This window comes from Myxocyprinus asiaticus, chromosome 11, assembly GCF_019703515.2.
Source record: "Myxocyprinus asiaticus isolate MX2 ecotype Aquarium Trade chromosome 11, UBuf_Myxa_2, whole genome shotgun sequence".
Lineage (NCBI taxonomy): Eukaryota > Metazoa > Chordata > Actinopteri > Cypriniformes > Catostomidae > Myxocyprinus > Myxocyprinus asiaticus.
The window spans coordinates 40,978,677-41,122,855 of NC_059354.1; the positions used below are offsets into that span (position 1 = coordinate 40,978,677).

Here is a 144,179-nt window from a genome sequence, read left to right on the forward strand (position 1 = left end):
GCACTGTAACCCTCCTAAAATGTACCTCACACATTCCCTTCCAGAGGGACTTTGTTCCTTTCTCACTCAAAGCGCTCCCGCTTGTTAAAGAGCAGCATGCTGTCAAAGCAACCATGTTACGTTACGTTTCTGTTTGTCCTACGAAGGCCGTCTCATTTAAACAAGATTTGTTCAAAGGAGGACACTCGGTATTCTGCAGCCTTCAAAGGATGCGTCCTTCCTAGCATGCAACCTTCCAAACGAGACACAGCCTTTAACTCTCTGGACTCCATTTCCCATAATCCCTATACCTGGCAATGATTACCTGTTCACCTGTTTCCAATCTATTCAGCTATTTAAGTCTCATACTCACTCTCTGTCATTGCAAAGTCTTGTTTTGCCCTGGCTGACATTTCTGAGCGTTCCCTGAGTTTATTGCATTTCTTGTGTTTTATCCTGGACTGTTTACCCTGCTTTGACCCGTTGCTGCCTGTCTGCTATTACTGCCTTGATTTCCTGAATATAACCTGTGATTGTCTGCCGCTTGCCCTGACCTCTTGCCTGTTTATTGACCACCTCTCTAGATGACCTTGGATATTACTGTTGCTGGTGATTGAACCCATGCCTGTTTGTATTACTACGTTTATTATTATTAAAGCTGCACATGGATCTCAGCTCCGTTGACTCATTACAGAAGACTTCACCACAAATGGATCCACCGGCCTTTCTGCAACTCAACACCGAGGTCTCACCGCAAGTGGATGTATTGGCCATACACCACCAACAGCTTGACCGGCTGTCAACGTTAACAGAGGAGCTTGTTAAAACTTTACAAAGCTTCCGTTTACCAACACCAAACCCTTCAGCCTCGTCATCCAATCCAGCAGCTTACCCGGCCTCACCTAGCACATTCACCACTAACCCACGCCTTGCCTTTCCTGAGAAATTCAAAGGATCACCAGCAAAATGAAAAGGATTTCTGCTCCAATGTTCTCGGTTTGTTAATCAAAAACCCACACCATACCCCACTGATGAGAGCCGCATTACATTTGTTTGTTTGCTGCTTACCGGTAAGGTGTTAGACTGGATTGCAGCGGTGTGGAACGGCGACAGAAAAACATTCCCTTCATTCTGTTACTTCCTCCAATGATTTCGTGCTGCGTTTGAACATCCAGTAGGAGGCAAAGACACTGGAGATCAACTGCATTCTATTCATCAAGGTAATGATCCAAGCCATGTCAAAGCCACATCTGAGTCTGCTCCATGCCATGTCACAGCCACGCTTCAGCCTGCTCCATGCCATGTCACAGCTACACTTCAGCCTGCTCCATGCCATGTCTCAGAAACACCTCAGCCTGCTCCATGCCATGTCACAGTAAAGCCTGAGTCTGCTCCATGCCATATCACAGCCACGCCTCAGCCTGCTCCATGTCAGGTCACAGCCACGCCTCAGCCTGCTCCATGCCATGTCACAGCCACGCCACAGCCTGCTCCATGCCATGTCTCAGCAATGCCACAGCCTGCTCCATGCCATGTCTCAGCAATGCCACAGCCTGCTCCAAGCCAGGTCACAGTAACACCTCAGCCTACTCCACTCCATGTCTCAGTCAAGTTTGAGTCTGCCTACGCCTGCCACGGCCAACGAGCCAACGCCCACGCCTGCCACGGCCAACGAGCCAACATCCATGCCTGCCATGGCCAACGAGACAATGCCCATGCCTGCAACGGCCAACGAGCTGGAAGCTTCATCCGTCCCAGAGCCTGCATTGCCAGCCTCATCTGTCCCAGAGCCTGCACTGCTAAGTTCGGCCTCCCAGAGGAGGAGGAGAAAGGCTTTTGTTTCCGAGTCTCAGCCTATGTTCACGACCACAGAGGTCGTCTCCGAGTCTCAGCCCATATTCACGACCACAGAAGTCATCTCCGAGTCTCAGCCTATGTTCACGACCACAGAGGTCGTCTCCGAGTCTCAGCCCATGTTCATGACCACAGAGGTCATTTCCCAGTCATCCTGGACTCTTAGTCTCGGGTTGTACCCGAGTCTCTGTCTACGCCCACGACCACAGAGGTCGTTCCTAAGTCTCAGTCGATGCCCACGACCACAGAGGTTGTTCCTGAATCTCTGTCCATGCCCATGACCACGAAGGTAATTCCCGAGTCTCTGTCCATGCCCATGACCACAGAGGTCGTTCCCGAGACTCTGCTCATGTTCATGACCACTGAGGTCATTTCCCAGTCATCCTGGACTCTCGAGTCTCCCATGGCTCTGCCTTCCATGGCTTTGACCCTCGATCCTCCTATGGCTCCACCTGCCACGGCTCCGCCTTCTACAGCTCTGCTCCTCGAGCCTCCCACAGCTCCGCCTTCCACGGCTTCACCCTTCAAGTCTGCCATGGCTCCGCCTTCTACAACTTTGCCCCTCAAGCCTGCCACGGCTCTGCCTTTCATGGTTTAACACTTCGAGCCTCCTATGGCTCCGCCTTCCACGGCTCAGCCTTCCATGGCTTCGCCTCTCGAGTCTCCTACAGCTCCTCCTACCACGGCTCCGCCCTCAGAGTCTTCCATGGCTCCAGTCTCCAATCTGGGGTCACCACCCAGGCCTCCTGACCCTGTTTTAGCTCTGTGGTCATCAACCAGTCCTTCTGATCCAGTCCCTACCATGAAATGGCCTCCTGGGTCTCCTGGCCAACCGTCTGATCTGCTCTGGTCCCCTTGGTCTCATGGCCGTCTGCCTGATCCGCTCTGGTCTTCTGGGTCTCCTGATCATCCACCTGACCTGCTCTGGTATCCCTGGTCTCATGGCCGTCCATCTGGTCTGCTCTGGCTCCCTTGGTCTCCTGGCCGTCTGCCTGAACTGCCCTGGTTTCTTTGGACCCTGCCGTCACCTGCCTCCTCGCTACAGGAGACGCTTGCGGGGGGGGGGTGCTCTGTCATGAATCCCGCCTTTGTTGTTCCTCCCACTCACCACCAGAGGGCTCCATCACCTGGGGATTGACTTTAACTCTCTGGACTCCATTTCCCATAATCCCCGTACCTGGCAATGATTACCTGTTCACCTGTTTCCAATCTATTCAGCTATTTAAGACTCATACTCACTCTCTGTAATTGCGAAGTCTTGTTTTGCTCTGGCTGACATTTCTGAGCGTTCCCTGAGTTTATTGCATTTCCTGTGTTTGATTCTGGACTGTTTACCCCGTTTTGACCCGTTGCTGCCTGCCTACTATTACTGCCTTGATTTCCTGGAAATAACCTGTGAATGTCTGCTGCCTGCCCTGACCTCTTTCCTGTTTATTGACCGCTTCTCTGGATGACCTTGGATATTACTGTTGCTGGTGATTGAACCCATGCCTGTATTACTATATTTATTATTATTAAAGCTGCACATGGATCTCAACTCCATTGACTCATCATTACAACAACCTATTGTATATTTTATATATATTATTTTTTATTGTATACTGTGTATTCTATATTGTGTGTATTGTATACTGTACATTGTATATTATTATTTGTATATTGTGTTGTGTGTAATTATGTGTATATTAGTTTTGTAAATTGTGTTGTGTAAATCTGATGTTTATTGTAGATTGGTATGTCTCAACACTTTCATCACTGCTATGTTGCTTGGAACTGCACCCAAGACTTTCACCCAATGTTGCACTTGTGTATATGGTTGAGTGACAATAAAGTGATTTGAAAAGGGGGAGATACCAAATGCTAAGACATTCTAAAATTCATGTTAATTCAACTTTTTAAAATGGAATACAATATATTAGAATGCAACCACAATGCAAGCAGCCACTGACAGGCATTAGTAATAAATTATGTCACTAATTGAGTCCATAATCCTTAAGAAAGAAGTTTGATGGTTGCCTATAAAAGGCTAAAGGCACACTGGGTCTAGACGAGGACCTAAAATATTAACTAAATGAACCACTTCACTGCATGGGACTGAGGTACAGGTGACATCTGAATGGCTTGAAACATTTTCAAAATAAGGCCAGGAAAGGGTATAAAATGAAATGATATAATGTCAAACTTCTGGTCATAAATGGATTGTGAGACAAGGCGTTTTAAGGGTAACAAAAACTATTAAGAAACTCAAATATACTGTATATTATAATGTATATTAGCCTATTTTTACATTTATGGATTTAGAGTTAGGGTTAAAACTAAACTTAAGTTCTATTAATTTAATTTTGTTATAGATTACACAATCCAATTTAATGGAAATTTGTTATAAATTGAAAAGTGTAAATCTTAAAAATAGGCTAAAATATTTATATGAGAGGTGAGTTCAAATAATGCAATACCCCAAGGTTAATGATTGAATATTTCACAGCCCTATATTATTAATATAATCTTGTAGTTAAGTTTCAGTTTTAGTAATTTAAAGATTATCATCCTTGATATTTTGTTATACAGTATACTGTAGTTCTTTGAGGAAATGTGTCTGACCTTAGACCCCAGAAAATCAAAACTGGTGTTGTGACTTTCAGTCCATTTCTTTTAGCTTTAAAGCCATTCATATTCTAGTGTTCTGACCATCCAAAATGAATGAGTACTGATCATTTCACTGACAGAAAACAAAACGTAATGTACAGTTCTGGTCAAGAATGTATAGTTTGCTTGCAACAAAGTGCCTCCAACAAAACTCCATCTGAGGCATATAATGTGAATATTAACATAGCAGTTCCCTTTAAATGGCACACACGCTTTAGGCTTCTAGGAAATACAAGAAGAAAGACATCCTTTCATCCATGTGGCAGAGGAACCACCTAGCCTCTAGTGATTGTCGTCTGACCCTCCTAATGCTGTCTCATATCCAGACTCATGACAGTGTGCATGAGGAGGGGTGTGAAAATGGAACACTGCTGGAAGTATGTGATGAAGGAGACCTAGTTAATGCACCTCATCACTGCTGCCACAAATCCACTATTGCAAGGAATTGGCTGGGCCTGACAAACTGGCCTCTGTTACTGTAAAGAGAGAACCTGAAGGAAGGTAGAGCCATAAACATGATTCAGCACTACAAAAATCATATTCTTAATTAGTATCTTTGTCTTGTTGACCAGTAAAAATATCTAACAACCTATAAAACAAGATATATATACTTGAGAAGCAAAATTGTTAAAAATAAAATATGTATATTTATATTTGTTTTTAGACAATGTATCTCAAATGTACTACACTTGCAGATTTTTTCAAACTTGTTTTAAGGATAAATAAGTGTATACAAATATGCCTGCACAGTAAGACAAAATACACTTATATTCAAAATATATTTAAATATCTTATGCAGTGCTGCTTCTCAAATCAATCAAAATCCCTTTATTGTCACTCAACCATATACACAAGTGCAACAGTGGGTGAAAGTCTTGTGTGCCGTTCCAAGCAACATAGCAGTATGACAATTTCAATAAACATCTGATTTACACATAACACAGTTTACACATTCTCAAGTAAGTGAATCTTGTTTGAAAGATTTTTTATATATTTTTACTGTAAAATGAGTAAAAAAGACTAATAAATGTTTAGTTTTTTTTTGTTTGTTTGTTTGTTTTTTTGTAGTGAATAAGATGGCAATTTAGTGTGCATGTGTATGTTGTGTTTTCAGCTTTTATTTGCTTTGCTAATTTCTTTATGAAGGAGAAGTGTGTAATGTCTATGCCTCTAGTGGCACCAAACAAAATTGCAAAAATAATTATTGTTTTTAAACAGGTTTCCTAAATATTTTTAACAAACTGACAACACTGTTTGAGCCCACATTGCTATGTCGGTTGATCGAAATGCTAAAAAAAGAAAGTATTGTTTTGATAGTAACAATAGAGCCACCATAAAAAAAAAAAAGAATAAAAAAAAAAGAAAGAAAACACCCTAATGGATAATAGTTAATATTTTGTTACTTACAGTTACACCTAAGCTAGGATAGGCTAAATTATTTTATTTGAAGACAAATGGAAATTTTGTGGCAGATATTGGCATTTTGGAACAAAGTCATCCTGCATACCATCCAAACAGACCAGACATGGCACCATCATTGTGCCAACCGAACTTTCCCACCATGCCAGCAAGTTTGACCCCACAGAACAACACACACACAAACAAACAAACACACACACACACACACACACACACACCCCAAACCCAAATAATCTTCATTAATCATTTTGAAGAAGCAATTTGCAGACCACCTGTCTTAAGCAGGAGACTATTAGGAGACTCCTGTAGAGGAGGACCATGGGTCTAATGGCTGAGAAAATAGCTTACAGTATTTCTACTGATATTGGCTAGAACAAGGTAGACTGTGCAAACAATTTACTCCAGAATTGAACCTGTGCTCAGCCACTTAGAACTGACATGAAATGGCTTTTTATTTTATTTTTTAGAGGACTGCACTCTGGGTAAGGGGTGGCTTGGTTTGGCATTGCAGTGTCTTCTGAATTTAATGATTTTAACTAATGTGTAGAGATAGGAAAGGAGAAAAATAGATGTAAGTGTTGCTTGGTAGGATCATCCTGCTTTTGTTACTTTAGTGATTGCAAAACCAATTATGACAAAGTGCTGAGAGCTGCACATTCTTAAAAATAAATGCTCAGATTATAACCAAAAAGTGTTTTACATGTTAATGTTGTATGAGAACCTTCTAGGAGAAAACCAAATCTTTAGAAAACCATCTGCGTAGTGGTGCCTCAAAGATTTCAGGAAGACTATATACTAGTTTCCTCCATCATGGGATGATACCTAGAACCAATACACTTATCTGAAGAACCTATAATGGAACATCAAGAACCTTTATTTTTAAAGTCACACTGAAGTGCCTTGACGAGCCCTGTTTGATTAGCTGTTTTGATGTATTTCCAACTGAAACAGGAATTGGGGGAGGGACATGTCGAAAGACTCGTCCCATTTAAAAAAATAGCCAATATGCTTTAGTTTACCACACACACATACACCCCTTTCCATTGTGCTGCTCATCTCATGTCAGAGTCGCTTACCGGGAAAACTAGAGAAGCTATCTCAATACCGGCCAGCTTTTCAAAAGTTTTTGGAACCAAATTATCTAACTGTCAACATTACTACATAATCAGGCCACAAACGCACACAGCACATCACGGCCCTTGCTTATGGTGAGGCGGAGCCGTTGTGCCAATACAGATGAATGAGAAACAAGTGAGTAAAAAGCAATATTTCCATTTTTAGAATCACAATACACCAAACATAATGAATAAAGGACTGTTACTCGAACTATGCATCACAAAAAATCTCCGGCTGCACAAAAAAGTATAAATAAACTCCAGTCCCTTGTCCTCGCAACACAAACGCGAATTCTCCGAGATCCCTCCTTCTTCGAAGTGTAAAATTTCAAGTCAGCAGGCCTGCAACCAGGGTAGTTTGGGGATAGGAAAGAGGGTTTGGGGAGGGGAGTAACATAAAATATATTTTATCACCATGTTGTTTGCTAATTGCTTCGATAGTGGGGCAAGTTGTTGATTTTGATTAATTATTAAGAGGACAAAGAATAAAAAAAAATACACCGATCAGCCATAACATTAAAACCACTTGCCTAATACTGTGTAGGTTCCCCTTGTGCCGCCAAAACAGCGCCAACCCGCATCTCAGAATAGCATTCCGAGATGCTATTTTTCTCACCACAATTGTACAGAGCGGTTATCTGAGTTACCGTAGACTTTGTCAGTTCGAACCAGTCTGGCCATTCTCTGTTGACTTCTCTCATCAACTAGGCATTTCCATCCACAGAACGTTTTTTGGCACCATTCAGAGTAAATTCTAGAGACTGTTGTGTGTGAAAATCCCAGGAGATCAGCAGTTACAGTAACAGTCATGCCACGGTCATGCCACGGTCCAAATCACTGAGATCACACAGGCGGATGGATATGAGACCAGGGATACCAGAGCAGGTCAGGTGGATGACCAGGAGACCACTGAGATCCCCATTCTGATGGTTGATGTGAACATTAACTGAAGCTCCTGACCATTATCTGCATGATTTCACTGCTGCCACGCAATTGGCTGATTAAATAATCGCATGGACAATTGTTGGTGCCAGACGGGCTGGTTTGAGTATTTCTGTAACTGCTGATCTCCTAGGATTTTCACGCACAACAATCTCTAGAATTTACTCAGAATGGTGCCAAAAACAACAACAACAACAACAACAACAAAAAACATCCAGTGAGCAGCAGTTCTGTGGACGGAAATGCCTTGTTGATGAGAGAGGTCAACAGAGAATTGCCAGTCTGGTTCGAACTGACAAAGTCTACAGTAACTCAGATAACCACTCTGTACAATTGTGGTGAGAAGAATAGCATCTCAGAATGCTATTCAGAGTTGCTGGTTGGCGCTCTTTTGGTGGCACGAGGGGGTCCTACACAATATTAGGCAGGTGGTTTTAATGTTGTGGCTGATCATGGATCATGGATATGGATCAATGGATAAGTAGTTTATAATAAAAACAGCAACATCTAATAAGAAATTATTATGTCAGTTTTGAATTCATGGTAACTAAGTGCACTCACATGTTTTTTACCATACTGTTTTCTAAACAATCTTTAAATCTTGCTGGAACAGTAAGTAGCACACTCATGTTTGGCATATTAGAGGACATGGAGGCTCCTCTTTGTTGGTGTGTGTTCTGGTGTTCAGAGAAAGTGTGTATGTCAGCAACAGGAGGATGATCCTGGGCTCAGTCCAGAACTGCCCTACACTGCCAGGCTGGAATTTGTGAAAAGGACCCCTCTCTTCTCTCAGTCCAAAGCACAGTCTCAGCCAGGAGTAAGTTGGGCATCACAGCAGGTATCTTTCTGGATTTGTTTAAGGGAGAGAAGAAGGTGAAAAGACAAATGAAGAAACAGAGAAAAACTGAAGTGAAAGATACAGAGAGAAGTAGGATTTTTAACTCAGTTTATCACCCTGTGCCTTTCAAATGTGATTTCATTAGTATTCTTAGGTATTCACATTTAAAGTGTGGTTCTAAGACACTGAAATGTGCAGTATCAAAGTATTAATAGCATCAAAAATGTAAACCGTTAAATGAATAACTTTAGTGACATACAAATGTTTATGAATCAGAATATCCACTGAATATTAAATTAGTAGAATTCATAGGTTAATTTTATTGTATTTACAATAAATGAGATTAATGGCAACATACATTAACAAAGTTAACATATTTACCTAATTCGGCATTATAACGGTTTCATTGTTTCATTTGATTTCTAAAGACTGGTTGCGAGACTAATGTTACACTGTAATTTTAACTGGGTTTCATTCATATTTAATTCTTGTTGAGCTCTGATAACAATTAAATTCAGCCATACAAAGTGTGCAAATGGATTTACTTGCATTAGTCCCATCTGGATTTCAGAAAATAAATAGGTGTGTCATTTAAAAAAATTCTTTCTCAGGCAAAGGTTCTGCATCGTTTACTGATAAATGACATTTTACATTTACAGTTGCAATCGAAATTATTCAACCCCCCAAGACAGTAAGGATTTACAAAGGTAAGCTTTTCTGATGACCCAGAATTTTAAAACTTTACATCTATATCAGTTGAGTAACACATTCAAAGTCATAGTGTGAACATATAACCTAATATTTCTAAATAGCAGGATTTTTTAAAAATACAGCCATGTCATAATTATTCAACCCCTATTGCATGTAGCTGTTTCTTAATTATGTAAGGCTACACAAGTAATTGTTTTAAAACAAAATTAAGTCATCAGTCTGCAATGGCACTTATTTAAGTTTTAAAATTTAAGTTTAGCATTGTAAGCAAATATGTATTTCTATGCAAAAAAAATGCAATTAAATATAAGATGTCTCAAAAGCTAATAGAGGAGATTATTTCATTACACAAGAAAGGTCATGGCTAAAAGTACATTTCCAAGGCACTTCAAATTCCAATAGACAAAGTTGGCAGCACCATTCATACATTTTTTTTTTTTTTCTTGGGGTGTAGAAGAAAGCAAAACTTCACCAAAGGAAATGTTGACTCCAGTTGACTGAATATTCAAGAAGTAATTAGGAAAGACCTGTGGAGTCCTGGAAGAAGGTTTTATAGATGTATGACACTAAACTGAAAATGAGTTTTAGACCCATGGGTCAGCAGTACATCTGGAGTAAGATGACAAGGTGATGACAAGAATGACACCATCCCCACAGTCAAGCATGGAGGTGGGTCAGTCCTGTCATGGAGGTGTTTTGCAGCTGCAGGAAACAGCTATCCTGACTATGTGACTGACACCATGGATTCTTTCAGGTATCAGGCCATTTTGGCATGAAAAATGTGATGCCTTCAGTGTGTAAATTGAAGCTCGGTGATCACTGGACTTTCCAGCAATACAATAACAACAAGGATACATCCAAGTTGTCCAAAATCTGGTTCAGGGATGGGTTGTGGAATGTCCTTAAATGGCCTTTTCAGTCATTCATTAAAATCCCATTGCAAACCTTTGTTGGGATTTCAAGGAAGCAGTGGCAGCACAGAAACCAAAGAATGTCAATGAGCTGGAAGCTTTTGCTCATGAGAAATTTGTAAAAATGCTAATAGAGAGTATAGTAGATTTTTATATATAAAATATAGAAAAATACTAATATAGAATATCTTTGTGTGTGACCCAGGAGAGGGCATATGAGGACTAAAAGTGCTGATGTTACAAGAAACGCTCAGTGCACTAAGCTGTAGCAGAAATGTTGCAAGAAATACTCTTGTGTCCTCAGCTGTAAGCACAAAACAATGGTACTGAGTCATGAGAAAGCTCTGGGAAAGTACAGCAAAGTTAAAAAGTAACACAACCAATAATCAAAGTAACTGAATGTATACTTTCATGATAAATGAATTTAAAATGTTATTTTTGAATTAAAAGCCAGGTTCTCACCATTGAAAAGAGGTTAGAGGCTCTGTGAAATAATGGTGGGAAACAGAATCCATTGGATACAAAAGATATTAAGATGGCGTAGGCATGAGGTAATGATAGATAACAAACTGTACAAGAACTAAGGGTTTTGACAAAGAGAGTCAGATCTCAGCTGACATCTCGTGTTTGTTGGTATGTTCAGTAAACTCTAACATTTGACACCTGGAACTCCTGATTTTGAGAGTTTTCTTACAGAGAGGGGAAGAAATGTTTTCCACGCTCCACAACATAAAATTGGCGATCCACGAAGGGACCGGCACAGGGCCAAAAAACCTGAGGTAAGCAAATTTAGCTTAAATGCTGTTTTTTGTGGGGTCTGTTGCAAGGTTTGGCCCAGGTGGTAACTCTAACCAAGCCCTTTCCAGTCTCGAACTGAATTAAATGACTAATTGGATGAAATAGAGAACTGGGTTCCAGGTTTCAAAAACTATGCATGCAAATGTAAATATGTCTTGTAAATAAGTTGAAGTGCACAAACTTTGCGGATGCCGCTCTCAGTGGAGCACCAGCGATGAAGGGGAGCCTGCAGAGACAGAGGCCCCTGAGCTGGTAGAGAAGTATTGAGCCCACTTTGATGGTTGGCACTGCTTGTCAAGATAGCAAACTTGAGAGGGCTGAATAGGCAAGTTTGAAAAACCTACGGATACCGCACCCCAGGAGTCTGGAGGTGGGCTGAATTGGTAGGTCCTGTGGATACCACACCTCAGGAGTCTGGAGGTGGGCTGAATTGGCAGTGTTAGAAAACCTGCAGATACTGCAAGGTGCAGCGACGCCAGTAAATGATAAGGACCCCACATAGATGGTTGGCCTTTGACCTGGCTGAGACACAGGGAGCCCACATTGGATGGTTGGTCTTGTTCTCAAAATAGCGCTGCATTTTAGGCTGAATTGGTAGCCGTGGTTGCCCAAGAGGGGCATAGTGATAGTTAAGATATTTGGATATTTCAGATTATGTGCTGAAGATTATAAACATGTTTGTTTTGAATAAATTGCTGTGAATACATGTATTGCTTGTGTTAATTTGTGTACAAATCAATTATATTAATGTTGCATGTTGGCTGCGTTTGTTGATGCGCTTATGCTGGCTGCACTGTGCTATGTTGTATATGGTTGAATGTACTGATGTGTCCATGTAATTGATTTTCTCATGAGAAATGTGCTGCAGAGAAACAGAGATATTAGGCTTAGTATTTGATAGTTCTAAAATGAATGAGAAAAATTGTGAAAAGAAGTTAGAAAAATCATTCCAAGAACTACAAATGTTCCAAGATATGGGCTTTGCCGACTATCTGGACATCATCCAAATTGTAGTTGGTGTGATCCAGATGAAGAAACACAATTATTAATAAAGAAACTAAAATAAAGTTCAGAAAAAGCACCTGTTTCTCTCTTCCACAGTGGGAGTAAATGAGTACAGGATTGAGAGTATGTGACAGAGAAGGAAAGCGAAAGGAGGGGCTGAACGAAGTCATAGTTTTGTTTTAGTCATAGTTAGGATTTTATTGTATTTTGAGAGCTCTGTGTTTACAAAGGCCTTATGTTTGTAAAGCTTTTCTGTTTCTGTGTTTGTGGAAATGTTTGTATCTGTGTCTGAATGTGTGTGTGAAGTGACTGTGAAGTGCGGCTGTTTGTAAAAGTGTGAGTGAAAGCAAAAAGTTAACTCTTAGCTGGCTGGATAAGATTCAGCCTTGGGCTGTTCTTTTCATGCCACGAAGACAGCGTAATATAAGATTAACTAAACTGAGAAAGAGCAAGTGGTATATCTGTGCTTAGAGTTAAAGTTCGTATCACATCTGGACAAACAATAAAGTTTTGAGTCCAGTGTATTACTTTAAACTAAAGTCTACTAAATAATTGGATTTGAAACAAAAGTTGTACTGAAGATAAGTGTAGTCACATTTCAATAAGGTATAATTATGGTAAACACTCCAGTGGAAATACTAACATCTAGAAATCCACTGTGTAAAAATTGGTTAATAAAATCTTAAAGAAATGGGAGAGGAAAAAGTTGAAGCTAATTGGAAAATTTTCCAAAACCAAAATCTATTTTGTAATTTGAATGTGAGAGGCTAACTTTAAAGGTGAAAACTTCACATTCATGTGTCTGTTTTACATTCTGTCTGGTCCAGTTTATGAGAGAATAAAATTTTGAACAATATTAAATTAAACACTGTAAAGTCTTGATATTTAATGATATTTAACCCATGATTATTTTATTTTTTATTTTTTGGGTATGTGTTTGAGTATATCTGGAGAGCAAATGTATATGTGAGTAGCAGCTTTGTCAGTGTAAACTTGATCAACCAAAAAAATAAGATAGATAGAGTTTATTATTTTGTTAGGGACTGTCTGATGGAGAGACTGAGTGAGACCCTGCTCTGTAGGCAGACTGAGCAGGACGGGTTATACTCCGTACGGCAAATGATTGTTTGCAGACTTTGAATGGGAAAGCTCATCTCTCTTGATGTCTCCACTCGGACGGGGGCACACCGAATTTAGAAAAAATAGATAGCAGATTCTTTTAGTTAAGATTAGATATTTTTTTCTTTTATTTTCTTGTTTTAAATGCACAGTGTAGGCAGTGGTTGGTCATGGGTATACTGAGAAGCTGCCTTTGAGACTAAAATTAAAGGAAAATAAATTTAAAAATGATTTGGATCATTTCATGTTCACTGCAGTTCCAACCCGCTGAAGTTGTGCTTTTAATACCTGGTTTTCTGATGTTTATGTGTGGCAGTCTTGCCAACATTGTGATGCTTTTTCCTTGGGTTTGATCTGTGACCAATCATGCCAGATAAAATGAAAAATAAAATTCCAACCTTCAATAAGGAGGAACTAAGCAAACATTGTAAACAGTTTTGCTCAGATGCTCTAATATCTAATAAAATAGAAGTTTTCTTCTTTTGAAAGTGCATATAATGGAAAATGTTATTCGTGCTAGAAGTTCTGATTTTAAGAATTAAGAAATATCTTTGATGTATATGATTGTAAAAAAATATTGATAATGCTAAGGAAAAATTGGTCATTGGAGGCGTCATTAAACGTTAAGATTAAATTGAACATCATAACTTCCTCAATTATGAATATTAATAACTTAATATTCATGAGTCTATTCTGTGTGTGTTCTTGCTGTGTGTGTCATACTAACTGTTTTACCCTTTCTGTTGTCATCATTAATTGTATGTTGTTTCACTAACTCATTCTGGAACTAGTCTCTCACCATTGCAGATGGCTGGGCCAGATGATTTATTGAAGTTACTAATACTGCAGGTGAAAATCCGGAGAAAAAGAAGACTGAAAATGATGTGGGCTATTGTCTGATTGGTCCTCCTGCTCTCATTACTGCTGGTAATCATTGCTGATTTGCCATTTCTAATATGGATTACAATTTCTCTGGATAAGTTGATTTCAGTCTTATGTGACTAATCAGACTGCCATCAATGGGTTCAAAACCCATGTCTAAATTGTTCTGAGGGTCTAAATTTAAATCCAGCATCTAACCACTGATTCACTGAGTTGAAGAGTAAATATTACAAATTTGATGGCAAAGTTAGAGTCAACTATTGGATTGGTTACTCCCCCAAATTTTCCAGAGAGTACCCTCACTTTATAAAAAAAAAAAAAAAAAAACATTTTAGTGGGTGCTACAAATAATGATTGAGTGTCTTTTTCTATTACTACTATTTTTATTTGCCATAGTTAATCCATGAAAGTATTATTTTAGAGGCATACAGTTTCTGCACTGTGAATTTTGGTTCTGCTATTTAACTGAACATTTTTTTGAGAAATGCTGATAAGTATAAGAGAATAATAACTGAAAAATCTTATTGTTAAATGATGCTGAAACATTAAGACATAAAAAAATAAAAGACATGAGAAATTAAAAGGACGTAGTGTAATGAGCAATTATTTCAAAACACAAGAAAAGAGATTTGTTTGAATTTCCATTGTGCCTCTTTACTACTTCATCCTGTTTAAACTTCTACTTACTTTTCTGTTAGTTTAAAAACTTGATTTATGTTATTTTATGAGATAGAATGGAAGTTCCTTAAGGAAAGGGAGAAAGTAAACATAAGAGAGTTATTATTACTATTTTCACTGTTGAAGAATAACTTAAATATATTATTGTGAGATACTAAAATGAAAAAAGAAGGAATCGCTGTAATGAGATTAGAAACAGCATAAGGGAGTGGAATGTCCCCCCTCCTATTTTCTTCCCCGCCCATCTCTCACTCTCACAAGAGCAGAGTTTGAAGGCACATCTCTAAGTTGTTTTATTTTATTTTGATTTTATTTTTTTTTATATGGAAAATGATGTGATTTGACAATAATGTTAGATACAGTGATATGAAGGAGAGGTTCAAACAGCTTTCCTTATTATGATTAAAGAATTTATATATTCAGAGGGCAATCTAAAGTTAAGGGTTTACACTAAAGACAAGAGATTCAGTTCAAAGTTGATCTGACACACTTAATGTAGGTTCAAAACAATCTAGAGATGTAACATATGCAGGAACTGGCAATGATGGCAGTGACGAAGACGATGATGAAGAACCCAAGTGCAGTTTATTAAATAAACGTGAAATCCAAAACCCTAACTACAAAACATGGACTGGACTGGACTAGACTAGACTAGACTAGACTAGACTAGACTAGACTAGACTAGACTAGACTAGACTTTGCACATACCCTTTCACATTCAATACTAGACAACTACACAATGGAAAACATGAGGCTTAAATACATGGACATGGGGGAACATAAACCAATGAACAAACAGAACTGATAACAAGATAATTAAACAATAAACCAATGAAAACATGACACATGAACATGGAGGGAAAACAGAAATCACATGACAAGGGAAACAGGAACTAAACATTTCAAAATAAAAGACATGAATCAACAAAATACACATGACAAGAGACTATTATTGACTTAAGGTGATGTTTTTAAATTAAGCTTCCTAAAAGTTTGACAGAGGCTGCCTTTTATTTTGTTTTGTTCTGATGTTAGTCCTCACCATGTCCACCATGACCCCACCATCTTATGTGACGTTTGCTAAAGTAGCAGAAATGCAACCAGAATGGAAATTAGTGATCTGTAAATGAGTTCAATTTTAGCATTGTTATTTCAATTTTAATTTGGACAATTTTAATAGATTGTTGAATTTTGAATAATGCTTTGTGAATTTAACCATGTTTTGAACTGTCTCCATAATTAAGCAGTTGTAGATGGTTCCATTGGCTGTGACGGTTCTCAGGTGATACTCCCTGAAAAGAAAATATCTGCTTACTGATACCAAATTATTAAGGATTGGATACCGTTACTGAGCGGTATCGAGACCAGTGGCAAGAGGTGATGACCCAATGACAGGTAAGACTCTCCAATGGCAAAAAGGGGGGCAACCTAAGGCAGGACATCACCGCCCTGGAAACCTGCCCAAAAAGGTTTGATATGGGTTTAAGGAAGTGGATGAATGCTCTTAGGTCAGAAGCATCAAAAGGGAGGTCTAGAAGGGACCTGCCCAAAGAACTTGTGAGTTCCACTCAGCCCGACTACATTTTAATAACTGCTATACTAAAACAACTTATTACAGTGTTAAATACCAAGCATTCTGTCACTGTGCCATCAGGGGATCATACCCTGTGTAGAAGATTATTTATAGATTGGGTTTTTGGGGTAAAGTTTTGAGAGCCGTTGCAGACAAGGGAGTGACTTATTAAAGAAGTATGAAACAAACCTGGGAATGTTTGTAAGTTAATTAATTTAGATTGGAAGATGATTTATTACTTTTACTTATACTTTTATTGAACTCATGTACATTTTAATAGTAATGAAGAATGGAAAAAAAAAACATGGTGGTGACTAAAAATTAAGATTGCTTGTCTTGTTTGTTTATAACAATCTAAATGGAATTGTTTAAGAAATAGGGGTGCATGGTTGCATGGTTGGCTAAAATTGGTATAATGATTGAAACAACAATTCTTGTGAGAGGAATACTACTATTCTGTTGTCTGTTACCACTGATCAAATCATTCTTGATCCGAGCTATTACAAAACAGATGACACTGATCAATGTGAATGGTCTAATGCAATACAATGACAATTACCCTGGATGGACAAAAAGACCAAATTGGGAGGAAATTGATTCCTCCAATGAAGGTATGTATGAGGAGATGAATGATGTGTTACATATTTAATCATTATTTTATTGATTTAATACTCTGATTTACTCTGATGCAGTCTGAAACTATGGAAAACAGCTTAGCTTGCATTTTCTCTCTGTGTAAGGCCTTTCTGTGTCAAGGGAAAATTAGTTGATGTGATACAGACAGTGAGAGACCTTGGGAAACAGGAGGAGACTTTATCTGGATGCAGAACAATTCACATTGGTTAGGAGCAGAGGAGGTGCCTGTAAAACCATTAAATAGAAAACAAATAAATGCTATTCTGAAATATCTGAGAAAGACCAATAAAATACTTTGGGAACTGTGACAAGTCCTCAACCCAGCAAAAGCCCAGGGAAAGTCAGGGGTCAGATACTTTTAGTGATCCTCATCTGACTAGCCTGGTGAAGACTAGTTAAGGATAGATATGAGCTGGGGTTTGAGAGGTACGGTAAAATATATAATATACTGTGATAATAAAAACCAAGTAACCATGACATCAACACCAGTAGAACAGATTGTAAAGACACAATAAGGGAGCTGTCTAAAAAATGGGAAAAAAGAACAAAGAGCTTAAACACAAAATGGCAAGCAGAGGGAGCATTTGATGTGGTTATGTGTAGAGAAATGGAAGCATTGATCAAAAATCACAAAGCCAAAAAACAAGAGCAAAAAAAAGGAAGATAAGAGAGAAAAAGAACAAGTATTGCAGTTGTTTAAAAATCATGGAATAAAATTAATAAAAGCTGAGGGACAGGCAAAAAGACCAGTAGATGATAAAAGTGAAAAAACAGAAAGACCACCTCCCTATGACCTTATACATGAGTAAGGGAAGTCAGGCAAAAGATCTAGGACCAATGATGAAAAGAGCGGAAAAGAAAAAGTGGGAAGCCACAGAAAATACTTTAATCTTTGAATCAGCAGATAAAACATACCTAAAAATTCTTTTGGTGGTGGTGACTACTAAAGAAAAATAAAAATTAGATTCAAAAACAGCTGAACTACTGTTAGAAATGGAAAAACATGTGCCTGCTGAACTGTGGTCTCAACATGATACAGACGTAGGTTTAGTGAAATCTGCTAATCCAATTAGAATTAAACTTAAACCAGGAGTAAAACTACCAAGAAAACAACAATATCCATTAAAACAGGAAGCAGTAGGGGGAATTGAAAAAAACAACTGAGGGATTGAATAAGGCAGGGGCGTTAATTGAAACAGCAAGTCGTTGCAACACGCCCAAATTGCCAGTTGCTAAGACAGATAAATCAAAATGGCGCTTAGTGCATGATTTGAGAGCAGTTAATGAGGTAACGGAAGACTGGCCTGCAGAAGTTCCAAATCCACATACGCTCTTGACTAATGTTCCTCCTACTGCCAATTATTTTACTGTTATTGACCTGTGCTCTGCTTTTTTCAGCATCCCTTTAGCAAAGGAAAGCAGACACCTTTTTGCATTCACCTATCAAGGTAAACAATATACATACACCAGAATGCCCCAGGGATTTAAACATTCACCACATGTGTTCAATCAAGTTTTGAAAGCTGATTTGGAAGATGTTAGATTGAATAGCACATTGATACAATATGTAGATGATCTGTTGATTTGTTCAACAATATTAGAGCAATGCCACCAAGACTCAATTAAAGTGCTCACTAAATTAGCTGAAGGAGGCCATAAGGTCTCAAAGGAGAAACTTCAATACTGTCTAACACAGGTTGAATACTTAGGACGAATCATTGCGCATAAAACTAAAGCTATATCACCAAGCCAATTGGAAGGTATAAGCAAAGCACCCCAACTACTAACAGTGGGACAAATTATGACCTTTTTGGGCATGACAGGTTTTAGTGCTGATTGGATAGAAAACTATGCTATTAAGACTATGCTCCCTTAAGAACACTGATGAAACAGACAGGGCATCAAAATCTCTGAGCTCGAATAACATGGGATACGGATGCATTGATAGCCTTCGAATCATTGAAGAAAGAACTTCAGACAGCTCCAGCGTTAGCAACCCCAAACTATACTAAATCATTCCATTTATATGTAGCAGATAGAAGAGATGGATATGCATCAGCAGGCTTAATGCAGGAGACCTGTAGTGGAAGAAAAAAGCAACCACTAGCTTATTATAGCACCAAGTTGGACAATGTAGCACAAGGCTACCCGCCATGCTTTCAAGGACTTGCAGCAGTGTATTTTGCATATGACAAAGCTTCCACTGTGACAATGGGCTATCCAGTGATAATTTATACACATCACAAAGTAACAGAGTTATTAGAGCAAGGTAGATTTGTTTTAACGCAAGCCAGGTGTTTGACATATTCAGCATTGTTAACTTACCCAGACATTACCATAAAACGATGTACAACAATAAGTCCAGCCAATTTCATTCCTCTAGAAGGGGAGGGAACACCTCATGAATGTGTAATAGAATCTCTAGCTTTTACTCATTTAAGTCCAGATCTGGAATCAACACCAATCGTAGAGGCATAGATTATTTTGTGGATGGGTCATGTTTCAGAGATGATCTAGGAAATCATGCCAGGTATGCTGTTGTCAAAAGAAATGACAAAAATTTTGTTCCAATTGTTATACAGCATTGTGAGCAGCCATGCTCAGCACAGTTGACTGAATTGAAAGCATTGACTGAGGCTTGCCTCTTAGCTAAAAATCAAACTGTTAATATTTATACAGATTCCGCATATGCACATGGAGTATGCCATTTATTTGGAGCAGTCTGGAAACAAAGAGGTTTAAAAAAGACTGATGGGACACCAATTCAGCATTGTGACCAAATAATCAAGCTCATTTCAGCCTTTGGATGCATCTTTCCATGCATCCAAAGAAATTGGCTATCATCAAATGTCAAGCACATAAAAAGGCAATGATTTTGTTATTCAGGGAAATAATGCTGCAGACTTACATGCCAAAAAGGCTTCAGGATGCCAAGTAGCAGTGATGGCATCAGTATCAGTTTTGCTTCAGCCTCAACCACAATTAGATGACATTGCATAAATGCAACAGCAAGCTGGCCTTTATGAACATACCATATGGCAACACAGAGGTGCGGGCAGAGATGTCAATGGCATATGGCGATCTCATGAGGGTCATATGATTGCGCCAACGGCACTCCTTACTATTTTAATCTCTTATGCACATGGTTTTGACCATTGCGCATGGGGGGAGGTAATTAGGAAAATAAAAAGACAGGGATATCCCCATATCTACAGGCCATGGTAGATGAATTTTTGTCTGAATGTGAAATTTGTGCACAAAATAATGTCAGAAAGGGTACATCGACACCAATAGGTCACATACCAGTCCCAGAAGGACCATTTAAACATCTGGTAATGGACTATGTGGACATGGAAAATCAATAAGAGGAAAAAGATACATGTTGGTGATAATAGACAGATTCAGCAGATGGGTAGAGGCAGTACCATCAGCAGACCAGGGAGCTCAAACTGTGATAATATTTTTGACCAGAGAGGTCATTCCAAGATTTGGCATACCATCTCAAATAGAAGCTACAAGGTGTGTGGGCAAACTCACGGGAAACAGCCTTATAAATTGTTAGAACCAAACTCTAGTCTCCCCATAATAAAAATATATGAGGAACAAACAGCAGCCATAGCAGATTACTTTTGGATTTGCGGAGGAAGACGGTTGAGAGCTATATTACCTAAAAATTGGAAAGGAATATGTACTAGAGTTAGACTAGTGCAAGAAGTAACCATGTTAACATGGGACCCCCAAGAATCTGAAACCCAGACTGAATCAAGAACAATTGTCCCAAACAAACACAGAGTAAAGAGAGCATACAAACCAGACCCTAATGTTTATTTAGATGCAATGGTCAATCGAGAGGAATACCACAAGAATTTAAGGCCAGAGATTAAATAAAATCAGGCTTTGAGTCTATATTTGTATGGATAACACCCAATAAAAATGCAGAATGGATCAATTACATTTATTATAATCAGCAGAGATTTATTAATTACACTGATGAAGCATTGAAGGCCTTAGGTGAACAGTTAGCTGCAACCAGCAAAATGACATGGCAAAATAGACTGGCCCTAGACTGGCTATTGGCAGAAAAAGGAGGGGTTTGTGTAATGTTTGGAGCTGACTGTTGTACTTATATCCCAAACAATATAGCTCCTGATGGATCCTTTACCATAAGCTAAAAAAGCTAAAAAACTTACGAGAGGAAGTGACTGCCAATGCTGGAAGAGATCAACATATTGGCAAATGGTTTGACAATCTATTTGGATCCTGGGGAGAATGGCTCACTAAAGTAGGAATAATAATGGCTGTAGCTATTGTTATTTTTGTGGTGTTGTTGTGTTGTGCCTTTCCTCAGATCAATGATGGCCAATGTTGCAGCTAAGCAGATGCTCAATGTGTTAGTGAAGCCATCTGGAGTTGATATAGGGCTCACCATAGGCCCTGGACTGGATGAACTGGATGAATTCTAGTAAAACCCCTGGCATGACACAAAAATGGTAGGGAAGGGTTGCCTTTTATTTTGACTCTTTATTTCCAATTCTCTTGTTTTTGGATAGCAAGGGAGTCAGTATTCTCATTGTATTTTTTTTTTTTTGTAACAAAATTAGGTAGTACTTTAGAATGGATAGAGCAGGCAGGAAGTTAGAGGGTATTATGTTTATTATTTTGGCATATACCCCTTCCTGAAGTGATTATTTTCTTTTAAATGATGTTCCCTATCTGTCACTCACTCGATGTTATGTCGATGTAGTGACACTAGTGGGCACTCTTGGGAGCCCGAGACACTTCTGGTCTTTGATAAAAGGCCAATGAAAATTGGCGAGTGGTATTTGCATACCACTCCCCCGGACATACGGGTATCAAAGGAGCTGGTATGCAACCACTCATATAGATTTTCTCTTCGGAGCCGAACATTCGATGTTTACTGAGCTGACTGTTCATTCACCTCTGCTGGATCTGACGGCTCATTTCAGCGGCTTCTCCCTCCTCTGCACTGGTGCACTGCAGAGAACGCCCCTTGGTGCTTCGGCAGAAAAAAGAAAGTATATTTTTCTAAAAGAGTATATTTCCCTAAAAGAGCGGCACACATGGAACATCTTTTTAAAGAAGCATCTTTTTAAAGATGCCTTTCCATTTGTGTGTTATTCCTGGTTGCGGTCGTTACCTCTCAACTTCTGACAGTCATGATTGCTGTCTTCCGTTTCTGGGCGCGACCCACATGGAGACAGCGTTCATGGATGGATCATGTACTCACTGCGAGAACATGACCATGGCAACGTTGCAGTCGCGGCTTGCTTTCGTAAGATAGCAAGCCACCACAGCGGCTCCCCGCCTCGGTCCTTCTACCTACGGGTATGAGGCCAGTGCGGCTAGCACTGGGGGCGATTTGGGGACCCCAATGGGACCACCTCCGCTTGGTATCCCCCCACAGACCTCCCATTCCCCAGCATGCTTGTCTGCCCGATCGGGAAATCGATGAAACCCACCTTGGAGCTGGTAAGCAGACCACTCCATTCCCCAGTGGAGGGCCGGGAGGAGAATCTTTTGTTGCTTTTTCATTTAATTTCGCCACATGCCCAAGTGGCTGCGGTACCCAACAGTTCAGCAAAAGAGCGGTTTCCTTGTTCCCTGGGTCACGTAACCGGTGTGCACGGCCATCATCACGACCACTGTCCACCTTTTCATCCTTGCAGATCTGGTGCTCCAGCGGCAGTCTCCCCACCCCTACGCACCCAGCTGTGGCACAAATCTGCCCCCGATGTGACTGTCTCCATGGGTCACGAGGACAGGCCTCTTCATCCCCCATCCCAGGCTGTTTCGGGGGTGGTCACAAGGAGCCAGGTAAGTGCTTCAATGTCCCTGAACTCAGCACGGCCACAACATGGTGTGGCACCTCGGGCTCCACCCCACCGTGAGGCCCACACCTGCCGGTATGTCAGATGAGATTGTCCCCTTGGTCCCCCTCGCCTGCAGCTTGGATGCGTGGATTGCGCTTTCCAATCCGTCGCGATGGCTGATCCGGACCGTCCGACTCGGCTACATGATTCAGATCGCCAGGCATTCGCCCAGGTTCAGCGGCATCCAGTTCACCTCGGTGAAGGGCAGAAAAGCTGCTACCTTGCGCGCAGAGATCACTACCCTCTTATGGAAGGATGCAATAGAGCCTGTCCCTTCGGCCGAGATGAAGAAGGGGTTTTACAGCCCCTACTTCATTGTACCGAAAAAAGGCAGTGGGTTGCGGCCAATCTTGGACCTGCGAGTACTGAACCGGGCTTTACACAGACTCCCGTTCAAGATGCTGATGCAAAAACGCATTCTGGCGAGCGTCCGGCATCAAGATTGGTTCGCGGCGGTAGACCTGAAGGACGTGTACTTCCAAGTCTCGATTCTACCTCGACACAGACCCTTCCTACGGTTTGCATTCGAGGGTTGGGTGTATCAGTACAAAGTCCTCCCTTTCGGTCTGTCCTTGTCCCCTCGCGTCTTCACGAAGGTCGCAGAGGCTGCTCTTGCCCCGTTAAGGGAAGTGGGCATTCGCATTCTCAACTATCTCGATGAATGGCTAATCCTAGCTCACTCTCGGGATATGTTGTGTGCACACAGGGACTTGGTGCTCTCGCACCTCAGCCGACTAGGGCTTCTGGTCAACTGGGAAAAGAGCAAGCTCCTCCCGGTTCAGAGCATCTCTTTTCTCAGTTTGGAGTTGGACTCAGTCTCATTGACGACGCGCCTCACCAACAAGCGTGCACAGTCGGTGCTGACCTGTTTGAAGGCATTCAAACAGAAAACAGCGGTTCCACTGAAACTCTTTCAGAGGCTCCTGGGGCATATGGCATCCTCAGCAGTGGCCACTCCACTCGGGTTGATGCATATGAGACTGCTTCAGCACTGGCTTCAGACTCGAGTCCTGAGATGGGCATGGTGCCACGGGACACATCACGTGGCCATCACGCCGATCTGTCACCACCTCTTCAGCCCTTGGACCGACCTCACGTTTCTACGGGCATGCGTTCCCCTAGAGCAGGTCTCCAGGTGCGTCGTGGTTATGAAAGACACCTCCAAAACGGGCTGGGGCGCTGTTTGCAACGGGCATGCAGCCACCAGCTTATGGATGGGCCCGCGGCTGCATTGGCACATCAACTGCCTCGAGTTGCAATAAAATAAAAATAAATTTATAAAATAATAAATCTTGGTTAAGATGCACCTTTAACACTTTTTGATCCACTGCTTCACATCATTATACATGCCAACCCGCTCATTCTACATTCTGTGCGCTCAATGCCCTGATGTCCCATACTGTCATGAACACTTTCAAGGACCAGGGTAGGGTTGCACCAGCTGTGTGTAAGGTCTCATTTATGTTGGGACGTAAAGTTCACACTAAGGGCTTAGTAACTACTAGTTAGTTTGTAACTAAGTCAGTGCTTAATTTGGTTGCACCACCTGTTCTTAAGGCAAGACTTAGCAGTAGGTTGTAAGCTCTCCGTAAAGTAATGTGTAGTCGCATAATATGATGTTTAATTGTATTGATCCAATAAACAGCCTTCAAATTTGTACACAGAAGTGTTAAAAAGCTGTGAATTTCAGTTTGATCTTGTTACGGTTGATGTTCAATCCTTGTTTGCTCATGTAACTGTCAGCTGTAATAAATTATATCCCCATTCAAATACAATACATAATAAAACAAGATTTCATTAATGGTAGCCTATATTTACCCAAGGCCTATGTAAATAACAATATTCAATAACTGTATCTAAAATGAACAAGGGACAATAAATAAATAATTGCTTATACAACAGGCTGGAAAAAAAGACATTTATTCATTTTAATATCTTATATATATATATATATATATATATATATATATCGTATATGTTGAAACTTGACACCGTACACAGGAAACTGCACCATTAGATCTGTTTCTTGCTGAAGAAGTATGTTTTTACGTTCTACCTAAGTTTAATGGTGCAACTCTCAAATATTTAGTAGTGCATAAATTGTGACTTAGTGCCCATTTACGCCACAACTAGGCTAAGTTGTAACATACGTATTGCTGGTGCAACCATCCTCAGTTCTTTTAGACATGAAGGTAAGAGCAGCTGTTGACATTCACCTCGATGTTGGTCATTCACAGTGCGATAAAGCAAGCCATCCAGCTCTCTAACACACTTCCGCTGCTTTATCAGTGACAGAACAGACTTTGATAGACCAGATCTCTTACGAGTGGTGGGCTTTTGTTTATGATCTCAAAAGATTCTGAAAAAATTGAGAGTGGGATCTTTTAATTGAAAATCCTTCAGTTCAGCTGTTGTATAACCTGGCAGAGTAGGAGTACTTCCTTGAGGGATAATGCCTTCCTCTACTCCACACTCTAAAGCACAAATCAGTCTAACTCTACAGAATGACTGCCTAGAGAGGTCATCAGCAGCTGCATTATGCTGTCCTGGGCGGTATTTCACCTCAAAATCAAAGACCGCTAATTGAACAATCCATCTTTGTTCAATTGCACAGAGCATGGCTGTTTTTAGGTGGCACAGAGGGTTGTTATCTGTGATGACCACTGTGATGTTTCTGCTTGGAACCCAGCAGATAACCACTGAATTTTTCAGAGATAGCCCACTCGAGGGCCAGTACCTCAAGCTTCATGCTCTGTAATTTCTGTCATTCCTTTCTGCTTTACAAAGTCTTCTACTGGCATCAGCTATGACTCTCCTACACTCACCCTGCTGCTGGTATAAGACAGCACCCAGGCCTTCACTGCTCACATCAGTCTCCAATGTGAAAGGAGGATTGAAATCTGCATACCCTAACACAGGAGCAGAAGTAAGCTTTTCCTTCAGCAGCTCAAAAGCTGATTGGCACTCAGATGACCACAAAGCACTAAACTCTCTCTTTGTGGTGCCAAAGTGTTTGATACACAGGTTCACTAAATCATGAAGAGGGCAGGCAATTCTAGAAAACCCTTCAATGAACTTTCTGTAGTTACTACAGATCTCTAAAAACTAGCATAATTCCTTAACTGTACTGGGAATTTCCATTGCTTGACTGCTTTAACTTTACCTGTACCAATACCTCGAGCTGAGATCTGATGACCAAAGAAAGTTACTTCTTGCTGCAAGTAATGACACTTTTTAGGCTTAACTTTGAGACCTATTTATTTTTGTTATTAACAGTTTTATTGATTCCATGTAACATATAAATACAATAAACAAAAAAAATTATAGAATATTTGGAATCACATTATATTATTTATAACCCTTCCTCCTGAACATTACCCCCCCCCCCCCCCCCATATATATATATATATATATATATATATATATATATATATATATATATATATATATGAAGAAAAAAAAACATAATCGGTTAGCCAAATTTTTTTACAATATTTTTACGTCTAGCTGGATCAGGGAAATTGGACAGTAACTCTTTCTCTCTGACTTGGATCTTTGTCCTTTTTAATAATCAGACTGATCCGGGCTTGTATCATGATTGGCGGAACCTTTCATTCTTTAATGATTCTGTATAAACTTCTAATGAAAGTGGAGCCAGTTCTGTAGCATAAGATCTAAAAAAACTCGGCAGCAAAGCCATCTGGCCCTGGAGACTTGCCTGTAGGCAAGGCCTTAATTACCTTGTCAAGCTCATCCAAGTTTATCTCAGAATCAAAAGAATTTGTTTTGCTCAGTCGTCAGTTTAGGGAGTTCTAATAATTCCTCAAAGTTTCTAATATCTTCATCAGTAGACGAAGACGTGGAACTGTAGAGATCAAGATAGAATTCTTTAAAAGTATTATTAATATCAATGGCCGAGGTAAATATTTCACCACCAGCAGATTTCACTGAGGTAATGGTAGAAAAAGACTCTCTCTGCTTTATATATCTAGCCAAAAGCTTCCTTGCTTTGTCCCCCGACTCAAAGTATGACTGCCTTGCCCTGAATAGCCAAAACTCCACATTCCGTGACAAAATAGTATTATATTTGTATTTCAATTGGGCCAATTCTCTGAGGCCATCAGACGGCATTCAGCACTTCAGCTCTACCTCGGCATTTTTAATATTCCCTTCCAACTCCATGAGTTCTCGTGCTTTGGATTTTTTGATGAATGAGGCATACTGTATGATTTGGCCCCTAAGAACTGCCTTAAGTGCCTCCCAAGCCACACCCACAGAGGATACTGAGGACCAGTTGGTCTCCATATAAACACTGATTTCAGCCTTTAACATTTGTTGGAATTCAAGATTTTGCAACAGGGATACATTAAAGCGCCAACTATATTATTTATTTTTCTCTGTATGTGGCAACACCTCACCAGGGCATGATCTGAGACTAAAATGTTTCCAATTGAGGAATCAAGGACAGAAGAAATGAGGGACTTAGATTAAAAAAAAAAAAATCTATTCTAGAATAAATCTTATGGACTGATGAAAAAAAATTATAGTCCCTACCAGATGGATTCAAAAGTCTCCAAATATCTGTGAGACCAAGATTTTTCACATCATGTGAAGCGTCAATGTTGCTCTAGGGGGCTTAAACACTTTTGCTTCACTATGATCAAGGACTGAGTCCATCAAAAGATTAAAGTCTCCTCCCAATATTATATCATGAGGGGTGCCAGCAACTTGCAACATCCCTTCAAGATCTATAAAAAAGCCCTGATCATCAGTGTTAGGTGAGAAAATATTAGCCAAAATCAACCTTTGCCCCTGAATTTCTGCTAAAACAATAATGACTCTTAATTTATCTTTACTGTGTTTGAGAAATGTGAATTGTAGATGTTTACCTATCAGTGTAATGACTCCCCTGCTTTTACTTGAGCCAGCACTAAACCAAACATGTCCACCCCATATCTTCCCAAATTTTTCAGCTTCCTGCGGGGAAAGATGCGTTTCTTGAAGAAACACCATATCATATTTCTTACGTTTAAGAAAATAAATTCTTTTTATGGGGTGCCCCAACCCATTCACATTCCACATGGAGAAAGACAATCCACTCATATTAACATTTGACAATTTGACATATTAGAAAAAAATTGATTGTGTGTCAAAAATAAAATTATAAAGACCACATTCCCCATTAGAGCATCAAACAAACCCCGAAATTCCCCCCGAACCAAACAAACAGAAAAAAAGAAAAAGTGTGCATTAACCCCGTGCACGACAGTGCCAACTGGTGTCCATCCCTCTAAACTCAAACGGTCCATGTATGACTACAAGAGCCCCCATGACAACTTTGCCGTTGGATTGCTCAAGTCCGGTGTTTCGGTACAAATTTTGAGAGACGGAATTACATACCAGAAATTAATCTATAAAACAAATTCCAGCCAATAGGCAGAATAAACACAAAGAACATGTAGATTTATTCACAAAATTGTATCCAAGGTGTATTATTCCGCTAACGGAACCAGCACAAAAAAATAAGAAAAAAAGGCTGTTCAGTTTCCTAGGACAGTCAAATGAATGTTCAGTGAGCCAGCTGTTCATGAGTGCAGCAGATGCCCTGATCCTTCCAATGTCCTGCAAAAAAATACTCCACAAAACATACTCCAGCCAATAGGAGGCATAAGCACAAAGAACGAGCAGATTCATCCACAACTGTCCCAAAGGAGTGTTATTCCACAAAACAAACTCCAGCCGCTAGGTGGAACCAGCACAAAAAGAAACAAAGAAGGCGCCCAGCTTCCTAAGACAGTCAAGTGTATGTTCAGCGAGTCAAGCTCACTTGGGGGCCACATGAGAAACATCAAATGGTTTACTCACCCCATTGTCTCTATGAAAGACAAAGCTTGCTGTGGACATGTAAATACGTTGCGGCCATCCTTAGTATCTATTCTCAGTTTGGCTGGAAACATCAGTGCAAAAGCGATCTTCCATTGATGTAAGAGTTTCTTGCATTCCTTGAATCGATCACATTTCTCTCTTGTCGAATTCACAAAATCTGGGAACAAGAAAATGTTGTGGTTTTTCCAAGAAAGCCGTCCTTTACTCCTTGCCTCGCATAAGACAAGATCTTTATCAGATTATCTCAGAAATTTGGCCAGAATTGATCAGGGCCTGTCTCCCTCAGCGGATCTGTGATCCGGGACTCTGTGAGCTCGCTCGATTTCCAGCTTATGGCCTGTTATGTCGAGCAGACTTGGGAAGAGCTCGTCTAGGAATTTCACCATATATCGGCCTTCCTCATGCCCAGGAATTCCAACAATTCGGAAATTGTTTCGCCGTTTAAGATTCTTCAAATCCTCCAGTTTTTCCCAAACGCGTTCCAAGTCTGTTTTGGTCGCTAGCGGATTAGCAGCTAATTCCCTCTCCGATAACTCCAGATAATCGATCCGTTTCGCCTCAATCGCCGTAATCGATCGACGTATTACAGCAAGATCCTCCAGGTCCGCTACAACTTTCGTCAGCATTACAGACATGCTCGCCAGTTGCCGCTGAATTTCTCCCACCGCAACGTCTAAACCGAGTCCCTGGTCTGCGGACCTGTCTGAGGTATTAGCTTGAGCACGTAAGTGTCTTAATATCTCCAGAGCCTGAAGATTTTGAATTCTTTGACATATTGACTTCATAGAACAGTTATTTAGCAGGGTGTATCGAATCTCACCAGTTTATGATATAAAAATAATTAAAAACTAGCAAAGCGCGCAGAGCTCGTCGTTCACACGTCCAACCCCCGCATAGCGCCACGTGACTCCTTGAGACCTATTCCTTTAAGTCAGTTAAAGACTACTTCCAGTCTCTGCAAGTGCTCTTGGAAAGTGGGCCAGTACACTAGTATGTCATCAAGGTACACTAGCATGATCTGAATAATTAGATCACCCATGGAAACCTGCATAAGACGTTGAAACATTGAAGGTCCATTGCAAACTCCAAATGGCATCCAAAAATAGTCTAAGATCTCAAATGGAGTCATAAATGCAGTCTTATGCCTGTCTCACTCATGGACAGCAACCTGATGATATCCACTTGCTAAATCAATGGAAGAAAAGAACTTTGCTCCTTGAAGTGCATCAAAGCTTTCATCTATCCTAGGCAGAGGAAACGCGTCTCGCTTGGTCTTTGTGTTCAGCTGTCTGTAATCGACACAAAGTCTGAGACTGCCATCAGTTTTTCTAACTAGCACGATAGGTGAAGCATAAGCATTAGTGCTTTCTTGGATCACTTCTTTCTTAAGGAGTTTGGTGATATGTTCTCTCACTTCCCTATACTGAGTGGGTGTGATACACCTATAAGGCAGAGCCTTACATCATCCACCATGTGAATCTCATGTTGTACTTTGTCTTTAAAACCGAGGTCTTCATTATCAAGAGCAAAAACATCAGTGTACTTCATCAACAAATCACTCAGCTCTGCCTGTTGTTCAGGAGTACCACTAATGTGTTGCTCGTTGAGAAACTCTTTGGAGCTGTCCACCAATAACTGATTGTCTTTTGTGTTTACACTGATCTCTTCAATATCAGCAGCAATTCTCTGAAATCTCACCTCACACGTCTCACTGGACTTCACACTCTTGACACAAGACTGAGTAACACGTCTGGCTCTGGCCTGTAACCATATACAGTATCTTCTGGGGAGAGGTTCACAACCTGTACAGGAAACAACAGTTTCTCTGAAGACACAAGAGAGGGAACACCAATCAGATCACCAGGTAAGGGTGTGTTTGCTGGCTCTAACAGGAAGTCACATAAACCATCCTGTAACATCTTATTTGCTCCCTTGACCATTACCGTTCTAATAGATGAAGCAGGTATGTGTACCATGTCTTTTCCAGCTACTCGGACTACATTTTGCTTCTCTAGACTGCTGGCACTCTGCATCTGCTGAAATGCCTCCCTCTAATCAGACTGCAACTCTCCACCAAGGGTGGTATCAAACTCTGCATGAGGCAGTTGTCTACATCTGCTAATGATGTTCATGCCAATGAGGGATGGAAAAGCAGAAGAGTTTTGTGAGTCTCTGACTACTATAAAACAATATTCTGGTAGGATAATACCCATAGTTTCAACCTCCAACTCAAGATAACCTAGGTAATGTATGTTTAAACCATTGGCAGCTGTAATCTTCAGCCAACCTGCTGTGGACAGCATATCTTCTTCCTCACTAGACAGATGTTCTCTGAAGAAACTCTCATAAATAGTACTGACTTGACTGCACTTGTAAACTTAAAAAAATCTGTAAACCTTGGCTGCACTTGGGTTTACTATGAGCCATGGGTTCTGACATAGTGCACTGCAAAGTGAGTTTCTCGACAGCTTGTATTAGCTCTCCTATAGCTTTTCCTTGTTCTGCTACAATTTTTCAAACTTCTTCAAGAATAGTAGGGTTTTTCTCAGATATACCAACACCAGCTCACTGAGCTTCTGCTGTCTCAGACACAACACTTCTGTTGCTGGCTAATTTTGTGACACAAGATTAGAATCTTCTAGAGACTACATAAGGGCTTCATCACACACTTCAATTAGTGTTGACTGTGGCTTGTCTCTCACTAGCTTTTGAAGCTCCCTTCTAAGGCTTCTCAATTAATTGATCTTGGATTGCCAAATTCACATTTGATATTGCATTTGATGATTGCTTCAGGATAGAACTCAGAATTTGGAACAAAGCATGAGAGTAAGCACGAACATCCTTGCCTTCCATTTGTTTATGGCTATATAATGTTTGTAATAATTGAGTCACACTGCGCTTTTCTCGAAAAGCTTCTATCAGGTACATAAAGAGGTCACATGGTCTCTTTGATTAATTTCCCATCCGTGATCTGACATTTTCTATGGTTGCACCCTTTAAAAGGGAGAGTACGAGGTCTAACTGGTCCTCTGTGGTCTGATTTATAGCATGTAACACCCTCTCTACTTCTTCAAGAAACTCATCAACATATCTCCCATGTTTGCTGAAATCACTACTAAATGGTTGGATGTGATGCTCTCTTGGCACATATCAATAAGACCTGGTTGGCTCTCTACTCAAATTGGTGATAGCTGCCATGGTCTCATCATGCTTTCTGTTGAGTTCTTGAATCTGTCCCTGAACATCATGCATGCTACTTCCTGCACCATGTTCATCATCAGTGTTTTGTAATACTGGACTATAATCATCAGACTGTGACATTTTTGAATGTTCAAATTATCTCAATTAAATTATTCAACTCAGTAAAAAATGGTGTCAGTTTACTTGTGGGCAAAACAAAAAGTATCTCAGTCAGTCCGTAATGTTGAAACCAAAGGATATGTTGCCGAATGTCTGTATAATACTTCTATTTTTTCTTGTAGACAGTCACTGGATAGGTGTCTCGTCAAACAGTAGCCCCATGGAATTAGCGAAAATCAGGTGTTCTCTCTCTCTCTCTCTCTTGTCCAGCAGTCTCGACACCTTGCCATGTCACCTCTGGCCGACATCTGTTCACTGGACAACTGCACCAAGGAAGACAGCCTCTACTTTGTGCACCACTGGCACCTTTCTTCATCTCTACCATTTTTAAAAAATAACAAGAAATGTACCTATTGGCTCCCAAAAGTCAGATACCCCACCCCTGGTACCAAAAATGTAGCTGGTGGGTGTGAATAAACCACACAGAATACAAAACTATTTTGGGGGGGTTTGTTTCTAACTGCTGTTATTTAAAAGGAAAAACAGCTGTCGATTGGGCCATATTAAATAAAAATAAAAATGAATGACAAAAAATTAGATACAAAATTAGGTACAAAAATGAAATGTGAAAATGAAATATGAAACTAAAATACAGAACTAAAATACAGAACTGAAATATGACAGAGGCCAGTTCTCTCATGTATGCACAGAACATGGTCAAACTTCACACATGCAGTCCATATGCATTCCAAATAATAATTAACAGAAGAACAAAACCGGGAGCTCTCCTGCACAATATATGCACAACGTATGCTCTCACGTTCTAACCAGCACGCATGCACAATACGAGGAGTTCTTAAAGGGGCCACGTCCAATTTATGACTAACGTTAAATTACATGAAATTTCTCCCCTTGGCTACATGAGCATTAAGATAATTATTTTTATTTATTTATTTATTATTTTTTTTTTTTTTTTTTTGTTACCCTACTCCTGTCCTGATTCCATCACCTGGACAGTTCCATACAAACATATTTGTGTATGCTATTACAATGGTTCTGGTCATTCTTTAAAAATTACACAGAATGAAACATAATTTTGTAACTAAATGTTTTAATGTTGAAATGTCCTATGATGTAACATTCTGTACTCCTTTTACAACTATTTTAAACAGCATTTTGCCTATTATTTTATAATTATTATGCATGCAGTAATTGACTTCATATTAAATGTTAAATATTAAAAAATAACTATTTAAACTATTGAAAAATGAACATTTAAAATGAACTAGTGAAGGCAATATAAAATTGTGAAAAACTTTGAAGAAAGTGACCAGTTACAGAACCATTTTAATTTTATTTTCATACATTCATAGAAATTGTAACCTAAAACCTGTCAGATGATAAAGTGAAAATTGTATTGAAATGTTGTATTGTTTGTATTAAAAATGTATATGTGCTAGAACTAAACTTTACATTCAGATACATTTGAATACTAATTAGATTGATGCAATAATAAATAGGAAGTCACACTACCTTTCTCTTTCTTTTCTATCTTTTACTATTTGTCTTTTTCTTTCTCTCCATCTATTTCTGTCAAATTACTCTCATAGATCGGTGGTGAATTATTTGAGGATTATGGAGCTTTCTGTCCATCATTCGGCCTGTGACTGAAGGCACAGAAGAAACCCAGGGATCTGGTAGCGTGTCACTGTGTGCAGTATCAGCATGGGCAAGGACAAGCGCAATCAATACGATTCGCTATCTCAAACGAGAGTCACTCTGACATTGCTCAGTCACTTGGCAGAAAAGGAGCTGATATTTTGCCCAACATTTTTCTGTCATCATTCTAGAATACAAAATGGCCCCATTCTCAAGGGATTTTGATCTACCACAGAAAGTCTGGTAGTCAGCACAAAATGTGCAACACACAGAGGCTACTAAACCTATACAGACTTCATTCAATAATGTAGCACAGCAGTTTACAGCACATTTCTGTGTTGAAAAGCAAAAAAGGGAGAGTGTACTAAAAAACTGAAAGCACCAGCCCCTTTTTAAAATGCTGTTCCCTAAAAATAATCCATGCCCAACCTGTTAATAAAAAAACTAATCTCAAAATTAAATTACTTAAAGATTACTTTCTATAGTTACCTTACCCTTTTGGGATTGTTTCATTATAGTAACGAGTCAAATGTATAAGTCATTTGAGACATTTTACATTAAAATTTTTACATTTATTCAGTTTATAAATGAGGAGTACAACAGTATAAGCCATTTATCCTAAGGAGGCATTAACATGAGGAGTGCTGCAGTAAAATGGGGGGGGGGGGTTGTGCTGTAGTAAAGACACCTCCACTTAAATCTCCACGCTCTTAAAGGCACCTCCACGCTCTTAAAGGCACCTCCGCTTAAAAGGGCACATTCTGATTTGTGAACAAAAGGGTTAGGGGCTTGCCCTTGTAACCCCCGTTCTGTGCATGCCAGTGAAGCCAATCGACTTGCATGATGTAAGCTTTCTGGTCCTTTGACATTGTGGAGGTGAGGGCGTGGTCGAGCACCCATCTGGAGAGAGAGAAAGCAGTAAGGACATCCACCTGAGATGAACTGTGGCTAATTACCGTTCCCTATCTGTCACTCACTCGATGTTGTGTCAATGTAGTGACACTAGGGGTCACTCTTGGGAGCCGATATAAGGTCCGGCCATTTCAGCGGGTAGTTCAGCATTGTGGCAGGAGGGACACAACATCTCGTTCCCTCCATCAGGGAACGGAGGTTACACAAGTAACCATGACGTTCCCTATCTGTCACTTACTCGATGTTGTGTCGATGTAGTGACACTAGGGGTCCCTATACAAAACGCCATTATTGGCTGAACTGTGTTACGTGAACTGGCGGTGTGTGGTGGACAGACTACTGTGTGCCTCATAGCCAGCACACCAGGTCGACATGTAACCTCCCCCAACATAGTTATGAGTGTCGAATGGCCCTTTGGGGACAAAATTTCTAGTCGGGGGGTGTCCCTCCCAAGGGGAAGACACCGCGGAGACCACACTTCTCCCAAAGAGAGGGGGGGATATTTAAGTGGAAGAATATGTCACATGGTCTTTCCAACCATGTGGAGAGTCTTCAAGGTAGATCCTACCCAACGGAGGAGGAATTACTACAAACATGGAGACTGGGGCAGAGGGGCTCTGCCCAAGGAAGATGCAGTTTACCAACAGGGAAACGAATTAGCGGAAGATATATATCGCATGGGGTTAGCCTAACAGGGAACCGCCACATGCGGAGCACCTACCCCAGAACAGGACTCTTAGTTAGCACGTGTACGAGGCCGGCAGCGAGTCTCTCCGAAAACTCGATTGCCACAGGGCTCAGAGGAAGTCAACCAAGGAGCAATGTTTGTGAACACTACTGGGAATTAATGGCACACATCTTCAGCTCAACACGTCTCGAGAGTGAGCTAGGATTAGCCAGTCGTCGAGATAGTTGAGAATGCGAATGCCCACCTCCCTTAACGGGGCAAGGGCAGCCTCTGCAACCTTTCTGAAGACACGAGGAGACAGGGACAGGCCGAAAGGGACGACTTTGTACTGATACGCCTGACCCTCGAATGCAAACCACATGAAGGGTCTGTGTCGAGGAAGGATCGAGACATGAAAGTACGCGTCCTTCAGGTCTACCGCCATGAACCAATCTTGATGCCGGACGCTCGCCAGAATGCATTTTTGCGTCAGCATCTTCAAAGGGAGTCTGTGTAAGGCCCGGTTCAGTACTCGCAGGTCCAAGATTGGCCGCAACCCACCGCCTTTTTTCGGTATGATGAAGTAGGGGCTGTAAAACCCCTTCTTCATCTCGGCTGGAGGGACAGGTTCTATCGCGCCCTTCCATAGGAGGGTAGTGATCTCCGTGCGCAAGGTAACAGCATTTTCATTCTTGACCAAGGTGAAGTGAATACCGCTGAACCTGGGTGGGCGCCTGGCGAACTGAATCGTGTAGCCGAGTCGGATGGTCCGGATCAGCCATCGCGATGGATTGGAAAGTGCAAGCCACGCATCCAAGTTCCGCACAAGGGGGACCAAGGGGACAACATCATCGGACGTACTCGCAGGTGGGGCCTCGCAGCGGGGCGGAGCTCGAGGTGCCACACCATGTCGTGGCCGTGCTAAGTCTAGGGACATCGGAGCACTTACCTGGCTCCTTGTGACCACCCCCAGAACAGCCTGGGACGGGGGAGGAAGAGACCTGCCCTCGTAACCCATGGAGACTGCCACATCGGGGGTGGAAAGACCACTGCTGGAGCGCCAATCCTGCAAGGAAAAACCCGTGGACGGTAGTCGTGATGGCGATCGTGCACACCGGGTATGTGACCCAGGGAGGAAGGAAACCACTCTTTTGCTGAACTGTTGGGTACCGCAGCCACTTGGGCATACGGCGAAGTCAAACAAAAATGCAACAAAGATTTTCCACCCGGTGACCGCAATGTTGCCATGGTCATGTTCTCGCAATGAGAACATGAACCATCTACAAACGCTGCCTCCGTGTGTGTTGCGCCCAGACACGAAAGACAGCGATCATGACCATCCGAAGTTGAGAGATAACGACCGCAACCAGAAATAACACACAATCGGAAAGGCATCTTTAAAAAGACATGTCTTTAAAAAGACGTTCCATGTGTGCTGCTCTTTTAGAGAAATATACTCTTTTAGAGGATAAAGCTCTTTCAGAAAATATACTCTCTTTGTTTTCTGCCGAAGCACCCAGGGGCGTTCTCTGCAGTGCACCAGTGCAGAGGAGGGAGAAGCCGCTGAAATATGCCGTCAGATCCAGCAGAGGTTAATGAACAGTAGAATTCAGCTCAGTGAGCATGACCGTTCGGCTCCAAAGAGAAAATCTGAAAGAGTGGTTGCATACCAGCTCCTTTTATACCCGTATGTCTGGGGGAGTGGCATGCAAATACCACTCGCCAATTTTCATTGGCCTTTTATCAAAGACCAGAGGTGTCTCAGGCTCCCAAGAGTGACCCCTAGTGTCACTACATCGACACAACATCGAGTGAGTGACAGATAGGGAACTTGCTTTTTGCCAGCATAATGTTGTAGTTACTGCTTCTACTGCACCTGCAGGGGCTAACTGCCAAAGCTAACTAGCCAAACCTTGACCCCATGTGCGCAACAATAAACAATAGATGTGTTCGACTTTATGCAGCACTGCATAGACAGATCAGTGCCTGCCTTGATACAGTGCATGCCGGTTAGAAATTTTGTCAGACACAGTGTTTGTTTTTTTGTTTTGTTCTGCGTCACTATGCTTTGTGCTATCAAAGAACCTTGAGAGCAATGCAAGATCAGTCGCCTGGGTCAGCCGGTGCAGTTGCCCCAAAGCAGCTTAGACACAGGTTATTCGTAATTGGCCAGACTCTCAACTGACAATGATGATGTACATTTCATGTTTATCCTGACAACTTCAGTTCCGCTAACTCTCACAAATCTGTGTTTTTATAACAGTAAAATTCTCTTTTCATGTATTCTTAAAAAAATTCTGACTCCTTAATGTTTTGAAAATAAAATATGCCTACATCGAACTTTAAGCAGTATTAAGCAGCACGTAACCTATTCAAATTAAACTGGTTATTATATGTACAGTTCACATGTCTGTCTTAATTCCTACCACATCCATGCTGTCTGCATTAAAGTAAGAAAACATTGTACAACCTGCCCTGCTGTAACTGAAGTAGTTTCAGCACACAACAGGAAGCACAAAGTGTCTAGCTTGACGGATCTCTTTTCAGCTCCTCCCCAGACTGCCACCAACAGATCTCGTAGATCGGTTTCAAACAGTAGTATGCTATTGTCACATGACCTCATTGGTTTATTTTAGTGAGTGGTGTCCAGTTATCATATTGGAAATACAAATTGTTTTGCATTTTTTAAAAAGTGTTCTCAACATTTCACAGACAACCAAAGAATGAGTTAAAGAAATGTTAAAGAAATGTCTGATATTATTTCCATTTCATTTGTCATGCTGCAAATGGAAGTGCATTGCATTGTTAGATACAGCATAGCACGCAATGTGCTGTGTTATTTACTGCACATTTTGCAGTCTGATCCCATGAAAATTGTGTAATTGTGGCGTAATTTTTACAAAAATATTACATGGTTTGCAATATGTATCACGGCAGTTCTGTGGTCAAATTTCCACTGTGTGGCACCATTAGCGAGTTAAATTTTCTCCACAACAAAAGAGGTTTTAAGTTAATGTTCTATCGAATTTTTAATTAACAAAATCTACCTCTATACCCTAAACCTAAATATAACCAGTGTGTCATAAAAATCAAATGTAACACGAAAAATGCAATTGCTGAAGCAATCATGTCAGTTTGTAGCGCTTCCACTTCTAACAGTGCTTCTAATACTTTCGACTTACACATTGAGTGCTGCCTAAGATGGCTTCAAAAGATCAATTGGCAAGGCAAAGTGCCAGACACCAAGGTCCTCGCACAGGCCAGCATGACCAGCATACACACAATGCTCTGCAGGTCTCAGCTGAGATGGGCCGGCCACGTTATTCACATGGAAGACAAACGCCTGCCCAAGAAACTTTTCTTCAGTGAGCTGCAACGTGGCAAGACATCTCAGGGTGGACAAAAGAAGAGGTACAAGGACACCCTCAAAGCCTCTCTGAAAAACTGTGCTATCAACCTTGACAGCTGGGAGAACCTTGCTACTGACCGGTCAGCTTGGCGCAGACAAGTCTCCGCTGGCATAGCCTCTTTTGAGCAGAAAAGGACCGATGATGCCATCAAGAAGCGTGCTGCCAGGAAATCCTGAGCCAGAACCTACTCCTCACCCGGAAAGCATCCTTGCCCCCACTGCAACAGACTTTTCCAAGTGCAGATTGGACTGACCAGTCATCTGCGCACCCATCGAAGATGGATGAAATCCGTGGTCCTCGTCGCTTGTGACGGATGAACGATAGGACTCGTAAACAGATCGTAAACAGGTCCTTTTCAGTGCAAGTGCAACACTTTCAGTTAAGCCACAGTGCAATTTGATTGCACTTGAACAAGCTTGTAAATGTAGTTAATTATGTAATGTAAATGTTAAAATGTATTGCCTTAAAAGGCATGCACTAGTAAAAGTCAGTAGATGTCATAAGATAGCATTGTGCAAAGGTTCATTAGCGTTACGCAGTTTGGTCTATACTTGAAAATAATGGTCCTTTCATTAATAGGTAATGCAGGAATTAATACTGGATAAATGAGTAGCACTACATTAAAGGGATAGTTCACCAAAAATGAAAATTATCTAATTATTTAATCACCCTCATGATATCCCAGGTGTGTATAACTTTCTTTCTTCACCAGTACACATTTGAATAAAAATAGGAAAATAACTCAGCTCAGTAGGTCCTGGTGATCTGACTTTTGAAGCTCCAAAAAAAGGGTAAAAAGTAATATGACAAGTAATAAGACATTTTGGCAAATGAAGTAGGACATTCCATGCATACAGAGCATTCACTTACTGTGCACAGTACATAAAATATACTGCAGAAATATTAACACTTTTATGGTAATATGCTATTCCGAAAATACCCAGAGCTGTTTCCCTCCACTGGCTGTCCGTGGATACTGTCATGTTCCCACTCATCCATCACCCTGCTTGTTAAGCGTTATTAATTGGTCACTTATGAACCATCGGGCTTTGTTTATTAATTAAAATCCCATACTCATTACGCCCTATCAACACTTACAAGACAAATTGTGTGCAATTAGTCTGTAAACTCCCATAGTGAGACAAACAGAATGACAAAAGTTGGTTATGACTGGTGCGTCTTGTTATTACAAACACAAACCTGAATAAACAAGTAAGTAAAAGAAAAAAAAAGACACCAAATAAAATATTTTAAAATAGGAGAAACTAGGACTGGTTGTCACACTTTTTACCCCAGTTAATACTTCTCAAAGTAGATTTATTTTTGAAAGTTCTGCATAGGTACATGACTACAAAATATAGCTAATAAATATCTTTACCATTATTGTCCAGGAAAGATTATGCACTTCAGTGAATACATGCTGAACTTTTCTGACAACATGCCCTACCATGGGGTAAGTAGTCGCAATAGAATCTGCCATTAAACAGCATATTGTAGGCCTTTGAGCAAAATGTATACCGTAAAACAATTGTAAAACAAAAAACAATTAATAACACAACAAAAACCAGTAGCATACAAAATATGAAACCTCTGTTGTGGCCAAGAAATATTGTGACAACTAAACTGTGTTTCTAAAATGTTCTCTTTTCACAGGGATGTGAACTAGGCATTTGAAAACAATAGGCCTATTCAAAACACTGCTAGAGAAACCAAACATTTGTGCCATTGGGCTATTTTGTTCACAAATTATTATTGTGATTACCATTGCAATATATTAGAATAACTTTAAATACTGTACATTTCATCATCATTTACTCACACTCTTGTCATTCTAAATCTTTACAACTTTCATCTGTGAAACACTTAAAACTTTTTGTAGCATATCCTGGCCATTCAATTAAAGTGAATGAGGACTGGAGCTATCAAGCACTATAATGATAAAAAAAAAAAAATAAATAAAAAAAAAAAAAACAATTGGCCCGTATGACTTGTGTTTTATATCTCAAGTCTTTTGAAGTCAAAAGGAACAGCCAGAAATTTTGTTGGTAAGTGCTATTCTATCCTACCTCTCTTTTACAGGTAAATATGCATAACCATAGCCATAACCTATATAACCATAAAATATCCATACCTGCAAAACATGGTATGTTAGTTAGGAACATATTGGTGTTTTCACAGTGTCCTGGTTGAGTGGTGACTTCTGTGGACTTTGGAAAGATTTCTGTTCTTGTTTATACTCTTTGTCCTTTGTTTGTGCCTGTGAACAGTTCACCTTTCAAGTCTGTCACTTTCAAGAATGAGTTCTGACTTTGTAAATATTGAGTAGTAAATTGACCAAATATGAATTCCCTGTGGATAAAGTTTGCAGATCCATTATTTGTGGCACCCTTTGAAAACTTTCACTGCTGACCAATAAAAAGGCCTTTTTATATACTCACTGTCACTCAGTTGCCTGAAATTTATCCCAGCCAATGGTGCCAAAGGGAACTATGGCATCTCTACACAAATACATATTGTCAATCCTTTTGACTTCAGGGATCAGACCTAAGCCCACACAAACAATTAATAGGCGCAATAAATAAATAAATAAATAATAGCCGCAGTGAATGGCCTTGACTAATGGGACAAACAAGTCATTATTGTCACGAAGTGAACCAACACACTGAGGATAATGATGAAACCAGGAGCGGAGATCTTTATTGAGATACAGCAGGTTATGACAGAAGAATAATAATAACCACAGACATGGATGAAGATGGCTCTGGAAGAACAATAACAAATGGTGAATCACAATGGAGAGTAATGAGGGAATAAATACCTCCCGTGAGGAGCAATGAAGAAGGAAGATCAAATAGCAACAGAATTGAATATTAATCTACACCACACTACAGGTGAAATGGAAGAAATAAACACTGCGTGGAAGCAGCACAGTCAGCACTAGTCCTTTGAGAGAATGATTGTGAGAGGTGAGTATTTGTAGCATCCTTGATTAACCCTTTCGCACGTAAATTCTAAATTATTTAACTGATCCCCCCAGCGTGTTTTTTTTTTTTTTTTTTTTTCGGTGGTTATTATACAATGTATCAAATTTTAAACTCCAGTGTGATGCATCAAGCTTGTCATGTGACACTGGGAAGTTACATGACTATTCACAGCTGACTCATCTTGCTTGGAGCTGGAGGGCAGAGTGTAGGTAAGCGATGCAAGTTTCACTTTTTTTTCTTCACTTTAAAACCTTCTTAATTGGTTTAAAACATGTCTAAACTATAATAAATGTTTTAACCAATGGTTTATATTGACATTTATTTCTTTTATTGTCTCAGACTTTGAATATCGCTCCCACATGCAACTTTTCCGCCAACACATTACAGGATTGCTACTGGTGAGTACATTTTAAATCTTTTTTGATTGAGAAGCTCCCAAAATTGTTTGCAAACACATGTAGACCATGATAAACACATGAATAATATGTTTATTATCTGTATTTATCATAGTTTGTTGTAGTTTACATAATGGCTTGTGCTGTTCACTGCTTGTGTAATGTTGTGGGCATATTGTTTTTGTTGGCATAGTAACTATGTTTGACATTTGTAATGTAGTATAGTCACACCGTTTCCTTCTATCACCATTAGATGCTCAAATGTGTTACTAGAGTATATAGGGAATACAAAAAAAACATTGCTCTGTGAGAGACAAGAGATAAAATTAGATGTTATATAATTTTATCTGTTGATCTATGCTTTTTATATGCATTTGTTTTTAGATAAAACTTTTAAAATAAATATCAATATAATGAATAACAATATAAATGTTTTAATAAATACAAGCAACATAACCATAACAGCTACTAAATAGCATTCATAACATTCAGTTACATTGAAATTGCATTTCATAGATAATAAACCAATTACAAGGAAAAAATACACAATTTACAATAAATAACAATGGAAATATATCAATAACTAATACAAATGTCATAACAACAATAACAACTATTAATTAAATATTTGCTTATTTTATTTCACAGTTCTCAGTAATGCTTCAGTGTGTGGTACTCCTCAAAACATGGGCTAACACAAAAGGGAGTGTTGCACAGCTCTCATGTATTTGGTGAGTACCTTACTACTTCACTACTCAGCTTTCTCTTTGGTCATTTTGCAGGTTATCATGGTGATTCTCATCCTATTTGCCCACCTGTACCACAGGCCCCGTATCATTGCTGGGAGAATGTGGAACTGGTATACCAGTATTCTTCCTCACATAAGGCGGCAGTAAGGTCATTACAACAGACATAGAGATCTCAAGCCCCTCATAATGGTGAATGCTGATATAAACTCTCTGTGTGCATGTCACACACACACAAAAAAATTGAAATCTGTTTCTTATTGCAGGTATAAACTGTTGAAATGCCAGCTGCCCTTCCACTTCGTCAATGATTCATCCATGGATAGGAACAAAAACATGCTGAAAGGAGTGTTATTCACTTGTAAGTTGTAAATGTCCTGAGTGTGCATGATGTGAAGTAATATGTTACTTGGCTCTGCTTTATCAAGAATGAATGAATGACATATTGAATAATGATGAAATGTTAACAGTTTTATTACAGTTATGGTTAAACAAAAAACACAAATTTCTTAGACCATAGTAATTTCAAATAAGAACTACTTACAAATTAAAAAAATACATGTAATAATATTTACTAAGCAGTATGAAATAACATTACATTTTAACTATAAAGAACATTTAAACAACATTTTATAGGTTCAGTAATGTTTGAGTATGTGGTACTCCTCAAAGCATGAATTAACACACAAGGGAGTGTTGCATGGCACACACATATTTTGTAAGGCACCTCTCCTTTGTCTTCCACGTGCTGGAGAAACAGACCTTGCAGTGCCACCTGGTCCTGCTGCCCTGGGAAGTGGTTTGAGGAACTTCAGAGGGGAAATGCCTGGCTGTTCAGACGCAGGGGATTGTCTGAGACAGGACGGCCCCCACTGCACCGATACCGTGGTGAACAGTGCTCCTCAAGCAGCCCTCTCATCAGATTGATCCTGAATGGCAGAGAAACAGTGGAGTGCCCTATCAATAGTAAGGGGCCAGTAAGGACATGACAACGGACTCAGAGATCCCAGGTCCCTCATAGTGGTGGATGTCAGTGGAGGATCCAGTGTAACCACATCACACAAAACTACAATATAAGCTCAATTACATTAATCTAAATCTCATTTACATTAGTCAGAACCCACTTTGCCAGTTTTCCTTTCACTCCAGGTTGTGTTTTCTCCAGATGTCCTGCGGCATAGTGGTTTGTTTCCTGATCTCCTCAATAAGCTCCTCTGTTATAAACATTTTCAAATATTAGACCTCTGTGGGAGATGCAGGTGGGGTCTGACTTTGAGGGTTAAAAAAAAACAAAAAAAAACAGGAGGGGTAAAATTGCTGTAGCCCTCCAGCAAGAAGAGCTTACCTCCTCCACCTGCTTTGGTGTTGTGTTTGCAGGCGATGAAGCAGTGGCTGAGACATCTTCAGAATTAAAAAAATATTTCTCTGATCTCTCATTAATTGTTTTCTTTTAAAAGCAGAATTTTTTTTTTTCTGTGGCAACTGTGTAAATAAATGCAATTAGCTAAAGAATTTGTGTGTGTAAAATCTGTGACGAGCACCAATGCGAGTCTGAGGTAAAGGTGACATGCTGTGACACTTGTCACCGGGGGAAAGGGAAGACTACGGAGCATTACAACAACAACAAAAATAAATAAAATAAAGAAAAATATTAAGCATTACTGATGCCAATCCTTTATTTCAGATTCTTAGTTTTTATACAAAACATCATCTTATTTACTTCATTAAAAATGTGTTATTAGATTCTCAAATATGTCAAACATGTGTGTTTATATAACTTATATAATGATCGTATTATTATCGAGATAAATGTAATTATTGATAGGCTATGACCATGGCCATGTTTGTTTACATTTGCAGTGCAGACTTCAGAATCCAGAGCATGTCAACATAATATTTGTTTCATGTGAATAAAACATTACTTTTGAAAGGCGATTGTTTTTCTCAATTATTTTTGCTGCAGTCATATACCATTGTGTAGATATGCGCTGTAAACTTGTATTCTAATACCTCTGTGTTTATTTGAATACCCATTACATACAATTATTTTATCATATATTTGAAAAGACTGTTTGAGCAGCTATTTTAGACATAAAAGACAAGCACTTAGCCAGTCTCTCTCCCCATAGCAGTGACGCACGACAGCAGATTTGGTGAATTTCTCAGTTAGTTTTTCCGCGAGTATACACAGTGTGTGGATATGGACAGTAAACTTGTATTCTTCTGTGGTTGTTTGAATGCTCGTAACATAAAATAAAATATTCTGTGGTTTAAAAAGACAGTTCTAGCAGCTGTAAATGACAAGTGCTTAGCCAGTCTCTTTTTATGTAGCAGCTAAGCAGTATGACAGCTTATATGGTGAGTTTCAGTTAGTTTTGCACTGTTATACACAGTGTGTTGACTGAGCAGTAAATTTGTATTATTCTGTGTTAGTTTGAATGCCTGTAACATAAAATAAACATCCTGTGGTTGAAAAGATTGTTCAAGCAGCTGTTTTAGGCATGTAAATGGAAAGCGCTTAGCCAGTCCCTCTCTGTAGCAGCGGCAGCTAAACAACTGAAAGCAGATTTGAATTTTTAAAATTGTCGGTTGATGACGTTAGACACGAACGTTCTAATCAAACCGGTGTGATGGTACGCCCCAGGGACCACTCTGGAATGATCAAACCAGTGTGCGAAAGGGTTAACTATGGGATTGTGTGCAGGTGTTCATGATTAGAAGTCCAGAGAGAGAGAGAGAGAGAGAGAGAGAGAGAGAGATCGGAGTATAGGCAGAGAAGGAAAGCCTGGCATGGGCATGACAGCATCCCCCACCACGGGCCGCTCCAGAGGCCCAGAGACCCCAACACCGTGGTCGACCACTTCCATGCAGCGCTGGATGATCTGGATGTTCCGCGTGGAAGTTGGTAAGTAGAGTTGGGTCCAGGATGATGACCCCTCCAGAGCTGGGAGTCCAGGATGTCCCATACAGAGTATACAGGACCGTCCTCCAGGAGCAGTGGCAGAGGGGCTTCACTACCTTCACCGGACTCTGGGGAAGAAGGAGAGAGAGAGGGATGGTAAGATTTTAGAAGGGAAACATGAAATGAGGGTGCAACACGGTAGTGGGTGGGGGGGAAGTAATTGAAGATGATATGTGACTACATTTATCTGTTCTAGGATGGTAAAGGAATCAGTGTAGCAGGGACTTAACTTGCGGCATGGCAGCCTCAGTCGAATGTCTTGGGTGGATAACCAGACCTTCTGCCTGGGCTGGTACTAGGGTGTTGCAGAGCGCCTAGAATTGGCCTGGTCCTTCTGTCGGTGGACAGCCCGCTGGAGGTGGACAGGGGCACTGTCCAAGACCCTCTCGCTTTCCTTAAACCAATGGTCTATTGCTGGGACGTCCAAAGGTTCATGCGATCAAGGGAAGAGAGTTGGTTGGTAGAAGAGTATGCACTGGAATGGATTGCGGCCAGTGGTTGGTTGGCAAAGGGAGTTATGGGCATACTCGTCCCAAGGAAGATAGCGACTCCATTGGTGTTGATGATGGTGGCTTTAAGTCCATAGGTACCGACCTATTTCTTGAATCTTCCTCTCTGTTTGCCCATTTGTCTGTGGGTGGTACTGGAGGAGAGGCTTACAGACACACATAGGAGCCTAAAAAATGCCTTCCAAACCTTTGAGGTGAATTGGGAGCCGTGGTCAGACACTATGTCTTTCAGGAGGCCATAATTCCGTAAGATATGATGGAACAGTGTTTCTACAGTCTCCAGGTCTGTAGGGAGGCTCTTCAAAAGGTACTAGGTGGCAGGCTTTAGAAAAGCAGTCTATTATGACCAGTACACATGTGTACTCATTGGAGGAAGGTAGGTCTGTAATGAATTCTACTCCTATGTGTGACCAGGGTCGATGAGGAATGGGCAGCGAGAGGAGCTTTCCGGCTGGGAGATGACGAGGGACTTTAGACACTGCACAGTCAGAACAGGCCTTGAAGCACTGAATGTCGCGGGACATATGGGGCCACCAATAGTGGTTCTGAAGGAGCGAGAGGTTTTGTGCTGTGCCAGGATGCCCAGAGCCCAACGACAAATAAGGGATTCGACTAGTTGGTTTCTCAGTTCTGCTGGAACGTAGGTGCAATTGGGTGGACACCCGGTGAGAGTAGGGTTGGTGGTGCTGGCTTGGGTGATCTGCTTGTCCATGGTCCATTGAATGGGGCTGATGATGATGGTTGGAGGGAGAATATGTTCAGGGGCTTAGATGACTGGCTCGGAAGAGTGAATACGAGAGAGTGCATTGGCTTTTATGTTTTTGGATCCTGGACGTTAGGTGACAGTGAAGGTGAAGCGGGTAAAATATAAGGCCCACCAGGCCTGGCGAGGGTTTAACCGTTTAGCATCTCAGAGGTACTCCAGGTTCCGATGGTCCATAATAGCCTGGAACGAATGACAAGAACCCTCAAGCCAGTGGCACCACTCCTCAAGTGCCAGTTTAATGGCCAATAATTCCCGGTTGCGGTAATTCTGTTCTGCTGATGAGTGTTTCTGGGAGAAGGCAAATGGAAAGAGTTTGGGAGGAGTACCTTGCCGCTGAGAAAGCACTGCCCCTACGCCGGTGGTTGAGGCATCAATTTCCACCACAAACGGGAGCTCGGGATTGGGATAGCGGAGAATGGGTGCCAAGGTAAATCTTTCCTTTAGCATTTGGAATGTCGTGGAGGCTTCAGGAGACCATTGGAAGAGTTTTAGGTTAGTTTCAGAGGAGGAAAGTTAAAGGAGCCATGATGGTGCTAAAGTTTCTGATAAAGCACCTGTAAAAATGTGCAAATCCCAAGAAGTGCTGGATTGTGGGTTGTGGCCAAGAGAGAATGGCTTGCACTGGATCCAACTGCACACTGGTACGGCTGATGTGGTAACCCAGGAACTGTACGGAGGGCTGATGGAAGGAACATTTTTCTGCTTTGAGGAATACTTGAGGGTCACGGAGGCATTGAAGAACTAGTTTTATGTGTTGACGAAGGTCAGTCAGATTGGTGGAGTAGATGAGTATATCGTCTATGTAGATGACGAGGAATTGGTGGAGATACTCTCAGAAGATCTCGTTCATAAGCCTTGGAAGACTGAGTCCCATGAGCGATGAGGTGGTTACTGGGTAGCTCGTTGGGGACTGAAAATGTTGATGAACTCGTGGTATTCATGTGGGATGGAGAGGGGTCGATCATCGGAGGGGCTCTCGATAGATGTGGAGTAGAGGGGAACTGCAACCGGAGATTCAGGGAACTGGTGATGACGAGGAAGAGAGAGGCAGCTCTGAAAACATTGATCACCCCAGGCAAGAATTTCCCCTGATGTCCAGGACACCACTGGAGAATGTTGGATCAGCCAGGGTCAACCGAGGATAACATCAGACATAGAGCCATTCAAGATGATGAGTGGGAGGCATTCAGAGTGACAGGCACCTACTTTCACAGTGACTGGTTCAGTTTGGTGGGTTATGTAGCCATTACCAACCAGTTGGCCCATTATGGAGTGGATGGGGAGTGGCATGGAGCATGGGATGGAGCGGAGGCAGAGCTTTCTGTTGAGCACCCGAGAGATGAAATTCCCAGCTGAGTCGGAGAGAGCATCTACTGTGAAATAAGCAGAATTAGAAATGATCATTACTGTGGTACTCAGCAGGGAATGAATGGCAGGATGGCTGTGAAGAGAGCTCACCATTACTTGTGGCGGTCAGGTCAGGCATTCTGGCAGGATGAGAGCAGCTTCACCGCAGTAGAGGCAGACGCGATGTTCCAGACGTCTCTGGCATTCAGCAGGATTCAGCTGAGAGTAATCCAGTTGCATCAGCTCTTCAGGGGGCTCTGAGACCCAGGAATTTGAAGCAGATGATGGTTGAGACTCGGCATGGTAAGTAACAGTTTCACTCAGACAGGATTGCATTCGATTAGCGATTCTGAGAGAAAGTTGTATGAAGCGCTCCAGGCCCATAGAGTCATCATTGCCAGCCAGCTGTAACTGCAAGGTAGGATTTAGCCCTTGACGATAGGTGGTGAAGACAGCCATCTCGTTCCATCCACTTGCTGCGGTGAGGGTACGAAACATCAGCAAATAGTCCTGTAACTGCGGCAGTCAGAGCAGAGAGGGACTGACGAAGATGTTTCATCAGCGCCTCGATGGTATCGGTTGCACAATGCAAATCCGATCCCACTGGGTCCATAGTGCGGTCAAGTCTTCTGTCACGAAGTGAACCAACACACTGAGGATAATGATGAACCCAGGAGCAGGGATCTTTATTGAGATACAGAAGGTTATGACAGATTAATAATAATAACCACATAGATGGATGAAAATGGCTCTGGAAAAACAATAGAAAATGGTGAAACACAATGGAGAGTAATGAGGGAGTAAATACCTCTCATGAGGAGCGATGAAGAAGGAAGTTCAAATAGCAGTGGAGTTAATCCACACTATAGGTGAAATGAAAGGTATAAACACTGTGTGGAAGCAGCACAGTTAGCACAAACCTTTGAGAGACTTGACAGAGAATGATTGTGAGAGGTGAGTATTTGTTGCGTCCTTGATTAACTATGGGATTGTGCGCAGGTGTTCGTGATTAGAAGTCCAGAGAGAGAGATCGGAGTATAGGTGGAGAAGGAGAGCCCGACGTGGGCATGACAATTATATTATTTAACTGGCCTTTTTTGTATTCCCCCGGGGGTTATATTTTACCTGGTTGTTTGTAAAAGCTTTATTGCCTGTGTGAATAACATAGTTTAATTTTCTATTCCTTTTTGTTTTGCATTTCAAGTGACAGTTAAAAAGGCCCGAGTAAGTGAATGTATATGATGTAGTATTCACAATGAGAATACAAAGTGATTCCAGAAAATATTGACTTTAAAATTGCAATACAGCCCTAATGAAGCACAAATATTGTACTGTCACAACTGAAATGTTTTTTTCGCCTTTGGCAAGTAACAAAATATATCTTTTTATTTTCCCTCATTGTTGAATGGCCGCCGGCTTTATCTCATAATTCTATTTCAGCATCAGTTTTACCCAAGCCTGGCACACCAGACAAAAAAACAGGGTACACAAGGTGTCCTATTTTCATGTCACAGTTTCATGGCTTTCTTTTTTCTGTAAATTCAATGTTTAATATGTGTGTGAAGGTGCACATGTGAGCATATGGCATTTTCTTTACAGGACCCAGGTAATTTTGATAATATTAGGGTTAAATAAGTTACATTAATATTTATTCTCAGTTCCCTATCTGTCACTCACTCGATGTTGTGTCGATGTATTGACACTAGGGGTCACTCTTGGGAGCCTGAGACACCTCTGGTCTTTGATAAAAGGCCAATGAAAATTGGTGAGTGGTATTTGCATGCCACTCCCCCGGACATACGGGTATAAAAATAGCTGGTATGCAACCACTCATTCAGATTTTCTCTTCGGAGCCGAACGGTCATGCTCACTTACTAACACTGAATTACTACTGTTCATTCACCTCTGCTGGATCTGACGGCGCTTTTCAGCGGCTTCTCCCTCCTCTGCACTGGTGCACTGCAGAGAACGCCCTGGGCGCTTCGGCAGAAAAAAGAGAGTATATTTTCTGAAAGAGTTTATTTCTCTAAAAGAGTATATTTTTTCTAAAACAGCGGCACACACGGAACGTCTTTTTAAAGACACGTCTTTATAAAGATGCCTTTCCGATTGTGTGTTATTCCTGGTTGCGGTCGTTATCTCTCAACTTCGGATGGTCATGATCGCTGTCTTTCGTGTCTGGGCACAACACACACAGAGGCAGCGTTTGTGGATGGTTCATGTTCTCATTGCGAGAACATGACCATGCAACGTTGCGGTCACCGCGTGGAAAATCTTTTGTTGCCTTTTTGTTTGATTTTGCCGCATGCCCAAGTGGCTGTGGTACCCAACAGTTCAGCAAAAGAGCGGTTTCCTTCTTCCCTGGGTCACATACCCAGTGTGCACGGTCGTCGTCATGACTACCGTTCACAGGTTTTTTCCTTGCAGGCTTGCCACTCCAGCGGTGGTCTTCCTGCCCCTGAGCACCCAGCTGTGGCACACAGCCGCCCCCAATGTGGCAGTCTCCACAGGTTACGAGGACAGGCCTCTTCCTCCCCCGTCCCAGGCTGTTCCGGGGGTGGTCACAAGGAGCCAGGTAAGTGCTTTGATGTCCCTAGACTCAGCATGGCCACGTCGTGGTGTGGCACCTCGAGTTCCGCCACGCCGCGAGGCCCCACCTGCCGTTACGTCCGATGACGTTGTGCCCTTGGTCCCCTTTGCACGGAACTTGGATGCGTGGCTTGCACACCGAGATGAAGAAGGGGTTTTACAGCCCCTAGTTCATTGTACTGAAAAAAGGCGGTGGGTTGCGGCCAATATTGGACCTGCGAGTACTGAACCAGGCCTTACACAGACTCCCATTAAAGATGCTGATGCAAAAACGCATTCTGGTGAGCGTCCAGCAAGATTGGTTCGCGGCAGTAGACCTGAAGGTTGCGTACTTCCACGTCTCGATCCTTCCTTGACACAGACCCTTCCTGCGGTTTGCATTCGAGGGTCAGGCGAATCAGTACAAGGTCCTCCCTTTCGGCCTGTCCCTGTCTCCTCGCATCTTCACGAAGGTCGCAGAGGCAGCCCTTGCCCCATTAAGGGAAGTGGGCATTCGCAATCTCAACTATCTCGATGACTGGCTAATCTTAGCTCACGCTCGGGACATGTTGTGTGCACGCAGGGTCTTGGTGCTCTCACACCTCATTAGTGCTTCAGGTCAACTAGGAAAAGAGCAAGTTCCTCCCGGTTCAGAGCATCTCTTTCCTCGGTTTGGAGTTGGACTCAGTCTCTTTGAGAGTGCGCCTCACGACCAAGCATGGCCTGTTTGAAGGCGTTCAGACAGAAAACAGCGGTTCCACTGAAACTTTTTCAGAAGCTCCTGGGACATATGGCATCCTCAGCGGTAGCCACACCGCTCGGGTTGATGCATATGAGACCGCTTCAGCACTGGCTTCAGACTCAAGTCCCGAGATGGGCATGGCGCCGCGGTACACATCGTATGGTCATCACATCGGTCTGTCACCGTCTTTTCAGTCCTTGGACCGACCTCTTGTTTCTACGGGCAGGTGTTCCCCTAGAACTGGTCTCCAGGTGCGTCGTGCTCATGACAGACGACTCCAAAACAGGCTGGGGCACTGTTTGCAACGGGCACGCAGCCGCTGGCCTGTGGACGGGCCCGCGACTGCATTGGCACATCAACTGCCTCGAGTTGTTGGCAATTCTGCTCACACTGCGGAGGTTTCTGCCGTTGATCCAGGGCAAGCACGTGTTAGTTCGGACAGACAACACAGCAACGGTAGCATATGTCAACCGCCAAGGTGGTCTGCACTCTCGTTGTATGTCACAACTCGCCCGCCGTCTCCTCCTCTGGAGTTAGCAGCACTTCAAGTCGCTGCGAGCCACTCACATCCTGGGCAGCCTCAACACTACAGCGGACACGCTGTCACGGCAGATTACCCTCAGGGGAGAGTGGAGACTCCACCCTCAGGTGGTGCAGCTGATTTGGAGTCGATTTGGACAGGCACAGGTGCACCTGTTCTCCTCCCAAGAATCCTCCCACTGCCCGCTCTGGTATGCCCTGACCAAGACCCCCCTTGGCATAGATGCGCTGGCACACAGCTGGCCCTCTTGCCTGTGCAAATATGCATTTCCCCCAGTGAGCCTACTTGCACAGACCCTGTGCAAGGTCAGGGAAGACGAGGAGCAGGTCGTCCTGGTAGCACCCTACTGGTCCACCCAGACGTGGTTCTCGGGCCTCACACTCCTCGCGACAGCCCCCCCCCCCCCCAACGAATTCCCATGAGGAAGGACCTTCGTTGTCAGGGACGGTCACCATCTGGCACCCATGACCAGACCTCTGGAATCTCAATGTCTGGCCCCTGGACGGGACACGGAAGACCTATGCGGTCTACCACCCGCAGTGGTAGACACGATCACTCAGGCTTGGGCCCCCTCTATGAGGCACCTGTATGACTTTAAGTGGCATCTGTTCGCTAAGTGGTGTTCTTCCCAACGGGAAGACCTCCAGAGATGCGCAGTCGGATCAGTTCTTTCCTTCCTGCAGGAGAGGTTGGAAGGGAGACTGTCCCCTTCCACCTTGAAGGTGAACGTTGCAGCCATAGCAGCACACCACGACGCAGTCGACGGTAAGTCCTTAGAGAAGCATGACCTGATCATCAGGTTCCTGAGAGGCGCCAGGAGGCTGAATCCCTCATTCCCTCATGGGACCTCGCTGTAGTTTTTCAGGGTCTACAGAGAGCCCCCTTTGAGCCTTTGCAGTCAGCTGAGCTTAAGGCACTCTCCTAGAAGACTGCCCTCCTGACTGTGCTCACTTCCATCAAGAGGGTAGGAGACCTGCAAGCATTCTCTGTCAGCGAAACGTGCCTGGAGTTCAGTCCGGGCTACTCTCACGTGATCCTGAGACCCCGACTGGGCTATGTGCCTAAGATTCCCGTGACCCCTTTTAGGGATCAGGTGGTGAACCTGCAAGCGCTGCCCCAGGAAGAGGCAGACCCAGCCCTATCGTTGCAGTGTCCGGTGCATGCTTTACGCATCTATTTGGATCGCACACAAAGCTTTAGAATCTCTGAGCAGCTCTTTGTCTGCTTTGGTGCACAGCAGAAAGGAAGCGCTGTCTCCAAGCAGAGGATAGCCCACTGGCTCATTGACGCCATAGCTATGGCATATCACGCCCAGGACATGCTGCCCCCGGTAGGGCTACAAGCCCATTCTACCAGGGGTGTAGCGGCCTCCTGGGTCCTGGCCAGGGGTGCCTCTCTAACAGACATTTGCAGAGCAGCAGGCTGGGCAACACCCAACACCTTTGCCTCTGGGTGGAACCGGTTTCGTCCCAGGTAGTGGCACGCAATACAAGCAGTGAAGCCCGGGATAGCCGACCGGGTGTATCGCTTGCACATAGCACTTTCTACCTCTTTTGAGCTGAAAACGTGTGCCATTAATTCCCAGTAGTGTTCACAAACTATGTTCCCTGGTTGACTTCCTCCGAGCCCTGTGGCTGTCGAGTTTTCGGAGAGACTCGCTGCTGGCCCAGTACACGTGCTAACTAAGAGTCATGTTCTGGGGTAGGTGCTCCGCATGTGGCGGTTCCCTGTAAGGCAAACCCCATGCGATGTATATCTTCCGCTAATTTGTTTCCCTGTTGGCAAACTGCATCTTCCTTGGGCAGAACCCCTTTGCCCCAGTCTCCATGTTTCTATTAACTCCTCCCCCAATGGGTAGGATCTACCTTGAAGACTCTCCACATGGCCGGAAAGACCATGTGACGTATTTTTCCATTTAAATATCCCCCCCTCTCTTGGGGCGAGGTGTGGTCTCCGCAGTGTCCTCCCGTTGGGAGGGACACCCCCCGACTAGACCTGGCGGCCCAGTCGGATAATCCCCCTTCTTTTTTAGGGAGTGGAAAAAAAGAAGGGGAAAAGAGGCCACGACTGGGTTAGCCTGTCTCTATCTTTTGGGTAGACGACTTGTCCCCAAAGGGCCGTTCGACACTCATAACTATGTTGGGGGAGGTTACGTGTCGACCACAGTGGTCTGCCCATCACACACTGCCAGTTCACGTAACACAGTTCAGCCAGTTGTGGTGTTTCGTATAGGGACCCCTAGTGTCACTCCATCGACACAACATCGAGTGAGTGACAGATAGGGAACGTCATGGTTACTTGTGTAACCTCCGTTCCCTGATGGAGGGAATGAGATGTTGTGTCCCTCCTGCCACAACGCTGAACTACCCGCTGAAATGGCCAGACCTTGTCTCGGCTCCTCAGCATAAAACCTGAATGAGTGGTTGCATACCAGCTCCTTTTATACCCGTATGTCCGGGGGAGTGGCATGCAAATACCACTCGCCAATTTTCATTGGCCTTTTATCAAAGACCAGAGGCGTCTCGGGCTCCCAAGAGTGATCCCTATTGTCACTACATCCACACAATGTCTCGTTCCCTCCATCAGGGAACGGAGGTTACACAAGTAACCATGACGATTTTTACCATATTTACTTTTTTTTTAAATAAGGCATTTGGTAAAACTTAAATATATTGATTTATGTATTGCATTCTTTACATGCTTAACATAACTGGATTCCAAGCATGTTAAAATGTTTTGTGCTGAACATTTAAGTGGGCTGATATACATTTTCTGAATGTCATTTAGTTATCAGCACAATTAACAACAGCACATTTTGAGCATTCAAATCTCTCCTAAGCTCATGCATACACTGCTGATCACACAGCAATATATTTTATCTGTTCAGTTGAGTCTTGATGTTATTTGGGCACTGCATCATATACTGTCAGGTCACTAGTTAAAACAAATACTTGCCCTATACACATTATATAGATGGAATACTGAAAATGAAAGGCCAAATCTAAAGAAAAAAGGCAATAAATGGCACAGCCTGTTAAACTGGAAAAGGGGTCAATTCTTATCTCACCCTTGTCCAATTTGCCCCAAGCATGCGCCCTTAAGTCCATCTGAACATGCCTTTCTGGAAGATTTGTTGGCGTTTCACAAAATAAACAAGATCTCCCTTCAGTATATTTGCCAGATGTTATCCATCATGTAGTAGTAATAAGGGCATTGCCATCAATTTGTTAGAACATTCAAACTGGCAGTAAGGGGCACATGCAATATTCATACATATTGATATAAAGGCTTTACTGAGACATTGACTCATCTGTTACTGAATGCTATTGGTGTCGATCATATAATAAACAGCCATGGGAAATGAAATAATTATTTTGAAAATACTCATGTCACATCCACTAAGCAAAATTCAGTGAGAATGCCGGATACAATAAACAGAAATAAGTGAGAAATATACTTGCATGAAAAATGGAAATAATAAAAGAAAGGAAATTTGAAAGGAAAATGAACAGCATCATAAACAAGAGCTTCCTCTGTTTATTAAAATATTTGAAAGGCATCACTTATTTTTCTTCTTTTTTTACATTACATTTCTACATAAATTACATTTCTGCCATTAATTCAGCTAGGGCTGCACAATGAATCGAAAACATAATCGAGATTGCAATTACCAGTGCTGCAATTAAATAATTGTGAAAAGTGTCAATTACAGAATTCCATTTAGATTTACTACCGTTGAATAACGATTTTGTATTTATTTATTTTTTTCAGTGGTTGAGCATTGTAGCCTAACCAATCGCAGACATGTTCATTGAAGACATAAGCCTATCAGTAATGGTGCAACAAAACTAGAATGCTCCCATTATAATATAATGATAAAACAGCGATAATTAATGATGCAATATGTAATATTTTTACTGTACTAAATCATAAAATGACCATAATATGTCATTAGAGAATTAGGAAACATTCTAAGTTGAAATACTGGCTTCTCCGATAACAATGCTACAGCCAGTATATTCTACTTTGAAGTTTGCATTCCAGGCCGGAATTTCTGTTTATGTTTTGGCCTGTGTGATCCCGCCCACTGCCCACTCACCAATTGTATTTCGACACCGCCGGGTTGCCAGATTTGTACAAGTTTGCAGGCAAACAACACTGCGTGCTGCAGCCATGGAAGCCAGCAAACGAACTAGATCAGAGGTAACAGATTCCACCCGACCTAAAAAGCCTCGCCATCCGTCTCAAAACCACCATGACCAGAGGTGTAGTAAAGCAAGGATAAATACTGGAGATGCCTTTGGAAGATGGAGACAGCTTAAAAGCCCAGAAATCCTTTAAAAAGGATGCTGAGTTGGCTAATTTGCGTGTCAACATTCTGGCAACCCGTATGAGTTTCGAGTCTGGGCAGGCAACTCTCCAATATTTTGAATTTGGACTGCAGTACCCATTTCAAATGCATGTCAGTCTTACATATAGCACCTTTAAGGAACAAAGTTCTACGCTTGTTTTTGGAGGTGTAGCTTACATATAAATCTGCTACACATAAAAGGAATTTTACTTTCAATTCTATTATTCTAAATTAATAATCGCTATTACAATATCAAGGGAAAAATTAACGTTCACTTTAGACATTACTGACTGTATTTAAATAAATAACTCGCAAAGACTGGCATTTTTGGCAGAAATTTTTAAGTGTATTTGACCATTTAGGCACATATCCGCGTTACCACGAGTGCTCTCGGAACACAAGCGTGCACATAAAAGCCACCTGTCAGTCAAACACACAGCTACAGAAGCGAGGAAATGAAAGAGTCAGCATTATATATATATATATATATATTATTTTTTTTTTTTTTTTATTTGTGTGTGTGTGTGTGTGTGTATTTTCTCTATTCTCTTTCCCTTTTAAACTGTTATTGCAATCGACTGGTGTAGGCTATAGGCAGGGTTGGGAGAGTTACTTTTGAAATGTGTTCCACTACAGATTACAGAATACATGCTTTAAAATGTCATTTGTAACGTATTCCGTTAGATTACTCAAGGTCAGTAACGTATAAATGCTTTGGATAGCTTCTTCAGCACTGGTAGATTTTTTTCACTTGTTTTGACTATAAAAACTCTGCCAGTACAATAAGACAAAATACACATGTTAAAAATACATTCTCTGAAAAACCTAAATATCTTATGCAGTGTTGTTTCTAAAACAAGATCAATCAAATTGATCTTGTTTTAAGGATTTTTAGATATTTTTACAGGAAAATAATAAAAACATTATCAAGAATATGATTTTTGCCCTAATATCAAAAGGTCTTAATAGAAAAAAGAAATTATGATCCAACGTGAATTTTCTTGATAAAAAAATATAACGTGCATGTAAAATGGCTAAAAATGCTATTTCAGCTTAGCGTAAAGCTATCAATTTACACAAGGTTTATTTATATTTCTTCTGCTCCAAACTTACTTCTCTGTCTGCTCGTATGAATGTATCACATCTTAAGAAAGTGTTGCACCGCTGCTCAAATGCACTTTTGATCGCATAATTTATATGTATAAATGTTTTCCATCTGAAAGGACTAAATATTAAATGAAACAAATGACAATAAAATGCAAAGTAATCTCTTCAGTAATCAAATTACCTTTTGAATGTAACTATTCTAAATACCAATGATTTAAATTGTAACTGTAGTGGAATACAGTTACTTATATTTTAAATGTACAACATATTCCCATTACAAGTATTCCATTACTCCCCAACCCTGGCTATAGGCTACTCCGTGATAAATGAATCCCTTTAAGTTTAACCCTTGGGAGTTTTGCCAAACATTCATACATAAACCGGGCCATATAACACAAATTGAAATAAAAAAGCTATGATAGTGTAAAATCGTACCATTTTAATGACAATTAGAAAATACGAGAATTTCATCATCCACTTATCAAACATATCATGTTATTTTGATATATGCATATGTGTAATGTTTAAAGAAGGTCACAAGAGCGGGATCTAGGAGCAGCTTAACTTGAAAAGGCTCAAGATTAAGAGTCCTGGATGACTGGGAAATGACCTCTGTGGTCGCGGGCATGGGCAGAGACTCGGGAACGACCTCTGTGGTCGCGGGCATGGGCAGAGACTCGGGAACGACCTCCGTGGTCGCGGGCATGGGCAGAGACTCGGGAACGACCTCCGTGGTCGCGGGCATGGGCAGAGACTCGGGAACGACCTCCGTGGTCGCGGGCAGAGACTTGGGAGCAGAAGCCCTTCTTCTCCTCCTCCACTTCTGGGCAGACATGTATGCTGGCACTGGGATGGACGAGGCTGGCAATGCTGGCTCTGGGATGGACGAGGCTTCAAGCTCGGTGGCCGTGGCAGGCATGGAGCAAGGAGCCGTGGGCGGCTTGGCTGTGACATGGCGTGGAGCAGACTCAGGCGTGGCTGTGACATGGCGTGGAGCAGACTCAGGCGTGGCTGTGACATGGCGTGGAGCAGACTCAGGCGTGGCTGTGACATGGCGTGGAGCAGACTCAGGCGTGGGAGGTTTGGAAGCTGGGTTCAGGATAGGGAGAGGAGGATCCTCTGAACCGATAGTTTCAAGTGTAGACTCCTGTCTCCAGCAAATCCCTCCACCTGTGAGCTAAGAGTCCAATCCGATACAGGGATTTCAGGTGGGAATCAACAAATCCCGTGTATCTGGCAATGGTGCTAAAAAGATGCGTGTATTCCTTAATGGGTAAGTCCGCCCAGCTCAGCTGGACAAAGTAAGCCGCTAGATCCATTTAGGTTCGGTCAGTTGTTCTGTAATGTTTAAAGAAGGTCACGGAAGCAGGATCTAGGAGCAGCTTAACTTTAATGAAAAAATAAAACAAAATACAAAACAGGAATACAAAACAGGATAAACGCTGGAACAGGGCAAGACTGGGATCCAGGAAGCAAAAACAAATGTAAACAAACAGGATAGAAACCAGAGCACGGACTGGAGAGAAACACAACAACTGACAAAAGTAAAACAGACATCAGGGCAATATATACACAGGGATAAACAAGGTAAATGAAACACAGGTGAGAACAATAGGGAACAGCTGGTAGTGATTAGGGCAGTGAATTATGGGAAATGTAGTGCAAGGGAGACTAGAGACAGATGACAGAGGCAAAACAACTGTGAATCATGACATAGCATATATGTATATGTATATGCATATGCATATAAGTAGCATATTGAACATGTTCATGAGAGACTGTTCATCGTTCGTTACTTCTAACATAAATTATTCTTTAGACAACCAATCTATAAATATATATATGCAGTCCAATGTTTTGTCGGGCATTTAAATGAATAAAACAACAGAGGCATTGTAATGACAATAATAAAATAAAATATTGTTTTTTGGTGGACATTTTATTTACCACTTAATAAAGTATACAATGAGTTAAGTAAAGCTATTATACATTGATATTTTGAAGCATTTGCTGAATATCAATGAACTTAAACACTCAACAACAACAAAAATAGTGTATTTTTATTTGATATTTTATTTGATTAAAGATTGTTATGAAATTGAAATACCTAAATCTTAAAATTTTATTTTTTGAGTGAGAATGAGCTGTAATTTGAGAATTGCAGCTCAACATCTAATTCACAAAGGCCATGTCATAGCCTACCGCTCATGTTTTTATGTTTACTTCCACATTGTGTAACGAGTGGCTGCTGGCAATGACGAAGACGATGGAGTGAAGAACCCAAATGCAATTTTATTTACAAAAGTGAAATCCAAAAAATCCTAACTATAAATGTGAAACATAAACATGAACTTGAATTGACATAAACCTGACTTGACATGGAACCAACTTTACCAAATATAATACCTGACAAGGGACAATGAAAAACATGGGAGAACACATGACAAAGATGACCAATGAACAGACAGAACTCTAAACAAGATAAAAAGACAATCAACCAATGAAAACAAGACACATGAACATGGAGGGAAAACATGAAATCACATGACAAGGGAACACATGACATGAAACAGGAACTAAACTTTTCAAAATAAAAGACATGAAAAACATGAATCAACAAAATACACATGACATATTGTAGAATTGATTTATGGCTTAAACAAAGGAAAAAATGAAGATAAATCATTTCAAATAACAGTGCCATGGTTACCATACAATAAATGATGTTGTTTTTACAACATATTATGTCGTTATTATGAGAAAAGATGCCATTTTTACAACTTATCTCGTTATTACGAGAAAAGATGTCGTTTTTATGAAATATCTCGTTATTACGAGAAAAGATGTCATTTTTATGACATAATATCTCGTTATTACGACATAATTGAGTGAAAAAAATAATAAATACATGGCAGCATTAAGCCACCATAGGCTACATTCACAAGCTGCACACATGTTGAACATAATAAAGACCTTCTTCATCAAAGGCAAGCGATAGGACACATTTGCAGGTTTGGTTTCCTTTGATTGTAGGTCCACTGCAACCAGCGTTATCTTGATTTTCTGTACTTTAAAGCAGTGGTTCTCAACCAGGGGGCCAGGACCCACTAGGGGTCCAGGACACGCTTCTAAGGGGGCCCTCAAGTTGACTTAAAATCGATTTAAAATAAGAAATATTTAAATAATTTAAATCATTTAACTTAATTAAAATGCTAAAAAACAAAACAAAAAAAAAAAAAAATACTTTAAGATGTATGCTGACAAATTATAAACAGACTCTTTCTGAAACTTCTAGAATAAAAAATTATCCATGATTAATTATTTTAATCAGACCCGTCTAGTTTCAGGTGAGGGGGGCTTCAAATATTGTCTTGGACTGGGGAGCCTTGGAGTCAAAAAGGCTGAGAACCACTGTTTTAAAGCATTCCGTTTGCATGTTGGCAAGTGAGAGAGCGCACCTAATGATTTAGCAGTGCACGCATGAGCTTTCTGAGTAATTCATATTGTATCGCGAACCAATTCAGACACAGATAGATAAATAACAATCAGACAGACAGAATGTTACAGCGACCGACAGACAGACAGAGATAGAATGTTAGAACGACCGACAGACTGATACACAGACAGACAGATAGAAAAACAAATACAGTAGATAGACAGACAGACAGACAGAGACAGAATGTTAGAACAACCAAAAGACAGATACACAGATATACAGACAGTCAGAGAACGACAGACACACTGCAAAAAATTATTTTCAAGACAAGTATTTTTGTCTTGTTTCCAGTAAATTTATCTAAGCATTCTTAAAATGTGATTTATTTACTTGACAAGCAAACTTCCTAAAGATTTTAGGTCTTGTTTTGAGATAAATTAAACCGAATCTACTAAGATAAATGTTTAAAAGAAGACAACTGTTTGCCAATGGGTTAAGAAAAATAAACTTAATTTAAAGGGAAAACAAGCTTATTTTTCTTACCCCATTGGCAGATTTTTAATTTTATTTTTTTAAAGTTTTTAGTTCACTTAATTTTGTCAGATTTCTCTTAAAACAAGACATAATATCTTATGCCGTTTTGCTTGACAAGAAAATAAATTACGTTGTAATGTTTAGACAATTTTACAGGAAAACAAGACAAAAATACTTGTCTTGAAAATCATTTTCTGCAGTGCAGACAGACCCCAGTTAGCAAAAAAGTATGTAGGCCACATACTTGATTTAGTTATGGCCCAGCATACACCTGGTTCCTCTGCCCTGATTTGGCCCACACACCGTAAAGTGAGCAGAACTAATGGGTGTGGGCCAGATCTGGCCCAGAGATTGTTTAATGAATGGTTCTGGCCCAGATGTGATCCACAGTATGTAAATTGAAGGAGGAACTGGTTTGGACCAGATATGGCACAAAGGAAGCTAATAGTATTGACCTTAAAGTTCAGATGTGGCCTGAGAATGCCACATGGATGTTAACTGGGCTGTTAAATTCAAATAAAATGACAACAAGCTGTTGAAATGAATTATTTTTTATTTTTGTTGAAGTTCATCAGTTGTCAATACAGAGAAGTGCAGAACAGTTTAAATTAATTATTTTTATTTTTGTTGAAGTTCATAAGTTGTCAATACAGAGAAGTGCAAAACAGTTTAAACAGTTTAGTTAACCCAAAATGAAAAATTTCCCATAATTTACTCACCCTCATGCCATCCCAGATGTGTATGACTTTCTTTCTTCTGCTGAACACAAACACAGATTTTTAGAACAATATCTCTACTCTGTAGGTCCATACAATGCAAGTGAATGGTGATCAGATCTTTGTAGCTCCAAAAACACATAAACTTAGAAGTAATTCATAAGAAGCGAAATAACAGATGTGGTTGAGAAACAGAGCAATATTTAAGTCCTTTTTTTTACTATAAATCTCCACTTTAACTTTAACTTTCAGATGTGAAAGTGAAACTAAACAGGCTTCACATTTGACTATCAGATATAAAAGTGAAATTAAAGAGTAGATTTATAGTAAAAAAAAATAAAAGAAAAGGACTTAAATATTGATCTGTTTCTCACCTACATCAATTATTTTGCTTATGAAGATATGGATTTAACCACTGGAGTCGTATGGATTACTTCTCTGTTTCCTTTTTGTCATTTTAGGACCTTCTGAGTTCTGGCCATCATTCACTTGCATTTTATGAACCTACAAAGCTGAAATATTCTTCTAAAAATCTTTGTTTGTGTTCTTCTGAAGAAAGAATATCTGGGATGGCATCAGGGTGAGTAAATGATTGAATGAATGAATTTTCAATTTTGGGTGAACTATCCCTTTAAATGAATGATTTTTAAGTTCATCAGCTGTCAATTCAGAGAATAGTAAAATGCTACAAAGTGATGTTGCAACCCATAAAAGCAACATGTATTTTTAACAAGGCATAAATTTACTTTAAAAAAAAAGGTTATTTTAATGTGTAGAACAGAAATAGACTGGGAATGGTGGATATATTTTCCTCTTGTACAATCAAAACATTGATATTTACTAGTAAACTGCACTGACTGATTTGATCAATTACTGATTTTATCAGTGTAACAAGTCATTGGATCTGTTGGAAGGAGGAAGCGGGACTCTGCGTATTCTTTTCTCAATGAAGTCATTTATTTACAATGAACAACATGGCTTTTCAGCACACACGTTTAAACACACACACACACACACTCAGGTGTTTGAAGTGTAGCTCTCTCTCCCCTCTGGTGGTTTGGATTGCCCAATTATCCATCTCCAGCTCTCACTGCATTTCCCACAGGTGTCAATCCTTACCATTCTTCCTCTTTTGGCCTCGCTCTCCACAGATGTCGCTCAGCCATGCCCCCATCACCACATACCCCCATTGCCTGACTCAGGCTGGGGAGCCATCCGACCTGTCACTTACTCCCTCCCCTCCATTTCTGGAGAGGAAATCCACAACTGCCATCTGCGCCCTGGCCTGTGGACCTCGAACTTAAAAGGCTGGAGAGCTAGATACCAATGGGTGATCTGCACATTGGTATCCTTCATGCGATGGAGCCACTGGAGCTGGGCGTGTTCCGAACAGAGGGTGAAAGCATGCCCCAACAGATAGTATCGGAGGGTGAGGACCGCCCACTTGATGGCCAAACACTCCTTCTCCACTGTGCTGTACTTAGTCTCCCTCAGCGAGAGCTTACGACTAATGTACAGCACGGGGCGCTGCTCCCCCTGCACCATCTGGGACAGTATCGCTCCCAACCCCCTGTCCGATACGTCTGCCTGCAAGTTAAAAGGGAGAGAGAAATCAGGAGAGTACAACAATGGCCTGCCGCAAAGTGCAGCTTTCACCTGCATGAACGCCTGCTGACACGGCTCCGTCCACTGGACTGGATCTGGTGCCCCATTTTTAGTCAGATCAGTCATCAAGCTGGTGACAGTCGAATAATTAGGCACAAACCTACAATAATAGCTAGCCAGCCCCAGGTACTGTCTTACCTCCTTTTTGGTCTTAGGTTTCGGGCAGGCTGCAATCGCTGCGGTTTTATCAATTTGGGGCCACACCTGCCCATGACCCAAGTGGAAGCCCAGATACCATAATTCCACCCACCCTATTGCGCATTTTTTGGGTTTGCTCTGAGACCCACTCATCTCAACAACCTCAGGACAGCTCCCAGATGCTGCAGGTGCGATGTGGTGAGTAATACAAGGACTTTATCTCCCGGTGTAAATTCCCATAGTCGAGTACCCATTATACTGGAGTTTTGCTTTCAGGTCAAGAACGTATTGAATTTCGTTTTTGCTGTTTGAAGGTCCCTCCTCCCAATTTGCATGCCACGCGGTCGACGCCCGTACAATAATTCAAATGGGGAGAACCCTGTGGAGGCTTGTGAGACCTCTCATACTTCAAATAATAGGGGCTCGAGCCACTTGTACCAATTTCAAGCGTCTTCGTGCGTGAACTTACGAATCATATTCTTTTGTGTCTGATTAAATTGTCTGACCACGCCATCCGTTTGGGGGTGGTAAACGCTAGCCTGAATCAATTTAATCTCCCCTTAATAGTTCGTGTAGTGTACGTGACAGAAACATTTTGCCCTGATCAGTGAGGATTTCTTTCGGAATACCCACTCGGGAGACTATTCTAAAGAGTGCATCTGCAACACTATGTGCTGAGATGTTGTGCAGAGGCACTGCTTCTGGATATCACATTGTAGTCCACCAGAACCAACACAAAGTGATGCCCACATGCCGTCCACTCAAATGGCCCGACGAAGTCCATACGAATTCTTTCAAAGGGGACCTTGATCAATAGAAGGCGACACAAAGGCGCTATTGGGGTGGCCGGAGGATTCACCAGCTGACATTCACACCATTCCACACACCACCTGCGGACATCCCCGTGAATGCCTGGCTAATAGAAATGGGTCATTAGATGGTTCAGTGTATTTTCCTGCCCTAAGTGACCCGCCATCTAATTATGGGCTGTCTGGAATAATACTTCCCGATGGCTCCACGGTATTAACAATTGGGTTGTATCCAGAGGTGGGTAGAGTAGCCAAAAACTGTACTCAAGTAAAAGTACAATTACTTAAAAAAATAATTACTCAAGTAGAATTAAAAGTACTAACATAAATAATTACTTGAGTAAGAGTAAGAAAGTATCCAATTAAAAGAGTACTCAAGTAGTGAGTAACTTGTTACTTTCACAAATGACATAATAGACGTTTATTATATTATATCATTCACCATCATGTTGTTCCAAACTCGTATGACTTTCTTTCTTCCATGCAACACAATAAGGAGATATTAGACAGAATGATTGCTTGAGTCACTATTTACTTTCAGTGAATGTTTTTTTTTTTTCATTTTGAAAGTGAATGGTGACTGAGACTGTCAGTCCATGTAAGTGCAGTGTAGTTCTAGCAGGAAGACTAGCAGCTGTACATCATTGCACCATTAGCTAGGTAACTCCTAGCCAATCACATGTAAGCCAATGCTTTATAAGTCTGCTCACAATCACATTGCTGTTTCAGTGTGCTGACACGGCAACCTCCACCACCCCACCACCACCAGTTGAGTATCATCCTAAACGGGGGTAGGCTCCTCACCCCTGCCTCCTATCTCCGGCAGGATATGACGGTTCTGAGTACAACTTTTTCGGACCGCCAGACGGGGCTTACGCCAAAGAGAGACATTACATTTCGGTTTTATATTCAAATAAATGTCATCTTAAATTTTACTCAAGTCTGTGAGTCTTCCTGATAGAACTAACATTCTGTCTAACATATTTTGTTTTCCACATAATACAAAGCGTCACACTGGTTTGGAACAACGCGAGGGTAGGGAAATTATGACAGAATATTAAATTATGGCTGAGCTATCACTTTAAAGAGATAGTTTACCCAAAAATGAAAATTCTCTCATCATTTACTCACCATCATGCCATCCCAGATGTGTATGACTTCCTGTCTTCTGCAGAAAACATATTTATCACAAAATTTTGATGCTACAAAAAGCACATAAATGCAGCATAAAAGTAATCCATAAGACTCAAGTGGTTAAATCCATATCTTCAGAAGTGATATGATAGTTGTGGGAGAGAAACAGGTCAATATTTGTCATTTTTGTGCTAGACAGCAGGGGGCTATATGCAGAGAAGAATATGAATCACCAAAAACAAAAGTAGAGGAGTGTTAAAGTGATCTGTTTCTCTGTTTCTCATCTACACTTATCACATCGTTTCTGAAGATACTGATTTAACCACTGGAGTCTTATGGATTATTTTTATGCTAACTTATGTGATTTTGTTTAGCTTTAAAATGTTGCCACCCATTCACTTGCATTGTATGGACCTACAGAGCTGAGAAATTCTTCTAAAAATCTTCATTTGAGTTCAGCAGATGAAAGAAAGTCATACACATCTGGGGTGGCATGAGGGTGAGTAAATAATGAGAATTGTATTTTTTGGGTGAACTCTTTTAAGGGCTCTTGTCAGATCTGGATGAATTTGTCAATAAGAGAGGTTTGGAAACATTTCTGGTAATTATTACAGTGAAAACGTGAAAATGTCCCACAAGGACATTATATATAATGCTGAAATATAACCAAAGCAAGATAATGTTTTATTAATGCCTACTTTAGCTATTTCATAGCTTTTAAAGTCCTGTGTGGATTCTGATTTCAGTGTAGTTACAGTTTTCAGTGTCATAAGTATTTAGATAATTAGTTCTGTACAGCAGTACCGCCGCTCTCTAAATGCATATACGCAGCCTAGTGCGTAGGGCACCAACCCCGGTCGTGGAACACTCGCTGTGTCTGAAACAGCCCCATATCCACTATATAGTGCACTATTTCGGGTGTCTACCATTTTGTAGGAGTGTCTGAATTATGAATGAGCCACTCGTTGCCTTGTTCACTCATTCTTACCCACAATGCACTCTCATTTTGAGTGTACACAATCCACCACGGGGAAGACGTACGAGCTGGGAGTTTACTGCTTCCTTCACTCCTGCAATGTTTTATTTCATGCTGTATGTAGCAAATTACTTATTGACAAATCATTACTTGATTAAAATAACATAATAACATATAGAGAGGCAAAACAGACAGATACATTTTAAAATGTACTCTTTATTTGATAAAATATGTTTACTCTTTATTTTATCACACAGTATATATTAAAAATGACAAACAGAATGAAGATTTATTGTATTAATATATTATTTAATAAGAATAACAAATAAGGCCCAAGTATTTTAAAATTTCTGCGACAGCCCCAGAGCTCTGACACTCGGTGTATACGTCAGCGTCCGAATTCGCTAATTTCGTTCACTTACTGCTGAGATGTAGTGCACTAACTGCCATTCACTATATAGGAAATAGTGATTGCTGACACAGCCACTCTCTTCGCCATACGATCGCCTCATGCCCGCACATCTCTCACGCACACGCCCCGTGCACCTCACTGTGCATGCGCAGAAATGCTGTCTGTTCGCGCTCCAGTTGTCGAAATAGCGAATGGCAGAGCAAAAGACATTTATTTACACTTAACTTGGATGTTTACATGGGTTTATACAGTAAATCCACCTGAAGTAGCTGCGAAAGTTTCAAGTACCCCCGCGAGGGCACGGGGTAAATGCATAAATACTGCTCCTGACATGCGGGACGTGGGAAAAAGTGCACTGATATATTGCTGCACTGATTTAAAAATGTACACTTAAACACTGGTGTCATAAGAGCCCAGTTACATTATCACCCTGAAAATGACCATCACATGTAGTGATTTCTACTCAATTCACCGATGACGTAGTGATTTTTGATCACGTGTCACTTAAGGTGTGGTTTTGAGTGTATCAGCTGTCCCCTCCCCCCTTTGCAATACGAGGCACCAGTTAAGAATACTATCTTAACAATTTAAGAACACTCCCAAAAGAGCTGTTAGAGCACTTAGAATTAATGTAAACTAGAGGGAGTTGGTCAGCTGATTTATCTGAAGGATTTGTGAGAGTCTGGACAACTAGTAGAGTCTTTGATCATCAACACAATGAAGACACAGTTGTAATAAAATTAATGAAATTTATTAACAATAGATAAGCAAGAGTAAATACCACAATGATTAATAATGCTAATAATTAATATGCACTGCTAAAGGCTAATAAACTAATAACCAAAAAGGAAAGTACTGACTTAGACAATAAAACAAATAAATTATTTGAACACAGAGTGGATAAATGCAATGCTGTTGAATTGAATGTAGCAATGGGAGAGAATTGTATTGGAATGCTCCTTATGGGAAACCACCTAATGGCTCTGGCAAAATGGTGATAAATAATGCTTATTTATCATTAAACAAATAATATACCTATTATTTGTAACAAGCTGACCCCAGTTAACTGTTATCTAAGCAAGTTAGAAAAACATATGCTGCAGGTATAAACTAATGCCAAGGTCTCTATAAAGAGGTTTGGTAAGTTTATATTTACGTTTCACACAGACGGGTGATCAGTCTGGCAATAGAGACATCTTCCACTGGCTATGCGGGAAGCATGCAGTGGGAAGGGCGCAGAGTTGCGATCCAGTAGTCGTTGCCACGCTGGGCTGGAGGATGCTGAACTTCGGTTGAGCCAACAGGGTCCTTAAAGAGTGGACTGGGCAGCTGGGTCAGTTGAATCTTCACAGGGTCCTTCGCAGGCTGGCTGCGTCACTGAGGAGCCGTGTGGGACAGGCAATGTCTGCCAATGCAGAGGTCCTTTGTGGACTGGGCTGCCGCTGCTGGAGGGGCCGTAAGGGTCAGATAAGGTCCCTCAATTCTTGGGCCCTTTTTCAGCTAGAGAGCAGCAATATAGCAATAAAGCAATATAAAAGGTTTTGTTTGCAAAAGCTTAACCTCAACTATCTTGTAGCCTCTTTCCTCGTCAGGTCAGAAACTCATGACATGGTGTGCCTGCTAATGTCTCCTTCCCCATCGAGTTGGAAATGCAGGACAAGGGTATGTCCCCCTGGTCTATTTATCCCTTTCTGATGAGTAGGAAATTGAAATCTGGCACCTTTCCGATTCTGGAGTGTGATTGGCCACTGGTGGTGTTGCCCACCCTAGTGTGGAACTCATTTGCATAGCATAAAGTACAGTGTTAAAACAGTGTCTTTAACGTTTTACCCATGCATTATTTCTTTACCAAACCTCTTTCAAATTATTAAAGGCATTGTATAGAACAGACAGTGACCAAACACAATAAGAAACGGTTAAGTCATCATCCATGAATTCGTTTATCTGTTAATAGGTCTGTCCCGTGAACTGTTGTGTTAACAGTCAATAACCATTAACATAAACTGTGCTTTGCATGAAGATGAAGTGGATGTGTTGCAGTTTATATTAATTTAAGACCTCCAAACCTATAGATCTATAGAATAGATTTCTGTGGCCCTCCATTGCTGCTGTATCCGGGAGGTCCTGCAGGAATTTATGGCAGTTAAGAATGAGTTTGGTGGGTGCAGAAGGTCCTCCCTTCCTGCCCTGTAAGAGGTGTCTGGCAGTTGTCTTAGCATCTTATCTGATGTTGCTGAACATTTGTTTATGTTCATTCACCAAGGATCCAGTTACAGTGAGGTACAACTTCTTCCACACCGGCAGTTAGAGAGGGGCCCTGCCATAAACTGGTCCCTGGAATGCCATCTTAACTGATGTTCACCATACACATTACACAGAAAAGCCCGCGTTATCATTATAGCCAAAAATTACCTCAGCGTGCTGCCTTAATTTGGAGCTGTGATTTTAATCTTGAAATATCAGCTTGTCTTGGTGTTAAATGAAGGCATTGCATGACGAAACTATCCTTTTTTTCACTGTGTGGAGCGAAGAAATTGTTTCACTTTGAAGAGTTTGATGCTGCAGCAGTGATTGAGTGACAGTCTGAGACAGCGGCTCAGCGTGCGCAGCTGTGTGAACTTCCTCTCTCATAAAAGTCCCATTCAATAATCTCTCAATAAATGAAACATGAATTAAAATTAAACCCAGTAATGTAACGACAGGAATGCCACCCATTACAAAGAAGTAAAAGTAAAAAAAATTCATTAGAAATTTACTTGAGTGAGAGTAAAAAGTACCCACTTTTAAACTTACTCTAAAAGTAATTTTTGAAAACGTTACTCAAGTAAATATAACGGAGTAAATGTAGTGCATTACTACCCACCTCTGGTTGTATCCTCCTTTGTCTGAGCGTTCTGTGTCATTTGATACAACCAATCCTTGATCATTTGAAAAATCCAGATATGCGAGTGCAATGTCTGGCTGGAGGCATTGATTATCAATTACTTTCACTTGATCAAAGGCGTGCCTAAGGGCAGGGTTGGGAGGGTTACTTTTTAAATGTATTCCACTACAGATTACAGAATAGGTGCTGTAAAATGTAATTTGTAATGTATTCCGTTAGATTACTCAAGGTCAGTAACGTATTCTAAATACTTTGGATTACTTCTTCAGCACTGGTAGATTTTTTCACTTGTTTTAACTATAAAAACTCTGCCAGTACAGTAAGACAAAATACACATTTTGACAAAATTCCACTTCGGTGCGGGGCGAGGGTGCCTCCGTCCTCCGGGCAGAGGTGCCCACCCTTCTGGCAAAGGGAGCAAATAGGACCCGTCCCCGTAGCCGAGCCCTTATTTTATTGTGCCCAAGAGAGGGGGAGGGTCGTGCCCAATCCTGGACCTTCGTGCCTTGAACGGAGGCCTTACACAGGCAGTTCCACGTTCAGGATGTTAACGCAGAGGCACATCCCAGCGTCAGTACGACATTAGGATTAGATTGTGGCCTTCAACCTGAAGGACACGTACTTCCATGTATCGATCCTTCCTCGGCACAGACCCTTTCTTCGGTTTGCCTTCGAGGGACAAGCATACAAGTACAAGTTCCTCCCCTTCGGTCTGTCCCTGTCCCCTTGCATCTTTACCAAGGTCACAGAGGCTGCCCTTGCCCCGCTAAGGGAGAAGGGCATACACATTCTCAATTATCTCGATGACTGGCTAATCCTAGCTCACTCGCAAGATCTATTATGTGTGCACAGGTACCTTGTGCTTCTGCACCTCGACCGACTCGGGCTTCAGGTCAACTGGGGGAAGAGCAAGCTCTCCCCTGCACAGAGCATCTCTTTTCTCGGTATAGAGTTGGACCCGGTCACTCTCATAGCACGTCTTACGACCGAGCGTGCTCAGTCAGTGCTGACCTGCCTGAAAAGCTTCGGGCAGAAGGTAGCGGTGCCAGTGAAACAATTTCAGAGGCTCCTGGGGCATATGACATCCTCGGCGGCAGTTCTTCCCCTCGGGTTGATGCATATAAGACCGTTTTAGCACTGGCTACAGACTTGAGTCCCGAGGTGGGCATGGTGCCACGGCACCCAGTGTGTGACTATCACGCCACTGTGCCGTCAGACTTTCAGCCCTTGGTCGGACCTGGCATTTCTATGGACGGGCGTTCCCTTAGAGCAGGTCTCAAGGTGCGTCGTGGTCATGACAGATGCCTCGAACTCAGGCTAGGGTGCCAAGTGCATGGGCAAGCAGTATCAGGGCTCTGGACAGGGCCCCGACTTCAATGGCACATCAACTGCTTAGAGTTGCTGGTGGTATTGCTGGCCCTGTGGAGGTTTCGGCCAGGGCAAGCATGTGTTGGTCCGGACTAACAACACAGCGACCGTGGCATACATAAACCGCCAAGGCGGCGTACGCTCATGTCGCATGGTGCAACTCGCCCGCCACCTCCTCCTTTGGAGTCAGCAGATGTTGAAGTCTTTGCGAGCCACTCACCTTCTGGGCGTCCTCAACCATGCAGCGGACACACTCTCATGGCAGGTAACGCTCCGTGGGGAGTGGGGACTCCACCCCCACGTAGTCCAGCTGATTTGGGAGAGATTCGGGGAGGTGCAGGTAGACCTGTTCACCCCCCTGAGAGTCCTCTCACTGCCCCTTTTGGTACTCTCTGCCCGAGGCTCCCCTCGGCATGGATGCCTTGGCACACAGCTGGCCTCGAGGGCTACGCAAGTATGCATTTCCTCCAGTGAGCCTCATTGCACATACTCTGGGCAAAGTCAGGGAGGAGGGGAAGCAAGTCATGTTCATTGCGCCATACTGGCCCAAACGGACTTGGTTCTCAGATCTGATGCTCCTGGCAGTAGCCCCTCCATGGCGCAATCCCCTGAGGCAGGACCTTCTCACCCAGGGGCAGGGCACACTCTGGCACCCGTGGCCAGACCTCTGGAACCTCCACGTCTGGCTCCTGGATGGGTCACGGAAGACCTAACGGATCTTCCGCCAGTGGTGGTAAATACAATCACTCAGGCTAGAGCCCCCTCTACGAGGTGGCTATATACCTTGAAGTGGCGTCTCTTCGCGATCTGGTGTTCTTCCCGTGGGGCAGACCCTCAGAGCTGCACAGTCGGGTCTGTGCTGTCTTTCCTACAGGAAGGGCTGGAGAGATGGCTGTCTCCCTCTACCCTGAAGGTGTACATGGCTGCTGTAGCAGTGTATCACGATACACTGGTTGGGAGACCCTCATGACAGCACAACCTGATCACCAGGTTCCTCAAAGGTGCGAGGAGGTTGAATCCTCCTAGACCGCGCCTGATTCCCTCTTTGGATCTCTCTGTGGTCCTACCTGCCCTACAGAGAGCCCCCTTTGAGCCCCTGGAGCAAGCTGAGCTCAGCACTTTGTCACTGAAGCCAGCCCTCCTGGTGGTGCTTACTTCCATCAAGAGGGTTCCATCAACAGCACTGTTCAGGCCTACAGGCGCTCTCTGTCACCAGCGAATGCCTGGAGTCTGGGCCGGCATACCCTCACATGATCTTGAGACCCCGGCCCGATTATGTGCCCAAAGTTCCCACCACTCCCTTTCGGGACCAGGTGGTGAACCTGCAAGTGCTCCCATCAGAGGAGAAAGACCCGGCCTTGTCATTGCTATGTCCAGTTCATGCCCTGCGCATCTATCTGGACTGCACGCAGAGCATCAAACGCTCAGAGCAGCTCTTTGTCTGCTTTGGAGGGCAGCAGAAGGGGGAAGCCAAATAGAGGCTGGCCCATTGGATTGTGGGTGCCATTCCTTGGCTTACCAGTCACAAGAACTGCCGTGCTCCTTGGGAGTCAATGCGCACTCCACTAGAGGTGTTGTGTCCTCCTGGGCACTGGCAAGTGGGGCCTCTCTAACAGACATATGCAGTGCTGCGGGTTGGGCTACGCCCAATAACTTTGCAAGGTTTTACAACCTACACATAGAACCGGCTTCATCCCGAGTGTTACGGGGTAACAGCAGGTAGGCCGGGCAGCCGGTTGGGTGTACAGCTTGCATTTACACCTTTCCCCTTTTTCAAGGTGATAATGTGCGTTATTTTATCCACAACAGTTCCCCGTAACTGGTGAACCCTGGACACCTCTTTAAGTCTTAAGCACTGTTCGATGACGAACTTGGCAGAGGAGTGACGCCACCCGGACCAGTACTCGTGGTATACCCCTTTTCAGGTGAGCCCATGTACTCAGGCACAGTGCCCCATACATGGGTATTCCCCTCTTGGTAATCCCATGTGATGCGTTTCCACTGTTCGGTTTCCCCTCAGGTGAACCCTGTGTTTCCCCTCATCAGAGCTTCACTCTGCTTTGGCCACTGTTGCTGTGTACCCTCTCCGTAGATAGGGTCCTCCCGGTGGTATCATTCCATATGTGAACTTCCCCGTTGGTATGTCCATGTGAGGTATTCTCTACATATTAACCTCCCTCCGGTAGAATGTGGTCTCCATAGTGCCCTCCCTCCTGGAGAGGGACTAGCACATCCCAGCATTATTTCAGAAGGTGCTCGGCAGGAAATTGCTTAACAGCAAGTATCAGGAAAGGCCACCGCCTGTAGCCTCCTTGGGTAAGTGCCTCCTCTCCCCTTAACAGGACTAGGGAGATGCCTTACCAACCTTGCTGGAAGGTCACAACGTGGTCAAGCGCTCGCTGCGAGGCACGCAGAAGCTTGCCTGTGTCCACTCTTCCGTACTTCATAACATGGTTCAGCGCCTGCGGCGTTTCTTGTAGGGAACCCCTAGTGTCACTACATGGACACAACGTCGAGTGAGTGACAGACAGGGAATGTCTAGGTTAGTAGTGTAACCTCTGCTCCCTGATGGAGGGAACGAGACGTTGTGTCCCTCCTGCCACGGCGCTGAACCGGCCGCTGACATGGCCGGGACTCTCTATCGGCTCCTCAGCATAAATCTGAATAAGTGGTGCACGCCATCTCCTTTTATACCCGTATGTCCGGGGCGGAGAGTGGCATGCAAATTCCACTCGCCAATTCTCATTGGCCTTTTCTATTTTAAGCAAAGGTGATTGGGGCTCTCAAGATCGAACTCCTAGTGTCACTACATTGACACAACATCTCGTTCCCTCCATCAGGGAACAGAGGTTACACTAGTAACCTAGATGTTTCAACTGTAACTGTAGTGGAATACAGTTACTTATATTTTATATTTTAAATACATATTCCCGTTACATGTATTCCGTTACTCCCCAACACTGCCTAAGGGTCTCGTCTTGTGTCCACAGCAGGGAATACTCTAAGGGCTGGGGAAGCCGAGACTTTCTCCTCCCTTACATCCTCCTGGCGTAGACAGCCCCGACTCCGCCTCCCGAGCTAGCGAGTCACACACCACACAATGATACGCTTTGTTGCAGGTCCCATCCATGCACATTCCCCTTAATAAGGTAGTAAATGCCGGCCAATTTGTTCCCAAGAATAGTGGATTTGTGAGGCGGGAATTAACCACAGTCTCGACACTAAGTTTTTGTCCCGAAATTGAATAGTGACCATCACTACAGAGTCATTTTGGATATCACCGTGCACACACCTTACCGTCAACCACCAGTTTGTATCCAAAGCCTCAGATTGAACCAAGCTTTGGTGAATGGAGGTTTGATTACAACCTGAATCCACCAAGAATTGGTATGTACCCCCTTAATATTCACAGGTATCTGATATGCTCCTGCTCGATCGGGGGCGACCAGTGGCACGTCGGGGATCCGGACCAGTGTCTCTACCTCCATCATGAGGGCACCAGTCCTGGAAGTTCCCAGGTTCCCCACAGCTCCAGCAGACTGGCCCAGACTTCACACTCACACCCGTGGCAGCGGATTCACCAGCCTGTGGGGGAGAGCAGAGAGGGTTAGGGCTACCTGGCAGGATAAACATATTACACGGGACTGGGGAACGGGTTTTGCAGACATGATTCCCTGTTTCTGGGGAACAGGAACAGGATGGGTGGAAGGAGAGGGGGATGGAGGGAGAGAGAGAGAGAGAGAGAGAGAGAGAAGAGGGCTCACCGGCCCCCAAATATGCCACCATATGGTCCACAGCCAACTGGGATTTTGGCCACTTCCATGTGTCAGTCGTCCGCTCGAAGAGCTCGGCAAAAGCCTCCGGGTCGTCTTGAGGTCCCATCTTGGAAAGCGTGACGTGTGTCATGGCCATGCCCCCATCACCACAATCAATTACAATTAATTTGGTCAGTTTACTGATTTCATTAAGTGTGTGAGTGTATGGTAAGGGAAGGTTATTACTCCTTGTTGCGTAATAACCTTCCTTTCTCCTTCAAGGTCTGGAGGCAGCTGCAGCCACCATTTCATTACTGACTCTATTTCTGTATTTGTTGCCCTCGATGTCATGGGATTCTTTCAGACTGCATCTAATGAACATAAGTAGAAAAATCAAAGACATTAACTTCTGGCAGCAATAGGATACACTTGTCTTATCTGCCTTGACATGCAACATCATTTGAGCCTACACAAAATAATCCACACATGATTCAGCTTTCCCATGAAGCATAATTAATGTAATTAATGAACTGATTATTTACAGAATGCTAGCTAATTCAAGATCATTTCAGCTAACGTTAACAAATTAGACAGCAACGAATGAGCTAGCTAAGACAGGTATATACCTTCTCGTGCAAGTCAATTAGTTAGCTAAAAATGCAGTAGTCATTGTACAAAGTTAGATAGCTAACTAAAATTAATATATTGTAATTTAAGAAATGTTTTTCTAAAGATACACAACAACAGTCGGTGTATCAGTCTCCAGGACTGAACGGGTTTTCTAATAGACTATCACAGCTATCATTATAAAGATATAGAAAACAATTTCCCTGTCTGTCACTCACTCGACGTTGTGTTGATGTAGTGACACTAGGGGTTCGATCTTGAGAGCCCCAATCACCTTTGCTTAAGATAGAAAAGGCCAATGAGAATTGGCAAGTGGAATTTGCATGCCATTCTCCGCCCCCGGACATACAGGTATAAAAGGAGATGGCCTGTGCCACTCATTCAGATTTTTTCTTCGGAGCCAAATGCATGATTGTGTTCATCCTCTCACCTTTCACTTATGCTGCTGGATTTTACGGTGCATAGCAGCGGTCACCCTCACACGGTCGAGTGTTGTGCTTCCCCTGGGCGCTTCAATGGCTGAGTCCGCGGGTGCTAAAAGAATATATTCAAAAGAGTATATTTCCTTCTAAAAGAGCTCGCGCAAATGCTTGCCGTCTTTTTAAAGATGTCCTTCCGCTTTTGCGCTACTGGATGTGGCTGTTATCTCTCTCCTCTGGACAGCCATGAAATCTGTCTTGAGTGCTTGGGGCGCCAGCACGCCAAGGTAGCTTTCGGGGAATGGTTATGTTCTCATTGCAAGAAAATGCCCATCAGAATGTTGCGGTCGTGGCTCACGTCCTTCTTCATGAAGCAAGGAGCCACCGCGGCTGCTCCCCAACCTGCTCCGTCCTGGGCTGATGCTCAGCCGGCCAGGTCGGCAAGCACCGCGGGCAATCTGGATGTGGTAAAGGGAGCGTTTTCACTGGCTCAACCCCCGCGGACCTCCCATCCCCCAGCACGCTCATTTTATCCGGAAGAGCTATCGAGCGATACAGGCGGTCCGCCTCAGGGCAGATTTAATGTGTCGTTCATGGCTCACAATGAGGATGAGTTTTCGGTCGCAGCATCGGAGGGTGGGCTTCTGCTATCGGAAGTGGACGATTCTTCTGAGCTCCGACCCACAGGTAGTAGAGCACAGGATGAGGTGGATGCTGAGATGGCAGCCGTGCTTGCCTGGGCAGCTGCGAACATCGGGCTGAAGTGGATCCCTCCACCCTGCCCTGAGCGTTCGCGGCTGGATGACTGGGTTCTGGGCCCCGGTGCCTTTCTTCCTGAAAGTGCACGAGGAGCTAACGAAGATGTGGAAGGCACCTTTTTCTGCCCGTACATGCTTCGCAGGCTTGTCCATCCTAACTACCCTCAACAGCGAAGCGGCTAAGGGATATGTCAAGCTCCCCCAGGTAGAGCGCGCCATAGCGGTGCATTTATGCCCGCAGAGCGCAGCCACCTGGCGTGACCAAGGCTCCCTTCCAGGACCTGTATGTTCTCTTCCTCATTAATGACAAAGGCTTACAAGGCCTCAGGTCAAGCCGCTTCCACCCTGCACCCCATGGCCATCCTGCAGGTCCACCAGGCCAAGGCGCTGAAAGATCTGCACGAGGGTAGAACCAACCCAGGGCTGATGCAGGAACTGCGTACTGTGACCGTCCTCACCTTACGGGTGACGAAAGTCACAGCATACACCCTGGGCTGGATGATGTTCACTCTTGTGTTCCAAGAGCAGCACCTGTGGCTCAACCTTGCGGAGATGCGTGATGCTGAGAAAGTCCACTTTCTCGATACGCCCATCTCCCAAGGGGGGCTTTTTGGTGACACCGTCGAGGATTTCACCCATCAGTTCTCGACGGTGAGGAAGCAGACCGAGGCGATTAAGCACATCTTGCCACAGCACGACTCGGCCGCCTTCAGGCCTCCGAAGTCCCATGCCCCTTCTGCTTCTCGCCAGAGCCATTCCCCTGTGGTGCCAGCCCCGGCTCCCGTACCATCGGAGCCCGTATGCTGGCCTCAGAGAAGAAGATCCTCCCGTGGGAAGTCGGCTCCACCTGCCCGTCAGCTGGCCCCCAAGAACCCCGGATGGGCTTCGAGGCAGCCCTGGCACGGGCAACCCGGGGATGAGGTGACTGACTCCGACCGGTCTGGCCCGGGTGAACTCTCCAGCCCCACCATCGCCTCTGGTCCAGCGCATGGTAAGTATTATATCGGCGGGTGCCCTCTGGGCCTCGGCGCCCCCATGGTCGGTAAAACAGCAGTTTCCTCATTCCCTGGGTCAGTGCACTCACGACATCCAGGCGCTGGAAGTTTTCCGGTCAATCAGGTGAATGCGGGTACCTCCTGTTCCCTCGTTCTCCGTCGAGAGACAGCCGGCGAACAGGTAAGTGTGCTGGTCTCTGGGGTCACTCGCCCGCCCCAGTCACCGGCCACCGTTGCGGGCTTGCAGAGCAGCATGTCCCCCCTGGGCTATTTTCCAGGTGGGGCGCCTGCTCTGTCTTGCCACGAACCACCCTGCCTAGGCACGATAATTCCAGTCGTCCCCTAGGTGCCGCTGGTGTGGAGTTTGGAGGCCCAGGTTCAGTGGCATCCTCTCCACTACGGTGCAGGGTGAGGGTGTCTCCGTCCTCCAGGCGGAGGTTGCCACCCTTCTGGCGAAGGGAGCAATAGAGCCCGTCCCTGTAGCCGAGTTGCGCAAGGGCTTTAACAGCCCTTATTTTATCGTGCTCAAGAGAGGGGGAGTGTCGCACCCAATCTTGGATCTGCGTGCTTCAAACAAAGCCTTACACAGGCTTCCGTTCAAGATGTTAACGCAGAAGTGCATCCCAGTGTCAATATGATATCAGGATTGGTTCAAGGCCATCGACACTTTCATGTATCGATCCTTCCTTCCTCGACACAGACCCTTTCTTTGGTTTGCCTTCGAGGGGCGAGCATACCAGTAAAAGGTCCTCCCCTTCGGTCTGTCCCTGACCCCTCGCATCCTTAGCCCCGCTGAGGGAGAAGGACATTCGCATTCTCAGTTATCTCAATGACTGGCTAATCCTAGCTCACTCACGAGATCTATTCTGTGTGCACAGGGACCTTGTGCTTCAGCACCTCGACCGACTCGGGCTTCAGGTCAACTAGGAGAAGAGCAAGCTCTCCCCTGTGCAGAGCATCTCTTTCCTCGGTATGGAGTTGGACTCGGTCACTCTCAAGGCATGTCTTACGACAAAACATGCTCAGCCAGTGCTGACCTGCCTGAAGACCTTCAGGCAGAAGGTAGTGGTGCCAGTGAAACAATTTCAGAGGCTCCTGGGACATATGCCATCCTCGGTGGCGATTCTCCCCCTTGGGTTGATGCATATTAGACTACTTCAGCACTGGCTACAGACTCGAGTCCCGAGGTGGGCATGGCGCCACGGCACCCAGCATGTGCCGTCAGACTTTCAGCCCTTGGTCGGACCTGGCATTTCTATGGGCAGGTGTTCCCCTAGAGCAGGTCTCAAGGTGCGTCGTGGTCACGACAGATGCCTCGAACTCGGGCTGGGGCGCCGTGTGCGACAGGCGGGGCACTGGACAGGGCCCCGACTCCTTTGGCAGAGCATCAACTGCTTAGAGTTGCTGGCAGTATTGCTGGCCCTGCGGAGGCTTCGGCCATTGATTCAGGGCAAGCATGTGTTGGTCTGGACCGACAACACAGTGACCGCAGCATACATAAACCACTATGGCGGCGTACGCTCGTGTCGCATGTCGCAACTTGCCCGCCGCCTCCTCATCTGGAGTCAGCAGACGTTGAAGTCGCTACAAGCCACTCAGCCTCTGGGCGTCCTCAACCGTGCAGCAGACGCGCTCTCACAGCAGATAACGCTCCATGGGGAGTGGGGACTCCACCCCCACGTAGTCCAGCTGGAGTGTTTTTGGAGGGTTTCAACAAAAATGTGAAGCTTATAATTTGATAAAAGCACTTACATTAATTCTTCTGTTACAACTTGTGTATTATTTGAGCTGTAAAGTTGTTTAAATTGTTATTTTTTTAAAGTCATTTTAGGGTTTTAGGGTTTGTTGACATTACATGGTAACAAAGTTGTAAAATTGGCTATAACTTTACACAGAAAATGTTAGTAAGCGATTTTATCAAACTAAAATCACGTTTACACGCATATACTTTATGACTTGTGGCTATAATTTTGAAATAGTGAGTATTTTAATTGGCCCCCATTCACTTCATTGTAAGTGCCTCACTGTAACCTCGATTTTTAAAGAAAAGGAGTAATCAACATTATGCCACAAATGCTGTCGATTGAGCTTAACTTGTAGTGAACCCAGAATATTCCTTAAATGTTAATTTCAGCATATACTAATACATTTTTTAAATAAAAAGCTGTATTTGTTAACATTAGTTAATGCACCATGAACTAACATGAACTAACAATGATTTTTTATTAACTAACATTAACAAAAATTAATAAATCGTGTAACAAAAATATATTTTTAACTGTTAGTCCATGACACCTTATGCATGAACTAATATTAACAAATGGAACTTTATTGTAAAGTTTTACCATGGAACCTAAAGTGTTACCTTAAAAAAAAAAAAAAAAAAAAAGGGAAAAGGAAAGGTTGCAAAAAAGGAAGTCAAAGAACTATCTTTTTATTTATTTATTTTTATCTGTGAGACAGTATGCTCAAAGGCAATGATGATTAATGACTTATCTGAGAAGAAAACCTACGGGACCAATCATCATATCACAGTCTGTCTCCCTCACGTTCTTCAAGGACTCTTATTTTGAAGTTTTCCTCCGGACTACATCTCCCAAGTTTCACTGCCCCCATCACTTCCAACTGTTTTTCATCATCCCCACCTGTATTCCATTCCCTCATTTAGCTCCTTGTGTTTAAATACCCTCTAGTTTTGTTCATTCATTTGTCAGTCCTTGAAGTGTTATGTTATGTATTGTCTCGTTGAATTGTTTCATTGTAATGTTTAGTAGTATTATGTTTGTTCCACTCCAGCGTGTTTCCTTGACTAATTTCATGTATGATGTTTATTCCACTCCAGCGTGTTTTCCTTGATTTTTTCCTTGTATGATTGATGTTCCATTCCTGCGTCTACTATTAAAAGTTTGAAAGATTACATCTGTGTCTCCTCTTCCTCTCCACGAACCCAATGTTACACATCATTGATTGTTTGTAAACCATCATACAACTCTGAATTCTCTAAAGATGGGCTGGGAAATAGATGTTTTTTGTTTGGTAACACTTTAAAATAAGGTTCCATGTGTGAACAGTTAACAACAACAATTAATAATAATGTTGTTAAACAACACTTTTACAGTAGTCTATTTATATAAACATTATATAAACATTAATATTGGTTAATGTTTAATTCAACATATACTAATATTTTTTTTTTAAATCAAAAGTTGCATTTCTTCAAATCAGTTAATGCATTAACATGGACTAACAATAAACAATTGCATTTGTATTAACTTACATTAACAAAGATTAATAAATGCTGTGAAACATATATTGTTCATTGTTTGTTTATGATACATAATGCATTAACTAATGTAAAAACAAATGGAACCTTATAATAAAGTGTTGCCAAAAGTTATTTGTTAACATTAGCTGATGTATTATGAACTATGAACTTATAATAAACAATAACATATATATATATATATATATATATATAAATGAACATTGTCCAAGATTAACTGTTAGTTCATGATACCTGATGCATTAAAGTTATTGTATACAGTAGAACTTATTGAAAGTGTTAGGGTTTTTTTTTTTTTTTTTACCTTAACAAGAAAAATCTAGTGACTTAAAATGTTACAATAATCATTAATTACCGAATATCTTGTGAATTTAAATCTGGTTCATATAAGGGACAATTTCCTTAAGTCAAAAGTGTTTAATCAATATCTAAGTGATCATTTGATTGACATTTTCCCAGCTTTGATTATCACAGGAAGGATTTTGCTTATTGAAATATGCATGCTCAACCATTCCTTTGATCATGAATGCTTTAGCAGTATGCCTGCTTAAATATTTACATTTTGGGTAAAACAGTGATGTCAGTTACAGTTTATCAGGCTTTATTTGGCCTAACAAAGCACAGAATACACTGTACTGCACATCCACTGAGCTGATCTAAAATATCTATCTAAAAATAAGGTGAACTTTGCTCCATCCATAATGCATGGCTGGCCAGATTTCACACTCCATTGGCGGTTTGTGTAGCACAATCTTCCACCTGAGGGGCACAAAAGAAACAGAGCATGAATCAGGACCTCATCACTGGCCAGACCATACTGGGCCCTTCTAAGACTATGGCTCTCAAGTTACCAAACCTGCCAGGTGTCAGACTGGACAGTCCAGTGTTTCATTTTTATTTTTTGTTATTATTTTTTGTTATTATTATTATTATTATTATTATTATTATTATTATGCAAAAAGAAGCCACTTTGAGAAATGTATGTCCTGTACTTATTGATATTGTTTTTCACAATTTTTCACACAGCAAATAATTTGCAAATAATAAAATCTGTAATGTTAGCCTTAGAACAGAATAGGTCTGTCTGGCTTGAAGTTACACATGCAGTGACGCTAAAACACAGTAAATCTGAATGAATCCAGATAATTAAGCAGTTTATATCTTAATCTTAACAATTGTGGTTTGCGTTCCGTTCTTTGTATTGATTCCCATTTGGACCAGCATTTCCTTATGTAAATTAGATTTCACAATCATCAAATTTAAATATACTTTAAACCCTTTATAAGAAATTTAAGATTTAAGTTTGAAAATCTCCCATTGACTTAAATTGTTGGAATGTTTAGTGTTCAATATATAACCAGTGATTGGTCTTATTTCTATTTCTGCATATGCAATATATCCATCTATATGCAATACGTCCATCTATATTACATATTTATCTCTATCCCTCTCTCCCTTCCTCTGTCAATCTGTGTTTTAGTTTCTAACTTTACTAACAAATCATTTTACCTCAAACGTTAACGTTATTTTTTGCTGCCTTGCAAGTACTGGTATTTCCTGAAATTCAAATGTATTTATTTTTTGCAATTCAGTTTGGTGCCACTAGTGATGCAGAGAGTGACCACTTCAACAGATTTTAATTGTTAGCTCTATACAGATTACATGTTAGTTACATTTTGTTATGAGTATGACTAATAAAAAAATGTAGGTGTTGATTTTACTGTGTATCTATACTAATTTAGTTTCTCGAAATTGTCAGAATGGTGGTAATAAATCCAAATTTAATCGAACAGAAGGAATAGTGTTCCTCATAAAATAAATAAATAAATAAAAAATCAGTGCATTTGAGTTTCTCTCTATAATTCTCTGTTATTGCTTTACTACCTAACAGAACCATTTGCCAATAAAAATCAATTTCAGCTATGTTCAGTTTATCTCTATTAGCCCGGTGCTTCATTTAGTATAAATAAACTTTGCTGCTTCGGAACAATATATTTTGTGAAAAAGTGCTATACAGATAAATGTAACTGAATTTAATTTTAAATAAGTTCTTTTAACACTGGTGTGTACGTTCACCTCTGTGATATACTGTATCATTCTTCCACCATTAAGATGTGTGTGATGTATGAAGTTTTGTCAATGCTCCATACTGGAAAAAGGGGGTGTTCATTTACTGAGGACTTTCTAATGCCATTAAACAACCATTATTTTTCATTAAGGTGACATCTACATTTCTCGTCCTATAAATCATGATAAATTACACAGTAAGAAGCTGGTCCTTTTAAATTACCATTTTATTGTATCTAACTATGATGAGGAAATTAAATTAAACAAACATTTAATAATTTGCAGAGACAAAACTACCATGATTGTTTTAATTGGCTTGCCCAAGGTTGTTTCCTTAAAATCTAATTTGAATCTAAATTATTTGGCTGGTTGACTTACAGTGGATTCACAAGTATGGTGGAAATATTTTAAATATATGAATATACATTGGTCCCAGATTGCTACAACATCATGAGTCATCTCCCCATTAAGTGTTATTTTATATGGTTCAGCTCTGTAACAGTGACAGACTTTTCACTCTTTACAGAGAATATCACCCTTTCTCTGAACAGCTTCATGCCTGAAAGGAATCCCCAACATTACAAGAGAAAAATACTGCAAAGTGCTGTTTTACTCATTGACTTGATAAATTAACCCACAGCATGTAAATATGCAGTTCAGGAATGATTAAAGGATTCATCTTACTAAATCATCTAAACACAACAAATTGGTTTCCATTGGATAAAATATTATTTTGTTACCTATGCTGGATTATCTGTATATTCTCCATGCAAGCTGATTGTAATTTTACACCATGTCCTCACCAGACACAACGCTGAGATATGCAATAAAAGGTATCTTTTCCATGTTAATTAGAGTTTTTGTCCTATAACCAGCCACAACACCCAACGCGTGACAGGGCATTCTATCGACCGCTTGGTTACTATCTGTCTGCTGTGAACTCTTTGGTCTAAAATCTGTCTCAGAATAGTATATTAAAGCCATCATCTCATTAGCCGTTTCTGATAATTTTTATTTTGACCGAGGGTGTCACATCTGCTGTGCTGGAATCTCACACACACACACACACACTGATTCAGAATGGAGAAGAGGTGACTGGAAAACCGGTGTTTTGCCCAAATCTGACTCCCCATCAGATTCTTATACTACCTGATTGGTCCCTATCCCTAAAACCCACCCCTACACCTACCCAAAATTATAATCATAACCATTACCAGAATATCATTCTTACTTGACAAGGAATCAGTTGTTTTCCATCTAAAAATTTACATTCTGTAGGGGAGAGTGTTTTTATATAAACTGTCTGTCAATGTGTGAAACTAACTCACAATGCCATACATTTCTGGTATGTCATTCAATTTGATAAGGAATCTGTTTACTTGCCATTAAAAATTAACACTGAGAGGGAAGTGATTTTATTTAACAGTGAAACTGATGACAACATTAACTTCTCTTCCATCTTGCTTGCTATGGACTAAAGTATCTCTCAGGAGATGTGAGCTGCACCATGTTCACTTATTTGTAGTTGTTGCATGATATCGCTCTTTGGAACCCGATTCATAGAGTAACTTTGCTTTGTGAATGTGTGTGTTTGTGCATTTATCCACTAGGGGCATGCCTTAGAAATTGCATTTGAAGTCCAGGCCTTCAGTGTGATTCATACCATTAAGAAAACACCGTTTCACAATGAATAAGACACCCTATGCCTGTGGACATCATACACTACATCGCAGTCAACTAATAATACCAACTGAAATTTTAAAAACATGTTCATGCACGAAAGCCAAAACCAAAGAAGGTCTAATACCAGAAAAAAGATAATAATCTAATAATATATGCAAAATTTTGTTTCATAAGGGTACACAGTTACTTTTCAAAACTTGAACCGACACTGAATTCTCCAGCCAGCCTAATTTACACTTAGAAAACACCTGATGTTGCTAAGCTCTAACCAATTTCCCTCAATTGAAAATCATCACTCCTTTCTGTTTACGTCTCAGGTTTTTAAATCCATAAGGATCTCTTTCTCAATGGATGACAGCGACTCATCAGCTAGATCTCGTGCTCTTCGCTTTCAAATAATGTACATCACTTAAAGCATGATTGCATCACTCAAGGCCAGCTAGAAGGCCTCGACTGGGACATATCCTAAAGACCACACCCACCAAAAACAAATAAATGAATCTGATTGGCTGATGAATCTGACAATCTGACTTTAGATGCCTATGCACTGTTGAGGGATTCTGTAGAAATTCTGAAGGCCTAACAGGGTGGAGCTCAGACTCAAGTGCTGCTTTGACTATCGAGCTCTATGGGGAGGAACATTCTGCCAATTTTAAATAATTTAATAAAAGGATATAAATGAAAATAAAAATAAAAAATCAATTAACCTTTTCATTATTAAAAAGTGTCCGCAAAATATGTACCAAAATTAAAAATAAAATAAAATGATTTTAATTTTAATTTTCACTATAACAATGCATCATCCCTATCAAATAAACAATAAAAAAATAAAAAAATGATGATTTGACATATCATTTTCACTACAACCTCGAGGCAAGACTGACAATTTTAAAATGAAAAGGCAAATGTGAATAAGAAACTGTAAATATTTTTTTTTACAAAGCTTTTTCTTAATGCTCATGCAATAATAGTGAAAATTTACATTCAAATGCAAAGTTCAGTTTTAATTTTATTTGTAATTTTATCTTTTATTTTTCAATTTCAATCTTCATTTTCACTTTTCAGATAATGAGTGGGTAGTGCTCAAGAGAGGATGCTTTAATACAGTCCTTCTCACACTAGGGGGCACAGAGAGGTTGCAAGGGAGATGTTCATTTTATGTGTCCTTCCTTAACTGAAAAGCAGAGAATCCAGGATACAGTGCTTTTCGGGTTGCAAGAGTTGTGATATCAAGTTCACATTTAAAAATACCAAGCATTACAGAAAAATGTAGAACTGATTTTTGTTTTGTCAGCCAGCTGAATAAATGAACATAGCATTAGAATCACTTTTGTAAATACAGTATATGCATCATGCTGGCAGCAGGCTTTATTTAGCAGATGTTACAGGTAAAATAAACAAGTTAATTCAGTCTAATTGGATTGTTTCCCACCACAGCAAATTAAAACCCCAATATCCCCTATATCATAGTATCAACACTAGAGAAGGCATATATGAGTGATTTTATTGGCATAAGAGCAAGCTTATTAAGTAATAAGAGCTGTCTGTCCTAACACAGCAAAATTAAACTGAAATGTTTGATCTGCATGGATCTGGCTTATGGCATAATCATAAGCATTCCGCACTGACAATGTCATGCCGCGATCCAGTAGTGAGAGAGAGTCTCAAACTCATGGAATGTATCTGATGAATATATTTTCACCAAAATCAGTGCTGTCTCGTTTTGATTGAGATGCTTATTGATATATGATAAATATGGATGTAATTACGAAAAAAGGAAGAATCAAAATGAGCTTTATTGCGATTCGAATGGGAGTGCCCACGGCCTGTACATGGTGATTCTCGCTGCATGAGAATGGGAGAACCCTTACTGCGATTCGAACAGGAGAGCTGTACTGTGTTTGAACGGGAGAGCCGTACTGCGTTTGAATGGGAGAGCCATACTGTGTTTGAATGGGAGAGCCATACTGTGTTTGAATGGGAGAGTTGTACTACATTTGAATAGGAGAGCTGCACTGTGTTTAAACAGGAGAGCCGTATTGTGTTTGAATGGGAGAGCCATACTGCGATTCGAATGGGAGAGCCCACGGCCTGCACGTGGTGACTCTCGCTGCATTTGAACTGGACAGCTCTTAATCCGCAGGCGTGGGCCAACACAGCATTCGATGGTAGAACACCTGATTCTTGTGAAAGTGATTTATGCTGCATTTTAAAAGAACTCCCTATGCAAAACGAACAGGCTGAATCCTTGAGCACGGGTCTACACAGCGTTTAACAGGAAGAGCCCGTGTTTTCATGTGAAAAGTTTACGCTGCATATAAATAAGAACTCACTCTGCGATACGAATGGGCTAAGTTTTCAAGCACTGCATTCAATGGTAGGGCATATAGTAGGCTATATTCAAATGAAATTGATCGATGCAGAGATGCAGGCTTATGGTGAACTGTTTAGGGAAGACCTAAAACATCCCGATTGTTGTCAATCACCAGGTGGGTAATGGTTCGTTTGGTATGAGTGGCATAATATGGGACTATTAAGCAGAAAAAACATGCCATGGTTACAGAGCCATGGAACAGCGCGTTTGCGCTGCTTTGGAGATGTATTGAGCCAATAGCCGGGGTGCTGCAGTTGCGGTGTGGTATCGCCAAGCTTGAGCGCACAGCCCGAGGAGAGGGTTTGCAGTGAGGTACTGAGGTGGTACATATGAGTTAGAGGAGAAAGGGACTTGCAGTTGCAAAGTTGGGGCTTGTTACAGCTGCAGTGAGGCATAGACAAAAAGGGCTTCGTCAGAAGCATGGTAAAATGCTGAGGCTGCAGTGGCTTGGTATTAGAGCTATTAGTGAATGTGGCCGAAGGAAACTGAAGCCGTTGGACATATATCACGTTGGTCCGCAGCTAACGTTGCGGCTAGCCGGGGCTCGAGGTTGGGCAGGCATCTGCATTCTGCTGAGATAACAGCCTAGCCCAGCACTCTGATAGTGGGTGTACATTGTTGAAAACATTGGAAGCAGGCTGTACCAAATAACTTTTTATCCAATTGAATTTGAGCACTCCGATCATAGATTCAAATTCAGTGGCTTTCATACCTCCATTGTTATATTCTTTATTTAGCTGGGATTTTTTTAGATTGTGGGTTTTATTTTTCCATATAACATTAAAAGTTACAGAGTTAACCTTTTTTATCAATTGAGGAGTAACATATAGAGAGTAACATGGATAAATTAGTTTAGATATGCCTTCTTCTTTGGTCAAAAAATTCTGCCCAGAATATGTGCAGCAAAACCTTGTATTCTTTAATCAAGTGTCTGAATATTACCTTACTGGACGCATCAATTAAGTGTCAATTCTGTGTCTGTCAATGAGTGCATAGCCTTCTTTAATAAAAGCCTTTTTTTCTGGCTTCTTGCACTATAGGCCACAACTTAGCATGAGCTTCGCGATCTTCCTTTGAAAAGTCCTCCTTGAACTGAATGTTCATCTCTTTGCAGACTCTCACTTTCCTTGATTCTTCCACACATCGTCTTGAACAGTCCGTATTGCAAACTGGATAATTATTGGTCTGGGTATCTTGTTAGTAGCAGCATGACTCCTCCTGCCCAAACCATGGACTGTATCTACTGTCCCCCGAAGCTTCTCCACTGACAGCGGAATCACCTGGGTAAGGATTCCAATCACCATTTCTCTTATGTCTAATTTTTCTGGAAGGCTGATTAGTCTGAGATCCCATCTTCTCTTGTATTTGAGTTGCTCCAAACACAACTGCCTCAATGAGGCGTTCTCCTTCCTCAGGCACACTATTTCCACTTTCATTTTGCTAATGTCTTCTTTATTTTCTTTTACTGCTTGTGTATTAGCTTCCATCCGATTTTCTATAATTTTTAGTCGTTGATCTTGCTCAACAAATCTCTTAATCTTGAATCACATCAAAAATCACTTCATTGGTAATCTCACCTGACTGCTTACTTTTGTCTTTTGATTTATTTTTTGCTTTTTTAGGGTTAGGGCTGGAAAATGGTGTGTGCTCATATTGTACTTTAGCAGTGTAATAGCTCACAAACAGAGGGGAAGGAGAACATAGGGAAGCAGGTTTTTCTAGGCTCAGGTAGGACTTTTAATCGGCCACTTCAATACTTTACAACTTCACAAACTCGTCAGCTTCACAGGCTCACAGACTTAAATTCATTAGCTTCACAGGCACATAGTAACTTAAACACATCAGCTTTACAAACATAACAGATTAAACGTAGCAGCTTCAGGAGCACTGTGGCCTTCCTTGTGCCAGACTCTCTCTCTCTCTCTGCTGGTGGTGTGGCTGCTTATATGCCGCTCTCCCCATGCTCACAGAAATTAGAGACAGGTGTTACACATAATCTAGCTCAGGTGCAAGCGCCCTTACCGCTTTCTCTCTCTCCGGACGGATGCTTGAACCCGCCCCCACTGCCACAAGTAGTTTCTTCCATCATCGCTTCAACTTCTTCTTCATCACACGCCTCCATGAGAGCCATCATGTTGTAATCATGATCTGCTAGCCCGGTATCTGCTTGGTTACTATTAGACATCACGTTCACGTTTGTAGGAACTGAGAGTAATTTTAATGGTTTAGCAGAACAAAGCCAATCTTAGGTGAAAATTGGTGCGATTCCCCACACTGTTGGTAGGTTTCTTTGTCAAGGGTATCGGTACTAGGACATTATCAAACTTGTTTTATCAGAGCCTGCACAAATGATACCGCTCACTCCGACAGCTTGGTTTCCCCCCATACAGACAGCTGTTTGTTTATAGTGGCTGTGTTTCGTTTCGAAGGCTGCGTCCTTCGGAGGTCACATTTGTCAGCCGCATACATCATCGGGTTGTCTTGTTTCAGAAAAGCGAGTAGGACACTCCAAATGCAGCCTTCGAATGCGACCTTCTTTCACGGGAATTCGGAGGATGCATGAGTTGTATCCTTCGTGGGCACTCATAACCCACAATTCTTTGCTTCAACAGAAAGGAACATCATGTGTCTAAATAAAATGATGCAATTTGCTTGAAATATGATGTTCAAACACAAGTAATGTTAATTCTCAAGTTGAAGTACCTCAGTAGACGGATGCAGAGTATATAATATGTATAATTATAGTAATATATGATTAAAATAGAGTATTATAGACTAAAAGTACACCTGTAAAATCAATTTTTTTTCTCTATACATCATTATAACTCTCCTAAAATGTACCTCATACATTCCCTTCCAAAGGGACTTTGTTCCCTTCTCACTCAAAGCGCTTGTGCTTGTTAAAGTGTGCCGTGCTGTCACAGCAACCATGATAAGTTCTGTTTCCATTTGTCCTACGAAGTCCGTCTCGCTTAAACGAGGCTTGTTAAAGGAGGACGCTCGGTATATTGCAGCCTTCAAAGGACGCGTCCTACCTAGCGCACAGCCTTCGAAACGAGACACAAGGCGTTTCTCAATACCAAGTACGCCAAGTTCAGACTTGCATACTTGGTAGTTCGGACTTGACAAGTTCGACTTGGGAGTACAATCTCCCGAGGACGGGAGGACGCAGTATGGTCATTCTGCAATTGGAACAACAGCGTACTTGATGACATCACCATCTCAGCTGGTCATACCTGCTCCGTTTATCTTATGCTTAAATGTTTGAAATTAGTTTTGTAGTCAAAAAATATAATTGTGCCACCATATTAATTTATTTCATTGTAAAACTAAAATGTAATAAAAAACAAAAAAAAGTTTTTGAAATGGATGACTTGGACCAAATAATTAAGAAAAGCAGCCAATAAGTGCCCAACATAGATGGGAACTCCTTCAGTACTTTTTAAAAAGCATCCCAGGGTGATACCTCAAGAAGTTGTTTGAGAAAATGTCAAGAGTACATGTCTGCAAATTCTTGGCAAAGGGTGACTACTTTGAAGATGCTAAACTATAACACAGTTTTGATTTATTTTGGATTTTGTTTAGTCACAACATAATTCCCATATTTCCATTTCTATTATTCCATAGTTTTGATGACTTTACTATTATTCTAAAATGTGAAAAAAAATAAAAAATAAAAATAAAATAAAGAATGAGTAAGTGACCCTAAACATTTGACCGGTAGTGTATATTTACAATAAAATGAAATATGATATAAAACAAAACCCTGCCTCTTTTCGTTTTCATTAAAAAATATTAATATTTATATATTTTGTGTGTTCCTAGATCTGTGGCCTACATATAAATAGCCAGTGTCGGGGCAAAGGTTGTTGTTGTGGACGTTGGTGAATGAATGAATGAATGAATGAGGAGAAACAAAATTAGACATTAGAAAGTTAGACAAAGCATCAAAATGGATCAGACCCGGATTGCCATTGGTATGCTTTATAAAGAAGCTGAAGAGGAGGCTGCCCAACTGAGGAGGCGAATCTGTCAAAGAAGAGCCAGGATGCGGTGGAGGATGGAGAGGAGACGTGCCATATAAGCATGTCTCTCTAGCTTTGTAGGTCTGCGTTTGTCTAATCATTATGCTTTTTTGGTTAACCTGTCTACGCATTTATATGTAGACTTCACAGTTTACTTAGTACACCTAGATAAAAAAAAAAAAAAACTTAACCTCAGCAAGGTTATAATGTTAACATTTATTGCAGGGCTGTTTTATTAGATTACATTAGATTTATAATAAACTGGCAAGTACAGGGGAGGTTTGACAGTTAATAATTTTGAAATGTATTAGCCTACATTCCACATACATACCTGCCATTTATCTTCTTGGTACTCAAACATCAAGAGGTTGATACTCAGTCTGACAGGCTTTGTACAGTTAGGTGCACAAATATCACTATACATTAATGCAAGAAGTACCTGTACCTCATCTGTGTCACATACATCATTAGTCATTAACCAGGACAGACTTCAACACAAACAGGACATTTCATGTCAATTATACAGTAATCATGTAGGCTACAGTAATATTTTGTCTCAGAACCTAGGAAGACAGGTGTGCTGTTATACTGCCTATAAAGCAATGAGAGAAACCTTTTCAAGCATAAGCAAGTACCTGACCAAACATGTCAGATATTAGAGGGAAACCTAATTCTGGTAGACTTCAACCATTCATATCAGACAATATATTTAGAATACAGCTGAATAAATATTAAATAGTAAAAACACATAAATAAGCAATAAATACATAATAAATATAACAGAAATTAATAAACAATATTGAACAATTCTAAAAGGAGATCTTTTTTTTTTTTTTTTTAACAGGACACAAGTCCCTTACAAAGGTAGGCACAAATGAGAATGTGCCTATCCTTGCCATGTTCTTTTCTGGAGAATTCTGCCTGCCGGTGAAAAGGCTCTCATTGGCTGTCCACCAGTCAATGAGGGCCCGGGTTTCCTCAGTTATCCCTTGATTAAAATATTGTTTAAATGTTAGTTTTAATGCACAATAATAGCCATTATAACAAGTTTGTACAATAGGGTATAAAGACAAGCAAACAATTCGGTCAAAAGTACAAAGGCAGTGCTCTAGTACAATGTTAAAGTAAACAAATAATAATAAAGTTATGAACCTTAACTTTGTCCTCAGCCAAACCTATCTGCCTGGGAACAAATAACAGATTTAGACTCTGAGACCAAAGATTGCCCATTAAATATACCCAAAACAAATGATCTCATGCTTAACCACAACTACAGAGACATCAGAGCCAGCGGCAAATTTCAAAAGGACTTGCCGAGATAAGGCTGTTCTTGGTGGAGTACCATGAGGACTGACCACCCGGTCATCTTGATAGAAAGCGGGACTTAACATCTCCGAAAACGTCTGAGCAAATTTCCAAGTAGACTCTATCTTGATAAACGACCACAGATTTGAAGTTTAAACAACTAAATTCTCGCCTAAAAAATCTTAAAACTACATTCCGTGACACAACAACAGTAGTATTTAGAATATTATAACTTATAGTTGTGCGCTTTCCCCCTTGCCGCTGGTTGGTGCAAAATGCATTCTGGGATTCTGGGCTGTCCCAAGTTCACACAAGTCAAGTTAAGTCAAGTCATTTTTATTTGTATAGCGCCTTTCACAACACACATCATTTCAAAGCAGCTTTACATTAGATCAGGCAAAAACAGAAAATAAAACTGTAATATCTATAATGTCTTAGAGTCATTGTGTAGTTTGAAAAAATACAATTGAGAATTGTGTTTAAAAATAAGTAATTAAATAATAATTGTGTTTATAACCCCAGTGAGCAAGCCGAAGGCGACTGTCGCAAGGAACACAAAACTCCATAAGATGTTGGTTAATGGAGAAAAATAACCTTGGGAGAAACCAGGCTCACTGTGGGGGCCAGTTCCCCTCTAGCTAACATCATGAGTATAATGACAATATTACTTATGTATAGTGCAAGTCATGGTTTAAAATTATTAAACTAAGTAAGTGTTAAGGGTCAGTGTTTAAAACAAAGATTTTGTATGAACTGTAAGATTAATGACTAATGTCTTTGAAGTTCATCCTGGATTAACTGCAGAAGTTCATATAGATGCATTGTCCTTTGTTAGTTGGCTGATGAAGGGTTTTGTTGGCAATTAATTGATAGTCTATGTATTCCATTTCAAGAGTTTAGTCCATCATTAGACCGAGGTAATGCAGGCAGCGATCAGTTAGGTGCATCGCAGTTCAACCTGGCCGGAAATTCGGTGAGGTCTGTCTTAAATCCAAGACTCAGGCTATGGCATATGAAGTATCCCATGTCTTATCCTATTCCCATGGCATCAGTTCATCCTCTGAAGTCCATCGTAATAGACTGAAGTGATGTTTGGCTGGCACCGGCTGCTATTAGTCATCATCACACAGCGACATGTAGCAGTGAAGTCCAACACGAAGCAGGAATGGAGCTGGATCCAGACGGTTCTGGTGACCACAGGATAGGAGTCCCGAGGTTGAGACAGGAAAACAAATAAAATAATATTAGTATAGATGCCATTCAATTTATTGCTTATAGAGTTATAGATCATGATCACTGTTTCTGGTTCCGGCAGACCTAACTAAAGCAGCCTAATTGTGAGCTGAAGGATAAATTAGGTGTATGCCTGGCTAAATAGATGAGTCCTTAGTCTAGACATAAACTGAGTGAGTGTGTCTGCATCTTGAACAATGTTAGGGAGAATATTCCATAGGCTCTATTCCTAACCAATTTAGCCACAGTACTAAATAAACACCTAGGATTGTTGTGGTTATTTTCTATGAGTTTGCTAAAATATGCTGACCTGGCAGCTTTTAGTGCCTGTCTGTAGCTACAGACACTATCCTTCCATGCACCGCGAAATACCTCTAATTTTGTATTCTTCCACTTGCGCTCCATTTTCTGAGCTGCTCTCTTGAGAGCATGAGTGTGATCATTGTACCATGATGCAGGGCTTTTTTCTTAAATTTTCTTTAATCGAAGGGGGGCGACACTATCAAGAGTGCTAGAGATAACTGTATTTATATTTTCTGTTGTTTCATCAAGTTCTTCTAGGCTTTGGGGTTTACTGAGTGTATGAGATAGATCTGGAAGATTATTAGTTAATTCTTAGTTGAAGGAATAGTTCTACCTGAACGAAAGCATGGTGTAGATTGAGTAACATTAGCTGATTGCAGCATACAAGAGACGAGGTAATGATCCGAGATGTCATTGCTCTGCAGCAGAATTTCTATATTATCAATTAGAATTAAATCTAGCGTATGATTATGGAGATGAGTTGGTCCTGTTACATTTTGTCTGACTCCAAGAGAGTTGAGAATATCGATAAATGCTAATCCCAATGTGTCATATTCATTATCTATGTGAATGTTGAAGTCACCAACAATTAAAGCTCTATCTACAGTAACTACAAGATCTGATAAAAAATTTGCAAATTCACCAAGGAATTCAGAATAAGGCCTGGGTGATCTATATACTGTAGCAAGGGTAAAAGACGACAGAGTTTTTTTTATTTATATCTATATCTGACAGTGTCACATTAAGCATTATTAGTTCAAAAGGCTTACATTTATATCCTGTCCTCTGAGTAACACCAAAAAACTTCAATGTAAATTGTAGCAACACCTCCTCCTCGACCCTTCAGATGAGGCTCATGTTTATAACAATAACCTGGGGGAGTAGATTCATGTAAACTAATATATTCATCCAGTTTAAGCCAGGTTTAAGGCAAGCAGAGCACATCCAACTATGATCTGTAATAATTTCATTTACAATTAGTGCAGAAAGAGATCTAATGTTTTGGTAGAAAGAGATCTAATGTTTAGTAGCCCTATCTTTATATGATGTTTGTCTTTAATTTGTTTGTTTTGTTCAAGTTTGACCTTAATCAAATTGTTTCTAAATGATTTAGTGAGGGTTTTGTGTTTGGTAGTTCGGGGAACAGACACAGTCTCTAAATGATATCTAGGTGATACTGTCTCTATGTGTTGTAGTTTATGTGACCTGTGTGGCGTTTCAAGGCAGCTAGCAGACGTTCGGATTAACCAGTTTGTCTACTTCCTGACCTGGGCCCCAGTTAGTCAAATACTATCATTATTAAGACTATGAGCCAAATTACTACAGAGGAGAGCGGCATCTTCCCTGGAGGGATGGAGTCCATCTCTCTTTAGGAGGTCAGGTCTACCCCAGAAACTCTTCCAATTGTCTATAAATCCTGTTCTATTCTCCAGACACCGCTCAGACATCCAGCCATTCAGTGACACTGATCTACTATAAACCTCATCACCACGATGAGCAGGGAGGGGGCCAGAGCATATTACAGTGTCTGACATAGTTTTTGCAAATTCACACACCTCTTTTGGCGAAGCCGGACATCATTAGTGCAAACATGAATAACAATTTTAGAAAATCTATGTTTAGCATTAGCTAGCACTTGTAAATTTGATCTGATGTCAGATGCTCTGGCACCCGAAATGCATTTAACAATAGTGGCTGGAGTCTCTATTTCCATGTTCCTTACAATAGAATTACCAATAACAAGGCACTTTCAACATGATTCTCAGTGGGTGCATCACTGAGTGGAGAGAATCAATTGGAAACCATAACAGGAACGGGAGAGTGGTGTCACTTTGCTGAGCGAGTATGCTGCCGAGATGTCACCCAAATGCCCTGCTGCCGGGGCTCTACAGCCGGAACCAAAGTGTGTGTGTTGGTCGCTGTTCTACCCGCATCCGAAACAGTAACTACCAGCTTCTCTTTCTCACTGACCTCCACTAGCATTCGGATGCATCATTAAACAACTCATTAAACTTCTCCGTCAGCCTGACTAATTCCTTACATTTATCACTTGTGAATCCCTCACTGCTGACGGAAGAGGCTATTGTAAATATGTGACATGCAATGCAGGAAGAAATAACATGAGCGGATGCCATGACTTACCGCAGTTGTTTGTTGTTGTTGGTTGTTCCTGAGCGGTGAGGGTTCAATGTGAATCCCTCACACAATTGTTTGTTGTTATGGTTGTTCTTGATAAGCAGTGCTTTGATCGATGCAATAATCCGTGTAACACAGAGGAGAAAAACGGGTGCGTGCTGTAAAATGCATGCAGTTTAATCGTGATAAAAATAGAAAGCGGATGCACATGGAAAATGCACGCAGTTGAATCGCGATAAGAGAATAATGCAGGGGAAAACCTGATGTGCACTGAAAAATTGCAGATGTTAAGGATTAAAGGCTGAAAACAGATAGATAAGCGATGCTAAAAAAGCTAGCAGGCTACAAACACAGACTCGAGCTAGGCACCAGCAGCAACAGGTAAAATACACACAGATGAAACAGTAGAAAAGTGGAAAAACCTGAAACACGTGGTAAAATGACAAAGGATAAAATGACGAACGTGTGAGAATAAGAATAAGTAATGCTAAAGCAGTCTACAAACACTTGTGCAGCATGCTGTCAGCAACAGGAACAGGAAGTCCAGTGATGTGTACAGTGATGAAAGTGATGAAAGTAACAGTCATCTCCCGATGTATCCTTGATAGGACACATCCGGGCATTTGGACTGTACTTGGCTAGATGCGGACTTTGAATTGGAACAGTACTTGGGCTACGACTGATGATGTTTCACAAGTACAGACAAGAACGCATATTGAGAAATGCCTACAGTCAGTGAGAGATGGTTTAGATCACTGATCTATATATTTAACTGGATTGCTCATAGAATTCTAAACTGCCAGCAGTAGGTGAAGCCACCGGAAGTGCTCTGGCAGCCATCGTACTATTCTCTAAAAATGAAATGACCCCTGTTCAAAAGTCTGCATACCCTTAGTTCTTAATACTGTGTATTGACTCCTTTAGCATCAATGACAGCGTGCAGTCTTTTGTAATAGTTGTCTATGAGGCCCCAAATTCTTCCAGGTGGTATAGCTGCCCATTCGTCTTTGCAAAATGCCTCCAGGTCATGCAAAGTCTTTGGTCATCTTGCATGAACCACACGTTTGAGATCTCCCCAGAGTGGCTCGATGATATTAAGGTCAGGAGACTGTGATGGCCACTCCAGAACTTTCGCCTTTTTCAGGTGTAACTACTGGAGGGTCAACTTGGCCTTGTGCTTAGGGTCATTGTCATGCTAGAAAATCCAAGAGCGTCCCATGCGCAGCTTTCGTGCAGAAGAATGCAAATTGTCTGCCAGTATTTTCTGATAACATGCTGCATTCATCTTGCCATCAATTTTCACAAGATTCCCTGTGCCTTTAGAGCTCACACACCCCCAAAGCATCAGTGAGCCACCACCTTGCTTCACAGTGGGGATGGTATTCTTTTCATTATAGGCCTTGTTGAACCCTATCCAAACATAGCGCTTATGATTGTGACCATAAAGCTCTATTTTGGTCTCGTCACTCCAAATTACTGTGTGCCAGAAGCTGTGAGGCGTGTCAAGGTGTTGTCGGGCATATTGTAACAAGGCTTCTTTCTGGCAACTCGACCTTGCATCTCATTTTTGTTCAAGTATCGTCGTATTGTGTTCCTTGAAACAACCTGTGGGTTTTTCTTTGTATCCCGAACAATTCTTCTGCCAGTTGTGGCTGAAATCTTTCTTGGTCTACCTGACCTGTATCAAGAGATCCCCGAATTTTCCACTTCTTAATAAGTGATTGAACAGTACTGACTGGCATTTCCAAGGCTTTCGATATCTTTTTATATCCATTTCCATCCTTATTACGCAGGTCTTTTGACAGTTCTTTTCTGCTCCTCATGGCTCAGTATCTAGCCTGCTCAGTGCATCCACGTGAGAGCTAACAAACTCATTGACTATTTATACACAGACACTAATTGCAATTTAAAAATCCACAGGTGTGGGTAATTAATCTTTAATTGCCATTTAAACCTCTGTGTGTCACCTTGTGTGTCTGTAACAAGGCCAAATATTCAAGGGTATGTAAACTTTTGATCAGGGCCATTTGGGTAATTTCTGTTATCATTATGATTTAAAAAGGAGCCATACAACTATGTGATAATAAATGGCTTCATATGATCACTATCCTTAAATAAAAGACAGTTTTCTTGCATGATCAGTCATATTTTCAAAATCAATGCCAAAATTTCACAATTTCTGCCAGGGTATGCAAACTCTATATCAGGCTCTATTTATAGCATTCAAATGGGAGGGCCCACACTGCTATTCAAAACAGGAGAACCTGTGGCCAAATTGCATAGGCTCAAACTGCGTCCGAACACGAGAGCCCGCACGGCATTCGAATGGCGGGTGGCGCAGAATAAAGAACCTTGCCGAATTGCGGTTTGCGATGGGTATATATTTATGAGCTATGCCCCTAGACTTTTATAAGAGGAAACAGGAAACATGGTTGCAGTGTTGTGGGATATTTAGTGGCAGGGCCTGAAAGGTTCCACAGTTGCGGCACCTGGACAGTACCTTTGCACTGCTTTGTGGTGTCGTGGGAGTTGTTGCATGACCTGAAAGATGCTGCAGATGTGGCACGTGGACAGCACATTTGTGCTGCTTAGGGATGTTTTTGAGCTAATGGCAGGAGCACCGCAGTTGTGCTTTCTTAACTAAAATGTTTGCCATCTTTGGCTCCTCAGTAGGTAATGGTGAAGTCTTGGAAAGACACCTAGAAACTTATACTAGGAAGACATTTCACAACCCTGTGAATAAGAAATAATCTGTAAAAAGTTAGATCCATGGCCACTGGAGACTGGACTGCACTTGCTCTGGTAGAGGGAAACTTCTGCTAATGCTTATTTGAGGGGAAAGCATGCGGTCGATGTTTCGGGGACATAAGTCTAGAGAGAAGAGAAAATTAATATTAGTGACATTTAGAAACAATAATGTGAACAACAGCATAAAATTATCTGAGAAATAAAATAGCTTTAGCTCTGCACTGCAAACTGAGAAAATTGACTTCCAATCATTATTCGCTTGTGGCCATTCGCTCCTCCGGAGTACTGCATGACCGCCACCTCCTGTACAATATATGTCTTGCATGATTGATGTATCTGCATTGCAATAGTTTTGTGAGGAACTACTCCGTACTACCTCCGTACTACCCCCAGAAAATCAGAGAGAGAGAGAAAGGTTTTGAATACAACAACAATACAAAAATCAACTGAAAAAATGGAAAACCTGCTATGACTTTTTCTCCTTTTTCACCTGTCATGAACAAATCCAGATTGTACACATAAATACCTAATAAACTGAACATGTGTTTTAAGTTCTTAGGAAAGAAAGTTCAATGAAGAATTTGTCTGATTTTGATAAATTATTTTTGAGAACAGTTCAAATGTCTGGGTGAGGGAGACATTCTGCCAAATGTAACGTTCAACACTTATAGCAATTAGGAATAAGTAATTGAAAAGACACACTAAAAGTTTAAATCTGTTTTGATCTATTCTTTAAATGTTTTTTTTTTTTTTTTTTTTTTGGAATCAACATTTTTTCTCCTTTAAAATCCTCAAACATAAACATAAACATAGAAATCAGCCATAAACTGTTAGTTGGTGATGTTTGACTTTGGATCATGAGCAAACGGAGGAAAGACACTCTCCAGCATTTAATTATGACAATAATAATGATGATGATGATGATGATGATGATGATGATGATAACATGTGATCTACCTGTTGAATACAATCTGAAGTTAATGAATAGTACAAATTACAATTTCCTATGGTAGAATTACACTTTGCAGTGTTTTTGAATCTGAGGTTTATCCTGTCAGATTTAGTTTAATTTTAACCAATACATAATTCAGTGCATCTTTTCTGATTATATTTGCTTTATGAGAAATTTTCTTTTTCTGTAGCTGACAGAGAACTCACTTGATTTCTTCAAAAAATAAAGTTGTACAACATTAACAGCTCATTTTATGTTTTCTTGGTAGGGTGCAGTGCCCATGCTTCTTTTCCTTTGATATAATAACAGCTACAACAGTACTCATAATATTACTCAAACATGTTCTGTTTGGATTCAAGGCATAATTTAAAGTTTTAGAGATCATATTGATTTTATCTTGACTTTATTTACACATGTGCCCTTGTGGTAATCCAAAAGTAATTAAAAGTAATCTGATTACATTACTTTCATATTGCTGTAATTTGATTACATTACTGATTATATTTAATGTTAAGTAATCAGTAAGCTATAACGGATTACATTAAAAAAGTAACCCTCCCAGGTTGTAATGTCTTATGTTTTTGATTAGATGTAGACTTTTAGCCACACCAGTATGGACAAGATGGCAGACTGTGAATCTCATGGAAAAAAAGGTGATGTTATGAGCTGTTATGAGGTGTATTATTGACATGTCCAAAATACTTGAATGTCTTAATGCATTCATTAATTGAAATTTACTTTTTGTTTTTCCTCAGAAACAGTGGACAGTCATAAAGGAAATTAATAAGGCAAAAATGAGGGGAAATGCATGGATGGATAATAGGTAATACTTTTAAAGAGTTTTGAAAATATATATTTTTTTATACTAATCCAATATAAAGTTGATAACAGATAAGATGTTTGATTAGAATTGTCTAAAACATAAACCTTTGTGAACATAAAAACCTATCAGTGGTGTGCACAGACTGTCAGCAGGGATAGGGGCAGAAGAATATAAAAGGGCTCCGATTATATATATATATATATATATATATATATATATATATATATATATATATATATATATATACAGTGGTGTGAAAAAGTGTTTGCCCCTTCTTGATTTCTTATTTTTTTGCATGTTTGTCACACTTAAATGTTTCAGATCATCAAACAAGTTTAAATATTAGTCAAAGATAACACAAGTAAACAAAAAATGCAGTTTTTAAATGAAGGTTGTTATTATTAAGGGAAAACAAAATCCAAACCTACATGGCCCTGTGTGAAAAAGTGTTTGCCCCACCTGTTAAAACATAACTTAACTTCATGGTTACTGGTGTAACGGTGTAACGTTGGTGTTGATGTAGTGACACTAGGGGTCACTCTTGGGAGCCCGAGACACCTCTGGTCTTTGATAAAAGGCCAATGAAAATTGGCGAGTGGTATTTGCATGCCACTCCCCCGAACATACGGGTATAAAAGGAGCTGGTATGCAACCACTCATTCAGGTTTTACGCTGAGGAGCCGATATAAGGTCCGGCCATTTCAGCGGGTAGTTCAGCGTTGTGGCAGGAGGGATCAACGTCTCGTTCCCTCCATCAGGGAACGGAGGTTACACCAGTAACCATGACATTCCCTATCTGTCACTCACTCGACGTTGGTGTCGATGTAGTGACACTAGGGGTCCCTATACAAAATGCCACAAGGCTGAACTGTGTTACGTGAACTGGCGGTGTGTGGTGAGCAGACTTGCTGTGTGCCTCATAGCCAGCACACCAGGTCGACACGTAACCTCCCCCAACACAGTTATGAGTGTCGAACGGCCCTTTTTGGGGACACGTCGATTACCCAGAGATAGAGACAGGCTTAACCCAGTCGTGGCCTCTTTCCCCTTCTCTTTTTCCACTCCCTAAAATAGAAGGGGGATTATCTGACTGGGCCGCCAGGTCTAGTCGGGGGGTGTCCCTCCCAAGGGGAGGACACTGCGGAGACCACACTTCGCCCCAAGAGAGGGGGGGTATTTAAGTGGAAGAATATATCACATGGTCTTTCCAACCATGTGGAGAGCCTTCAAGGTAGATCCTGCCCAATGGGGGAGGAGTTACTACAACATGGAGACTGGGGCAGAGGGGCTCTGCCCAAGAAAGACACAGTTTGCCAGCAGGGAAATTAATTAGCGGAAGATATAGATTGCATGGGGTTAGCCTTACAGGGAACCGCCACATGCGGAGCACCTACCCCAGAACCGGGCTCTTAGCGCGTGTACTGGGCCGGCAGCGAGTATCTCCGAAAACTCGACTGCCACAGGGCTCGGATGAAGTCAACCAGGGAACAACTTTTGTGAACACTACTGGGAATTAACAGCGCACGTCTTCAGCTCAAAAGGAGGTGGAAGGCGCTATGTGCAAGCGATACACCCGGCCGGCTATCCCGGGCTTATCCGCTTGTGTTGCGTGCCACTACCTGGGACGAAACCGGTTCCACCTTGCAAAGGTGTTGGGTGTTGCCCAGCCCGCTGCTCTGCAAATGTCTGTTAGAGAGGCACCTCTGGCCAGGGCCCAAGAAGCCGCTACACCACGGGTAGAATGGGCTCGTAGCCCTACCGGGGGCGGCATGTTTTGGGCGAGATATGCCATAGTTATGGCGTCAATAAGCCAGTGGGCGATCCTCTGCTTGGAGACAGTGCTTCCTTTCCGCTGTGCACCAACGCAGACAAAGAGCTGCTCAGAGACTCTAAAGCTCTGCGTGCGATCCAAATAGATGCGTAAAGCGTGCTCCGGACACAGCAACGACAGGGCTGGGTCTGCCTCCTCCTGGGGCAGCGCTTGCAGGTTCACCACCTGGTCCCTAAAAGGAGTGGTGGGAACCTTGAGCACATAGCCCGGTCGGGGTCTCAGGATCACGTGAGAATAGTCCGGACTGAACTCCAGGCACATTTCGCTGACAGAGAACGCTTGCAGGTCACCTACCCTCTTGATGGAAGTGAGCACAGTCAGGAGGGCAGTCTTCAAGGAGAGTGCCTTAAGCTCGGCTGACTACAAAGCTCAAAGGGGGCTCTCTGTAGACCATGAAAAACTACAGAGGTCCGATGAGGGAATGAGGCGCGGCCTGGAGGGATTCAGCCTCCTGGCGCCTCTTAGGAACCTGATAATCAGATCATGCTTCCCTAAGGACTTACCGTCGACTGCGTCGTGGTGTGCTGCTATGGCAGCAACGTACACCTTCAAGGTGGAAGGGGACAGCCTCCCTTCCAACCTCTCTTGCAGGAAGGAAAGCACTGATCTGACTGCGCATCTCTGGGGGTCTTCCCGATGGGAAGAACACCACTTAGTGAACAGACGCCACTTAAAGGCATACAGGCGCCTCGTAGAGCAAGCCCTAGCCTGAGTGAACGTGTCTACCATCACAGGTGGGAGACAGCTTAGGTCTTCTGCATCCCATCCAGGGGCCAGACATGGAGATTCCAGAGGTCTGGGCGCGGGTGCCGGATGGTGCCCCTTCCCTGAGAAAGAAGGTCCTTCCTCAGTGGAATTTGCCCGGGGGGAGCTGTCGCGAGGAGCGTGAGGTCCGAGCACCACGTCTGGGCGGGCCAGTAGGGTGCTTACCAGGACGACCTTCTCCTCGTCCTCCCTGACCTTGCACAGGGTCTGTACGAGCAGGCTCACTGAGGGAAAACGCATATTTGCGAATGCCAGGGGACCAGCTGTGTGCCAGCGCGTCTATGCCGAGGAAGGCCTCGGTCAGGGCGTACTAGAGCGGGCAGTGGGGAGGATTCTTGGGGGTGAACAGGTGCACCTGTGCCTGTCGAATAGACTCCAAATCAGCTGGACCACCTGAAGGTGGAGTCTCCACTCTCCCTTGAGGGTAACCTGTTGTGACGGCGCGTCCACCAAAGTGTTGAGGTTGCCCGGGATGCGAGTGGCTTGCAGCGACTTGAGGTGCTGCTGACTCCGTTGGAGGAGACGGCGGGCGAGTTGTGACATACAGCGGGAGCGCAGACCGCCTTGGCGGTTGACATATGCTACCACTGCCGTGCTGTTTGTCCGAACTAGCATGTGCTTGCCCTGGATCAATGGCCGGAACCTCCGCAGGGCGAGCAGAATTGCCAGTAACTCGAGGCAGTTGATGTGCCAACGCAGCTGCGGACCCTTCCAGAGGCCGGCAGCTGCGTGCCCGTTGCCAACAGTGCCCCAGCCCATTTTGGAGGCATCTGTCATGACCACGACGCGCCTGGAGACCAGTTATAGGGGAACACCTGCTCGTAGAAACGATAGGTCGGTCCAAGGGCTGAAAAGATGGTGACAGACCGACGTAATGGCCACGCGGTGTGTCCCGTGGCGCCATGCCCGTCTCGGGACTCGAGTCTGGAGCCAGTGCTGAAGCGGCCTCATATGCATCAACCCGAGCTGGGTGGCCACCGCCGATGATGCCATATGCCCCAGGAGCCTCTGAAAAATTTCAGTGGAACCGCTGTTTTCTGTTTGAACACCTTCAAACAGGCCAGCACCGACTGGGCGCGCTCGTTCGTAAGGTGCGCTGTCAAGGAGACTGAGTCCAACTCCAAACCGAGAAAACAGATGCTCTGAACCGGGAGGAGCTTGCTCTTTTCCCAGTTGACCCGAAGCCCTAGTCGGCTGAGGTGTGAGAGCACCAGGTCCCTGTGTGCGCATAACACGTCTCGAGAGTGAGCTAAGATTAGCCAGTCGTCGAGATAGTTGAGAATGCGAATGTCCACCTCCCTTAACGGGGCAAGGGCAGCCTCTGCAATCTTCATAAAGACACGAGGAGACAGGGACAGGCCGAAAGGGAGGACTTGTACTGATACGCCTGACCCTCGAATGCGAACCACAGGAAGGGTCTGTGTCGAGGAAGGATCGAGACGTGAAAGTACGCATCCTTCGGGTCTACCACCGCGAACCAATCTTGATGCCAGACGCTCGCTAGAATGCGTCTTTGCGTCAGCATCTTGAACGGGAGTCTGTGTAAAGCCCGGTTCAGTACTCGCAGGTCCAAGATTGGCCGCAACCCACTGCCTTTTTTTCGGTACAATGAAGTATGGGCTGTAAAACCCTTTCTTCGTCTCGGCTGGAGGGACAGGTTCTATCGCGTCCTTCCGTAGGAGGGTAGTGATCTCCACGCAAGGTAGCAGCGTTTTCGTCTTTCACCAAGGTGAAGTGGACACCGCTGAACCTGGGCAGATGCCCGGCGAAGTGAATCGTGCAGCCGAGTCGGACGGTCCGGACCAGCCCCCATGACGGACTGGAAGGCGCAAGCCATGGGTCCAAGTTCCGCGCAAGGGGGACCAAAGGGACAACGTCATAGGATGTACCGGCAGGTGGGGCCTCGCGTGGGGCGGAGCTCGAGGTGCCACACCACATCGTGGCCGTGCTGAGTCCGAGGACATCGAAGCACTTACCTGGCTCCTTGTGACCACCCCCAGAACAGCCTGGGACGGGGGAGGAAGAGGCCTGTCCTCGTGACCCGTGGAGACTGTCACATCGGGGGCGGATTTGTGCCACAGCTGGGCGCTCAGGGCGGGAGACCGCCGCTGGAGCGCCAACCTGCCAAATGGAGTGGTGGACGGTGGTCATGATGCCAGCCGTACACACCGGATACGTGACCCAGGGAACAAGGAAACAACTCTTGCTGAGCTCTTGAGTACTGCAGCCACTTGGGCATGCAGCGCAATTAAATGCAAAAGGTAACAAAAAGATGAAGATCTGCTTACCAGCTCCAGAGCAGCGGGTTTTGTTGTCCCTGGGTCGCCCGTCTCAAGGGCGCTTTGAAGCCTTTCACGGGTTCTGGGCCGCCGTGAGGCGGGTGGCGTCTGCTTCCTGCGGTGGGCTCCACGCCGGGGCCAGGCCGAAGGGGCGGGCTGTGGTGGAGCCGGTGCAGTCACCGCAGGGGGACGCCCTTGGTGATGAGTAGATGGGGTGTGGGATCTTGAGCCACGCCGTGGCAGGATATGCCGGCTAGCATCCATCTACTGCTCTACCATCGAGAACTGCTGGGCAAAGTCCTCGACGGTGTCGCCGAATAGGCCCGCCTGGGAAATGGGGGCAGCAAGGAATCGTGTCTTGTCGGCCTCACCCATCTCGACCAGGTTGAGCCAAAGGTGGCGCTCCTGGACCACTAGTGTGGCCATCGTCCGCCCGAGAGACCACGCCGTGACCTCCATCGCTCGGAGAGCGAGGTCGGTCGCCGAGCGCAGTTTCTGCATCAATCCCGGGGCGGAACTACCCACGTGCAATTCCTTTAGTGCCTTGGCGGACTTGCAGGAGAGCCATGGCGTGCAGGGCGGAGGCGGCTTGTCCAGTGGCACCATAGGCCTTGGCCGTCAGAGACGACGTAAACCTACAGGCCTTGGATGGGGGCTTTGGGCACCCGCACCAGGTAGCGGCGCTCTGCGGGCATAGGTGCACCGCGAGCGCCTTTATCCACCGGGGGATTGCCTAATAACCCTTGGCCGCCCCACCATCGAGGGTAGTGAGAGCGGGGAAGCTGAAAAGATCGGGACCGGGCAGTAAAAAGTGCCTCCCGCGACCTTGTCAGCTCTTCATGCACTTCCGGGAAGAAAGGAACGGGGGCGGGGCGTGGCTTTGAGCGGCGCCTTGAGCCCAGGAACCAATCACCGAGCCGCGAGGGTTCAGGGAAGAGCGGTGAAATCCACTCTAACTGACGCTCGCGGCTGCCCGGGAAAGCATGTCGTCATCTCCACGTCAGCCTGTGACTGAGCGATCGACCCCGAAGGGAGGAGCCCAGCTGAGGCTTCTGACTGGACGAGCCCGCTCTCCGATGCTGTGCTCGAGAGCTCATCACTTTCGCGGGCTCCGAATAAGAGGTCGAACTCGCCGTGAGACGAGGCGGTGGACTCACCCGGAAGCCGATCGGGGCAGACGAGCGTGCTGGGGAATGGGAGGTCCGCGGGGGGATACCCGGCGGAGGAGGTCCCATTGGGGTCCCCAAATTGCCCCCAGTGCTAGCCGCAAACCCATGGGTAAAAGGACCAAGGCGGGAGCCTCTGGGGTCTTACGAAGGCGAGCCGCGACTGCAACGTTGCCATGGACATATTCTCGCAATGAGAACATGACTATCCACGAACGCTGTCTCCGCGTGAGCAGTGCCCAGACACGAAAGACAGTGATCATGACCGTTAGAAGGCGAGAGATAACGAGCTCAACCAGGAATAACACACAATCGGACGTGTCTTTAAAAAGACGTTCCGTGTGTGCGCTCTTTTAGAGAAATATATACTCTTTTAGAGGGGAAAAATGCTCTTTCAGAAAATATACTCTCTAGTTTTTTCTGCCGAAGCGCCCAGGGGCATTCTCTGCAGTGCACCAGTGCAGAGGAGGGAGAAGCCGCTGAAATGCGCCATCAGATCCAGCAGAGGTGAATGAACAGTAGTATTCAGCTCAGTGAGCATGACCGTTCAGCTCCGAAGAGAAAATCTGAATGAGTGTTTGCATACCAGCTCCTTTTATACCCGTATGTTCGGGGGAGTGGAATGCAAATACCACTCGCCAATTTTCATTGGCCTTTTATCAAAGACCAGAGGTGTCTCGGGCTCCCAAGAGTGACCCCTAGTGTCACTACATCGACACCAACGTGGGAACTGTGGTTTATCACACCTGAGTTCAATTTCTCTAGCCACACCCAGGCCTGATTACTGCCACACCTGTTCTCAATCAAGAAATCACTTAAATAGGACCTGCCTGACAAAGTGAAGTAGACCAAAAGATCTTCAAAAGCTAGACATCATGCCGAGATCCAAAGAAATTCAGGAACAAATGAGAAAGAAAGTAATTGAGATCTATCAGTCTTGAAAAGGTTATAAAGCCATTTCTAAAGCTTTGGGACTCCAGAGAACCACAGTGAGAGCCATTATCCACAAATGGCGAAAACATGGAACAGTGGTGAACCTTCCCAGGAGTGGCCGGCCGACCAAAATTACCCCAAGAGCGCAGCGACGACTCATCCAAGAGGTCACAAAAGACCCCACAACAACATCCAAAGAACTGCAGGCCTCACTTGCCTCAGTTAAGGTCAGTGTTCATGACTCCACCATAAGAAAGAGACTAGGCAAAAATGGCCTGCATGGCAGAGTTCCAAGACGAAAACCACTACTGAGCAAAAAGAACATTAAGGCTCGTCTCATTTTTGCCAGAAAACATCTTGATGATCCCCAAGACTTTTGGGAAAATACTCTACGGACTGACGAGACAAAAGTTGAACTTTTTGGAAGGTGTGTGTCCCATTACATCTGGCGTAAAAGTAACACGGCATTTCAGAAAAAGAACATCTTACCAGCAGTAAAATATGGTGGTGGTAGTGTGATGGTCTGGGGCTGTTTTGCTGCTTCAGGACCTGGAAGACTTGCTGTGATAAATGGAACCATGAATTCTGCTGTCTACCAAAAAATCCTGAAGGAGAATGTCCGGCCATCTGTTCGTGACCTCAAGCTGAAGCGAACTTGGGTTCTGCAGCAGGACAATGATCCAAAACACACCAGCAAGTCCACCTCTGAATGGCTGAAGAAAAACAAAATGAAGACTTTGGAGTGGCCTAGTCAAAGTCCTAACCTGAATCCTATTGAGATGCTGTGGCATGACCTTAAAAAGGCAGTTCATGCTCTAAAACCCTCCAATGTGGCTGAATTACAACAATTCTACAAAGATGAGTGGGCCAAAATTCCTCCACAGTGCTGTAAAAAACTCATTGCAAGTTATCGCAAACGCTTGATTGCAGTTGTTGCTGCTAAGGGTGGCCCATCCAGTTATTAGGTTTAGGGGGCAATCACTTTTTCACACAGCGCCATGTAGGTTTGGATTTTGTTTTCCCTTAATAATAACAACCTTCATTTAAAAACTGCATTTTGTGTTTACTTGTATTATCTTTGACTAATATTTAAACTTGTTTGATGATCTGAAACATTTAAGTGTGACAAACATGCAAAAACATAAGAAATCAGGAAGGGGGCAAACACTTTTTCACACCACTGTGTATGTATGTATATATATATATATATATATATATATATATATATATATATATATAAATGAATAGTGCTTATTTACTATACTAATTTCTTTGCTTTTAGAGTATTTAAGTAATTCCTTTTTTATATACAGTACATATCCTAATTTGCATTGTTTCCTTTATCAGAAAATAAAAACTTATTCTGTTATATTTATATCAAAAAGCATCATTGTATTACAATATTTTTTTAGACAACCTTTTTTTTTTTTTTTTTTTTTTTTTTTTTTAAGTACATTAGAGTACCATTGCAATACCATGAAATATTAATATAGTAATCACTCGGTACCATGGTATTACTCTGGTTACACCACAGTGCTTCAAAGCTTCAAATCTTTTTCTTGACTCATCACTCTTTTCTAAACTATCTCATCTTTGCTCCTTCACTTCATCCTGTCATCTTTGCTGCTTCCTCTCTGACCTCATCATCCTCTTTATACAATGGACACTTTTAATAGTACTATCTCTTCATTTCCTTTCATATTAATATAATGTTATTTTACAAAAATTCTGGCATTAATACTAAGGAATGTCGGAAATGAGAGTTGTATGCAATGTTGGAAAACCTATCGAGTTTTATTCTTTTGGTGAATGTACACTGTATACATAGAGTGGACTTTTTATCTGACCTGTAACTCTTCTGAGGCAATGCCACTTCGATGTTCTGGGGCAAATTCCAAACTGCATTTTTGCTTCCTTGAAGGGCACTGCTGCAGGAAGGGGACACCCCTTGAAAGCATGTTCCAAATGAAAGTGAGAAAACAAGTCTTTTTTCGAAGGCACCCCTGCAGCACCTTTTCTGTGCATGCCACTGAAACCTATTACCATCTAAAAACTTATATATTTTACACTAGTAGGATCTCATCTCACACCATTGTTCTGATCTATTTTTCACAGTTGACAGCAATATCGTCCTGTTTCTTAGCCCTGTTTTTCTGTTTTCTAGGTGTGACTGCTTGAGAGTTTAACAGATTATGTCATCTATTGTGACAACATTTCCATAAATAAAATTATTTGGTAAAAGTGGACTATTTGTGAGTTTGATTCTCCAAGAGGAAATCAAATCCTGGAGGATATCATCCAAATAGTTCCAGTAGAAAACTCCTGCATAACGTGTACGGTTTAAAACTTGCTATGTTTTGCAGGATTTGAAATCTACCCTGCACAATATTCCTGCAGGGAATAAAGGTGTTTTAATGACCTGTAAGACAATTCATGCATGATAGAATTCCTGCAGAAAATTCTGTCCATCCTTAATAATATTCCTGCAGGATTGCTACAAAATGCTGTAGGAAAACTGCAGAAAATTCCTGCAGGATTCCTGTAGGTTTATTTATTTATTTATTTATTTATTTTTTGTAAGGGAGGGATGATGCGAAGGCTTTGCTGGCCCTGAGAATTCGCCACTGATATATATATATATATACATATACATATATACACACACATAGTATATACAGTTGAAGTTAGAAGTTTACATACATTTAAACTCAGTTTTTCACAATTCCTGAGATTTAATTGTAGAAAACTTTCCCTGTCTTAAGTCAGTTAGGATTACTACTTTATTTTAAGAATGTGAAATGTCAGAATAATAGTAGAGCAAATGATTTATTTTAGCTTTTATTTCTTTCATCACATCCCCAGTGGGTCAGAAGTTTACATACTCTTTGTTAGTATTTGGTAGCATTGCTTTTAAATTGTTTAACTTGGGTCAAACGTTTTGGGCAGCCTTCCACAAGCTTCTCGCAATAAGTTGCTGGAATTTTGGCCCATTCCTCCAGACAGAACTGGTGTAACTGAGTCAGGTTTGTAGGCCTCCTTGCTTGCACACGCTTTTTCAGTTCTGCCCACAAATTTTCTATCGGATTGAGCTCAGGCCTTTGTGATGGCCACTCCAATACCTTGACTTTGTTGTCCTTAAGCCATTTTGCCACAACTTTGGGGGTATGCTTGGGGTCATTGTCCATTTAGACACATTTGCGACCGATCTTTATCTTCCTGGCTGATGTCTTGAGATGTTGCTTCAATATATCCACATCATTTTCCTTCCTCATGATGCCATCTATTTTGTGAAGTGCACCAGTCCCTCCTGCAGCAAAGCACCCCCACAACATGATGCTGCCACCCCTGTGCTTCAGGGTTGGGATAGTGTTCTTCAGCTTGCAAGCCTCACCCTTTTTCCTCCAAACATAATGATGGTCATTATGGCCAAACAGTAACATTTTTGTTTCATCAGACCAGAGGAAATTTCTCCAAAAAGTAAGATCTTTGTCCCCATGTGCACTTGCAAACTGTAGTCTAGCTTTTTTATGGTGGTTTTGGAGCAGTGGCTTCTTCCTTGCTGAGCAGCCTTTCAGGTTATGTCGGTATAGGACTCGTTTTACTGTGGATATAGATACTTGTCTACCTGTTTCCTCCAGCATCTTCACAAGATCCTTTGCTGTTGTTCTGGGATTGATTTGCACTTTTTGCACCAACTACGTTCATCTCTAGGAGACAGAAAGCATCTCTTTCCTGAGTGGTATGATGGCTGCGTGGTCCCATGGTGTTTATACTTGCATACTATTGCTTGTACAGATGAACGTGGTACCTTCAGGCATTTGGAAATTGCTCCCAAAAATGAACCAGACTTGTGGGGGTCCAAATTTTTTTCTAAGGTCTTGGCTGACTTCTTTTGAGTTCTTTTGATTTTCCCATTATATCAAGCAAAGAGACACTGAGTTTGAAGGTAGGCCTTGAAATGCATCCACAGGTACACCTCCAATTGACTCCACTTAGCATCAGAAGCTAATTGGCTAATTGCCTAAAGTCTTGACATCATTTTCTGGAATTTTCCAAGCTGCTTAAAGACACAGTTAACTTAGTGTATGTAAACTTCTGACCCATATACATAAATAAGGTAAAGAAGACAAATAATTAAAAATAAATAAATAAATAAATAATAATAATAATAATAATAATAATAATATATATATATATATATATATATATATATATATATTATTTATTTTACATATAAATGATGTATTTTATTTTATAAGTCATGGGTCAGGAAAGTAATCATTTTAGCATATAAGAAAGGATATACATTTTTTATTAATAACGCATTTATTGCTAAAACTGTGGAGGATTTGGTTAGCCCGCAGAGTGAAATGCAGTGGGCATTTATATTTTATTATATTATCTCTTAAGCAACATTATAAAACAGATTCGGTTTTGGATGCATATTGTACTAGCCTCATCGTATGAAAAAAAAAGAATACAATGAAAGTCAAAGGTGACTGATTCTGCCTAACATCACCTTTTGTGTTCCACAGAAAGAAGAAGAAGAAGAAGAAGAAGAGAAAAAATAAGTTTTTATTGAAGTTGGATGGCTGTTTAATGACATTAGGAAGTAGTCAGGAAATAAACACCCCTGTTTTCTGGTGTAAAAGAAATGCTTGAGAATATTTTACTAGAAAAAAGATAACTAGATGAAAAAAAAATGTATAATGACAGAAACCAAAATTCATCCTTTTTACTGTAGTGCATACATCTCAAAATGTGTTTCTAGGTCAATGCAATTCAAAATTATATATATGTACACACACACACACACATAATGTATATATACAGGTGCATCTCAATAAATTAATGTCATGGAAAAGTTAATTTATTTCAGTAATTCAACTCAAATTGTGAAACTCGTGTATTAAATAAATTCAGTGCACACAGACTGAAGTAGTTTAAGTCTTTGGTTCTTTAATTGTGATGATTTTGGCTCACATTTAACAAATACCCACCAATTCACTATCTCAAAAAATTAGAATATGGTGACATGCCAATCAGCTAATCAACTCAAAACACCTGCAAAGGTTTCCTGAGCCTTCAAAATGGTCTCTCAGTTTGGTTCACTAGGCTACACAATCATGGGGAAGACTGCTGATCTGACAGTTGTCCAGAAGACAATCATTGACACCCTTCACAAGGAGGGTAAGCCACAAACATTCATTGCCAAAGAAGCTGGCTGTTCACAGAGTGCTGTATCCAGGCGTGTTAACAGAAAGTTGAGTGGAAGGAAAAAGTGTGGAAGAAAAAGATGCACAACCAACCGAGAGAACCGCAGCCTTACGATTGTCAAGCAAAATCGATTCAAGAATTTGGGTGAACTTCACAAGGAATGGACTGAGGCTGGGGTCAAGGCATCAAGAGCCACCACACACAGACACTACAGTTGTCGTATTCCTCTTGTTAAGCCACTCCTGAACCACAGACAACGTCAGAGGCATCTTACCTGGGCTAAGGAGAAGAACTGGACTGTTGCCCAGTGTTCCAAAGTCCTCTTTTCAGATGAGAGCAAGTTTTGTATTTCATATGGAAACCAAGGTCCTAGAGTCTGGAGGAAGGGTGGAGAAGCTCATAGCCCAAGTTGCTTGAAGTCCAGTGTTAAGTTTCCACAGTCTGTGATGATTTGGGGTGCAATGTCATCTGCTGGTGTTGGTCCATTGTGTTTTTTGAAAACCAAAGTCACTGCACCCATTTACCAAGAAATTTTGGAGCATTTCATGCTTCCTTCTGCTGACCAGCTTTTTAAAGATGCTGATTTCATTTTCCAGCAGGATTTGGCACCTGCCCACACTGCCAAAAGCACCAAAAGTTGGTTAAATGACCATGGTGTTGGTGTGCTTGACTGGCCAGCAAACTCACCAGACCTGAACCCCATAGAGAATCTATGGGGTATTGTCAAGAGGAAAATGAGAAACAAGAGACCAAAAAATGCAGATGAGCTGAAGGCCACTGTCAAAGAAACCTGGGCTTCCATACCACCTCAGCAGTGCCACAAACTGATCACCTCCATGCCATGCCGAATTGAGGCAGTAATTAAAGCAAAAGGAGCCCCTACCAAGTATTGAGTACATATACAGTAAATGAACATACTTTCCAGAAGGCCAACAATTCACTAAAAATGTTTTTGAGATAGTGAATTGGTGGGTTTTTGTTAAATGTGAGCCAAAATCATCACAATTAAAAGAACCAAAGACTTAAACTACTTCAGTCTGTGTGCATTGAATTTATTTAATACACGAGTTTCACAATTTGAGTTGAATTACTGAAATAAATGAACTTTTCCACGACATTCTAATTTATTGAGATGCACCTGTACTGTATATGCATATAAAGGTTAGAAGTTAGAAAATATGTCATTTTGTTCCATAAAGATGTGTGAAAGCCTTAATGGCATTAATTATCTATTTATTTTTTGAGAATCTTTATCCTAAATAAAGGATGCATATTTGTGAAAATACAAGATAGATTTAACTTGCATTTTTGAGCTGACTCTAGGTGGCTGGCTTGCTAATGTAATCACAAACAGATACAAATAGATATGTGATGTTTAAGAAAATATCTGAACATGCTACAATACAACATCAATTGGTTGATGTAAAATTAAAAAATGCATTGAGGAGTTTCCCTCTCTTTACATTCATTACAAACTGTTATGGTGAGCAGTTGCTAGGATGCATCTTGGTGTGAGTGACTTGGCCACTTCTGCAGTTTTCTCCATATCGGTGCATATAATGTGCAAAAAGTGTGCAGTGTGGGTCTATCACAGAATAGAATGACCTGGGCAGCAATCATTGTAAAGCTTAAGTGGATTTCAAGAGTCAGGCTGAGTGAGGCCAATACAGAGCACAGCAAACAGGTTAATATGGATGGGGCTGGAAAACTGATTTTAACACCTAGACAAAAGTAAGTTCAATGAATAGAGGGGTCAGATGTAATCCTGTGTGACATCACTGCTGATTGTGGAGACTGCAGCAAAAGTGAGAAAGTTTGCATCAAACAACACCTGGAAGGAGAAAGGGATGACTAAATGTGAATGTCCAACATGTAACAGAGACTTCAAAAAATATATAGATGGCTAAATGGTTTGAAAATAAAAATAGGGTTACAAGGTACTATGTTTGTAACACTGGTGTCTTGGAGAGGAAGAGCAGACGCAGGAGTACATTCCTTATAATTATAGAGGTTAGAGTGGAAACAAACACTGGAGTGGAAAACAAACTATAAAGCTAACAATACAAAAAACCATGACACTTCACAACATAACACTTCAAGGACTGACAAAGACTGAACTAACTGAAAACTAGAGGGTTTTTATACTCTGAGAAACAAAGGAGGGAATAGAAGGCAGGTGCAGATGATGAACTGATAGGAGTGATTAGGGCAGTGAATCCTGGGAAATGGAGTCTGGGGGAAAACTTCAAAATAAGAGTCCTTGAAGAGAATGAGGGAGACAGACTGTGACAATGTTTTATTTCATAAAATACAAATTATAGTGCATATTAACTAACCGCATTCTAAAAGTTATACACTCAAAAATTAACTAGAACAGATAAAATCACAAGACAAACTTTGAATATTAGATTGAACTCAATAGGCCTTATGTACTGTATGTAGTTTGAAGAGTTTTATAGTATGAAGAAGAGAGATTTACATTTATGCATTTAGCAGACACTTTTATCCAAAGCGACTTACAGTGCACTTATTACAGGGACAATCCCTCTGGAGCAACCTGCCTTGCTCAAGGACACAATGGTGGTTGCTGTGGGGTTCAAACCAGCTAGTTTATTACTAGTTATGTGCTTTAGCCCACTACGCCACCACCACACGGTGATTTGAATATTTTTTGGGATCAATCAATTTAGATACACAATTAATCTATTGAAATATAAAGCATGCTAAATCAGAAAAGGCTGAAGGACTGTGCAGAGTTTGGTGGATATATTTTCAAAACTCTAGTAGGACATGGAGTCAGAAACGAGTTAAGGATTTTAAACAACCTTAACCCCAAGTTTGTCCACTAACAGCATGTTGGCTTTGTCAAGCCAGCATAATTACCACACCACAACTTAAAAGCTGTAATGGACAGACTTTGAATAGCAGTAACGGATTCATGGTCATATTAAAATGCATTAATCACTGTCAGCTTGCTAAATTTACTATTAATTTATGTGTGGCTCTAAAATTTTCAATAACACTGAAATGCTGGCTCAAAATCAAAACAATCCATCCACCTGAAGTAATAAATACAATAATACAAGAGCTCATTAGTTAACCATTTAGACACTCTTGTTTACAGTGCAAGATTTATCACAAAACATGTGGTTCAAATGAGCTACAGGAGTTGAATTTAAAAGCAGAAAGAACTGTTTCTTTTATACATTTTTATTTGGTTGTTTAATATGTTGTTTTGAAAAGCAAAATAATTATGTGGCTCCTTTCCATCAGTTTCACACATTTATAACGAGACCACTTTATATGCTGTCAGACAGCACAGCTTGATCCTGGGTATTCGCACATAATGAAGTACTGTGAGAGCAAATCAGCTTGTGAATCCGTTCAACAAATATGGTTAAGGAAATTACAGATGACAAGAGTGGAAAAAACCTGCAGCCGCACAAATGGTGACATTCTTTCCACAGCACTTTAACAATTCACCAGTATGCAAATAACCACTTTGTTATCTCAACTGTGTGAACTAAATGTCACTGAAATGTTATTGTTTAACCATTAAAAAGATTCCTCTGACAACATGCCAAACCTTGGTGTGCTGCCTTCTATGATACAAGGGGAAATGACATGCCTGTTGAATAGATGAGGATGATGCATTCTTTAAGCCTTATTTCCTTGAATATAAACCTAATGTGAATCTAAATAGGATTGATGCTACAAGCAAAAGTGCTTGAAGGCTAATTTCACCCCCAAAATTAAAATGTGCATAATTTACTCACTCATGTCATTCCAAACCTGTATGACTTTCTTTCTTATGCAGGACCAAAAGAAAGATGATTTAATCAGAGGTGGGTAGAGTAGCCAAAAACGGTACTCAAGTAAAAGTACAATTACTTAAAAAAAAATTATAATAATAATCTAGTAGAAGTAAAAGTACTAACATAAATAATTACTTGAGTAAGTGTAAGAAAGTATCCAATTAAAGAGTACTCAAGTAGTGATTAACTTGTTACTTTCACAAATGACATAAAAGATGTTAACTCCCCTATATTCCATTACATAATACACATTTAACATGTATTATAGAATTATTATTATTATTATTAAATGAAAATTCGGTCATCATTCACCATCATGTTGTTCCAAGCCTGTATGACTTTCTTTCTTCCATGCAATACAATAAGGAGATATTAGACAGAATGTTTGCCTGAGTCACTATTTACTTTCAGTGAATGTGTTTTTTTTTTAAATATTATATATATATATATATATATATTGAAAGTGAATGGTGACCGAGACTGTCAGTTTCTAACATTCTGTCTATCATAGTTTGTGTTACACAAAATACAGAAGGGTTTGGAACAACATGAGGGTAGGGAAATGATGACAGAATATTAAATTATGGCTGAGCTATCACTTTAAAGGGATAGTTCACCCAAATATGAAAATGCTCCCATCATTTACTCACCCTCATGCCATCCCATATTTGTATGACCTTTCTTCTGAAGAACACAAATTAAGATTTTTAGAAGAATATTTCAGCTCTGTAGGTCAGTACAATGCAAGTGAATGGGTGCCAAAATTTTGATGCTCCAAAAAGCATATAAAGGCGGCATAAAAGTAATCCATATGACTCCAGTAGTTAAATCCACACCTTCAGAAGTTAAATGATTGGTGTCGGTGAGAAACAGATCAATATTTAATAATAATTAATAAATAAAATTGTATAATTTTGTGCTAGACATTCTTCTCCCTGCCCAGCAGGGGGCGATGCAGAGAAGAATGTGAATCACCAAAAACACAAGAAGAAGAATGTGAAAGTGATCTGTTTCTCTGTTTCTCTGTTTCTCATCCACACATTCTCATATCACATCACTTCTGAAGATATTGATTTAACCACTGGAGTCTTATGGATTACTTTTATGCTGACTTATTTATTTATTTATTTATTTTTTTTTTAGCTTTAAAATGCTGGCACCCATTCACTTGCATTTTATGGACCAAAAGATCGGAGAAATTCTTCTAAAAATCTTAATTTGTGTTCAGCAGATTAAAGAAAGTCATACACATCTGTGATGGCATGAGGGTGATTAAATGATAAGAGAATTTTCACTTTTGGGTGAACTATTCCTTTAACCTCTTAATGACGGATGGTTCAAAAATGACCCACTTGCGTATTTATTTACATTTAATTTATGTTTAATGCATGTTTAAACTGTGAAATTGTAAACTAATATTGACATGCAATATATCATTTGAAAGATCTGGGTCTCAAGATTTGATATTTTAAAGCGATTTTGACAATCGCAAAGTTTACATACACTAAGTTATTAAACGTGTCAAGAGTGAAAATCAAAACACGGAAAATGAAACCGGAAGTTCTGACCTTTATTGTCTTCCAGCCAAACACAGATGAGCACAATCCTCCAAACTTCGGTATGCTTTTCATTGCAAGAAAACATCACATGGAGGAGGAGTCAGTGTGTCATTGTTTACATTGGTTTTTTTCATTATTATTATTTGGAAATTATTTTATTTTTTTATTTTATATTGTTTTGAAATTGTTTTGAACGGCGCTTGGTCTGTGCTCTGTGCAAGTTTCTCTTGTAAACAATGACGCGCTTCCTGCCTCCTCCTCCTCGTGACGCGTGACCTTACCAACGAGCTTACATCATCCCTCTCATGAGCGCACGTCACAGAGATGTACGGAAGTGAACATTTGTAGTTAATTTGTATGTAAAGTATATAGGTATTGTTTTGTTTCTCAAAATAATCAATCGTTTGGGTTCAGAAGAACTTATTTGTCGACTGGAGTCGTGTGGATTATTTTGATATACCCTAAATATGCATTTTGGACCATCAAAAAATGGAGTACATTCACTTGCATTGTTTAAAGGAGGAGGCCTGAAATGAAATCCTAAAAGTCTTAAATTCTTTTTTGATGAAGAAATAAACTCAGATACATCTTGGATGGCCTGAGGGTGAGTAAATTATCAGCAAATTTTCATTTTTGGGTGAACTATTCCTTTAAAGGTCTCTTGTCAGATCTGGATTAATTTATCAATAAGAAGAGAGGTCTGGAAAACATTATAGTTATTATTACGGTGAAAATGTGAAAATGTCACAAAACGTGAAAATGTCACACAGGGACGTTATATATAATGCTGAAATATAAACCAAAGCAAGACCATGCTTTATTAATGCCTACTTTTCGATATTTTTAATCGCCTTTAAAGTCCTGCGTGGATTCTTATTTCAGTTTAGTTACCGTTTTCAGTGTCGAAAGAATTTAGATCATTAGTTCTGTACAGCAGTAACACCGCTCTCTAAATGCAGAGTACGCAGCCTGCATAGGGCACCAACCCTGGTCACGGAACACTCGATGTTTCTGAAACCACCCCCTATCCACTATATAGTGCACTATTTCAGGTGTCCAACATTTTGAAGGATTGCCTGAATTCTGAGTGAGCCACACATTCCCTAATTTGTTCACTCATTCTTACCCACAATGCACTTTAATTTCAAGTGTACATTTGATGTACACTCGACGACGGTTAATTGCCCATAATCCACTGCGGGGAAGACAAACGAGCTGGGAGTTTACTGCTTCCTTCACTCCTGCAATATTTTATTTCATGCTGAATGTAATAAATTACTTTTTAAAAAATCATTACTTCATTAAAATAACATAATAACATATAGAGGCAAAACATACTGTCATGGGAGGATTCATTCTGCTGGTTTGTTTCTGTGTGTCTCCCTCGTGTTGTTGCTGGTGCGGAGTTAATCATGCAGTAGCATTGCCCAGCAACGCTCATTACTAGCCGCTGCTTGATTAGCTCGGCACCTGCACACTATCTTCACTCTCTCTTATAAGCAGCCCTTTTGTGTGAGTTCAGTATCAGATCGCTCTCTTGTTGTGTGCTTTGTTACTCGTGTTCTCATGCTGTTCTCTGTATTTTTTTAAGTCTTTAATATTTTTGCCTATTTTCCTGTGTTCCAGCCATTACCATCAGCTTCATTCACCAGGATTTCTCACCTCTGTTTCTCTCTGCTCCAGTCGTCGCAATCTCACACCCTGGAATAAACATTACCTCTACTCTCTCCCTGCTGCAGCTGCCGCCGTCAGAGTCCTCCACCATCATCTTCCACCTCGTCTCTGGACTGTTCCATTGTTTGTGCTACTTCATATTTTTTCATCATATACCTGAACTTTTCACTCATTAAACATTGTTATATTTTACTCCTGCGTCTGGGTCCTATTTATATCATGACACATACAGATACATTTAAAATGTACTCTTTATTTATATTTACAGTTGTGCTCAAAAGTTTGCATACCCTGGCAGAAATTGTGAAATTTTGGCATTGATTTTGAAAATATGACTGATCATGCAAAAAAACTGTCTTTTATTTAAGGGTAGTGATCATATGAAGCTATTTATTATCACATAGTTGTTTGGCTCCTTTTTAAATCATAATGATAACAGAAATCACCCAAATGGCCCTGATCAAAAGTTTACGCACCCTTGAATGTTTGGCCTTGTTGCAGACACACAAGGTGACACACACAGGTTTAAATGGCAATTAAAGTTTAATTTCCCACACCTGTGGCTTTTTAAATTGCAATTAGTGTCTATGTATAAACTGTCAATGAGTTTATTAGCTCTCACGTGGATGCACTGAGCAGGCTAGATATTGAGCCATGGGGAGCAGAAAAGAACTGTCAAAAGACCTGCGTAACAAGGTAATGGAACTTTATAAAGATGGAATATGATATAAAAAGATATCTAAAGCCTTGAAAATGCCAGTCAGTACTGTTCAATCACTTATTAAGAAGTGGAAAATTTGGGGAACTCTTGATACCAAGCCAAGGTCAGGTAGACCAAGAAAGATTTCAGCCACAACTGCCAGAAGAATTGTTCGGGATACAAAGAAAAACCCACAGGTAACCTCAGAAGAAATACAGGCTGCTCTGGGAAAAGACAGTGTGGTTGTTTCAAGGAGCGTATTACGACGATACTTGAACAAAAATTAGCTGCATGTTTGAGTTGCCAGAAAGAAGCCTTTACTGCGACAATGCCACAAAAAAGCCCAGTTACAATATGCCCGACAACACCTTGACACACCTCACAGCTTCTGGCACACTATAATATGGAGTGCCAAGACCAAAATAGAGCTTTATGTTCACAACCATAAGCGCTATGTTTGGAGAGGGGTCAACAAGGCCTATAGTGAAAAGAATTCCATCTCCACTGTGAAGTATGGTGGTGGTTCACTGATGTTTTGGAGGTGTGTGAGCTCTAAAGGCACAGGAGTCTTGTGCAGCATTTTATCAGAAAATACTGGCAGACAATTTGCATTCTTCTGCACGAAAGCTGCACATGGGATGCTCTTGGACTTTCCAGCAGGACAGTGACCCTAAGCACAAAGCCAAGTTGACCCTCCAGTGGTTACAGCAGAAAAAGGTGAAGGTTCTGGAGTGGTCATCACAGTCTCCTGACCTTAATATCATCGAGCCACTCTGGGGAGATCTCAAATGTGCGGTTCATGCAAGACGACCAAAGACTTTGCATGACCTGGAGGCATTTTGCCAAGACGAATGGGCAGCTATACCACCTGCAAGAATTTGGGGCCTCATAGACAACTATTACAAAAGACTGCACGCTGTCATTGATGCTAAAGGGGGCAATACACAGTATAAAGAACTAAGGGTATGCAGACTTGATGTTTTGTTTTATGATTGTGCCATTCTGTTATAACCTACAGTTGAATATGAATCCTATAAGAAATAAAAGAAATGTGTTTTGCCTGATCACTTGTGTTTTCTTTAAAAATGGTACCTATATTACCAATTCTCCAAGGATATGCAAACTTTTGAGCACAACTGTATACAGAATTTTACCATTAAGATGAAGAATTCTTTGTTTACTAAATAATTCACTGAGGTGATATTATTTTTAACTCAGGAGACTGCACACAGTGGAAATGATAATTCTGTGGATGATGTAAATATTTGGTTATAACATGTAGGTTATGATAATTTGGTTGGATGATGACGCTATGCGCCCAGAAACGCTACCAAGCTTGTATTGGAGTTTAAAGATACTAAAGTATAACAAACAAATACAATAATGTACATTTGATAAAATATGTTTACTCTTTATATCAACACATATATATTAAAAATGACAAACAGAATGAAGATTTATTGTATTAACATAGTATTAAATAAGAATAACAGGTGTGACAATAATATGTGACGATGTTTTTGTGACAGCCTCAGAGCTCCGACTCTCGGTGTATATGTCAGCATCCGAATTCACTCACTCATTTCGTTCACTCACTGCTGAGATATAGTGCACTTACTGCCATTCACTCTATAGGAAATAGTGAATGAGTGAATGATTTTGGACACAGCCACTCTCTTCGCCATACGATCTCCTCACGCCCGCACATCTCTCATGCGTGTGCCTCCCGCCCCTAGCTTTGAAATGCTGTCTGTTCCTGCTCCAGTTGTCAATCACGCGAAGGGCAGAGCAAAAGGCTTTTACACTTAACTGTATAAAGTTAATCAGCCTAAAGTAGTAGCGATGATTTCCAGTATACCCGCAAGGGCATGGAGTAAATGTGTAAATACTGCTCATGACATGCGGGATGCGGGACAAAGCGCGCTGATATATTGCTGCACTGATTTAAAAATATACACTTAAAAACTGATGTCATAAGAGCCCAGTTACAGAATCACCCTGAAAATGACCACCACATTACTCAGAAAAGCCAGCATTAGCATTAGAGCCACAGCTTACCTCGAGGTGCTGCTTTAAATTGAAACTAAGATTTTAATCTTGAAATATTAGTTTGTCTTGGTGTTAAATGAAGGCACTGCATGACGAAACTATTCTTTTTTCACTGTGCGGAGCAAAGAAAGTGTTTCACTTTGAAGAGCTTGATGCTGCAGCAGTGATAGAATCGGCTTGAGTGACAGTCTGTGACAGAGCACGCAGCTGAACTTCCGCTGTAGTAAAAGTCCCATTCAATAATCTCTCAATAAATTACACATTAATTAAAATTAAACCCAGTAATGTAACGACAGGAATGTCACCCATTGTAATGAAGTAAAAGTAAAAAATTTTTCATTAGAAATTTACTTGAGTGAGAGTAAAAAGTACCCACGTTTAAACCTACTCTAAAAGTAAATTTTTTCCCAAAATGTTACTCAAGTAAATGTAACGCAGTAAATGTAGCACATTACTACCCACCTCTGGTTTTAATGAGAATTGTGGGCCATCTTTTATTAGTCCATGCAACTCCTGCGTCATATTGCAAGTCTTTTTAAGTTGTTTAAGTGCTCTTTTGGAGTCGTTTTCAGTGCTACAACCTTAAATCTTTTTGGAGTTTTCCAGAGTATCTCTTTTGTACTTGCAACATATAAACACTTGACTTGCCAGCTTTTTTCAGTACACAAACTAGTGGTAAGTGCCTTTGATTAAGGGTACAATGGTGATAGAAGATCCCAGCTCAGATCTTTAACTTCAAAACTACCATCACCCCCCAATGGAAGACCGATTTTATATGTCATGTTTTGTGTCAGCATTGACTTGTCTGTAGATTTTATACCACGTCTCCCTCTATATGCATTAACGGCCTTATGGTATTGTTCGGTTATCCTCCTGTAGTAATCGCCACTTGTCACTTTTGTTTGATTTACACTGAAAACCCTAATAAGTTCACTGCACTCATTTGATTGAGTAAACTCGTTCCCTCAATTCCACTGAGTAATGGGGTCTACCAAAACTTGAGTATTTAACCCTTATGTTCTGTTTGGGGTCTATATGACTCCAGACCCTCTTCAAATAGTAAAAAAAAAAACATATGCATTGTTATTTTTTTATCCTGATATTTCATGAATTTTCCTAATTACATAAGATCTTTTCTGAAATGTGTTTTTTACTTAATGATAATGTATGTCCGCTATGACATGACAACACACATGTGATGTTTGGGGTCATGTTGACCCCAGTAATAAATGTTATTGAGAGCATAGGAGTTTCACATGCTTTGAATCTGTTTGTTACCTAAGGTGCAATTTCTCAATACAAAACACTCTCTTTCTCTCTCTCTCTCTCTCTCTCTCTCTCTCTCTCACACACACACACACATACACACACACACACACACACACACACATACATACACACACACACACACACACATGCACATACGCTCTCTATCTCTCTCTCTCTCACACACACACACACACACACTCTTTCTCTCTCTCATTCTCTATCATTCACACACACACACACACAAAAACACACACACACACACACACAAAATTACATTTTGCAATGTTCTAACACAGGAAAACCTTCTGGAGGTGCATCAGAAAAAAAAAAAAAAGAAAGAAAAAAACAGGCTATGAGAGTTGTGTTGGATATCAATGTTGGGCTCTCTGGCCACATTTTTTACTTCATATGCACTAGGAGAAGAACTGCTGAAAAGAAAGCTTACAATGTTGGGCACAATAAGAAAAAACAAGCCAGAGCTTCCAAAAGAGCTTGTTCAGACTAAAGGAAGGGAGACAACATCATCCATCTTTGCATTCACTGACACTACTACACTTGTCTCCTACTGCCCCCCGAAAAATAAAAATGTCCTCCTGATGAGCACATTGTACAGAGATACATCTTTGAGCACCAGAGATGACAAAAAACCAGTCATGATGTTAGATTACAGCAGCACAAAAGGAGTGGTAGACAACCTGGACAAAGTGGCTGCCACATACAACTGTCAACGAAAGACCGCTCGTTGGCCCCAGGTAATATTTTTCAACATCCTGGATATCAGTGCATACAATGCATTTGTGAAATGGTGTGCCATCAACAATGAGTGGTGTGGTGGCAAAATGAACTGGAGTAGAATATTCTCGGAGCAGCTAGGATATACCTTGGTGAGGCCTCACATTGACAGGAGAGAGCGCCTTCCTAGGTCACTTTTTGCTGCATCCACTGTGAGGGAGATTCAAAGTCAGCCTGAAGCAATCACTTCTCCAGCAGCTGCTGGAAAACGTGGATGATGCCAGGTCTGCTCTAGAAAAAATGATTCAAAGACTAACAAAAAATGTCTGAAGTGTCACAAGTATTTGTGTACAGCACATGCACAAATTATCTGTTCCTCTTGCATCTGAAGGTAGTCTTTTTTGGTTTTCACCATTAGCATAATACAGTATCAAGAATTTTGTGGTGTGACAGGATTTTAGGAGAAAAGTGTTTGGCCATCCTTTTTGTGTATTATACTGCATGTTATATATGTATATAGAGGGAATAAAAGAAAAACTCTTTGAATATCAGCAGTTCAAGACATATTGGTATTGGCGAAATCTATTACAGATATATATATATATATATATATATATATCTTTCTATATACCATTTTTTTATTATTTTGTGTAATCAAATGTTATATGATTATATTTAGATTTCATTTTTTTTCTGAAATGTGCCCTTGAAATTTGCATGAAATTTACATTTGGCTGTCCTGTTGCCCAGACGATGTGTATATACTGTAAATTTGCACATAGTTAGTTTGCCTGGTTAGTGAGTATGTAGTAAAAAAAAGCACTTTTTCATTTACTTAATTTTTCTTTTTTTAAAAACAATAATATCTGACTGGGGTCAGATTGACTCCAAACATAAGTAATGTTACTATTTTGGAAAAAACAAATTCTGTTTTTTTTTTTTTTAAACAAAAGGTATAATTATATTTGTTCAATAACATATATAGAACATATACAGCTATATTATTTTCATTATTTTGTGTAAATTAAGAAATGATATGGTTATTTCTGTATTTAGTTGCTTTTCTAGTTAAGTAGACTTAACTCAGATTTGAATCTAAATATTGTTGTTTCTACTGTTGTACATTTTAATTGAATTGATTCAATTTTAGATCAAACAACAGCACAGCTCAAATAAAGATGATAACTGATTCTAGGTCAGTTATTAAATAATTCTTTACAGAAATGCATATATGCACTTCAGCTGCACATGCACAAAGATAACGAAGATTGACCAGGGTCCAACTAATGGTGACATTACACCAAACAACTATTTGCAACAAAGCATAAATAATACAACAAAAGAGCTAAAACATATATGAATTCTTAATAACAATTATTTAAATTCCCCAATCTGTTCCCTCTGACCAAGGAAACATAATTCAAGCAGCAAGGGATTATGGGTATTCCCCGTAGCCCCAATTTTGTACTCAATAGTTTGAGTTATTAACACTTCAAATCTTAAATCTATGGATTTTTAAGAAAAATAAGTTCAATGAACTTAAATATTTGAGTTATGAGTCCAAAACTTGACATTTCAAGTAATACTTAAGACAATTTGATTTTTACAGTAATGACAACTTTAGGGTTTACAGTGTAGTGCATATTCTCAAATCCATGCCATGAGAATAGATTTTTAGAGTGTGATTAAGACAACAAGAAAAGGGTACAAAAGTGCATCGTAAAAGTGCTCTGTTATCAGACACTGTACAAAGCAGCTTACTGCCATTGCCAGGCCAATGACAGCACAGAATACATTTCCCAGATTTAGGATTTGGATGTGATGCTAGTTCACTCTTTATTCACTGTGTAAAATGGATTGTTCATATATGCCATGGATTTTAAACTTTTTAACATAGCTGTCCATTCTTTGAATTAAATGTGTCAATCTGAGAACTGCATTCATTTGAATGCCCATTTCAACTAATTTTGGCACCTACACTATTTTAAACTAAAGTAACCATAAGGAAAAGAAAACATACTAGTATGTGTTAGCTGATATTTGAGGAATACCATTATTATGGTAGCTGTTCAAGGAAAATACAAATACAAGCATGAATCTCATCCTCTGAATCGTTTCAGGAAATGTCAAAGTTGACATTTAATTAGCACTGTATCCAGAGAGCCATGGAAACATCTGTTATGTTTGGCAAATTGCTGCAGTATGTCCACATTGTGGTTCACATCTAAAATAAGAGCAACATATTGTGGCCAGGAATACTGTGTTCAGTATTAATAAAGGGCAATAAATGGGGTAAACCTTTTTATAGACACATCCCTTAAACCTTTCTTTAAAAGGGTTCACACATTGACCTTTTGTGACTCCCCAGTAGCAGGGCATGTTGTCACACTATATGGGGTATGTTGTCACAACAGAACCTGTTATTAAACATATTATAGGCTTTTCAGCAAAATATAAACTGTAAAATAATTATGAAAAACAAAATTCCTGAAGCAGCAAAAATGAAGAAGGTAGCATACAAAAATATCTTTGTTTTGTCCAACAAATAAAGTAAAATGTAAAATAAAACTTTGTAAAGATAATTGAAAATGTAATAAAAATTTTAAAACATGTGACAGTTTGTCCCAATATGATGATTTTGGGTTAAAAGGACAGAATTCCCAAAATGATTTAATTTAAGTTTAAAATCAGGTGTTTAAAATCAACAAAAAAACACCCTCACTAGAGAAAACGCACATACTGTATTTGTAATTTGACTTCTGATTTAAAACCTTAGTTACTGAGATATAGCTCCTGTGACAGCTTACCCTGTGTGACTCACTAGCCCCAGTCTCTGCTATTTACATTTTATATAAATATTTCTTCTATGTAGATCTGAAGCAAATTCATTGGAGGCTTTTTATATTTTAGCTTTTAAAATAATACAGTTCAGCTCTTCTGATTGTCAGCAGACCCATACACATATTCTGAAAGTGGGAAAGAGAAAAAGCCACCCAAGTTTAGAGGTCTAAATCTTGTTGCTCAGTTCAGAAATGCCATATATATTAATGCCCAGGTAAGAAATTTGTTATTTTGGGCTAAAATATTTAGACTTTAAAATAACTTCCTCAAACTTGTGAAAACTGCCCAAGATCAGAAATGGGCCTATCACCTATTCTTCCTGTCAAAGCTGTTACCCATGCCAGCATCTGAAAAATAAAATCACTAATAATTTATGCTTAGGAAATGAGGGATCATTTACCACTCAGGAAAATGAGGATCAATATTTATGTAACCAGACTAAAGATGCTATTATGAATAATTTGTCTTATCTTTCGGCCCCCATTGGAAGAAGCCAAATGTAATACTTTTAATCAGGTTGATGCAGGGATGCAAATGACTGCAGCCATGTAACTCATTTAATCTACTAGCTCATCTGATTTAATGCCTACTGCTTTAAAAAAAAAAAAAAAAATTTAAATGTATGGAGGAAGACGTTCTGTCTGCTGACAAATTCTCCCTGCACTTGAAATGTCTCCCTGTACTTAAAACTGCTATGGCAAAGCCTCTAGTTAGGAAAGGTAATTTCGCTCCCCTGATACTCAGTATTTACAGGAAATTCTAAATTATTGCTTTTAAAGTTGTATTACTGAAAAAAAAAAAATATATATATATATATATATATATATATATATATATTTTAGTCGGTTCCAAATTTATTTTTGAAATAATATCTGGTTTTGATGTACATCACCGCATGTGATGTGATTTTTTTCATTTATTGTTAAATTTGTTCCTATCCAGAAACAACTATAACCTCCTGAGAACCGAGCAAGACAGCTTTGTGCATTTTCCATTTCCCTTTGTTATTTGCAACTAGTAGCCCCTAATAAACATGAAATAAAATAAAAAAAAACAACAGAAGAGTAAATAGTTTTCCTAAAAATGTATGTCCTCATATGGGGACAGTGGGACTAAGTTGTGAAATTTTAAATAAAACCAAGCTTTTGAAAGTTTTATGAAATAGTTTTTTATGTTTTAATTCTGATACAAGGGTAATGGCCAGCATCGTCCAATCTCTGCCAACCATGATAAAATAAAATTTAGCATTATAAATTCGGAATCTATGTACTGATTACCATTGTCCCATCTCTGCCAACCATGTTGAGTACATCATCTGCTGCCTGAAACTGAACTTTTGACCAGACGTTTGGAGTGAATGCATATGGCTGCATAAGAAAGCTATAGCTACCTATTAAGTGAATGACTTAACCTCCAATGTACTGTCTGTCTGCACTGGTCTCAGAACAATTTGAAATCTACCTTATTTTTATCCTAACTCCATATACAGCCTCTGAAAGCAACATTTTCCAGCTTTAAGATGAACCCATTGATTCTCAGTGTGATAATGCACAGTGGATATAGGATTTCTAAGGGAAAAAGATCCGCCATTGTGTTTAACAGCGTGACGCTATGTGATAAATCGATTACATTTTTATAATGGCATATTGGATAAAACTAGAGAGTATTCTGACTCATAAAGGTTTTGATGTAAAAACTTAATGAGGTCTCTTAACAATGAGGTCTCATTCACTTTTATAGTTTAGAAAAAGATGCAATGAAAGTGAATGGTGACCGATTGTTTGGTAACTAACATCTCCTTTTGTGTTATCTGAAAGAAAGAGAGAAAGTCACATGGGTTTGGAACAAAATGAGATTGAAACAAAATAAGGTTGAGTATCCCACGTACATTAACTATCCCTTAACCTTTTGATAAACTTTCCTCATAGTCCAGAACTCAACGTTTGTATCTATTCATTTATATGTTAATCATTGATGAATTATTGGTGCTAATGATTTTTGTTTTATTTGTCTGTATTACTACTTCATTTGAATTCTATTTATTTATTGACTTACAAACTTTGCTTTTTATACTATTGATTTTCCATGGTGCCATTTTTTATAGTTGTAAATGCTAAAAATAAAAAAAATAAAAAAATAAATAAAAAGGAAAAAGTTAAAAACACCATTATTTCCCCACAATAAAACATAAAGATTTGTTTCATTATACTCATATTAATGTACTGCATTATGTTGCGTAGTAATAAAGCTGTTTCTCAGAATACTTCAACGTAGCCAGGCAAATGAATTTGGTTGAATTTATTTTTTGATTAATGTTTAATGTGATGGAAGTTCTTCCCTGTAAAGAACACTATTTTCTTGTTATCACAAGTGATTATGTTCATTCATAAAATGTGTAATAATGGCTCTTATCCTTTATTCAAAAAATTAGTAATCAGGAACATAGGAACATAAGAGGACACTTGGAACCACAACCCCATTGCAGCCAATCAAATATACCTCAGCACTTACAAACAAGTTGTTCATTATCAACCTCATTAAGTTTAGATAAGTTTATCAGGTAAAGAACTCAGTGTAAAGTAATTAGACTATATTATTGAAGAAATTATGACAAATAGTCCTGCATTGATTGTGATCATTTGCATACTTATTTTCTATGCACTTGAATCTGATTCTTTGGTCATACTGAGCATGTGTACTGAGTAGACAGGAACCAGAGCAGAGTCTTGGTACAGCATGACAGATGATGGAGACCTCTTGGGAACTGGGGTTACCAGAACAGCCCATAGGAGGAAAGAGGATCATGGCAGTGACTGCAAGAGCATTAGCAGAGTGTTATCCCCCTGTGCACTGTTAGACCTTGCTATGGTTTTTCTACAGTAACATACTGGCAACACTGTTGCCAGCTAGTTACTGTAAAAACCTGATAACGGTAAGCTACTGCAATTGTTGTGTACAATAATTTACTGATTACTGTAATTGTAGCTGAGGTATATTACTGTAAAAATGTAAACTGTACAGTAACTAGCTGTAAATATCCCTTACATTATTATTTTTTATATTGTATTGATTTTATTTGTAACATTACAGAGCAGGCAGGACAGGCTGAAGACAGGAATGGACAAGGACATGTTGTGAGAACCCAAGTACAGTTTATTTACAAATCCAAAAACGTGAGTCCAAAGTGAAAACAACACATAACCTACAGAAACCCAGAACATAAACTAAACTTGAATAAACTTCACTATATAAACAATGGCTTGACAACTTGACTAACAGCATGACGACTGACACAACATTACACCAACAATACTTGACCTTAGACAAGAGAACATGAGGGCTATAAATACACAGACAAGGGTAACATGACAACCAATGGGAAAACTGAACTAATAACAAGATAACTAGGCAATGAAACAAGAACCAATGATAAAACAGAACTGATAACAAGACTCATAAAAATAAACCAATGAAACGACAGAACTAATAAACATGACATGAAACAGGAACAGGAAGCATGAATCAAAACATGAACAAAAACACATTTAAACATGACATTATTATATAAAATGTATTAATAATAAAGAAAACACATTATTTTTTTTATATTTATTTTTTATTGGAGCATGACAAGAACAGGGGAACTGGATCATGACATCCAGTATTTCTAATTTATATTGTAAAATATCAAAGGTATAGTTCACCCAAAAATAAAAATTATCTTATCATTTCCTCACCCTCATGCCATCCCCAATGTGTATGTCTTTCTGCTGAACACAAACAAATATTTTTAGAAGAATATTTTATCTGTGTAGGTCCATATAATGCAAGTGAATGGTGGCTAGAACTTTGTAGCTCCAAAAATCACAAAGGCAGCATAAAAGTAATCCATAAGACTTCAGTGGTTAAATATACACTATATTGCCAAAAGTATTCGCTCACCTGCCTTTAGACGCATATGAACTTAAGTGACATCCCATTCTTAATCCATAGGGTTTAATATGACGTCAGCCCACCCTTTGCAGCTATAACAGCTTCAACTCTTCTGGGAAGGCTTTCCACAAGGTTTAGGAGTGTGTTTATGGGAATTTTTGACCATTCTTCCAGAAGCGCATTTGTGAGGTCAGACACTGATGTTGGACGAGAAGGCCTGGCTCACAGTCTTCGCTCTAATTCATCCCAAAGGTGCTCTATCGGGTTGAGGTCAGGACTCTGTGCAGGCCAGTCAGGTTCTTCCACACCAAACTCCCTCATCCATGTCTTTATGGACCTTGCTTTGTGCACTGGTGCGCAGTCATGTTGGAGCAGGAAGGGGCCATCCCCAAACTGTTCCCACAAAGTTGGGAGCATGGAATTGTCCAAAATCTCTTGGTATGCTGAAGCATTCAGAGTTCCTTTCACTGGAACTAAGGGGCCAAGCCCAGCTCCTGAAAAACAACCCCACACCATAATCCCCCCTCCACCAAACTTCACAGTTGGCACAATGCAGTCAGACAAGTACCGTTCTCCTGGCAACCGCCAAATCCAGACTCGTCCAACAGATTGCCAGTTGGAGAAGCGTGATTTGTCACTCCAGAGAACGCATCTCCACTGCTCTAGAGTCCAGTGGCGGCATGCTTTACACCACTGCATCCGACGCTTTGCATTGCACTTGGTGATGTATGGCTTGGATGCAGCTGCTCGGCCATGGAAACCCATTCCATGAAGCTCTTTACGCACTGTTCTTGAGCTAATCTGAAGGCCACATGAACTTTGGAGGTCTGTAGCGATTGACTTTGCAGAAAGTTGGTGACCTCTGCGCACTATGCGCCTCAGCATCCGCTGACCCCGCTCTGTCATTTTACGTGGCCTACCACTTCGTGGCTGAGTTGCTGTCATTCCCAATCGCTTCCACTTTGTTATAATACCACTGACAGTTGACTGTGGAATATTTAGTAGCGAGGAAATTTCACGACTGGACTTGTTGCACAGGTGGCATCCTATCACAGTACCACGCTGGAATTCACTGAGCTCCTGAGAGCGGCCCATTCTTTCACAAATGTTTGTAGAAGCAGTCTGCATGCCTAGGTACTTCATTTTATACACCTGTGGCCATGGAAGTGAATGGAACACCTGAATTCAATTATTTGGATGGGTGAGCGAATACTTTTGGCAATATAGTGTATGTCTTCAGAAGCAATATCATAGGTGTGGGTGAGAAACAGATAAATATTTAAGTCCTTTTTTTCTATAAATCTCAACCTTTGACCAGCGCCAACCAGTAGTGGTTATATGCACAAATAATGTGAATCACCAAAAAACAAAAGAAGATGAATCTGGAAGTGAAAGTGGGGATTTAACTACTGGAGTCATGGATTACTTTTATGCTGCCTTTAAATGCTTTTTGTAGCTTCAAATTTCTGGTCACAATTCACTTGTATTGTATGGACCTACAGGGCTGAAATGTTCTTCTAAAAAATTTTGTCTGTGTTCTGCTGATGACAGAAAGCCATACACATCTGGGATGGCAAGAGGGTGAGTAAATAATGAGCATTTTCATTTTTGGATGAACTATCCCTTTAAGTAAAAGACTATACAACATATACAGCAATTAAAAAGGTAGCAAGGGAAAAATGTATACAGATCGAAGTAGAAGTCGTGGTGTGTCAGTGCAGGGCCACCAGGATCAAGTGAACACTGAAAGAAAATAATATATTATCAGTGTTAATGTTAAGTCATGAAGTCATCACACACAATACTCCCCAAAATCTCCTTTAACTGTGAGGCCGTTCACAAAATACGCGTTCTTGTGCCCTAAACAGCAAGATCGAGCGCATGGGTCTCATTTAACGTTAACGTTTAACGTGACGCACCGTCTTAAAAACGCAACTCTCACGACGCAAGAAAAAGCAGCGAAACACGGTTCTTGAGACGCATTTTAAAACGCTGAACTGCTTTCAACTGACGAACCGTCTTAAAAACGCAACCCTCACGACGCGAGAGAGAGAGAGCGAGAGAGAGAAAGAGAGAGAGAGAGAGAAAACAGAGAGACGCGACGCAAGGACAAAAGATGTACCAGCACTTGAAAATAAGGCAGACGGAAAGCAAGAACGCGTCCTCTGTGAACAGCCCCAATGTAAACTTTATCCTTTCAATGACATTAGAGTTTTCTTATTTCTCTATAAACATGTCTTGAATTATCGACTTATTACTGTGTACTTACTTAATTTGATGTTTTCCACTCGAATTCCGTGGGACTCTGCTCTGCTCAAATACAGCTTTCCCTCAGACAGGTGCGCGGGGCGTCAGGGGTTTGTACCTGAGGTAAAGTTCGCCTCCCCCTGTCGGGGATGAAGGGAGGCCGAGAGAGAGAGAGAGAAAGCCAAGATTACAGTTCATTATCGTTACAAATATACAGTTTATCTCACTACCAATACCATACGTACCAATACCATACGTACCTCTTTCCCATCCCCCCTGGAAACTACTCCCCTGCTAATTGGAGACAATCACTTTCTGTCTGCTTCTCCATGGTCACTCAGAATTAATTTAGGCTGTGGTTTATAGAAAACTGGTTTAGTTCTGTTGTGATTTTTATGACGTTCGGTTTTGTTAACAACAGTGTTTCCTGCACTACTACACTGTAAAAATGTTTAGTCAAACAGCCTAAAAATCTTCTTCGTGTGGTATCTGCTAACTGGTTTTAGTCAATATATTATTTATGATATTCTGGTTTTAGTCAAAAATATTGATAGCACTTTATTTTACAGTACTGTTCTACATTTACGTACTATATAATTACTACAGTAATAACTAGGTACTAATCCTAACATGACCCCAACCCAAACCTTAACCCATATTAAAAGTACTTTCGCACATCCTGATTTTACTGAGTGAGACACATTCCTGGGTCAACAAGGGAGGTGCTTAAGGTAATATTTATCAACCAATCAGAGCTGACTATCATATGTGACATCATCCATCTTCTGCAGAATGTGTACCCTTTTTGAGTTCCAACAGACTGCAGTCAACATCTGAAATGGTTCAACTGGTGAAGGTAAGGACATTTATTTTAAATATTTACTTACATGTCGCTTTGGAGCATAAACTACTTTAAAGAGGCCCTATTATGCTTTTTGGAATTTTACTTTTCATTTAGTGTGTAATATAGCTGTTTGTGCATGTAAAAGATCTGTAAAGTTACAAAGCATGCAAAGTCCAAGCAAAAAGGAGTTATTCTCTCCAACAGACAACACTGCTCAATAACTACAAGAAACGGCTGGATTGTAGTCCAGCCATTTCTTCCGTAAAGTATCTACATCACTATGTAACACATTTGCATAATGCCCACCTAAGGGCTACTTTGGCCTGCCCTCAAACAAAGGTAGTTATAGCCAAGACCAGGATGAGTTGGGTTAGTGTTGTCGTCATGTCGAGAAGATGTTGTTTTCTTCACAGCAAAAGCAAAACCTCTTTGTTTGGACTTCCAAAGGCTGATGAATTGAAGAATCAGTGGTTAAAATGTATTTTAATTATTTAGCAGTACAACCACAACCAATGCCGGATTTTCAATACGGTTACTTCTGAAAGATGGCACAGTTCCCACTTTGTTGGGACAATCTGGTGCTTCAGGATCACAACCTGTATGTATGCTTGATTATTTGTGGATTTATCTGCTACCGAGAGCTCAAATACAGAGTTTTGTGTTGTAGCTATGGTGTACACCCAGTGCACAGCTGTAGGCCTCTGCTAACCTGATAGCTAATGTTATTGTGTTGAAATAGTTTGGCTAATCAGCTACAGGCCCACTTTTACCTACAATTGTGTAGAATTATGCAGATTATTTGCCGTTCTTAATATCATGAATAATGATCAAGTGTGGTGATGGATTTATTTTTTACAAACGGTCATTTTACGTCTGCAATCCACGGTAGTGCTCGGCTAACTTGCTATGTAATGTTGTTTTGGGTAAGGGTTTACTATTCAGCTGTGGCTGGCTTTTAACTAAAACTGTGTAACAAAATGGTTGATCTCAAGAGTCTAATATAATTATATATTACAAGCTGTAATGTTATGGCTGCTATCCACGGTAGTCCACGGCTAGCTTGCTCATTAACCAGGAGTAAGCCTCTGTTCTCTGTTCAAAAGTGTAGCGACAAAAGTTTGGCTACACCCATTCCAGCAAAAGATGCACTATGTGTCTTTAACTTGAAGCTTTGTTAGGTTCACAATAAGTGTACTTAGCAAGAAAGCTACAAAATTAAAACTTGCCACTGTGAAACCTTTTGCTCAAGTCATGCTTGTGAAGGTGGTTTGGGTTGATCAGCTTGTTCTTCCAAACTTTCATTATTTCATTCATTATCGGACTCGGGCTAGAGCTGGTATAGCAAAAACCGACACCACTGTTACCATAGTTACAATTGTGTTTACAGCTGTTAAGGAAGTCTGAAACTCAGTTATGATAAGAGGCGTTGCTTTTCCAACATACGCTCTACGTGGTTGACCAATCACAACAGACTAGGCCAGCTGACCAATCAGAGCAGACTGGGCTTTTTGGAAAGGGGTGCTTTAAAGAGACAAGACCTAAATCAGAGCGTTTGAGCCAGAGGATGAAAATAGGTTTAGCAGAAATGTACAGAATGTGAAAAATAATGTGTTTTTTGAACATTAAAGCATGTAAATCTATTCTAGTAGATCCCCAAAATAAAATGTGAATGTAAATAAATAACATTTACATGAATCTGTAAATTAGCATAATATGGGCTCTTTAATTTTACCATAACATAATGAATAAATAAGATTAATAGCAAACATGCTCACATGTACAGATTTTGCTAACTTGCTGAGTCACCAAATGCTAGCTTGCTTAATGTAATTTGATAGGTATGCTACATTGTTCTTTTGTCTAATAACCATAACTATTTTCATGAAAGTAAAGTTAAGATAAAATTAAACTGGATATCATTTTGCTTGCTTGTTAGTCTGCATGCTTGCAACAGCTAGATCTATGATATCTTGACTTAGGGACATTATTTTTTTTAGGCAGAGGCTATTTGCACTAAGTGCAAATAGCGATAGATGCTATTTACACTAAGTGCAAATAGCGACAGATGCTATTTTCACTAAGTGTAAAAAGCAAAAAAAGCAACTTCTTTGCACTAAGTTCAAATAGCGTTAGATGCTACTTGCACTCTAGTGCAAAAAGTGGCAGATACTCTTACTCCCCTGTTTAAATACTAACATACAGTATAGGGGCATCACTGCAGAATTTTTATTGTGTTTATTTGGAGTCCCACAGACACCCCACACCAACCCCTAACCCTACCTTACAAAAATTAACCATGGTTTTACTACAGTAACCATAGTGTCACCATGGTATTTTTCTAGTAAAATCATAGTAACCACAAAATTAAACATGGTTATTATTAACTACTATTAACAACATGTTACTATAGTAACACCATGGTTAGTACATCAGAACTATATAGTTTCCACCAAAACACATGGTTACTACAATATTACTACGGTAAAACCATGGTTAATTTTATCCGGATCAAATCCTTCTCTCAACTTCCCGACCTTCACTGTGACCAAATCACTTCAAGGAAGCTCTTTTATTTATTACTATAAGTAGTATTATAGGAAACATTAAGAGTAGAGACATGGGAAAAAGTATATCAAGGGTGGGATTTGAACCCAGATCTCCAGCATGACAACACAAACACATACCATCGTTACACTCAGAACTACTACAGCTGTACATGGGGGTGCAGTTTGTTGTAAAATCCTGTGTTTCCACCAGACTATTGGGGTGCAAATAGTCTCTTAGTTGTCAAATCTCTTAAACCACTAAATGTCTAACCCATTAACTAGTTTAGTGTCTCTAACCTATCGCAAAAATTCACATATGCCTGCATATCATTTGATCAGCAGTTGACCCCAAATTAATCTGTCATGGCTGTCTTGAGTTTGGTCTGAGCAGTGGTGGGCAGAGTTAGTGTAAAATAGCCCCTGCCAACAAGATGAGCTATTTGCACTTAGTGTAAATAGATACTCCGTATTTTTTATATATCATCTCAGGACAAAGTACATTTGATTTAGAATGTCTAACTGTGTTATGTATCATATTTAATATTTTAGTTTATTTTGTTCTTCCACTATTACAATTGGTTATACCATGGTTTAAGTCCTTTATGTGGTTAAATGTAAAGAACTCAGCAGTTTAGTCTTACACCACGTCTACGGGTGCGTCCAATGACGCGATGCACCGCAGCACTTCAGGTGTCAAAGCGAACGTTCTAAACAGGTCTATTTGTAGGACCATTACAGCGCGAAATAGAACGTTTATTGTCGGTGCTCTGCGACGCAACGCAATGCACTGCAGTGGATGCTTCATTGATTATAATGGGGTTTTATTGCTGTGACACCATGTCAGAGTTCATGAGTGGAAATGAGGAGACGTGGAGCAGTGACATGCTTCAGGCAGGCTTTTATTTCCTTTGCCTCTGTGCACAGTGTATGTACTCATTTTGTTCTTTTACTCAGTTCAGTAACACTCTCATAACACTCTCATAAACATAAACTTCTTCACAACACTCATTAGAATAAACACTCAATATCAACAGACGCCAAAGCTGTACACTCAACTCGTTCTATATCTCCCTTCTCTGGCGTGCTCAGATGTTTTAAGGAGTCTCTCCACTATCACTGTAATGAGAAACAGCTGTTAAAAATCATGTCAACCAGCTTGATGAGCCACACCACCCCCTCTCTCCCGCAGACAGTCCACCAGAATTAATGCAAAGTGATTGTAGGAACAGTATGTGTGTTAGGAATTAAATTAAACTGTCCACATTCTACGTTATTATTATGTAGGGACATTTATAATGGAATTAGTTGCATTCGACAACCATTATAAGAAAGATAAATGACAAATAATTTGATTATTTGTCTGAATAAAATTCTCCACCATTAAAACCATAATACAACGTCTTGTTGTATCAACTCACAATTTTTATTGTAAGGAATTAGCTTTAGTAAGGGAATTATGATTAATTCACGTATTGGAGTAATATTCTTCTCATGGCTTATTGGAAATAATATCACACACATATTTAAGGTATCAGCATTGAAGCAAGATCTTTTCAAATCAAGTGACTAGATTATTTATCAAAATATACCACAGTCAAATTGTCTTTGAATACAAACAAACTTTATTGCTATTGTAAACATAAAAACTAATCTAACACATACAACATGAAACAGGTTGGTGAGTAAAGTGACAGAATGTGAAATAAATGATCAATACAGAGAAAATTAACTTTATGGAGTCTATAGACAATGCCTTAAGAACCATTTATCCTCCTTTGAGTCTGGATCGATTTGCAATCGGATTACCCAAAGTATTTAACTAATACATCAGCACTTTGAGCAAAAGTCTGTAGATGTTCTTGCGTGTCGTTGTGTTTCCTTGCATTGCTTTTCCTTGCATGGCTTGGTTCTTTGGCTCTTTGTAGAAAGTTCATTCCGTCTATGTTTTGGACCTCTGTTAGATTGTGGATATCTGTTGTGTCGATGGATTATGAGGTGGGCTTTGAAGCGAGGCCTTCCGCAAGGAAGACTTGCGACTCCCTTTACGTGTGTGAACCGTAGAGCAGAGAGTGAGAGGCTTCCTCGGGACTTCGGGGTCCCGAGTTTCCTTGGACTCTACATGGTACGGAGGCTGCAAGCCACAAAGGCAAGAGCGTGGAGGAATGAAAAGCTGCAGAGGAAGTGAAGAGCAAGAGAGCCGAAAAAGAGAGGAGGCTGAGGAGAGCATCCCTCCTTGGTAGGAAACATTTGAGCTGAAATTGGCCACACCCCAAAGGTGTCCTGAGCCAATAAGAAGTGGCTTTTCAGAGTCACATGGTCAACTGGTCTGTCCTTTTCAAAGTTGATTTACAATCCTTTGTGTAAAGGGTTCTTACAAATCTCCCGCTCAAAATAGTGCATGTTTAATCATGACCTTTTATATCTTGGATACAATTGAATATATCAAAAATTAATTAATGTAAACATTCCTGAAATGCAGAAAGAATTTCAACGATAGTAAACATGGTGTTTTATCTGGAATAGTTAACATTCTTCGTAAAAATGACATGAATAACACAAGATTAAAGATTATAATCATCGATTTGACAGTTATAAGTGATTACAAATCACTACACATATTTTAAAAGGTACATCAGGCTATAATAATTAATTTGTCAGTTATAAAAGTGATCATAGGACATAAAGTCATTTTTGGAATGATCTAGCAAGGCTTTGTGTGAAATGTTCATGGATTCCTTTTTAGCTGCTGTTTGCAGAATAATGATCACGAGGTCTCGTGATCTGATGAGTCTAGTTTAAGTGGAGCAAACTGGTTTATATCGAAGGACAAAAACAGAGTGTGTTTTAAGCCTTTCCCATAACCTCTACCCCTGAAACGGTGGGGTTTTCTTCAGAAGCATGAAGTTCTCAAGTCATGTGCTGTCTGAACTAGTCTCTTTTGTTTTTTTATTGGCCAGATGTGAGCTTTAGCTAGACTTCTTGGCATCTAGTTGAGCAGAATCTTTTAATTTATGACGGTGAGGAATTCCAGGATTAAAAGGTCAGGTTTTCTAGATTCATGTCATATTGCAGCAATTGTTCGCTCTTCTGCACCTAATATCCTACACGATGTCTGCGTGTGGTCCGTTCTAATGGCCCGATGAGGTCCATACCAATTCTTTCAAAGGGTACCTCGATTAACAGTAGAGGGCGCAATTGTGCTTTTGGGGTGGTTGGTAGATTCACCAACTGACTTTCACGTGTATGCCCGGCCAAAAATTCGGGCCATAATTCGGTTAAGTGTTCTTTCCTATCTTAAATGGCCAGCCACTGGATTATGGTGAGCTGCCTGGAAAATAGCTTCCCGAAGACTCTTCGGGACTAATAACTGGGTTGTATTTTCTCTTGTTTGAGTGTCACTCAATACAACCAATCTTTGATAATTGAAAAATATGGGTATGTGAGCGCAAACATTAGGCTGGAGCTGTTGACCATCGATTACTCTCACTTGGTCAAATGCGTGTTTGAGGGACTCATCACATGACTGCTCTAGAGGGAAATCCCCTTCAGGGAACTCCCTGAGGGCAGGGAATCCCTTGCTTGTGTCACTTTTTTGTAATTAACATTTTTATTGATTCATGTGCATATGACAATGAAAAAACTCAACACATATATAATGAATCAACATTTTACATTTAAACCCTACTAATACAATCCCACCCTGACCCCTAACGAACACCCCTGTGGTCCCACATAAAACACACACAATCCAAAAAAATAAAATAAATAAATATATATATATATATATATATATATATATATATATATATATATATATACACATACACACATATACACACACACATACATATACATACATACACTTACATAAAAATAAAATATATTTTATATATATATATATATATATATATATATATATATATACACACACACACACACACATATACATACATACATATATATACACACATATATACACAAATAAATAGAATAATAAACATACATGATTAAACTACACTCTCCACATCCCCTCCTCGAGATTCCCCCCAAAAAACTAAATATTTGCCCCATTTTTTAGCAAATAAGTCCCTCAACCCCAGTCTACTACTTACCGCCTCTTCAAATGCAGCTACCCTCCCCATTTCCACACACCACTCCGAAAAAGAGGGTGCTCCACTTGACTTCCAGCCCCTTAAAATTACTTGCCTGCCGATCATGAGACTGGTCAGAACCCAATTTTTTATATGATTGTCCCCTAAATGCATGACCGCTCCATCACCCAAAATACAGAGTCTGGGACAAAGCAAAACCTTAGTGTTCTAAACGTCGCACAAATACCTCTGAACCCTCAACCAAAACTCCTGGATCTTAACACACCCCCAAAAGACATGGGTAGTGTCACCAACTTCTGACTGGCATCGCCAGCAAGTGGGTGTGTCTTTAAGACCAAGCCTACATAATCTAGAGGGGGTCCAATAAAATCTATGTAAAATCTTAAATTGCATAAGGCGAACCCTTGCATCTCTAGATACAGACTTGACATTTTTAAGAATCTTAGACCACACTCCATCCTCCAATAACAAATTCAAATCTTTTTCCCATACTCTCTTGAGAGAAGTCAAGGCTTCATCCCCCAGACTCTGAATTAGTAGGGAGTAATACACTGATGCTTCATGGCCTTTTCCAAAAGCAGCAATCACCTCTCCCAAAGCACCTGCCGCTTTAGGGGGGTGCGTGCCACTCCCAAAAATAGTGCTGAGTAGGTGGCGAAACTGTAAATACTTATAAAACTGAGATCTGGGAATGCCAAAATGTTGAACCAAATTTTCGAAAGATCTCAATACTCCACCCTCATATAGGTCACCAAGTGCATTAACCCCCCTCACAATCCAATCTGACCAACAAAAAGGGGACTTATTAATACATAGTTTAGGGTTCTGCCATATGCTCGAGGCAACATTTAAATAAATATCAGAATTAAACACTCTGGACACTTTTGTCCATATCGAGTGCAAATGCAAAATAACGGGATGCGACTTAACCTCTCCGGCTAGTTTAATCGAAAGGCTATGCAGTGGCGAGATAGGGGCAAGAACTTCCTTTTCAATACAAAACCAGGGAGGGGCCCTCTCAAGTGGAAGCGACCAATGAGCCAAATGTCTAAGACCGAACGCATAATAATAAAACAAAATCTTGGGTAGCCCTAGCCCTCTGCCAATTGGCCTATGTAACTTATTGAAATTTAACCTGGGGCGCCTACCATTCCAAATAAAGTACTTCGCTATGCTATCAAATTGCTTGAAATAAGAGAGGGGGACATCTACAGGGAGAGACTGAAGCAGGTAGTTGAATTTTGGAATACAATTCATTTTAATACATTAACCTTCCCAATCATCGATAAATGTAATGAAGCCCACCTGCTAACATCACTCGAAAACCTTTTTATTAAAGGGTCAAAATTAACTCTAACTAAATCAGACAAATTTGCTGGGAATAAAATCCCCAAAAACTTAATGCCCTGTTTGGGCCACTGGAAAGCGCCCGGCTGGAAAGCCGTTTCTGGGCAGTATGCTGTCAGCGCCAAAGCTTCGGATTTAGACCAATTGACTTTGTATCCTGAGAACTTGGAAAAGGAATTAATAATTCTGTGGAGGCAAGGCATAAATCTAGTAGGTTCAGAGACAAATAATAAAATGTCATCTGCATAAAGCAGAAGCTTATGCGCCGCACCTCCCGCTGTCACCCCTGGAAAATCATCCTCCTTTCTTATCGCAGCTGCTAATGGTTCCAGGGCAAGACAGAACAATAATGGGGAGAGAGGGCAACCCTGTCGAGTGCCCCTATCCAGAGTAAAATAATCTGAAATTAATTCATTTGTTTGTACCGCTGCTACAGGGTGTTTATAAAGTAACTTAATCCAACCAATAAATGTACTCCCGAACCCATACATTTCCAAAATCTTAAAAAGATAATCCCATTCTACCATATCAAATGCCTTTTCGTTGTCAAGTGAGATGGCAGCGACCGGAGATTGATCATTCGCCACTGACCACATGATATTGATGAGACGCCTGATGTTATCAGAAGAGCTACGGCCCCGAATAAATCCCACCTGATCTATATGTATAAGAGATGTCATAACCTTACTTAATCAGTTAGCAAAAATTTCTGACAATATTTTTACATCTAGTTGGATCAGGGAGATTGGACGGTAACTTTTACACTTACTTGGATCTTTGTCCTTTTTAAGAATCAGACTGATCCGGGCTTGTGTCATGGTTGGAGGAAGCTTTCTATTCTTTAATGATTCCGTATAAACCTCTAAAAAAGTGGGGCCAATTTTGTAGCATAGGATCTAAAAAATTCTGCGGC

The 144,179-nt window shown here is 41.0% G+C and overlaps 1 long non-coding RNA gene across 2 annotated transcripts; it reads left to right on the top strand.

Annotated features, from left to right (window-relative positions):
• Positions 1-41,968: 41,968 nt before the first annotated feature.
• Positions 41,969-44,829, top strand: LOC127448534 (uncharacterized). 2 transcript variants are annotated; one of them, XR_007898543.1, is made up of 6 exons: positions 41,969-42,024; positions 42,155-42,213; positions 42,859-42,941; positions 43,037-43,107; positions 43,223-43,317; positions 43,717-44,829. It is a non-coding gene; the product is annotated as an uncharacterized LOC127448534 (long non-coding RNA). The 2 variants fall into 2 exon arrangements; XR_007898544.1 differs by lacking the exon at positions 42,859-42,941 and having other exon boundaries at positions 42,002-42,024; positions 42,993-43,107.
• Positions 44,830-144,179: the final 99,350 nt, after the last annotated feature.